The following is a 125964-nucleotide window of genomic DNA, read 5'->3' on the forward strand; positions in this document are numbered from 1 at the left end:
AAAATTTAAAACAAGTTTTTTCTAGGGGATTTTTGTTATTCTAAAAGTTTGAGTTTTTTCTATAAAATTTCTGACAATCTTGAAATTTCAGATTTTCTTTTTCTAGAAAATTTTTGACTCTTGGAGTTTGGGAATGTTCTTGTTTTTATGCAGAATTTTTCAGAAATGTTGAAACTCAAAATGTATAAGTTTTTTTGGGGGAGATGTACTCTTCTTTTTTCCTCTTGTCTCTTTAAACCCACTTAAACTGCTGCTGGCCACGACCCTGTAATCAATGTTTACACTCACAGCTGAAAAAGGCTGTGCAACTGTACCATCATACATCTTTGGAAAGCAGAAGTGGAGCCTCCTGCACAACCAACAAAAATGCAGAAAGTGGTTTCTTTATGGTCATTCAACAACAAAACACTTGCCATTTCCAGCAGCCATTGTATAATGCAGTAAAATCAGCTGACCAAATGTGCTGAATCTCTGCTGGGGTTGCTAGGTAACAGGTGGAACTCTGCTGTGACTCGACAACCAAGAGATTTTTGAAACGGCTCATTTTCCACCAAAAACATCTTATCACAAAACGATTTAATGTTGTTTTTTTTAGGTGTTCGGATTGTTTTTAGACCCAAAGGGACGTGCAAAAACATGCAAAATTAGGACTAATAAATCCGAAGAAATCGAGGGGAAAACATTTAAATCAAAATAGATTTTTGGAGTCTGATCTGTTTATTTTATTTCAGGTCTTTGTAAGCATAAGCATGAGTTTGTGCCGATGGTCACAGACAATTGGCTACGTTTTTGTAACGGAGTCAGGAGAGTGAGAGCCACTGATCTACAACAGCCTCAATGTCGTTGATAGAAACGAATGATGGCAAGGCACAGGGTAATGTCTGGCCGCTGTCCCAGCTTTGTGCAGAATTGAATTTAAACTGCAATCTTGCAAGTGCTTGGAAGAGCTTTTGGCTAGCATTTTAAAATTCACTGCCATGCTTCACGGGAGACTCCAGTTCTCCTTCAGGTGTGGCCTCATTTCTACCGTTAGACGACGTCTTGAAGGTTTTGTTTGGGGAGTTTCTGCAATTATTTTCAGTCAAAGATTTCGTACAAGAAGCATGTCATTTTTTTACAAATGGAAAAATACATAAGCATAGGTGAACAGCAAAGTATGCATTTGTCAAACATTAAAATATATATATTTCATTGTGTGAAACTATCCCATGATGCACCAGTTAGGTCACATTGCCAGTCCAAAAGAAAATTATCTTACAATATAGTTCTCCACCAAACATTACAGTACTTAAAATATTAATAGTGGGATTTTGTTCACATTTCGTCATATTATAATCACAAATAATGGGATTTTATCTAATAAACACAATGTAGTCTATATGTGTGAAGATGAAGGAAAATAACTATATTTATAAATACAAAAATGAAAATTGCTCTTTTGAGTCTACATTGTAACATAATAAATAATTTAAATGTCAATTTATGAAAACTGGAAATAAAAATAATTTACTAAATATAAAATGTATTATGTACACTGTTGGTGTTATAATAATACAGCAGATATCAATGTTTTTATTGTTGTTTCTAAGTTCTGTCTGAAATGTTATCATTGAATGTTATTTTGACAAAATTATTGGTATGTAAAATACTACTATACAAGAAAGGTCAAACAATCTCATATTCTGAATTTGCAAAGTTAACAGGCAAGATTTATAAATTTAAAATACTTTTAAAAAAACGGTTCAAGAAAACATTGTGTCAGGAAGTTTCCAGGTTTTATTTTTTCTGCTTAGTGAAATAAACTAAAGTTTGTGCAGAAAAGCAAAAGTTTAAGGGATTGAAATTACTTTTACTTAATTACTGATTTTTCTGTCTGCAAAAATCAGGAATAAGAACGTACCGCTATGAGATCCAACGTTTTAAACCATCAATTAAATGATCAGTGAAGAGTTCCCTCCTTGTTAAAAAAAATAAGTACACACTTTTTAAAAAAAGGCTTTAAAACATCACAGGTGGCTGAGTGTATTTAGAAAAGAAATCATTTATTACAGTATTTGACAAAACCAACAGTTATACTCAGAATGCAGAGAACAAGGCCTCACCGTTGGTAAGGAGAGAGAAATCCGTCCTGCGCGTGATAATCATCCGCTGGCGGAGAGAAACAGAAACAAACATCTGTCTGCCGAAAGCAGCGACCCACTTATCGAGCAGCACGGGGTCAATCTGGGGTCAAAACGACCAAAAATAAAACATCCTCCCACAAAATCACTCTGGAGTGTTTCTGATGCAAATTCTAAACTTCTGACATCAAGATTACAAAAAATGTTAGTTTTTCTCATGATGGAGTGTCAGGGCCATGCTAAGAAATTATTTGAAAATTTAATTGCAAAAATAAAGTCACTAAATTACGAGAATAGAGTTATGTAACAACTTGTATCAGTTTGGTTTTATTTATTCGGCTGTATTCTCGTATTATTTCAACTATTTTCTTGTTACAACTTTATGATTGTTTTATTATTACTTTATTCTCCTATATTTGAAATATGCATAAAGTCTCATATCTCAAGACTTTAATTCCAAAATATGAATTTATTCTTGTATTATTCCGACTTTATTTTCTTAATTTTACTTTATTGGTTCTTTTCTTGTCATGGCCCGGATGCTCCATCATATTTTCCAGATAAAATAAAACCTTTGTTTTTCTGGAAACTTTAAGTTCAGTTACAAAGAACCTTAAATACGTCCTAAATCGTAGAGATGAGCTCAAGTTTCATCTGTAAAAATGAAAAATGATTTAATCCCCACAAAAGGCAACTTTGATTTGAGTTGGAAAATTATTTAATTTTCTAATGAAACTTTTAACAGCTGTTGTACTTCCTGCTGTTTTTCTTTCGTTTGCCACTTTTCGTGTTTTGTGCTTCTTTTGCTGGAAAACCTGCACATTATTTTCACAAAAAGCAGGAATGACACCAGACTGAAGAAGAGAGATGTCCTAACGCACCGAATGATTCACTTGGAAAATAAACTGGTTCCGATTTTGATGCATTCATGTGAGCAAAAGGGAAACTTTGAAAAACGTTGCTGCTCTATGACAGGAGATTCTGACTCTCACTCAGCTTGCCTCCGGCTCTTCTTCCTATCGGTGGATTCCACGTTTACTGGCTGCCCTCCTCTTCCTCCTTCTCCTCCTCCAGCTCCACCAGAGCAGCGTGCCGACTGGCCTGAGATCCCTCCACGAAGAAAACCTTCTTAATCACACCTGACTTTGGCGCCCGGATCGTGTGCTGCAGAGACAAACACCAAACACACACGCTGAACCAGAGGTTCCCAAAGAACATTAACCTTTGACCTCTGACGCTTCTACAAAATATGTAAAGAAACATTAACTTTCAGAATGTTTTTCCTCCATTTTGCATAAAAGCTGCATTAAAAAAAGTCTGATTTATTAAATTTATTTTAAATATCAGTAAAAATTTATTATTTTAACTTATACTTTATTTTACAAAAAAGACTGAATAACAGAAAACCGAAATGATTAAAAAAATTAATAATTCCTTTTTTTATTTTTGCATTTTTTTCTCATCTTCCCTCCAACTTTCTAAAGCCGCCACAGCGCCCCCTGGTGCCCCGACTTAGAGAAGCACTGTGTTAACAGTCGTGTGCGTGTGTGTGCGTGTGTGTGTGTGTGTGTGTGTGTGTGTGTGCGTGTGTGTGTGTGTGTGTGCGTGTGTGTGTGTGTGTGTGTGTGTGTGTGTGTGCGTGTGTGTGTGTGCGTGTGTGTGTGTGTGTGTGCGTGTGTGTGTGTGTGTGTGTGTGTGTGCGTGTGTGTGTGTGTGTGTGTGTGTGTGCGTGTGTGTGTGTGTGTGTGTGTGTGCGTGTGTGTGTGTGCGTGTGTGTGTGTGTGTGTGCGTGTGTGTGTGTGTGTGTGTGTGCGTGTGTGTGTGTGCGTGTGTCTGTGTGTGTGTGTGTGTGTGTGTGTGTGTGTGTGTGTGTGTGTGTGTGTGTGTGTGTGCAGGTCACTCACCTCCATCTTCATGGCGATCATGACCATGAGCGGATCTCCAGCGGTCACTTTATCTCCAGCCTTCACCAGAACCTGGACACAAACAGGAAGTGGGTCAACACGTCTGAGAGAGACTGAAATGTGATTTCAGACCTCTGCGGCCGCCTCGGTGCCGGAGGTAAACATTAATAAACTCGGAGATTCAAATAGATGAAAAATAAAAAAGGAAAAGGCAAAAACTGAAAATCTGCTGTTTCACTGCTTTAACATTTTAGAAACAGACTTTTCTGACACCACAGCCGTAGAGCTATTCTTCCTTCCCCAGGTTTGGATGGGTCTACAGAACATTGCTTATTCATTTTTCCAGCAGCCATTGTAAAGCGGTTAGAAAACGGAAACCAAACCTGCAGGTTTCCGTTTGGGTTGCTAGGTAACGGGCCTGGGTAATGCTTGGTTACCTAGCAACCCCAGGTATAAAACTGATCAAATCTAAGACAATCAATAAGGGATAATATATGTTAATTACATTGAAAGCGATGGTGTCAAAACACAAAGTACAAAGAAAGTGACAAAAAAATCTCTAAAGTTTGCTAAGACACAAAAAATAATCATTTTGGTAAATTTAACTGAAATAAAAAAAACAGTGCTTTAGTCACATTTAACTTCAGGTAGTGAGAAAAAAAACTTCACTAAACTTCTACTGTTTTATTTCAGTTAAATTTATCAGTTATTTGGATTTACTCATTTTGCAGAAATCTTTTTTAGCATTTCTTATTTACGTTTTCAGATTTTTCAAGCACGTAATAAAAAAACAGAATTGAGTTTTTTTATTAGGTGGTTTCAAGTGTAATTAATGTTTTCTAAACTTAGGCTTTTAGCCCAACTTTAGACTGAACTTTATTTCCAAATCGTGTCGCTCAAATATCAAACAGAAGTCAAGAACTTTCCTCATTAAAATCAAGCATTTTTCAGGATTTCAAGCAGAAAATCAGCCACATGTGCAGCCAGTATGTAAGGAAAACAGCAGCTGATGGTACGTCATGCTGACCTTCTCGATGGTTCCCGTCATGGGCGCCACAGCGCCGCCCTGTGGGCCCGACCCGCTCACACCAGCCAGGTACTTTGGCACAGGAACAGAAACCTGAGCGCTTCCTTCCTGTAAGATTAGACGATCCACTCAGCTCCAGTCTCAGGTTATTTCAGTATTTCACGTGTTTACGTTTGAATTTCAACAAGTTCCAACAGAATTTCTTCTGATTTTGTAGGTTCTGGTTTCAACAAACCAGGAGAATAAACCAAAAAACAAAAGAGACGAAAATGTTTCCACCTTTAGAAACAAGCAGAGTCCATTTCCATCTCATCCTGTGTTTCAGCTCTGAGCAGCAGTGTTTGGAGTGAAATGATTAATTGATCTTTCACATATTGAAATATTAGTAATCAATTAATAATATTTGAAGTGTTTGGACTTGTGTTACAATTTCTAACAGAATTTTTGATTTTGTTGGTCCTGATTTTAAAAAATTTGGAATAAATCAGAATAATCATGAATAATTGATCATTTAAGTCTTCATAAGCTAATTTAATAATCTATTGTTAACTAGACTCATAAAACGGCCATTTGCTGAAAGACAGTAATTAAGCCAAAACTAAAAAAAAATCTCAAGTGAGATTTTTCAGCTTCATCTGGTTGAAATTATGTAAAAAAAAATCTATCAAGCATCTTTTGTTCTGCAATTATTAATAAGTTAATCCAGAAAAATAAACAGTTTTTCACATCTTTATGTTAGAAGTATTTTTGTTTTTGCTGCAGTTGAATTATTTACTACAAATGATCAAGAAAAAATAATTTAACTATTTATTAGCATTTCTATGTATTTATAACATTGTATAAAATATGCTGAAGTTAAATGAAAATTCTGCTGAATGTGTCTTTTTTCATCCGATTAACTGATCAGTCGTCAGAAAGATCAATAGATTAATCGATGACTAAGTCGGGTGCAGGCCTGGTTTGGATCGTACCGTGCAGAACAGGTGGACCGTGTCGTCCAGAATCACCAGTTTGGGTCGGGACTTCACTCCGTTCACCGAGCAATGGAGGAACGAAGCTCCGCCCTCCATCTCCACGGCGCCGGTCACATGGTACGCCGCTTCTCCGACCTGACGCAAAAACAGACGGATTTTTTAACTGTACGAAAAATTAGAAGAAAAACACTTTTTCTACAAATTCCCAACTCAGAATCCCAAACTTTTCCGAAACATAAATGTCCAGCTGTCTGAGTTTACGATTGGCTGATTTAAAGGTTTTTACTTTAAAATTGTCTCTGGCTGACAAGTAAAAGCTATTTTCTTTAATATAAAAATAATATTATCCATCACAGAACATAAAGTTTATTTCTACTGTTTCCTTTTAAAAATCAATTTCAATGCTAAAACATTAAAACTGTTGACATTCATGGAAAGAGAGTTATTTCATTTGGTTATTATCAGAGGACAGAATGAGCATCAAAGCTATTATGTTACTAATTCACCACTTGTTGAAGAATCTCATCAGTAAAAATAGGAATTAAATCATCATTTCATAACGTTTTTCCTAAAACAAGAAGCTTAGAAAAAAGATACTTTATTAAATATCTTTAACTTACATGGAAAATTTAAAAATACTGGATTTCTTAGCTAAATAACTTTTATTCACAAAACAAACAAACACTCTGGGAAAAGTAGATATGATGCTTTCCTGACATGATTGCTCACATTTTTATTTGTAAAAGATCATAATAAATAATTTCATTACCAGTAACCTTTTTTTTAGTTTAGTGCAGAAATGAAACAATCCCAATCAAACCTGTCATATTTTGTGAAAACAGCAAAAGTTTTTTCTGTTTTAAGGCATCAACTGGGAGGCAAGAAATAAATAGGTTTTACACTGATTTCTAATTGGAAAATATTGAAAATAATAACCATTAAAAAGAAATTTGCATTGAAGGCAGAACTTTGCAGCTTACCTGCATTCTGTAGCTTCCATCCGAGTTATATGTGACGACGACATCAACCTCTAGAAATAAGAAAGAGAAGCAGCTTAAACTCTGGGCACGAGTCACAGCGATGAATGGATGAATGTTCTAATGCACATTCAAAACTAAACAGCAAAAGACAAAAATAAATACCAAAAGAATCCCACAGAACAGCAGAGAAACATGATTTTAACATTCATTTGACTTTTTTCTTTAAGTATTTTGGTCTAATTCTGGTAGAAATGTCTCAGTGCACTTGAAATCAGACAAAACTAACTTTTTAACAAGACATATGAGCTTGTTTCAGAAAAATTATTTCTTAATATTGGTGAAAAAGTACTAATAATTAGTATTTCTTCATCGATATTAAAGTATGATTTACCTAAAAGAAGCTCCTATGTCTTGTTGAAAAGTTACTTTAGGTTAGTTTTGTCTGATTTCAAGTGAACTAAGATGGTTGTTAAAGAAACTTGACCAAACTTCTTGGTAAAATGTTGTTTTTGAGAGCAGAAAGATGCCATAAAACCACTTCTGATAGTAGAAAGCTGCATGTTTGTCACTCACTTTTGTCTCCCAGCTGCAGCCTCATATTTCTGTTGAACTGAATGTTGTTCCTCCAACCACTGCTGGAGCCAAATGGTGAGAAGGGATCTAAAATAAAAACAACAGAAAGCATGATCTTCTCTGCCTGTTTTTGCAGAAGCGCCCTCCGTATCCCGCTGACCTGTGGAGGCCCGGGTGAAGGCCTGGGTGTGTGTCTGCTCCTGCAGCAGCAGGCCCAGGGCGGCCTGGCAGAGCGTCTCCGCGGACGGCGCTCTGGGAGCGGGGAAGAGGTCGGCGTAGTGCTGAGGGATGAAGCTGGTGCTCACGCGTCCGGCCTCAAACTCGGGGTGGCCAGAGAGGCTCAGCAGGAAGTCTATGTTGGTGTTCAGACCTACAATCTGACAACAGAGAAGGTAGACAACATGGTCACCGTCACATTCGTTCTAAATATTATGTTTTACATTTTGAAAACCTGATTATGTATGTGAACATTTGTTTAGCTAAAGGTGTTTAGCTAAACATCTTTAGTCGCTTTGAGATCAGATAGTCCAGCAGTTTTACTAAAAAACTGTTCTATTTTATCGCAAGGAATCCTTTGAATTGTTTGCCAAATGACTTTCTAAGATGTTCCACACTGCAAAAACAAAATCTTACCAAGCATTTTTGTCTAGTGTTTAAGTGCAAATATCTTAGTTCACTTGAAATAAGACAAAACTAATTTGCAAATAACTTTTCAGCATGTAATGAGATGTTATATATAGTCGCTGTGTGAATAAATAGACACTATCTTACGTTATATTGTCGTAAACAATATCTCAGTTTCTTCAGGGCAGCAGATCGGTCTTCTCCCCAAACGACTAGCTTGGCGATCATCGGGTCATAGTGAGCAGAAACTTCGTCACCTGGAACCAAAGCAACAGGTTTTCTGTCAGGCTCTTCACTGCCTACTAGGGATGCAAGTTACTGACTAATGAGTTCATCTAAGCTTGATTGATTGCATTCCTCCTGAATTAATATCAAAACTTTGTGGCATTAGTTCATGACAGCCATCAAAATCAACTGTGATGTTTATTTTTTTAATGTTAAAATTTTTCCTCTGCTTTTCTGTTACTATATAATCATACAAATATGATTATATATATTATATTATATTATATAAATATGTAACAGCTCTCTTGTTGTTGAAATGAGAGATGTTTCAATGTACTGCACAGCCGCTTTTTGAACTAATATGAGTGACTTTGACTCTTAACCAGAGTGCCTTTACCTCGGATGTGACGTCAAACCCACCTCAGAGTTTCCCAGGTAACTAAAACGCAACATTTGGTGAAACTCTCCTGTTTTGTGTTTGTATTTCTAAACAGAGTCACAGAAAGTACATTTAGCATCCAACATTAGACTCTTTTTCTTTTAGGACTCGTTTGTCCTTTTCGTTTGGCAACAGCACCGATGACCAGCAGCACCCTCTGCTGGATGGCGGCCAAACTACACCATTAACTGCAGCTCTGAGCAGAAATTAGTGGAAATAATTTTAATCTAATGAACCACTAATCGATCATTAATCCTGTGTGAATACCTTCTCTGACGCCGGTTTCTATGCGGGTGTGCTGGTCTGCTGCAGGCGTGGACAGGTGCAGCAGCGGCCCGGCTCCAGGCAGGAAGTCGTTGTTTGGGTCCTCGGCGTAGATTCGGGCTTCAAAGGAGTGGCCGTTTAAGGTAATGTCCTCCTGGAGGAGAGGCAGCCGCTCCCCTGCTGCCACCTGGAGGAAATGTTTCAATAAAATCATTTACTGTGGTCTGATGGGACCTGAATCAAGTTGCCCCCCTTTCATCTTCACAGCAGACAAAATTGGAGTCAAACATTTGACATTTATTCTGCTCTCCTTTGAAGATATTAATGAAAGCTTGAAAGGTCAATCAGCCTCCATCATTACCCAAATCTATCAAAATTGGTGTCGATAAGTAAGTAAAAGCAGTAGAAATTGTTGATTGTGCCGCTATCATTTTAAAGCTATGAATAAAAACAAAAGCTGTTCGACACAAGACTGGGGAGAAGAGGTCGACCTCTGATGACCTCTGGAAACTGTTTCAATATCTTTAAAAAGATAGCGGCACAAATATAGCACAACCATTTGCCTCTAATTTTGTCAGATTTGAAGAAGGTGGTGGGACTTCAGTGCGGTTGGGTTTGGTGGTTCTGCCTCACCCGGAGCTGCCACTCCACCAGGTCGGTTCCTGTGATCATCTCACTGACCGGATGCTCCACCTGCAGCCGGGTGTTCATCTCCATGAAGTAGAAGTCATGCTGGGCGTCCATTATGAACTCCACCGTGCCTGCAAGACGATGAACAGCATCCATTACTGTCATGTGTTCCGCGCCACCAAGGAGGTCAAAGGTCGGTGCAGCCTAACCTGCTCCCACGTAGTTCACAGCCTTGGCTGCTCTGACGGCGGCTTCTCCCAGTTTCCTGCGAACATCAGGACTGATTCCAGGCTGGGAGGAGATTCAGAAACAAAAGAAAAGAAACATGAGGTTCAGAAACACACTTTGACTCGATGTCTGGAGGGACGGAGGCAAAAAAGAGGAAAGGAGGAAGAGAAAAGAGGAAAGAAAGGGGAAGGAAGGAGGAAAAAAATTAAAAGAAGGAAGAAATGAAAATTAAATTAAAGACAAAAGAATGAAGGATGAAAAATTAAAAGGAAAGATGAATGGAAAGTAAAGCCTAGAAATATTTTTTCTTACAAATCTTTTGAGTTTTTAATAAAAACTTAAATTTCAGATTTTATTCCAGATTGCATAAAAACAAAACGCAAAATGTGACTAAAATCTGTTTATGCATTTTTTTCTATCTAGATATTTTTATCCAAATCTGATAAACAAAGAGAAAATGTGACATGAACACAAAACTTCTGAAAACACAAAAAAGACCTAAAAGACTATTATTCCTGGAAAGTTGCCCCTACTTCCTGCTGAATGAATGAATGAACGAATGAATGAATGAACGAATGAATGAATGAACGAATGAATGAATGCCCAGCGTTCCGTTACCCCTGGAGCCTCCTCGATTATCTTCTGATGTCTCCTTTGGACGCTGCAGTCCCTCTCAAACAGGTAGACGGCGTTTCCATGCATGTCCCCAAACACCTGAACCTCCACATGTCTGCAGAAAATAAATAAATGAAAAGAAAAAACAGGCATTCAAACACAACCCAACCTAAAGTTAATACCAAACACTGAGCTTCTCCTACCTGGGATCTTCAACAAACTTCTCCACCAGCATCACGTCGTCGTTGAAGGACTTCCTGGCTTCCCGTCTCGCCGACTCCAGCTGCTCCAGGAAGTCGGAGTCGGACCGAGCGATTCGCATTCCCTAAAATATTCCAGGTTGTTTCATAATGGCAATAGCTGAAATTATGAAGTTCCCTTTAGTTAACGGCTTCCTCTTACTTTCCCTCCTCCTCCACGGACTGCCTTGATCATGACCGGAAACCCGATCCGGGAAGCCTCAGCTTGCAGTCTCTCATTTGATTGGTCCTCTCCATGGTAACCACCTATGATTGGCACCCCAGCGGCAGACATGATGTGTTTTGATGTGCTGTGAATGAAAATAAGTTAATTTTTCTCAGGCTGTTTGAGTATTTCCAGTTAAAACCCCGGCCAAGGCGGGTCACCTCTTGATGCCCATGTCTCGGATGGCAGAGGATGGAGGTCCGATGAAGATGATTCCTTCCTGTTTACAAGCCTCAGCAAACTCAGTGTTTTCAGACAGAAAGCCGTAGCCTGGATGCACCGCCTGGAAACACAACGCATTCACGCAAATGTGAAACAAATCTGCTTTCTGGGGTTGTTTGCCCAAATGTGGCTTATATCCAGAGTTCGGTAGTAATTTCTTACATTTACTTGAGGAATTTTTTTTCTGGAAAATATGCCTTTGGGTGTATATTTTACTACAGTCTACTTTACTTTCACTTGAGTCATTTTATTATCAAGTATTGCTAGTTTAATTTGAGTAAAATTTCCGTATTCTGATCTTTTCACAGCTCAAATAAATGCGTGTCACTTCTGTATGTGGCGCTAAATCAGATGCATTCTGCAGTCTGATTTTATTTTATTGGGTTTTTACGTCATTGACGTCAGACGATGACGTAAAAACTGTCGTAATTCTGCACCAGAAACAACGACAAGCAGTAAATCAGAAAGTTTAGTCAATTCTCCACAAAAAGCCGTTGCTATTAATTCTGCTTTACTTAAGTTACAAAATATACATGAAAAATAAAAATCCTAATTCAGAAGCGTTACTGACGTGTGATCCGGATCTCTTGGCCACTTCCAGAACTTTCTCCATGGAGAGGTAACTCTGCTGGGAAGGAGGCGGCCCGATGTGGTACGCCTCATCCGCCTGCAAGAAACAACGTGAAGACCTGATGGAGAAAGTCATAAAACAAGAGCATTATGGGATACATGTCTGGTTTATCACCATGGCAACGTGCATGGCGTGTCTGTCTGCGTCGCTGTACACCGCCACAGAGCGGACGCCCATCTTTTTAGCTGTTCGCATCACACGGCACGCAATCTCTCCTCGGTTGGCGATCAGGACCTTTTCGATTCTTCCCACCTCTGCAGATGTTAAAGAAAAATAATCACTCTTCATCTGGAGTCTTCATAACCACACGTTTATTTTGTTTATCGTGAAGACATGCTCAAGTATTAGGTTTTTCCATTGTAAATGTATAGACCTCTCTGCAGATTTTCAGGATTTAAGGATTCATAAGAATACATTGAAATAGCCCAAAATTTCAATGGTGCCACAATGTAAAACTGAGAATAAAAAAATACTAAATTATTATTTATTCACAAACTTGAAAAATTAAAAATGTACAAAGTGAGAATCAGGACAGGAGTTTTGCATTGCAGAAATATTCATACCCTTTAATTTTCTTAAAATAGAACAAGAGAAACATGAACTGCTTTGTATTTTTATTAGGATTTGATGTGAGAAACTAACACAAAGTATAGTGCGTAACTGTGAAGTAGAAGAAAAATTGTACATGGTTTTATTTTTACAAATATCAACCAAAATAGTTTGTAACTCTCCATCTTAACGATGCCTCTCCTAAATCAAGGTAAGCCCAGTGACCAGAGCACAGCTTCTAGACCGCGAGTCTTAGATACATTTGGAGAACATTCAATCCTACCAAAATACACTGAAGTTGGTGGCTGTAACATGAAGTTAAAACATAATTACACATGAAGGTCAGCCAATGAGATTTCTGGTTTTAGAAATTAGAAGGCATATAACATAGACGCGATAAGCTAACCTGTAATCATATTCATAGTGATGATCATACATCAGTCTTATTATGGTCCAGGAATTAAACCATGTGATTGTTCCCTCACCTCCAGAAACAGACCTCACTCCTCTTTTGGGCCATGACAGCTTCCTGAGGACAGAAAACAACATCCTGGGTTTAGTTTTTTAATCTACATCGCTGTGAATATGAAGGATAATAAAAAAGATCACATCTATGCGGCCAAGATGTTAGATCAGATCATTTAGGCAAGAAAACCTCCAGATGTCAGAAGTAAACAAACTGCAGCAGCTACATTAGCATTCTGCTAACTTTTTTAACCTTGCTCAGTTCATCTCTCATCTTCTGGTTTTCACAGTGTGGATTACATCTTAATTCATGATGGAAAAACAAACAATTCGAGGAGATGATAAGTTGTGACTGTTGGAAGGGCAATGATGGCGTTTAGAGCGCATCTGAGTCCTTGTCTCAGATAGACGATAAATTGCGTGCAAACCCGAAAGCTAACACTGAAAAGCTAACAACTAAAACGGAGGAATGTTGAGGATTTCTAACCTAAGTTAACCAGGTAAGCGTTTGTACTCACTGTGTAAATATCCTCAGACTTTGCAGTGTTGGAAAACTCAAAATAACTGCAGCCATTGCTACCAGCTGCTGCTAAGGCTCCAGCTGCTAGCTACCTGCTTGTTAGACTGAGAGAACAGCAGAGGAACAAAATGCAAAGCTTTAATCTAAAAACAGATTATTTACAATCAAAATCAATAGTAATAACTGAGAACAATTCACTTAAAGAAGAAACGCTGTACAATTAAATCTCATTGAATGTTTTAATTTTAATTTAGCTTTTTAAAATTATTTTATAAATGTCAGACCCTACTGAGCACCCGTAGAGTGTTCTAGCCAATCAGAAAACGCGCTGCGGAGGTGGGGAGGATAATGCAGTTGCAAAGTGTCACCACAGGAGGGGGTGTTTTTCTGTTCCACTGATGGCAACAATAGGAAACTTACTCAAAACTTCCGTTTATTAATACCTATTTTAAAAACATATTTAATAATATGGACAAAATTTCAATTCAATTTTGTATCGGAAATAAAATAATTTAACAAGAATGACCTAAATCATGAATATGTTTAAAAAGAATAGATAATTAGTGAAATATTTGAACATATGAAAAATTACTTTTACATCTCTTGCGTCTATTTCCGGAGATTTTGAAAATTCAAAAACCTTGAAAAAAATTAAAATTTCAGAGTTCTAGAAGTAAAAAAAATTGATTGAAAAGTTTGATTGAAATATGTTGAAGGTTGTGGCTATAAACCCAAAGAAACTGTTGATGGGACTATGAGTGTTATTCCTTTAGTTTTTTCTCGTGCAGTTCCAAAGTGGGATAACAAAAGTTACTATTGATATTTCTTTATACTTCAATGTCTATTTACAGAGTAAGTTCCAGAAATGAATTTGGCTTTCAGTTTAATGTTCTTATATAAAGTTTTCCTTTTATTCAAAAGGTGAGTTGAAAAAAAATGCAATAATATGCTTTACATGAGGCAATATCTGCTCGTTGAAATTGAGCAACAACAATAAATAAAAATACTTGAGTGACAGAAACATAAACACTGATTTAAAACAAAACTGTAAAGGTTTTTGTTTACATTTTATACATTTAGAGAGTTCAAAAAGTGAAACATTAAGTTCAGAGCCTCTCATATCCTGCTGCGTGGCGATCTCTGATGAACAGGAAGCTCAGCACGACGCTCAGGATGATTCCAGTTGCTATGGACCCGATGATGACGGGAACCGCTCTGTGATTAAAATCAGCCCAGCACTCAACCTCTGACACACAAGAGAGGGAAAAACTCAACATTTAAAAATACTCAGCAGTTTCTGGTAGAGAAAAAATGCAATTTTACGATGCATCAGGTTTTCAACCCTCCTTTACCTTCTCTGAACTGCCCATCAGGAACACTGAAGGCCTGCATCTGCAGATAAACCAACTTGATCCGCAGCTCAGAGGAAACCGAAAGGAGGGACTCTGATGCACACTTGAAACTTTTGTCATTTGCTGCTTTGAAAAGCATCTGGTTAGACAGAAACCCAGAATATGTTTTATCTGTGAAGAAAATAAGGCATTAAAACGTAAACAATTCATATTACTGCTCCAGATTAAATGCTTTCTGTAATATATCTGAACTCTCACTCGGGCATCCTTTGCAAACAGGGAGAGGGAACAATTGAGCCTCCAGTTTGATGACGTAGAAATTGTGTTTATCCTGTTGGAAAAATAACCAGACAATGAAACTTTACACACAAATTAACATGTTAAGAAAATCCTAAGCAGTTAAACTGGTTCCTGTTTTGTTACTTTTCTGAAGGTGAATTCCAGACGTGCAGAATTATCCGGCAGCCTGAGGGAGAGAAGAGCTTCGTCTTTGCTGCATTCACCTTTCAACACAACCCTGGACGGATCAATGCTGAAATACCAGTTTGTCTGGAGAGAAACGCTTCGAGTTATATTCACTAATAATTCCTGCATTTTGTCATAAGAATCTCAAAACTGATACTGCATTTAATTCCACGTGTCAAAGTCAAGGTGCGAGGGCCAAACGTGGCCCGTCATAGCTTCCTTTGTGGCCCTCTCTAGACTCAAGAAGGAATCATAAATATAACTTTCCAGACAACAGTTCTGTCCTGAAATGTTATTTTGTCAATCAAATCAAAGAAATTTTTAACTGCTTACTTACAAATTACATCACATAATCCCTCCAGTGTTTTGCAATTCTGTGATCACGTAGATTCACAGAAAATCAACAAATTCCTGCATTTTTTTCACGCTAATGCATAATTGCGAGTTTATTGCAAATGTTCTGCAACATGTCAAAAACATTGGGTTAAAGTTACATTTACCGTCATACATAGGAACAAATATCGCAAAATATTTTTGAAATATTTAGAATTAGCGCCACAAAAAGTGATTTTGACTTCAAAATAAAAACAAACAAAATAAAACAATCACAAAATTCTGGGGGGGGGATCAAAGTTAAATGATGTTCGATATTTAATTGTAAGAATTACATGTCAAAAGCAGATTTATTTATTAATACTTTAGCAGTTTCAATGTATTGTGTCAGAACCAACGCAGAATAAAAATGAGTTTGACACACAAACACACACTGCTGAATCCTGCAAAGCTTCTCACCTTGTTTTCGATAACAACATACTCTGCTCCCATGTTGGCTTTAATGCACGGCTGCCCAGCTTGATTTCTCACCATGTAGCTTCCTGAGGATGCAACAAATGCAAGTGCATTAAATCTATGGTTGAGCCAAGCAAACAATAATTTACTGTCTGAATATGTTTGTTTTTTTATCCTTTACATCGTGTTAAGCTACACTCAACAAATGACATGTAGTATTATTTCATAGCTAAAATACTACAGATAGTTGTTGGGGCTTGGTGTACTCAAAGTTTAAACTGGCGCATGAAAATGCCTGCAAACAGATGCACTAAAACAAACATCTTTCCTCAATGTAATGTAACCTGGTTGTATTTCTCTTTTCTGATAATTACACAAAATGTCTTTTTTTGGTTATTTGTATTGTTTCTTATCTCTAAACAAACTGAAAAAACCCTTTAAAAACGCTCATTGTTTTAACCGTGTTACTTTGAGAGCGGAAGCCCCGCCTTACTATTTCTTCTTCGGTGGTATCGACTTTAAATTGTTTGTTACCTCAGACTCTCCCATATTGTGTCGTGTTCCTGCTAGAGAGGTATGTACTGTTTATTTTTTGTCTAAATACACACAGTTTCTTCATAGATTTATTAAGTTAATTTCTGTTATGTGCTTTTATTTTGGAGCAGGAAGCCTATAAAACGGCTGTTTTCTGTTTGTTCTCGTCAAAATAAGTCAAGAGACCCATCTTTTTTTTTTTTTTAAAGACGAACCGTGTCGCGGCCTGATTACAAAGTAAACCAGCAGAACGCAGAAAGGATCCTGTTACAGTAAGTCGCCAACAAAACACTCTTAGTTTTTTTCGCAGCAGCCATTTTAGAGACGCAGCAGTAAAAACCAACCAATCATTCCGCGCCCCTCGGGTTGCTAGGAGACGGTTGCTGGGTAACGGGACAGCGCCCACGAAATGCTGCTTAACTTTCCGTTTTTCTAACTGCTGAAGGTTCAGCGTTAACTTACTGAGAAAAACAGATGGGGGAGGGGAGGTGCTTAAAGCCCTTTTATTATTTTCTGAAAAATAATATATATTTTTTAAAAACGTGCAAAATGTGAATATGCTCCAAAATGTTAGCGATGAGCCCTGAAGCTCATTTTCAGAAGAATGAAACCTGAAAATGAGCTTCGGGGCTCATCGCTAACATGTTTAGGAGCTAACAATTGAGCCCTGAAGCTAACATTGAGCTTCAGGGCTCAATGTTAGCGATGAGCCCTGAAGCTCATTTTCAGAAGAATGAAACCTGAAAATGAGCTTCGGGGCTCATCGCTAACAATTGGAACATGTTAGCTCCAAGACAACTCATTCTTCAAGAATGAGCCCTGAAGCTCATTTTCAGAAGAATGAAACCTGAAAATGAGCTCCGGGGCTCATCACTAAGATGTTTAGGAGCTAACAATTGAGCCCTGAAGGTAAAATTGAGCTTCAGGGCTCAATGTTAGCGATGAGCCCTGAAGCTCATTTTCAGAAGAATGAAACCTGAAAAAGAGCTTCGGGGCTCATCGCTAACATTTGGAACACGTTGGCTCCAAAATGTCAGCAATGAGCCCTGAAGCTCATTCTTGAAGAATCACTCAATCAATCAATCAAATTGAGACCTGAAAATGAGCTTCGGGGCTCATCGCTGACATTTGGAACATGTTAGCTCCAAAACAACTCATTCTTCAAGAATGAGCCCTGAAGCTCATTTTCAGAAGAATGAAACCTGAAAATGAGCTCTGGGGCTCATCACTAACATGTTTAGGAGCTAACAATTGAGCCCTGAAGGTAAAATTGAGCTTCAGGGCTCAATGTTAGCGATGAGCCCTGAAGCTCATTTTAAGAAGAATGAAACCTGAAAATGAGCTTCGGGCTCATCGCTAACATTTGGAACACGTTAGCTCCAAAATGTTAGCGATGAGCCCTGAAGCTCATTGCTAACATTTGGAACACGTTAGCTCCAAAATGTTAGCGATGAGCCCTGAAGCTCATTTTCAGAAGAATGAAACCTGAAAAAGAGCTTCGGGGATCATCGCTAACATTTGATACACATGGGCTCCAAAATGTTAGCGATGAGCCCTGAAGCTCATCGCTAACATTTGGAACATGTTAGCTCCAAAATGTCAGCAATGAGCCCTGAAGCTCATTCTTGAAGAATCAGTCAATCAATCAATCAAATTGAGACCTGAAAATGAGCTTCGGGGCTCATCGCTGACATTTGGAACACGTTAGCTCCAAAACAACTCATTCTTCAAGAATGAGCCCTGAAGCTCATTTTCAGAAGAATGAAACCTGAAAATGAGCTTCGGGGCTCATCGCTAACATTTGGAACATGTTAGCTCCAAAACAACTCATTCTTCAAGAATGAGCCCTGAAGCTCATTTTCAGAAGAATGAAACCTGAAAATGAGCTCCGGGGCTCATCACTAACATGTTTAGGAGCTAACAATTGAGCCCTGAAGCTAACATTGAGCTTCAGGGCTCAATGTTAGCGATGAGCCCTGAAGCTCATTTTCAGAAGAATGAAACCTGAAAATGAGCTTCGGGGCTCATCGCTGACATTTGGAACACGTTGGCTCCAAAATGTTAGCGATGAGCCCTGAATCTCATTGCTAACATTTGGAACACATTAGCTCCAAAATGTCAGCAATGAGCCCTGAAGCTCATTCTTGAAGAATCACTCAATCAATTAATCAAATTGAGACCTGAAAATGAGCTTCGGGGCTCATCGCTGACATTTGGAACACGTTAGCTCCAAAACAACTCATTCTTCAAGAATGAGCCCTGAAGCTCATTTTCAGAAGAATGAGACCTGAAAATGAGCTTCGGGGCTCATCGCTAACATTTGGAACACGTTAGCTCCAAAACAACTCATTTTTCAAGAATGCCCTGAAGCTCATTTTCAGAAGAATGACACCTGAAAATGTTAGAGATGAGCCCTGAATCTCATTGCTAACATTTGGAACACATTAGCTCCAAAATGTCAGCAATGAGCCCTGAAGCTCATTCTTGAAGAATCACTCAATCAATCAATCAAATTGAGACCTGAAAATGAGCTTCGGGGCTCATCGCTGACATTTGGAACACGTTAGCTCCAAAACAACTCATTTTTCAAGAATGAGCCCTGAAGCTCATTTTCAGAAGAATGAAACCTGAAAATGAGCTCCAGGGCTCATCACTAACATGTTTAGGAGCTAACAATTGAGCCCTGAAGCTAACATTGAGCTTCAGGGCTCAATGTTAGCGATGAGCCCTGAAGCTCATTTTCAGAAGAATGAAACCTGAAAATGAGCTTCAGGGCTCATCGCTAACATTTGGAACACGTTAGCTCCAAAATGTTAGCGATGAGCCCTGAAGCTCATTTTCAGAAGAATGAAACCTGAAAATGAGCTTCAGGGCTCATCGCTAACATTTGGAACACGTTGGCTCCAAAATGTTAGCGATGAGCCCTGAATCTCATTACTAACATTTGGAACACTTTAGCTCCAAAATGTCAGCAATGAGCCCTGAAGCTCATTCTTGAAGAATCAGTCAATCAATCAAATTGAGACCTGAAAATGAGCTTCGGGGCTCATCGCTGACATTTGGAACACGTTAGCTCCAAAACAATTCATTCTTCAAGAATGAGCCCTGAAGCTCATTTTCAGAAGAATGAAACCTGAACATTAACTTCGGGGCTCATTGCTAACATTTGGAACACGTTAGCTCCAAAATGTTAGCGATGAGCCCTGAAGCTCATCGCTAACATTTGGAACATGTTAGCTCCAAAATGTCAGCAATGAGCCCTGAAGCTCATTCTTGAAGAATCAGTCAATCAATCAATCAAATTGAGACCTGAAAATGAGCTTCGGGGCTCATCGCTGACATTTGGAACACGTTAGCTCCAAAACAACTCATTCTTCAAGAATGAGCCCTGAAGCTCATTTTCAGAAGAATGAAACCTGAAAATGAGCTTCGGGGCTCATCGCTAACATTTGGAACATGTTAGCTCCAAAACAACTCATTCTTCAAGAATGAGCCCTGAAGCTCATTTTCAGAAGAATGAAACCTGAAAATGAGCTCCGGGGCTCATCACTAACATGTTTAGGAGCTAACAATTGAGCCCTGAAGCTAACATTGAGCTTCAGGGCTCAATGTTAGCGATGAGCCCTGAAGCTCATTTTCAGAAGAATGAAACTTAAAATGAGCTTCGGGGCTCATCGCTAACAATTGGAACATGTTAGCTCCAAAATGTTAGCGATGAGTCCTGAAGCTCATTGCTAACATTTGGAACACATTAGCTCCAAAATGTCAGCAATGAGCCCTGAAGCTCATTCTTGAAGAATCACTCAATCAATCAATCAAATTGAGACCTGAAAATGAGCTTCGGGGCTCATCGCTGACATTTGGAACACGTTAGCTCCAAAACAACTCATTCTTCAAGAATGAGCCCTGAAGCTCATTTTCAGAAGAATGAGACCTGAAAATGAGCTTCGGGGCTCATCGCTGACATTTGGAACACGTTAGCTCCAAAACAACTCATTCTTCAAGAATGAGCCCTGAAGCTCATTTTCAGAAGAATGACACCTGAAAATGTTAGCGATGAGCCCTGAAGCTCATTGCTAACATTTGGAACACATTAGCTCCAAAATGTCAGCAATGAGCCCTGAAGCTCATTCTTGAAGAATCACTCAATCAATCAATCAAATTGAGACCTGAAAATGAGCTTCGGGGCTCATCGCTGACATTTGGAACACGTTAGCTCCAAAACAATTCATTCTTCAAGAATGAGCCCTGAAGCTCATTTTCAGAAGAATGAGACCTGAAAATGAGCTTCGGGGCTCATCGCTAACATTTGGAACATGTTAGCTCCAAAACAACTCATTCTTCAAGAATGAGCCCTGAAGCTCATTTTCAGAAGAATGACACCTGAAAATTAGCTTCGGGGCTCATCGCTAACATTTGGAACACGTTAGCTCCAAAACAACTCATTTTTCAAGAATGAGCCCTGAAGCTCATTTTCAGAAGAATGACACCTGAAAATTAGCTTCGGGGCTCATCGCTAACATTTGGAACACGTTAGCTCCAAAACAACTCATTCTTCAAGAATGAGCCCTGAAGCTCATTTTCAGAAGAATGACACCTGAAAATTAGCTTCGGGGTTTATCGCTAACATGTTTAGGAGCTAACAATTGAGCCCTGAAGCTAACATTGAGCTTCAGGGCTCAATGTTAGCGATGAGAACTGAAGCTCATTTTCAGAAGAATGAAACCTGAAAATTAGCTTCGGGGCTCATCACTAACATGTTTAGGAGCTAACAATTGAGCCCTGAAGCTAACATTGAGCTTCAGGGCTCAATGTTAGCGATGAGAACTGAAGCTCATTTTCAGAAGAATGAGACCTGAAAATGAGCTTCGGGGCTCATCGCTAACATTTGGAACATGTTAGCTCCAAAACAACTCATTCTTCAAGAATGAGCCCTGAAGCTCATTCTTCTGGAAAGTTCTTCCAAAGAAAAGTTCAGACAGTTTGAGAAAACCTCAACAATGGCGCCAACACTTCCTAACGAGGCCTGTGCCATCGTCTTTGCATCTTATTTATTAATAGTTGTTCTTGTCATAATTCAGGTGACTGGGCTCACCAGGTGTGGGAATGGTTTCTTTCTGTTGAAGAACAGGCCTGCAGAAAATCTCCTTAGTGCTGCTGTTCCTCTGTAGGTGGAGACCTGATAGAGAAGGAACTTTGTCACTTTTTCTCCTGTAAGTTTATTAATTTGACACTGCAGCAGAAACAGCTTGAGAAAGTGTGAGGATGTTAGTAAAATGTTTAAAATTAAAATGGAATATACTTTATTATCCCCTAGGGGAAATTTGTCGTGGTAGCAGTGACTCAATCAAAAATAAATACACATACAATATATATAAACAGCTAGAAATGTAGACTACATACAGAACTGTTTAAAAATAACAGACAATTACACCAGAAGGAATACAAATATATCTTGTTCCTGGGGTCTCTGAAATTTAGACACCTATACAATTCAAGAATTGTCCAAAATTTTGTCACTGCAACAAATTGTTGGTGCAAATGGACAAGTTTTATATTTTTATACTCTTTTTAGGAAAAATGTTCACTTACAGGAGTTAAAAAAAAAGATGTAGACAAATCCAAATATTCTGAAAGTGAAAAAGTTTCAAAAAGCACAAAATATTTGTCCTTAGTTCAGCAAATGTTCATTTACTTATTAATTTCATAGTAATTGAATCACAACCATGCAGTCAGTGCCTATTTTTTTTTAAATGGAGAACAATGGACCAAAAAACTGCCAACATTTTTCATGAGACAAAATGTCTGCAGACTGCTCACATCCTGGACACAAACTGTCTAGACTTTCACCTTGAAGTTGGAACTAGAGAGCTGTCTCTCTCATGAAGAGAGCCATATTCAATACATTTCATATCTACATTAATTCAACCTTGTTTTCCTCTTTTGAAAAAAAAAAAGACACTGTACATATCCATACTTAAAGAGAAAATATATATGTATATTTTTATTTTTACAGTTTTAAGATATTTAATTCAATGTTTTCATTGAAAGCGAAGTTAAGTTATATTTCTTGTTTGTGTACACAAACATGGCAAATGAAGCTGGTTCTGTGGAAACACTGCAGTTGTTTTCTTGTGGCTTAAACCCAGAGTGAGAAAGCACTAAACTGAGAGACCAGCGAAGCTATCGTCACTGTATGGGGGAGAAAAAAACAAGATAAAACTGAATATTTTATGCATAAACATGGATTTGTGTAACAAAGTCTGACTTGGTATCAGACTTCATCTGGCTAATCGGAACTAGAATCTGTATTTCTACCCTTCAGTGGTTTTATGAAAAAAATGTAATCGCACATCAAAAGAGAAACCACAAAGTCTGACCTAGATCCTCATTTTAAACCAATAACATGGTGAAAAAACATCAAACTTACCTGGAAGAAAAGCAATTAAAAGAAAAATGACCTGAATGCTCATATGGAAATTTAGCTGCATGGTTAGAGAAGAAATGTGACGGTAGATAGGAGACAGATAGGAAGTGCAGCTGTGGTTTGCTTCGTAAATGCGAGAGCAGCTCAACACTTATGAGGCTTAAGAAGAGAGACCGCAGAAGCACAAAGTCAGTTGAAAGGTGTGTCTGCATCATCTGAATTTTCCATTTAATGAGTAAATTATGGATGAGAAATTGTAATGCAAGGTGTGAACGTGAACTCAATAAACGGTAAAAATAAACATGTCAAATTTAACGCCGGTTTTCCCTTTGTCTTTAAATGGGCTTAGCAAACTCTCCTCGTTAGAGAGGCAAGAGACAGAAAGCATCAGCTTGTTGTATGAAGAGAAAGTTGGTTCTTGTTTGATTTCTTTTGTCAGATTTAACTTAATAATATACTTAAAAGTACCATATTTATTCTACTTTTGGTTTTTTGTCCAACTTAAATGTTCCAAACAATCAATAAAACTTGAATACCTACAAAATGATGTTAAAATGCTGATTAAATTTAAGGGAAATAGTACAGGAGCTGAAAGAAACTCTAAAATGCTCACACACACTAAAAAGCCCCAATGCATAATGCTTAAATCACAGAAAATAAAAGTAGAAACTGTTGGAGAACTGAAAGATGCTAAACTCTTAAATATATAGGTAAACAAATAACGCTCTGAGACGTGATTCTTTTGCTGCTGGCCACAACGGGTTAGTGTTGTATTATTTCAGACATTTGCTCTAGAAACTAGACCAAAAATACTTGTTAAAAGTTTGTGTTTTGCAGTGTAAGCTTTAAATTATATCTTTTTAAACATCTCAAACACACCAGACATGGAGGAATACAAAGAAATCTTTGTTTTTTGAATCACACCAAAAATAAAACCAAAAATCAGATTCTGCAGCATCTTAAATCCCAACTAGAACTTCTTCAGAAGAATTAAGCTCCTTTAATTTACCACATTTCCCAGTAATCTTATACTTCACAGTATGTTTTAAATCTAAATGGTGCAGAAGGGACTTATGAACTGTAAACAGGCAAACTGGGGGCAGATCCACAGAAAAGATTTCGTAATCTGTTGATCTTGGTGGTGGGAGCTCTCCTTGTTTGACGGATAGTTGGTGGGGAAATCAGAGTGGCTGGGGTTAAAGGTCGACGAGGACAAAGTTGCAAGTAAAACCGACTCAAAAACCGCAGCGATCCTGTAAACACAAACGTCACAGACAAATTCAAATCTGTGTTTTTAGACGTGACTTTATGTCTGATTCAGAGCGTAATGAGAGGAAGTTTGGCGTCTTGCTTCCGTTGCCTTTGCCTCTGAAATGGACTGATGTATTGACTGGACATGTGGGAGGGCAAACAGAAGAGCAAACATTTACTCCTCTTTTACTAACTGAGCGAGGCGGGCATTGTCCTGTGTGTGTGTGTCCTTTGTGCCCTTTGTGTCATCATCTGGAAACGCGAGAGAGGAGTCGGGATTTTCACTGTCTGCCAGCTTTGGAGCAATTCGACTGGAGAAGCTTGGTTTGTGAGGTGAAAATCCTGATAATTATCTTTTTCTGTGGTTTGCAGAAAGCGGTCACCAACGTGCATGATGAGCAGCGCAGTGGGGCTGTTTGCCGCGGCTCTGCTGTGTTTCTGCAGCGCTGCGTTCGGGCAGGTAAGAAACAAAAAACATGACAAATGAGAGAAGAAGAGCTTTAAGACGTGAGAAACTCTTCAGTGACTGAAAGAAAACAAACATTTTTCAGTTGTTTGATTTATAACGAGCTTAAAAACGACGACAGTGAAAAAACTGGTTTATTGGTTAATTGGTTTAGTTTCTAGTGTGAATATCTTAGTACATTTGAATCAAAACAAAACAAACTTAAAAGTAACTTTTCAGGAAGATATAGAGCGGTGTTCAAAGTGCGGCCCGAGGGCCATTTGTGGCCCTTCAACTGATTATTTTGTGGCCTTCGACTGCAGTTCAAGAATAATACAAATTTGTTTATTTTAATCGATGGTAAAAACATGATTTGCAATAGAAAATGTTAAATAAAACAAAAAGTATTTGTCTCTTTACTTGTATCAGAATCAGAACCACGCTGACTTTGGGGCACATAATTCGACTTTTATCAAATGTATTAAACTCATCTAAACGTTTTGAAATGAAACAAATCCAGTTCTTATAACTGACATTTAATTTGTTGACTACGCCTAAAATAATTTAAAACTAGATGATTTAATACAGCAAGTGAGCAAAATACTTTTGAACATTTTTTATATACGATGAAAAACATCAACTTTCTTCAAGACAATAAATAAATATAATAAATAACATAAATAACTTTATTTGCTTGTAGGTTTATTTTGTGCTTTTGACTGAATGAGTTTGACCCACAAAAAATTTGGACACCGCTGATTCAGGAGTTAATTTTCAGTAAATAATATTGATAAAAAAGTTCTAGTGGCAAATTATTTAATTTAAAACAAGATATTTTCCTAAAGTGATAATACGGGACAAATGTATACAACCTGTGATTATATATTGAGTTGGTGAGTTATAAGCAAATTTATAAGCAATTAGATCCAAAGGAGAAATCAAATTATCCTGAAACTCGTCAATAAATGAAGGAAATCTGTAAATTAATAATTACTATATTTAGGGCCAATTTATTCATTTTACCAGCTTCTGAGCGAATTAGTTTGTGATGTCAAAGGAACTGAAGTCACTATTTACAACATATGGAAATAAAAAAATACATCGTTACTGCTCAGGAAAACCTTCATTACTTAATTCATTAAACTTAAATATTAAAAAATATATAGAGATAATTTCTTAAATTGAGCATTTTATTGTAGACGCCTATACTCAAAAAATAATTTTAAGCTGCTGATGTTTTTGTGAAGCAAAAAACTGTTTAAATTTGTTGTTGCTTTTCAAATAACTTGCATATAAAAGTAATTACATCTGGTTCTTATTGTATTATTATTATTATATTAAATGAGGCAAAACCTGAAGCGCAACTTGCGCAAACGTCATTGTTTTTTTAATGACATATAATCACACTGTCATCAGCATAAAAGGAAACCAAAATATTAAAAAATAAACAGTGAGATGTGATTTTCAGGCAAAAACAAAACATTACCCACTATTTTGGTCGAGTTTCTAGTCTAAATATCTTAGTACACTTTAAATGAGACAAAAATAACTTTTTCCTTACTATTGATTTAAAAAAATTCTAGTTTCACTGGCAGAGTACTTATAATAATGCACAAAGAATACTTTTAAAAAATAATAACAGTCAGGTAATTTAGTGTAAATATCTTATTACACTATAAATAAAACAAACTTCTTTACAAGTAACTTTTCTGCAAGAAATAAGAGTTTTTTTAAGTGAATAATTCCTTAATATTGATTAAAAAGTTCTAGTTCTTTTGGCAGATTAATTCACCAATAACAGAATATTTTTCCCATGTTAAAAATTAAATAATTTAGTAATAAACTAGTAATTTTTCATCAGTATTATAGAATCAGTAACTTGAAACAAGCTATTTCCTTTTGGAGAAAAGTTATTTGTAGGCTTTTCCACTACAATGTTTGGACTAAAACTAAAAATACTTGGTAAAATTTTGTGTTTTCTGAGTGTCAGCACAATCACATCAAAAATAGAGAAAAATGATGATTATGTCTTAGGAACCACATGAATCATTCACTTACAGATGATTTCATGAACCAAGTGGTTTCACTTTATCGCTTTCTGTGAAGTCCTCAATAAAGATTATACTTTAAATTTAATTTGTGCAAATGTGTCATAAATGGCTCAAATGTTCAAAAGAAATGTACTTTTCTCTCTTAAAATAAAGATGTAATCTTTAGTGTGAGAGTTTGCCGTGAAGGTTTCTTGTTTTGCTGTGGTTTGGTCCAGGCGGGCGCGGACGGCCAGCCAGGCGTTCTGGTTTTCTGTGACGACCCTTCGGTGCAGAAGGCCGTCACCAGCGCCCTGCACGACTTCAACAGCAAGCTGACCGTCGGACAAAAGCTGGCTCTGTTTGAGGTCACAGTGGCCAAGAAGGTACAGCGCAGCAGAGCTCGTGATCTCATTAATATTCATGACCTGATTACTTTCATAATCTCATTATTATTGTTCTGTAGTTCAGAAACATGACATGTGATGAAGTCATGTTTCCATAATCTTGATTTGGACATAAATTGCAACTTTTGTTGAATTTACAAATTATTTGTCAAAACAAATTCCTGAAAAATTCTGTTTGACCCTTTGACCTTTGCTACATGTTGATTGCAGAGTTGTGAAGTAACTGGTTAAATTTACTCTGGTAAGTTTACTTGAGTAACTTTTTGGAAAAGAAATAATACTTTTAGGAGTATTTTTACACTGCTGCACTGCAAAAACAAAATGTTGTTGGTTTTGTATAATGACATGATCATCAGCATAAAAAGACACCAAAAATCTAATAAATAAACGGGCTGGATGTAATTTCCAGGCTTGTTCACTGAAAAAACACAAAATCTTACTAAGTAATTTCCAGTCTAATTTCTAGTGCAAATGTCTTAGTTCACTTGAAATGAGACAAACTAACTTAAGTAAGTTTTTAGCAAGATTTAGGAGATTTTATTAGGTAAATAATTCTTTAATATTGATAAAAAAAATTTTTTTTCACTGGCAGATTATTTCACTTATAACAAGATGGTTTTTAAGATTATTTTTAAGTGAAATAATCTGCCAACGGAACAAGTATTTTTTCATTATTATTAAGGAATTATTTACTTAAAACAAGTTCTGATATTTTGCTTTAAAGTTACTTTAAGTTGGTTTTGTTTCATTTAAAATATTTCCATTAGAAACTAGACCAAAAATATTTTGTAAGATTGAGGGTTTTTGCACTAGAGTAGTAAAAATACTCCTAAAAGTTGGGGTTATTTTTCTCTTACTTGAGACATTTTTTATTTTTTTGGATATTTGAACTTTACAGATTTCTTTTTTTGCCCAATTTTATTTTGTATTTTTGTTATTTATTTAGATCTTTTAATTATAAACATTTCCAACAACCTTACATTTTGGTCCGTTTGATGTTGTAATTTTTCAATATTAAAATATTGTTTCGATTGATGAGATTTTTTCAACAAATAAAATGTCACAAATTTTCTGCTGGGTTTTTTTGTTTGTTTTTTAAAGAAATTTTGTTATATTAATTTCAAACTTACCATCTTTTCTTGAAATTTTTAAACTTGTCAAGCTCAGATTTTTGTTTTTTTTTTCTGTAAAATTTCTAACATTCATTTCAAAATGTTAGTTTTTTCTCAGAAAAAAATAACATTTTGAAAATGAAATTTTAATTTTTTTATTTTTTATTTATTAATAAATGTTTTTTTTATTTGTTTTACAAATATTTAATCTCAACATTTCTGAGTTTTTATAGCAAATTTTAGACTTTTGGACCTCATAAATTGGGAGTATTGTGATTGTTTTGGCCCTAATTTTCTGTTGCATGACTGAGGGTTTGTATACAGACGGAGGACGGATCCGACTCCTTGTACTACCTGGAGTTCACCAGCAGGCGGAGTGACTGTCCAGCAGGGGGGAGCAAAAACTGGACAGACTGCGACTATCTTCCCACTGGAGCTCTGGTAACGACATTAAAATTATTAAAGGATATTAAATAAAAAATAAAAAATAAAAATTCTCTCACTCATAATATTTGTGTCAGGACAAAGTTTAAGTTTTAAAACTTAAACTCTACGATGTTTTTCCTCCAGGCAGCAATTTCATGCAACGCGACAGTCTACGTGAATGAGAAAGTAACCTTCACTAAAGAGGTGTATTGTAATATTGGTGAGTGAATGATCTGACCAGAAACTGGACTTTGTACAGCATAAACAAAGTACTTTTCAGCAAGAAATAGGAGCTTGTTTCAGGTCAATTATTACTTTATAATGGCAGATTATTTCACTTTTAACAGCACATTTTTCCCATGTTATAAGTGAAATAGAGTCTCAGTATTACTGGGACTTTTCCATGAATGCTTCTGGTCAAAAGATCTAAACTGCAACGTTGTCCAAAAGGTTGACTTTGGGACAATATTTGAACTTTTTCCACGTGTTGCAAACTGCAAATTGGACATCAACATGATCTCTCCATTTAATTCTCATCAACATTCTCACTGCAGTCTTGAATTACGAAACATTACTCTCGTTTATTGTGTGCGAAAAGTCCAATATCTGAACGTTCCTACAGAATCACGTGTTAGATTAAATAAATATTGTGTTCTTCTGCCACATCATTTTGCTCTAAAACGAATTTAAAATAGGGAAAACATGTACTGATGAATGTGGAGAAACCAAGGTTGTGAAATAGATTGAAGCAAATAAGAAAAGGCCAACATTAACCTCTCACTGCATGGAAAACAGCAGCATGTAGACTTTAATCTGTTTGCTTCATTTGCCCCAGGCGGAGGCAAATGCAAACAGATTCTTTCAAAGCGTGAGGCAACAATTTCCAGGATCAACATGGAAAATTTCTTCTTTTATAAAACACATTTTTCTGCTGAAGAGTTTAAAGTCTGTGTCATTTGTTCATTGTTTTAAATTATACCAGCTGAATCTGAACTGCTGATGTTTAGATTTTACACATTTTGAACTGATCTGAAGGAAAGAAGATGTCAGTTGCTAAAAATATAAACATTTGCTGGTAAACAGTAAAGAAGTGATGAAAACACGGAACTTAAAACATTTTGGTGGTTTTCTGCCCCCTAGTGGTTTTTCTCATTTATTTTCTGTTTTGTTCACTTTAAACACTCAAAACATCCTAAAAATTATTGATTTATCTTTTGAACTCTACAAAAAACAATAACTCTTAGGATGTCATTTTTGTCTAGTGCAAAAAAAAAAAAAAAAAACCCCTCAGCCAAATTATCAACAAGACTGGCTACGGATACCGACTCAAAATGGGGCCAACATCAGTCACCTCCTCTACATGGATGACATCAAGCTGTATGCCAAGAGTGAGCGAGACATCGACTCACTGATCCACACCACCAGGATCTACAGCACGGACATTGGGATGTCATTCGGACTAGAGAAGTGTGGTCGGCTGATCACAAAGAGGGGGAAGGTGATCCGCACAGAAGGGGTCTCACTCCCACAAGGAACAATAGCAGACATAGAGGACAGTTACAAGTACCTAGGTATACCACAAGCAAATGGCAACCTCGATGAGGCCACAAGGAAAGGAGCCACAGCTAAATACCTCCAACGAATAAGGCAAGTCCTGAGAAGCCAGCTCAATGGCAAGAACAAAATCAGTGCGATAAACAGCTATGCCCTGCCAGTAATCAGATACCCTGCTGGAATAATTAGCTGGCCAAAGGAGGAGATAAAAGCCACAGATATTAAGACTAGAAAGCTACTAACCATGCATGGAGGGTTCCATCCCAAATCCAGCACCCTGAGACTATACACGAGCCGCAAGGAAGGAGGCAGAGGACTAGTGAGTGTGAGAACCACTGTCCAGGACGAAACAACTAAGATCCATAAATACATCAGGGACAAAGCCTCAACAGACAATGTGCTCAGTGAATGTCTCAGACAACAGGGAACAGAGGTTGAGGTGCCAGAGATACCATCATGGGAGGACAAGCCCCTACATGGGATGTACCACCAGCAAATAACCCAAGTGGCTGATATCAGTAAATCCTACCAATGGCTGGAAAAAGCTGGACTCAAGGACAGCACAGAGGCCCTCATCCTGGCCGCCCAGGAACAGGCCCTAAACACCAGAGCAATAGAGGCCCAGATCTACCACACCAGACAAGACCCAAGGTGTAGGTTGTGCAAGGAGGCCCCTGAGACAGTCCAGCACATCACAGCAGGGTGCAAGATACTGGCAGGGAAAGCATACATGGAACGACATAACCAAGTGGCAGGCATAGTGTACAGAAACATCTGTGCAGAATATGGACTGGAAACCCCAAGATCAAAGTGGGAAACACCCCAAAGGTGGTGGAGAACGCCAGAGCTAAGATCCTGTGGGACTTCCAGATCCAGACAGACAAAATGGTAATGGCGAACCAACCAGACATTGTCGTAGTGGATAAACATCAGAGGAAAGCCGTTGTGGTAGATGTAGCAATACCAAGTGATTGCAACATCAGGAAAAAGGAGCACGAGAAACTGGAAAAATACCAGGGCCTCAGGGAAGAACTGGAGAGGCCTGGAAGGTGAAGACCACAGTGGTGCCTGTGGTCATCGGGGCCCTCGGGGCAGTAACCCCCAAACTGGAGCAGTGGCTACAACAGATCCCAGGAACAACATCAGACATCTCAGTCCAGAAATGTGCAGTCCTTGGCACAGCCAAGATACTGCGCAGAACCCTCAAGCTCCCAGGCCTCTGGTAGAGGACCCGAGCTCAGAGGATAAGAACCACCCGCGGTGGGTGAGAAGGGAATTTTTTATATATATATATATAAATATATATAAATATATATATATATATATATATATATATATATATATATATATATATATATATACACACACTAAAATAAAACAAACTAACTTTAAAACAACTTTTCAGTTTTAAGTCAATAATTCTTTAATATTGATGAAAGGTTAGTAGTTACTCTATCAGCTTATTCAGAGGTAAATAAATGAATATTAAGGATTTATTGATCTAAACCAAGCTCATATATCACTGAAAATATATTTGTAAGATTGTTTTCTCTTAATTGAAGTACTAAGATGTTTGTATTAGAAACCAGACAAAAAGTTCTTGGTAAGATTTTGTGTTTTTGCTGTGAACGAACTTAAAAACATTCTAGTCTTTGGCATCCTTTTATGCTGATGACAGTGTCATTACACTATTTGTTACTACATTAAATTCTTTTCTTCAGACGGCTACATTTCTGCAGAGAAAGCGAAGTGTTTGGGCTGCCCGGTGGAGATTGAGGAAAACTCAGAGGACCTTAAAGTTCCTCTTGTAGCATCAGTGTCCAAGTTTAACTCCATTTCCAACTCGACTCACCTGTTCGCCATAAACAGAGTCGGCCATGCCACTAGACAGGTACACACTGAAAGTGGGAGACAAAGACAAAACCAGTAAGAAATTATTGTTCCTGCTCTGAACTTCCTGTGCTTCTGTTTGCAGGTTGTTGCAGGTTTCAGGTACAAGCTGAGATTCGACATGAAGAAAACAACGTGTGCAAAGGCTGAGCACAAAGATCTCAACGACCTGTGTGTCCCAGATGAGGACAATAAGGTAAAAACATGAAACAAATCAACTGGTTCTAGAAAGTTTTTGGATATAATTGGGTTTCCACTTTTTAAAAACAAACCGTATTGCAGGAGTTTGTAAACTGTAACGCTACCGTGGATATGGCACCATGGAGACTGGAGCAGCCGAGTGTCCTGCTGGCAGAGTGCAGAAGTGGAGCTCTATCTTTGGTGAGTCTCTTACTTTGATTAGCAATGACATAAAATATGTTTTTGACATTACCTTTAATGAGCTGCCTGTTTACAGCATGCTGTGTCCAAGCTGTTACTGGAAAGTTGAGTGGAAGGAAAAAGTAGAACATCAGTTTTGCAGTAATTGAAGGAAAAACCAAGCATAACCAATATTGCAAACAAACCCTGCAGTACAACAAAACATTTCTGAATTAAAATGAGCTTCTTTTGGAAAATTTAAATGCTTTGATTTTCTGGCAATGCTGAGTTTTCATTCACTGTAAATCTGCAAGTTATCTAAATCACAAGTGATCAAGAATGTCCTCAGAAAGGTAAACGGTGGCAAAAAATATTGGCAAAACTTCCCAAAAAAAAAAAAAAAAAAAAATCTGAAAAATGTTTTTTTTTTGTTTAAAAAAGGAAATTTGAGCATGAAACAAAAGAATTTGGTAGAAAAATACATTTTAAGATAAATAGTAGAAATTCTCTTTAAACAACAAATAAGGACATTTCTGTTTGAAGTAAAAAAAAATTGCTAGAGAAAACTCCAATTTTGAGATTAATTTGAGTATGAAAAGTTGAACATTTGCTTGAAAAATAATCTGAAACCTTATAGAAAAACAAGAAAATTTCAAGTCTTTATTTTTTTACTTTTAAAACTCAGAAATTTTCACTTTTTTGTAAAAATTTCAGTTTTTTGTGACCTTTTAAAGGTCACAAAAAAACATAGTTCAACTATTGTTGAAGAACATTCAATTTGAATGTTCTTTCGTCAATAAAATGTATTTATTGGCAGAAATGTAGTCAGCCTGTTTTTCTATCCAACAGCCATAATAATGGCGTCGTAGTGAAGTAGTTTGTGTCGCCATTGAATCGGTTGTACCTCCCTCTCAGATTCGGCGCCGTCCTCCCGGCTGGTCTCCACTCAGGAACCTGGATGCGCCGTCGTCTCACCCTTCTCCATCCGTACCATCCCCCTCCAAGACTCCGGGCAAAGAGGAATCATCCGAGGAGGACACGACGGCCTCCAAACCGTCAGCCTCCCCCAAAGCCAATAACCACCCCTTCCACTGCCCCACCAGCCCCTGGAAACAATTCAAGCCGGTCCAACCCGTAGCGCCGCCAGACGCCGCCCAGGCCTCCCAGAAGCCGCCATTGGAGGGAGATTTTAGTGATACTGACCTGCTTTCTTAGATTCTCTCTCAAGAAGCCGCATTTATCGTATGTTGATAAAAAAAAAAAATATTGGGTCTTCAATGAATTAGGTTTAACTTTTTCTTCTTGGACACAGGGCTTTATTGATGATTTAAATCTTCCCACAACTACCTTGGGGGCTAAAGGCTAACTACTTTTATTGTAACCCCCGTTTCTCTGTTCATTGGTTCAAATTAACCAGATTATCTATTTAAAAGTGTTTATTAGTGATGTAATTCAGGCTTTCTGGAGCAATAGCTGCACCACCAACTGACTCAACGATAAACGGAAAGACGCTAGCGAGGCTGCTAGCGGTCAATTACAGCTAGCGAGGCTGCTAGCGGTCAATTACAGCTAGCGAGGCTGCTAGCGGTCAATTACAGCTAGAGGCTGCTAGCGGTCAATTACAGCTAGCGAGGCTGCTAGCGGTCAATTACAGCTAGAGGCTGCTAGCGGTCAATTACAGCTAGCCAACTTGTAGAGCTCATTTAAGTAAGGTCTGATTCCCAAAGATCAACTAAAAATCTAAAATACACAGTAAATGAAGAGCAGAAGAATAATCAGGGTCACAATTTGCTGCTGCAGCCAGGCTAAAATTGGATAGAAAATTAACAGAAAAAGTCAAATTTCAAATAAAACCTTTTAAGATCTTTCAAAGTTTCCCACATTTAAAAGAGAAAAAGAATCTTAAAATTAAATACATCTCCATGGAAACAAAGGATAAAGCATGGGTGGGTTATATACAGGTGTAAGTGTCTTTGTTGTTTGTATTGCATGTCCATCCACTAGGGGGCACTGTTATGCCAGGAGCATATGTTTTTGGGTTTGTACTCTTCTGGGTCTGATCTGTTCATGGGGGAAAAAAGTTGAGCAAAGATACGAGTTATTTTTACTCACTACCAGGAAGCAACTGCAAGAATATACCAGAACAAGAGTTTTATATTACCTTCATTTAAATAAAGATGAGTAATTATACTCTTATCAATTGAATTACTTCAATTCTCAATACTTTTTGTTTTTTGAGTGAACGCATAAAGGCCTAAAAAATATTCACTTCTGTTGCTTTTACAAAATGATCAGAATTAGTCTTTTTTCCATCTTTTTATAAAAATAAAACCTTTAATGTCAAAGTGAAATCTGATTTCTGCAAAATAACTAAAAACAATGCATTCAGAGGATCAACCTGCGTCTCACTGGACCTCTGCAGAATCGCGTCACTTTAAATCCCAGCATTTATTTTGCAAAAACATGTTTTTTTTTTGGCATCAAACAAAATTGTTAGTCAAATTTTGTAGCTCATGATTGATTTTTAAAGATTAAAAACAGTAAAATCATAAACATTTAAGAGTTAAATATTTGTGAACATCTGTGAAATATAATCATCTGAATGAACAAAAAAAATTCCCAGAGACGAACAACAGTTTGCAGCAAGAGTTTGAACTTCTTGTGGAAGTTGTACTGTTGGTCCACTAACAGCACAGGAGCGAAACACGCAGGTGAATGTTTAACAAATTTATTTACACAACTTCACAGACGCCCTGGTGACCAGTTAGTCGGTCGGTCAGGGAATACAACCGTCGCCTCCGAATGTACATCCATAAATAAAACAACAATATTGTAATAACAATGCAACTTAAATACCAAATGTCCCAAAACCTACAGGAAGCAGACTTAAGGCATTAGGGAAGACAGTGAATGTTTGTTTATCAAAATAAAAAAGGGGGGAAAATAATTATAAAATCAGGAAAATAAATATTGATCTCATGCAAGTAGCATGTGAAAAAGTTCTGGCAGCACAGCACATTACGACACCAACTCACAGAGCTGCACACAAGTAAAATATTTTATTTTTTATATTCCAGAGAATTTGCTTGAAATTTAAAAACTGAATTTTAAATCCATTTTATGACATTTTCTCTGTTCATGGCTCAATTCGAGGCTCAGTAGAAACAGTGCATTTACACAACAAAAACAAACAAAACCAATCAGGCGACGATTGAATTCAACACAAAGACAAATGGCTGACATGGCAGATTTAACATTTTAGTCCCACAGTCACAATGAAAGCCACTAAAAAGGCAGGATTACGGCTTATTGCACTTTATTGTGTTGAACTTCATAAAGTGTCTCGTTTTATGCAAAAACACAAAATCTAACCAAATATTTTTAGTCTACTTTCCAACGCAAATGTCTTAATTTACTAAACTAAATAAAACTAAATTAACCTGCAAGCAGCTTTTCAGCAGAAACTTGTATCACTTTGTGTTGTAAGTGAAATAATCTGCCAATCGAATTAGTATTTTTTCACCAACATTAAAGAATTATCCAGTTAAAGGTGATTTATTAGGTAGTTTTGTCTTATTTCAGGTGTGCTAAGATATTTGAACTAAAAACTAGACCAGAAATATTTGGTGAGATTTTGTGTTTTTGCAGTGTGATTTACTTCCAGGAGGAAAAACTTGGATTTGAGTTTACAACCACTTTAACCAACCAAGCTTTAGAAAACTGTTGGAATCTTACAGTAAACGTTTTTTTAGTCTCCAATTTATCCCCTCAGATCAAGATGTAATTGATTCTTCACTGTGGCACAAAGAACATTCACTACTCGTATTAAACAATGCTTCAGCCATCGGCGTTTATCTACAGTACAATAGACTCTCATAATTAGTACTAATTGGACATAAACTCTCCAATTCATGACATTTCAAGTAAAACATGAATATACATGTAAAAAAAGTTTGTTTCCCCTTATTTATCTTTCCTTATAAACAAATAAAAACAAAATGCTGGCAAATATTCCCTGCCAGTGGAGATGGTCGTTTCCAAAACATTTAAAGACAGTTATTGCAGGTGTCATGGCACACGCGCCGGTTTCCATTGGAACCTGCCAATGAAGCTCTGCAGCCTGCACAGAATGACTCAGGATGCATGGGAGGACAACACACAACAGCTGCCACACCCAAGTACACATTTTCCGTCATACACACTCGCTATGCTATTTGCAAAACATACATATCAGACTAATGTCCAAAAAAAAGGCAAGAATAATTAAAATTATTAGCATTTCTTTTTCACCTTATAGTGCTTTTCCAACATCAGTTTCACAGGATTCACTCAGAAAAACACTACAGAAGGTCCAGGCTAACGATGCAGCACAAACAAAGCAAAACAACTGAACCAAATTAAAACTAATCGTCACTTTGGCCTCTTAACACACCTGGCTGGTCTGGTGAAGCTTTTCATATATTCATTGACCAAAATGGGTTTCTAATTACCCTGATTATGTAAAATGTTCTAATTTCTGGAGCATCAATGAAAGAATCAATTACAAAGTTCATAGTTCAGCCAATTGAGAGATTTAGTGTCACATGTTGCAGTTTTCAGCACTGAAAACATTTTACTTTTAACAAACTTCTGTTACATTTAAATGTAATCATTAACTTTCAACAAATGACGTTTTAATCCATCTTAAGTTGTTTTTTTGGCCATATGAATACTGATTGTGCAAAACTAATCAGTCGTATTTCAGAGTCGGAAAACACCAACCGTTGAAGGTATGAAGCAAATCCCAATTCATTTTCTTAAGGCTTTTAAAAGTGAGAATAAAATATACAGTTTGTGTTGTTTTGTCACCAATTACTTCAGAATTAGCTCTGCTAGCATAATTTGCTAAGCTAAAGTTGCATAGCATTAGCCTAAAGTGACAGTTTTAGGGCTAAACAGCATTTTATTGTGGGTAAACTAAAAACTGATGGGACGGGTAACATCCTTACGGTAACGCTTGTGTTAAACTCTCAGCTAAAACCGACTGTGGAAAAAAGTGAGACTCAGCACAGTTCCCCTTTACGAGGCGTGTTGGTGACAGCAGTTTGAGGCAAGGCAGCACCGGCTCAGGCCCGAACACAGAGGGGAGCAACGCAACCTAAATGTCTTTAGAGGCAGCTCTTCATAAAGGGCTTTTAAATCCTTCCAGAGGGTGCCGGTTTTTTAGCTCTCCAAGCTAATGCTTTTATACACTTATGCTGGGTTTCTCCTTGGCACTGAATAGCAAGAAGTTGTAAATAGGTTTGGGTTTCTCCTACTATCCAATCACAACACACAATTGGGTAGTCTGGACATTATTTTGGGTGAGAAAAACTCTCTAGGTTGAAAATATGTAGTCAGAGTTGATTTTTATGTTACTAGTCAAAAAAAAATTACTATTTTCTATAACCCTCTTTTTTTTTGCTCTCAGTTCAGTTTAATTTACTCAGGTTGTGTATTTTGGGGGGGAATCTGTTCCTGTTTATACACAGTGTGTTTTTTCCCCTCACTTCTTGTTGTAAATGTAATGCAAGACCAAAATGTTCACTCTTGCAGTTTTGCTTCTCTAAATAAATGATTCTGGGCCAACTTTATAAATAAAAAGGTATCAGTATTACGTCTAATCAAAAAAAAAACTGCAGCTCAAATGGCGCTAAAAGAACCTTTAAGTGACAAAGTTTCAAACATATTTACAAAATCAATAGTATCTGTTATATTTCTGACTTTCAAAATGAAACAAAATACATAAATTAATTTAAAAAGTCATAAATCTGTACACTTTACTTTTTTACAGTTTCAAGTGCTTTTTTTATTTTTTTGACAGAGGCATCTTTGCTCTGAAGTCGACGACAAGAAGTCGCTGGAGAAAGAAAATCTCAGAGATCATCTCTGATGCTTTTTAGTCTTTACATTTCTGCTCCAAAAACCCAAACAATGAAAAAAGGTCAAATTATCTGTGGAAGACATTATAGATGGGAGATAATCCAGTGAATTTGAGCACAACGTTTCCTCTGCCTTCCCTGTGCAGAACTGCAACGACTGAAGGTCAGCAAGTCCCACTTGCTCTGCAGCTACATTAACGCCTCGGCGGCTCCGCTAAGTTCTGTTGGGTTTTATTTCAAGAGCAGCTTTTTTTTTCCAAACATGAAAGTCTGGGGAAGGTTATTACCGTCAGGGTCTTGAGGAAAATTTGACACACTGACAAAAGCAGCACAACCCGAATGAAGGCGAACAGAAACGATAATGCGGGAAACCCAGAACCTCGTTTGAAAAACAAGGGAAAAAGTGCTTCAAAACTTAATCAAAAGGCAAACTTTATAGAGTTTTATAGAGTTTGCTGTGAATGGGAAAATAAATCCCTTCAAAAAGTGTAGTAATAAATACTCCATGTTGAGTTTAATGCGTTTAGTTTAGTGCATGCTGCCGAATCGTGTGGAAAATCCAGTCCATCTTGGTGGTCCAACCTCCATGGTGAGCGTCGTTCATCTGCTTCATGAAATAATCCAAAGCCTCCTGCGTCACACAGGACACAAAAACCGTAAAAAAAGAAGAAGAAAAAAAAAGAGACTGATCCGGCTGAAAAACTTTGTGTTTATCAGGCGATTTTTGTTTTGAATATCTGTAATAACCCTGAACTGGTGACCACTTCCTGTTTGATCTACAGTTTTCACTCCAAGATGTTTTTTGCTTTTTTTCAAAAGCAGTTAGTAAAACTTTAAACTGCTGCTGCGCATGTCACCCAGCAGCTCGTTGCTAGGTAACCAAAGCTGAGGAGAACTTGAAACTGCTTCTTACCAGCAGGTTGTTGCTAGGCAACAAAAAGTGAGCGGGCTAGTTGATTCCACCAACTTTCCTTAACGAGCTGTGAGACGTTGCGAAAGCAGGAGGGGCCAAACTTTTAGTAACAAAGGCCACAATTGTCAACTAAAGTATAAATAATAAAAGTAGCGTGAAATATTTGAGTCAAGCAAAGAAAATAGTTTGATTAATTTTGTAGTAAAGGGATATGGAAATCACTGTACATCCAAACGTCAAAAGGTTTCTGCATAATTTCCATTTATTTTGGTCTCAACTCAAGAAAACTGAAAAACATTTGGCCCATTTTCAGCAACAAAAACAAGATTCAGGTCAACCTTTGTTTGAAACACTTTCAATAAAAGCAGATTTTGGTGCAACAGTTTGTATAAGTGTATTAGTTAGTGGACAAATGTGGCTCAATTTATCATGAAATTAAATGGAAATCAGAAATGTAAATACTTTGTTATATCTGATGTTTTTGCGAGAAAAGTTTAATTTGTGGGTCATAATTTTGTCCTAATTGGAAAAAAAAGACTTGCATCAACTTCCTGAGATACAAGTGTATAATTTAAAGGTGGCACAAAATCAGTCTAGGAGCTGCAAATGGGCCCCACTGTGGACACCTGAGCTCAAGCCTTTCTTCTGCCTACATCCCCCAGAATGCTGTGCGGTTCTGAATCGGAGCTCAGTGAATATTTCAACAGATGCATTGATATCGGCCACTTGTTTATCGCGATATATATCGTTATTGATTTATTGTCCAGGTGTTTCCTGAAGTTCCTTCTGACGTAAAGAAGTCCGGACCCACCTGCTCGCTTTTCTCCAGCGCCAGCGTCTTCCGGATGTAGGCGATGTCGTCGAAGGACTGCAGCTCGGGCATCCCGGAGCCCAGCATCATGGAGAACAGGTTGATGAAGAGGTTGGCGTGCTGGCGGATGGCCAGGTACGCCTTGTAGCACATTTCCTGGAACCTGGAGCCAAAATGGCGACAGCATTACAACAACGGATGGGAAGGGAGATCCAACTCCAGAGCAGAAATACTTCAACATATTTTTACTCCAGTAAAAGTATAAAGTAGCTGTTTTAGTAATTACTCAAATGTAAAAGGATATTTGGTAAAAAGTCACCTAAAATTCTGAGTAACTGATCAAAACATTAAACATGTAATATTTAAGAATTACATCATCAGACGGACCAAAGCACAATATGCAAATTTTGTTATTTTAAACACTAAAATGAAAATAATTCCTATAATAACATAGTTACAGAATCAGAAAAGTGAAAAATTCCTCCAAATCAGTTTCTTTCAATGTAAAGTCTATAAAACTTTCACAAGTTTTTGTTACAATTTGAAGTTTTTACTTCGAAATAAAAATTAAAAAGTACAAAGCAGTAAAAATAATCCTTACATTTTTTGAAAATGCAATTGTAACTGGATGAATGCATATAGTACCCAGTTCTGCTTATTTCATGTTACACATTTTTTATTTCAATGAAAGATAAATACTTTTTGTACATTTCTGGCTTAATTACTCAGCTATTTGGCTTAAACTCCAGTTTAATCGATTACTAAATTAGTTATTTAAATCAGTTAATCACGATTCATCTGGTTAATCGTTTCAGCCCAATTCTTTCAAATCTCCCTCCATGTTTTTGGCAAACAAAGCAATAAGAAGCAAACGAAACGGTGGCCAGCAGGTTGTGTCATAATGATAAATCAGAAAGAAAAAAAAACCTTTCAAACTCTTTGGTCTTTGTGCACTCCTGGGATCCTTTACTGATGACGATGAGGAAGTCTTGCGTCAGAACGAACGGGACTCGCTCTCGCTTGTAGCCAAATTTCTTCTTCTTGTGATCCAAGAAATGGCCAAAATCTATATGAAACAACTGAAACAGCAAAACATATCAGCTCAAAGTTTTACTGAACTAAAGCTTCATGTGGGAACGATTATTTCAGTCATCGATCGATTATCCTGACCATTAATTGAAATAAAACAATAGCACATTCTGCAGGTTTGTCATTTAACCCTTTTTATTCAAAAATAGAAATACATTAAAATTTCAAATAATTCAATTTGTTTTTTAAATAAGAAAAAAATAATTTTGTTGCATAAAAAAGAAAAAGGTGATGAATAAGAGATATGTTACTATTATTTAATTTACAGAATTTGAACTCGATACATTTAAAACAGCTTTTGAGAGGTTTGGGTTAGAATTTACTTACAAAGGATTTTTTTTTATCAGTTGCTAAATTAGTACACAATTATAACAATCAATTAATCAGGACTGATCGATGAGTCAGTAACTTCCCACATCCAGAGGAAAACAAGCTGCAGGGACAGAAAACGCTCCAGATATTTGCAGATGTTGAATGAAACAGAAGAAGAGAGCAGAGAGCGATTTACCTGCCCGTCGTCTTTCACCATAATGTTGCTGTTGTGCCGATCGCCGATCCCCAGAATAAACGTGGCTACACAGTAGCCAGCACAGGACCTCGTAAACAGATCCACAGCCAAGTCGTACCTGCACAAAAACAGAGGAAAACCTTCAGATTTTCTGGTGCAATATTGCTAACAATAAAAATTATTTACTACTTTTTTATTAGGTAGCTGTTTGTTGGCATAACACCAAAAAGATACTTCTCTTGAAAAACATTTGCATTTTAGTCTTCATACGTCTGCATTTATACAGCAGTATGATTCTAAACTGCAAATATTTATCACATTAAATCATATTTTCAGGTTTACTGATATCTACTGACGTTCTGACAGCGGCGACAAACAGTAATAACATTTTGGATGTCAGGTTTTTTCTAACATTAACTGGAATTTAATAAGATGATAAATCAAAATTCTTACAAGAAATTTTCACAATTAATAAATAATATGATAAGTACCAACTCCCAAGAGCTTCAACAGATTCTCAATTGCTAAGCAGATTTAAAACAACAAATAAATGTGAAACAGTCATGAAAAAGTCATTCTGTGAGAATAAGACGGACGGTAACTAAGTCTTCACTAACGGGGACGATCCGATCCACTTTTTCACTTCCGATACGATATCTGAGGTCCAGTATCGGATGATACCGATCCAATTCAGAACGACAGATTAATTGACTGAAAATGTTTCTTTTGTAAGCAACAGACAATTGAATTAAAAATGTATTTGATAACTCTGCACCAGTACAGCAAACTGGAAAACAGAAATAGCTTCACAAGCTGGTCAAACGTGTGAAAACAACTTTAATTTGTTCAGTCGGTGCAATTAGGAGTAAAACAGCCGATGGAAAATAAATAAACTGAAACTGGTAAAAACAATAAGTGGACAAACCTTCTTTAAATGGCTCAGAAAGTGCAGTGAGAAAATCTAGTTATGATGTAAAGTTGATAATAAGATTTTCCTTCTGGATCTGAACCGTTTCACCGATTTCCCGATCTAAATGTTTTTAAATATCGGCACTGATACAGACTCCAGCAGCTGTGGTTAAAACCAGTGGAAAACTCACGTCTCTCCTTTGTTTTTGTCCTTGAGCCACTGATGCAGCGTGTTGGAGTTGAACTGCAAGGCTCCTTTCAAGCCTCCTTTACACTGAATCTGCATGATGGTGTGGGAGTTTCGAACCACCTCTATCAGGCCCACGCAGTCTCCCAGAGACAGACAGCCGTAGGGGAGCATCCTGAGGAAACACAGCGGACCCCATGACACCAAAGTACCCAAACCAGAGCCACTCGGACTGACATGGTGTCTGATTGCTGTACCGTAGGTCCAGTCCCTGGTTCTGCCAGATGTTCTCCATGATTCTGATTATCTGCAGCGTCAGCATATCCTGCCGCAAATCTGCGACAAACAGAAATGATTACAGGTAGGAACCGAGATGAAGCCAAACTGCCACTGAAGGAGATCTGGATAATTACAGAAAAAGTTTTTTTTAATCCTAAATGCAAAATCTGGATATTTTTTGTAAATCTTTAGATTAAATACTTTTCTGAGTCTGTTTTCATTTCAGCAAATTGCCTTTTTCAGACTCCATATGTGCCAGTTAAAGATGAATCAATTACTAAACTGATGGCAATAATTTCTTAATCACGATTAATTCGATCAATTGTTTCGGCTTACATTTCAGAATACGTCTCAAGCGATTCGTGTGGTTGTAGGTTTCCGTGAGACATTGGAAATGTTTGCAACGTGTGTGAGGTTGTTACCGTCTCCGTTTTTGAAGATGATCTCATTATTCTGAAACAGCAACTCGGACATGATGTCAGGATTCTCCCAGTTGAGCCACAGCGGTCTCTTTGCGGATGACATGATTCTGCACTCCTCCAGCCTGAGACAGAAAACGGTTATTTTCCGCCGGTCCACTCTGAACAGAGCAGCTCATCGATTTGCAAACCTCAGATTTCCCAGCTGGTGTGCAGGGTTGAGTGGAGAGGTGAAGTTCTGCAGGGCGTCCATGTAGTCGGGTCGCTTCATCTGGTCTACAAGAAACTTCATCTGGACCTTCACCAAAAACATAAAAACAAATATTTACACTTTGATTTAATTTAAATAAAGTATTTTTGAATTTAATGTCAGGGTTTATAAAACTTATATACTCAAATTTTCAAAGCTCAGGGTTTATAGATTGTATTTTCTATCTATAAAATAAATGGTTTGAAGCATATTTATTATGGATGCAAGTTATTAATTAATGAGTTAATCTAAAACTGATTGATCTAAAATGATTGACTATTATAATTCCCTATGAATTATAATATACAGAGTCTTGAAACAAAGTGAAGTGTGCTGATGGTATTTAACCTTTTGCGTCTCATCCTTCTTTTCCTGTTTGAGAATGTCGGTGAGGTTGATGAGCTTCTCCATGGCTTCCACCTGCCTGCTCAGGTGTTTCAGGTACATGCCACAAGCCCTGCAGTACGCCTCCAGCAGCAGCCCGAACCTCTGGCTCACAGTTTTGTTGTGCATTTCTGACCTGAGACCACAACACATGCAGGAATCTAAGCATGAAACAAATAATCAATCACTTCTTTAATGCAGGAAGTGAATAGGCGACTCACTTGAGATGCCAGAAGAAGAAATGGCCTATCCTTTGATTTGTCAGGGCCTTTTTGAGGAGAAAGCGAGCTAGAGGACTGTCAAGATACTGCTCGTATTTTAATACCTGGAAGAAAGGTTGTCAGTTATTCTGAGATCTACATCTAACTTTAAAGGACTTATATACTGAAATCTGTCAAAACAGGCCAATAATTCAGTATCAATAGAAAAATGTTTGAGAATGTCGGTGAGGACAGAAAGTCTGAGCTACAACCGCACAGCATTCTGGGAAATGAAGGCTTTGGAAACTAATTGCTTCCAACATAGAAACCTTTTGTATCTAAACCTCTGACAACTGCAAAAGGTTGGTGACATCAACTAACTCACTCGCTCTTAGGTTGCCTAGCAACTCACTCTGTGGTTACCTAGCAACAACTTGTTGAGGAACTTGCGCAGCAGCAGTTTCAGGTTTTGCCACCATGCCTCATAACTGCTTAAAAATAAATATTAAAAAAATTTTTAAAGAATGTTGAGATTAATAGACATTTGTTGAAATTTGGAAATTTCTGAATTTGAAAGTGAAATGTTTTCTAGAAAAAATTCAGAAATTTTGAGATTTCAGAAATTTTCTAGAAAAAAAACATGAAAATGTCTGAGTTTCAAAAGTAGCTAGTATTGTGATGTCATTTTCAGACGTATTATCATCCAGTCCTAGTCAAAAACTAGTTCCAATATGAGGAACTATTTAACAAACATTTAATAAACATCTTGGCAACTGCATTAGGGTACAAATCAAGTGAGGCGAATTAAACATTTTCTGCTCCTGCAAACTTCTTTTGTTTTACTCGTCATCCACTAATTCATTATATTAAGTGTTTGTGGAGACAGTCTGTATTTACAACCTTTTAAAATCTACAGATTTGGAAAATTTCTCATAACTTATTTTAAAATGTTAAGACAAGTAAACCAATAGTTGTATTTATTGAACTGAGACCAACCTGAACAAGCTGGATAAGGTACTGGGAGAGTTTATCGTCGGTCAAGTATTTGTCCAGGCAGCGCACAGCGAAGTGCCTGACCATGGGGTCTGGGTAGTTACAGTCCAGCAGCTCCATGGCCTGTTCTGGACGGATCGATGGCCATTCCTTCAACAAACAATACATCTGGCAGGAGCAAAGGAATGAGGAGCTAATAAGTCATATTTAACATCAACAAATAAAAAAGTGAACAATATATTTATGAAAAAATGTGCAGTACTTTTTCTAAGAGTTGCATATGTAACACATTTTGAAGAAAAAAATCTCAAAACAATTAATTTCAAACAGAAAGGCTTTAGAAATTTTTTTTTTGCAAAAAGTTTTCTAGAAATAAATCTTCCCAAATCAAAATCATGGTTTGTGTCAAATTCAAGGATTTTTCAAGCATTTTCAAGGTAAGTTTTCAGATTTTTCCAGTGTCTATAACGGTGCTTTACCTGCGCTACATCATCTCTGGAGTTCCATTTGACAGCAAGAAGTATCTTGGGAAGGATCTCTGGGATGTTCATACAGTAGTGCCTGGCAGAGGAAGCAGCAGCAGATGATTGCGATGTTTTGGTACGCCATGTGGTTCCTGTGTGAACGAGTTGCTTACCTGTGTCTCCAGAGGAAGTCTTTCTCCTGCTCAGTGATTTCAGACAGAGGGTCCCTGTTACTCAGCTGTCGCATCTGTTCGCTGTCACTTTCCGTCAGGGCGTGATCTCTGGCCGCCCGACTGCTCTGGAACCGAACAGAAGCGACACGCTGAAACACTTCATCACTACCGCAGTAACCATCCACACTGGAGAAGTAATCGCCAACAAAAACAGCTTTTAGACCACAATACAGAGCGAAAGACTGTTGGAAAAAACAACCCAACACGCACTGCAATCATTAAAATAAGAAATAAAATTTTAGCAGTTTGGCTTTTATGAAAGACTGGCAACCTCAACAGCTTTTAAATGCCTCTATAAAGTTCTTGTTCACACGAATTTCACTAAGACAATTAAGTCAAGTTTATTGGCAAAGGGTAATTTAAACGGTTTTACAGGGCAGTAAATGAACAGAAGTATATTATATATATATATTCATAATGAAAATGTAATTTGTTTATAAGGCATGACACAAAACAACAAGTGAATGCTGCGTCCCCTTAATTTGATTTGATGCAGGAAAATGAAAGAAAAAAAGAAGTTTTTTGATGACTTAAGGTCCATGTGTCAAACTCGAGGCCCGTGGGCCAAATCTGGCCCATCTTAACTATTTCTGTGGCCCACTACACTTTAAAAATAGAAGTTCAGGATAACAACTGTGAGCTTAATTATTACTTTAATAGTGAATTAGTTTCTATTTGTATAGTGCCAACTTACTTCATTGTTGAATATAATTAAAATTTCAGAATTACTCATTGAATGCAAAGGGAGATAATTTAACAGTTCGCTAACAGATGGTTTTATCAACACATTCTGTCACAACCAACCCTTTAAAGTGATTATCTGTGTCATATTCTACCGTCAGGACACAGTGACAGTTTTAACAAATATGTAAAACATAGATTTCTATAAAAGTCACCAACTGCAGCTTTAAGTTGGAGAAGATTCTGACCAAATCCACTCATTGGCATTATGGACTTCCTGGCTCAGGCATCACACGCAAAAAATAAAGGTGTGTGTCATTCAAATATGTATGATGAAAGAGGTAGTAATCTAAAATCTGAAGTAATTAGATAAAGAATGAGAGGAGCCTGAGGATGGGGCCCTGAGGAACCCCACATTTGATTTTTGCTTGTGTAGTTTTAAAATGACACAGCAGTCCTAAACCAATCATTCACAGTACCAGACTATCTCTTGTGTTTTACCTGTAAATCAGTAAATATGTAATAACTTTGTCCAAAGAGACACTGAAATCCACCAACACAAAGAAATTAGTTTTGTATGTTAAGATATATTATTTGAAAATGTTATAAATGGTGTCTCAGCGTTGGGATGTTTAAAAACAGAAGAGATTTGTTTAGTTTTTTGTTGGAAAAATTAAAAAATCTGATGATAAACCCACAATTCACCAAATACATTAAACCAGCTTTTAAATCTATGAATCAAGTATAAATCATATTCCACCATATTTAAAACCATATAAAATGATCCTGCTATGAAGTCAAAGACTGACACTCTGACATCTGCCAAACACAAAACAAATAAAAGAGATTAGCAAATCAGCTAGCATCATTCATGTCCTCCTCCTTGGCCAAGTATCTTCAATGTGTCACTTCAACACGACAGAAGTCACGGTTTTCATTCCCCACATCATGTAGAAACGTGATAAGACGGAGCATCATCTACACCGTCATGAATAACTGAAGAGCGTAATCTGAACTGGCACCTCTGGGCCACCATTCTGGTGTTGGAAGTAACAAGTTAGCAAAAGGTTTTGTCGTTAAATATTTATCCCTCCATCCATCCATTCATCCATCACACTCTTTTATGAATATTAAAACAAAAGTCAAAGATCTAAATAAATCTGATTTAATTCTCATTTCCCATTAGATTTTTTTTTATTTTGGACTTTTCAAACTATAAAAGAAAGCAAACCTCATCTGACATGAAACCAGTCAAGCTTTCTGTTTTACCAGTAATATCGAAAGCAAGTCTATGTTTCCTAAAAGCAATAACTGTGAAAAAATGCAACCCTTTTAAATAGTTTCATTGTACGAACACAGAAGTGATGTGATACACAGAACGACATGTGAGAGGTTGTGAACAGTGTGAGGAGCCGTGTTAATTATAAAGCTTGTGTAAAATATGAGGAGCAACATAATGTGTTATAAAATCCTCAAGCTTGAATCACAACTCATTCAGCAGGTTTTCCCTTCACACATTATACATTTAACAGCATTACACCATGCAAAATATGTTAATTCATGTAATTTTATTTATGGAAGGGGAAATGACTGATGCCAACTGCTCACATCAACATTGCTTGCCGATTTAAATACAATTTCAGATCAAATGAAATGCCTCTTTTTGACAGACCTGTTGAGTTCCCGAGTGGTTGACTGAGAGGTTGAAGTTAAACCCCAGTTCCCTGGAGATGATCCAGTTTGCATGATCTTCCACTGCATTCATGTCTGGGTATTTGACAGGACAGCTGAAGTGGTCAAACTCCAGCTCCAGACATGGTGTTTCCTAAATATACATTAAAATAAACACAAAAAGAAATATTCAGACTGCTGTATGAATTTTATGGTCCAATATTTCTTATGAAAACATGTTAAATACCTTATTGGGATTAGATCCAGTGACTCCTATTGGGTTGAGGAGGTCTTCAAGGCCATGAGGGACTGGCCAGAGGTTCAGAGCCATCTTGTTGGCCACCAGAGTGTGAGTGTAGTCAAACAGGTTAATGTTGCCCCAAGCTAATGGACAGTGTTCCTGGAAAACACCAAAAAGACAACGCAAACTGTGAATTTTACAAGATTTCACTCTCATAAAAACCCAGAAGAGTGTATAACAAGGTTTTGGACTCTAATTTAAGACTTTCTAAGACCATTATTGATGAATGTAAGAACTGCATCACAAAAGGAAAATTGCAAATAAAGGCTATTTATGGGTGCAGGTTGCTAACAGAAGTGAGCTACTGTACAGCCAACTGGCAATAAATCTGCATTTACCCACAATGGACGTAAAGAAGATTAGGTAGCTTTACTCTTGCTAGCCAGCTAGCTTTACCCTTGCTAGCCAGCTAGCTTTACCCTTGCTAGCTAGCTAGCTTTACCCTTGCTAGCCAGCTAGCTTTACCCTTCCTAGCCAGCTAGCTTTACTCTTGCTAGCCAGCTAGCTTTACCCTTGCTAGATAGCTTTACCCTTGCTTGCTAGCTTTACCCTTGCTTGCTAGCTTTACCCTTGCTTGCTAGCTTTACCCTTGCTAGCTAGCTATCTAGTAACCAGCTACCCACAACTCCCTCAAGTCACAGAACGTAATGACGATATCTGTGTGTGATGCAAACTATTGAGTAACATTAAGTCCTTTGAGTTAAAAACAACAATAACTACATAGAATATATAAAACTAAATAGTCCTGCCACAACATTTAAGACCAATGACTAACATATTTAAGGCCAAATTAGTTTTTTCCCCCAATAATTATAAGTCTTAACATTAAAAACACGACTTAAAGACATTTTACAGTGTCTTAAATTCACAGTCAAATTTTGAGACAATTTGCATCAAATTTTCAGTTTCATTAATTTATTCATTAATCTGTACATTAATTGAAATTAGAAATGAACAATTATTTTATGAATTGATTTATCAATTATTCTGACAATTGGACAATAGTTGTGAATGTGGCAGAAGCTGCAGCCAGGCAGTCAAAGTGCACCTGTTTAGAGTAAGTGCTGGGACAAAGGGCTGCTACAGAAAGGTGTTTATCTTTAATTTAGACAGGCCATGAAAGGGCATCCGCTACTCTGACATCAACCGAGCACAGCGGGTCAGGAGACGGGACTCACCTTAGGTGTCCGTTACAATATCCATGTCTGGCTTTCATTGATACACTCCACCCACACAAACCTCATCTAAACACATTCCTAGATATGATTCTTAATCTGCATTTGTGTTTTCAGTAAAATTACAACAAAGTGAGTGCAAAAAGGAATTTTTCAACATAAAAAAAAATCCTAGTTTAAATAACTTTAGCTGATTCTGTTCCTGTTGATGTTTTTTGCCATCAAGGTGCCTATGACTGATTAGTAATTAAACAGAGCCAAAGATGACGCCACAGCTTCCATTCACCTCAGACTGATGAGCAGGAGAGGCCTTCCAAACAGCACACACACATCAAACAAATACACTGCTGCAGGTGTGTGTTGTTTCTAAATGTTATCCTATGTAGGCAAAACTACATATTGTGCCCCCCCCCCCATCATTTGACCAACGGTGGAACCTCAAACTAAAAAGCCAGCAGAGCTAACTCTAAAAACATTAATCACAATTCACTATTTACGACCGTATTTTCCGGACTACAAGTCGCAGTTTTTTTTCATAGTTTGGCTGGGGATGCGACTTATGTGTGAAATTATTAACACATTATTGTATCGTATCACATGTTATTTTCACACTAAGCTGCAAGAGGGCGCTCTACGCCTGTGTTCATAATGTGTATGGTCGAAGCTACCTCCGGAGTTAGCGTAGTTGTTTACAAGCTTAGATTAGGTTTGCAAGATTACAGTGCGCTAATTGTTTTCAAAGCTAGTTTAAGGAGCAAAACAAACAATTTCCATGACTATGCAATCAATTAACCAACCAAGTTTATTTGTACAGCACATTTTAACAGAAAGGTTGAATACTTGGTTCCCACAAGTCTGAACCGTAAGTGAGCCGAACCACTGAACGGCCATCTTGGTAGGCAAATCCAGTGCAAAGCATTGAAGAACCACGGCTTCAAGACCCAGAAGAAGAAAATAGAGTACTCAAATAAAATTACAATGTACTTATATTGTTAATAAAGGCTAGGCGAGAGCTAGTTCTTAGCTAGTGTCTTGTTTATTGCTGACGTAGTAACTCCATAGAAACTGTAAAGACAGTTAGCAACAGATGCCTACCAAGATGGCTGTAGGCTACAATGTTCCTGGAAGTGTAACGTCACATGAGGACTACGAGTTAGCGGATTAGCAGAAGTTTCTTTCACTGTCCTGTGATTGCCACCGATAACTTTGCAGTCAGAATGTAAAACAGAAGCATTTCTGTGTTTTCCAGTAAACCTGGTTAATCGCAGAGTTGTCTTACCTCCTTGGCTCCCTTTCTGCCTTTAACGGAGCAGATGGAGAGGCAGAGCCTGGCAGCTCGGGGGATGTCCGGGATGTACATGTCATAGGGGAGCCACTCATTCCACCTGTACAAAACAGAAATCAGAGCAAAAACAACGCATCAGACAAGGAATGGAAACTTCTCAAAGGGCAGGAAAAAAGTCTGGTTCAAAAGCAAAATAATTTGGCTATTTAATCTCACCATTCTGCTGTTAATCTTTCCTCCTTCCATTAACTACATGATACGGTAGGATATGAAATTGCAGAAAAATTCATCATTTATTCAATTTACCCCAACAAAATGATTTAATCCCACGTACCTGGGATTAGAGCAGGGTACTCTCTGTGTGTTGACGTTGTCACACATTTGTTCACCTCCATGGTAAATTCCAGTCCTCACATAAATCTACAAGAAAAGAGGAAATTCAAAATTACATTTAAAGGTTGCAAAGGCTAGGATAGATCTATACTAAACATGTTGGAAGCTCCTTAATGTCCGTTTACTTCAACAGGAAGCAACAATAGGAACAAAAGAAGCTGTGCAAAGCTAAAAAAAAAGAAAACAGGCAAGTGAGTTTGCTTTAAAACAAAGTTTAGATTCTGCTCCTTCTATTATTGGATGTAAAAGCACTGACGCAGTTTTGTCCCCACCTTGTCTATGTCCCGTATATTCACGTTGACGTAGGTGGCGCAGAGGATTCGTATTCGCAGAGTCCCGTTGATGCTCCACAGCGACTTGGACGAAGCCTCTCCATTCATGTACGACGTTGCCGTGGAGATACGACGAGAGTATGATGGCATGACGAAGTTATCCGTAGGCAGCTGAGTGTACAGGCTGTCCTTAGCCATTAGCATCAGGTTTGGCATCCTGGTCAACATGATGCAACTACGGATGTACTGCACGAAAATAAAGAAACAGTTTGTATGATGCTACGGAGGACAATTAGTGCCATGGTCAAAATCCAAGTAAATAAACATTGTTCCTTCCTTGTTATTGGATTTGTACACCTACAATTTATTCAGCCTGTTCCTAATTTATTTTGGCAAATTTGAGTTTTAAGATTTGGTTTGCCAGGTGGTGTATAACAAATTTCAACAATTCTGATTCTGAGAAAAACAAATGTCATAATTCTAAGACAAAAGGCAAAATTATTTTAAAAAAGATCAAAATTCTGAAGAAAAAAAAATCTGCAAAACAAGTGAGAATCCTGAGAATCCTAAGGGTAAAAATTCTGGGATTAAACAGTCCCATCTCCCAGAACCAGTCAGCTGGGTCTTACCTTGTACTGGCTGATGGGATACTTTTCCAGCAGGTATTCGTCACAGCCACAAACTTTGAGGATGTATTTCCCCTGATATTCTTGAACACACATCTTCAGCTGCTCTGGGGACAACAGCATGCTGCGCGTCTTCTTGCGAATGGCCTCTGCGATCACCTTTAGGGCCCGATGCGTTCAAAGACATTAGGTCGGAGTTTGGTTGTGGACACATCAATAAGTGAACTACTGTGTTGAAATGCAGTTTGCATTTCAGTCAATAAATAAAAGAAATTAACTCAAATTATACAGATTTACTATCAACATACTACTAACCAGAAAAATAAAAAATATTATAAATAAATGCTTGAAATAAATATTCAACAATGTTTTAACGTAATGAGACGCACTGTGCACTCGTTACTGTTATATATTAAAATTGAGTGAGCTTTAAAAATGTATTTCTTATGTGTGGTTAATGAAACTCACCTGTTCCGGCACACAGTCATGGTTGATCTTCAGTGTATACTTTTGCTTGTCATTGTTTGGGGAAACGATCACCCATATTACAACAATAATCTGACCTATAAGACCAACAGAAAATAAATAAATAATAAATATATGTTGTTATATAAATATATATAATAAATGTTAAATAATATGGGGCAAATGGATGCAATATGGTATTCTGAATGTTTTCTACTGAACTTATACAACAGCTGTACTGGTAACCTTTCAGTTATGCTCCTTGTGTGACCGGATTGTTAATGTTTGTTTACCTTTGTCCAGTTTGCTATGGATGTGTTTGGGAAGCTCCTGTGTCGACTCGACGTTGGGGGGGTAAACGTACAGCGCTCTGCTGTGAGGCCCGCTGGCGTTTCTCAGCTCCACAGAGTCTTTACAAACATTCAGGATGTTTCTCCTGAAGTCCTGGACCTCTGGGTCCTTCACCAGGTCGAACTCACACACGGGCATGCCGATGGCAAAACCTTACACAACACACAAAACATATGGAGGGTAAATTCCTTTTAAATGGACTTGTATTCATTTTGGCCAACTGAGAACAACACAAGTCCTGAAATTGCAGAAAAAGCCATCATTTATTCAATTTACCCCAACAAAATGATTTAGAAAAATGCTTGTTTAGTGTTTTAGGATCTCACCGATCTCTCTGTTCAGGATCTTTTCCTCTCTGTTGCCGACTGGCTCGATCACTTTGAGGAACGGCTGGAAGAGTCGAAGGTCACACAGCCTTCGAGTCTCATCGTAGAACTCCTCCCGCTCAGCTTCCTGTTGTTTTAGAGCAGAAGAATAAGCAAAACTTTATTTTATTTTTTAAATTAGAGGGCTTGATCAAAAATAATTCATCTTTAAAGTGACCCATTATTCTCCTTTAGGTTGCTAGGTAACAGGCAGAACTCTACTGGGGTTGCTAGGTAACACACCGGCCGTCGCTGGGGCAACTCGGTGATTCATGACGTCACATTCAGAAGGGTTTTGAAATGACAACTTTTCCAGACACTAAAAAGCATTAAATTATTACCAAAACTCAGCCGGGTTTGTTTTTAAGTGCTTGGCCCGTTTTTAGAACCAATAGAGACAAAAAAAAAAAACAGCAAAAAGTAAATTTTTCTAAATAATTTGCTTATTTTTGCAAAAAAACAAAACAAAACCATCAAGTTCTCACCTGTGTAACACTGACAAAAATGTAGGAGGTTTCCTCCTGCAGGAGGTGATGGAGGGGATACTTCCTGGCCTCCTTGAACAGCTCATGCTTGATGGTGATTAGCGTGGCCTCTCGGAGACACTCCAAGGTCAGAATCATCCCATTGGGCAGCAGGCAGTCCACCAGGATCCTGCAGTCACAACATTATCAGTGCTTACTGCTGATATTTCTCTAATATTTAGTTACAGAACAGGAAGTGGTACCTTGGGGGCATCAGGTGGATGCCCCATAGCTCCCCTGAGGACGGCCTTGGAGGCATCTTCTGCTCTGTCTCTCAGCTCTGCTGCACAGGTAAGCTGAAGAGAGCTACCTGACAACACAACATCGTAAAGCTTGGTTTTTATGACTTGAAACTATTTTAAATCAGACGTAAAAGCTGATGGGGAATTACTGCAGCACGTCTGGTTCAAAAGGTTCTGCTGCAGATCGCCTTTCATGCCCCACAATAAGCACACAAAACAGGACATTGTATGAAACAACCAAAGCCACAAAAGAAGGAAATGGAAAAATGACCACCACCTATGTAAAACATTCCAGAGTTGCATAAAGGGAACTTGTGGGTTTACATAACACAGTTGTGCATTTATGACTTTAAAACTTCCACAATGAAATACAAAACTTACCAATTTAAATAAATAACTTTACATGTTTATGTAAATCTTACTTGTTTTGGTGGGTGAAAGATAATTCTGTTACTTTCATTTTACTGTGAACAGCTTTAAACCCAGGATTTGTTGACAAAGTTGGTGAAAATCTGTGGTTCAGACTCTGTTTGCTGAAACCAAACAAGTTCATGAAGAAAACACAAAACATGTCATCATAAATTCATCTAAACTGCAACCGTGAGCAACGTCCAAACTGTGACACTCAGCTTTATGATCTAAGCTTCTTTACAGTAGAAATATAGAACATATTTTAAGGAAAATCAGAAACAAAATAACCTTTTAAGTACTTAAAAGGAATTATTTAGAGAGTTTCTACCACATGCTATAGAGGAAAAGAAAACAGAAATAAGTTTTAAAGAAATGCAAAAGCATTCATGTCACTTGGACAATGAAAGCTCAAACTTTATTATAAAATAAACCATTCTACAAGTTTGTTCAAAACTTATAAAACTGTTTTCAATAAATATTTTACGTACGTTGTCTTTTCCTCTTTCAGTCGCATAATTTAAACAGACTGAGTGGAAAAATTGGTTTCTGAATCAAAAATCGTCCAATAAAACCAAAACATAATTTGAGTTTACAGCAAGTCTCTGTTTGCAGAAGGAAATTACCAGCATTTATTATTTTGTTCCCCAACTTTGTGTTGACCTGTTGCATTAAAAAAATTAAAACATTTTTACCATACTGTTTAAGAATGTGAGGACCATTTTACATCAAAGGGGATTTAATTGTGTGTCTTGTATTTTTTTTTATTTTTATTTTGTTGTTCTTGTGTAATGTTTGTACTAGTATGTATTCCTTATTGCCTATGTTAGATCATTTGATGTCTCATCTTTTGTCAAGTTATAATGCAGAAGATATATGTCAGTAAGAGACAGACGATTGCAACTGTGGACATGTGTTGTTAAAAATAAATAAAAATAAAGTAAAAAAAAAAAAAATTTAAAACATTTTTAAACGCCTTCAGAAACTTCAGTTTTCTAGTAATGCCATCAGTTTCCTCATAGTAAAATAACATGAGGGAACATTTATGATTGAAATTCAACAGAAATCTACTATTTTAATATAAAAAAGTTCTCCAAGCTAAGAACCTAAACTCTCAAACATGATGCTTTTCCTCCAGTTCTTTGAAATAAGTCAGGAAAGAACTGGCTCGGGAGCGACCAGATAGTCCATCCAGGTGAGAAGAGTAACGGTGAAACCGACTCGTTTCGCTCTGGTTTTATTTTAGGAGCACAAATGAAGTGGAACGAAATGGTGATTCAGTCCGATTACTTCTACGTGACATCAGAAAACTGAAACCCAAAGTTTCACTTCTGTTTGCAGAGATGTGTGAAATATGGATTTTATCTTTTGCACTAAGATTTTTATCTTTTGCACAATCTTTAGTGCAAAAGATTGTGAAAATCTTTTGCACTAAAATAGAGAATCTTTTTCTGTATTTAAGGAAAACTTTGTCATGCTTTCCTTTAATAGAGCCAAGTTTATTTTATTTATAATGAGCAAAACTGACCAAAGTGCTGAACAGATATTATTTTTAAAAAACACCAATTTCAAATGGCAAATATTTATAAATAAAATGAGCCAGGATGAACAAAGTGCTGCATTAAGTTGCCAGTCATGATTGCCTCATTGGGTTTGTGCTGGGAAATGACACAACTACTTTCGACAATCTGCTGAGGTCCAACACACAAACACAACACGGTGAGTCAGCTGCAGCCCAGACAGCGATGGGAAAGCAAGCCACTTTCCGCCGTTAACGCTGAATAATAATCACTATTTTACACCTTTCTGGGATGAAATGGTTCATTTACATTTCATAAATAAATGAGAACAAATGAACAAACCTTCCCTCAGAATATCAGAGATATTTATGGTGTTTAACTTTCTGTCTCCTGGATGAGTCCTGGGAAGAAATCCAGGTCCATAAATGGATAATATTTAATCTAGTTTCTTCAAGAAGGTACAAGGGAGAAAATGCAATATTTATTTTAATCCATTGAGCAAAAAGAGCATGTATATACGGATATATCTAAGGTTAAATATGATTCTACCTCCATGATTTTCAGTTTTGAGTCAGGACATTTAAGCTCGTTTGCACTTCTGCTAATATAAAAAATCCTAAAGATTAAAAAACAAGCGACGAATGTCGAAGTCACTTCCTTCCTTTCTTAAAGGCACACAAAAGGATTTAACAATGCAACCATAGCAATACAAAAACAAGACAATGACAGAAGCTGCACATTATGAGGAAATGTTTGACAAACCTGCTGAGTTCACCAATATTTTTTTAGTTGACAAAATAACATTTTTTAAATTATGTTCCAAAAAGTTACCAGAGTTTTACTTGAAGAAAGCAAGAGTAAACTGCAAAAACACAAAATCCCATCAAGTATTTTTGTCAAATTTCTAGTGCAAATATCTGAATGTACTTGAAATTAGACGAAACTAAAAAAAGTAACTTTTCAGGAAAACATAGGAGCTCATTTGACATCAATGATTCTTTCATATTGATTTAAAGCAGTAACAGTATCACTGGAAATTTATTTCTCAAATTAATTATTATCCCATGAGTGAAATAATCTGCTAGTAATAAAAATAATATTTTTCACAAATATTATGGCATTATTAACATAAAACAAGCTCATATTTCTTGCTCAAAAGTAAGTTGTAAGTTAGTAACCTTAAAATGAGACTAAACTAAGACATTTGCACTAGAAACTGGATAAAAATACTTGGTAATTTTTTGTGTTTTTGCAGTGCAACAAAAAGAAAAAACATCTGCCGGGTTGTGCACTGCATTATGCTGTTTGGTTTCTCCACCTTTGTTTCAAAACAAACCAGGATGATAAAGCGTCTGCTTCACTGTGAAATGATAAGTTTTAAAAGTTAGTCAATGTTAGACGTGTGAATTGCTACATTCCCTCTAAAAATGGAAACTTTCAGAGTTAAGATGAGCAAATTAACTAAACTTCATGCATTTAAAAATGACAAACTAAACTCACATAATAGATACAGTTAACAATTAATGTGACATTTTCAGGGAAAAGCTCCAAACTGCACTCATTAGTTCTCATTTACAATTTAATCTCATTACATTCTAAATGTTCAGCATATTTATCAGTAAATATGCTTCAAGTCCAAATATTTACTTACATTTGATTTAATGCTATGCAATAAATACTTAATTTATTGTAAAAGAAAACAATGATGATGAATTGATCGATCTAAAAAAAAGTGGCAAAGTATTTGGAGGGGAAAAAAACTCTTCAGCAGGGTTTATTGCACCGTTTTCTGTCTTTTAGTTACACTAATATAGCTAATAAATGATTTACATGTTAAAACTGTACAAACAAATATGTCCTGCTTATAAAAAAAGGAACAAAAATATTTAATTTCTGCATTTAACAGCCAGTTAATCCACATATTTTGTTGGCATTTTGGATAAATGCAACCAAAACAAACACGAGAGTCTCGCTCTAGCAGAAAAAAAATGGCTCAACAAGAGAAATCCTACAATAGCTAAAATCTGATACTAATCCATTTTGTAAGTAAGCGTTCAATAACTTCTTCTGAGTTTTTTGTGTCATTTCATTCAATAGTTCTTGGTCCAGCGCCACCACAGGTAAGGAGGGGAAAAGGTTTTACAAAACGTTTGGTTCATTTGACAGTGTAAAAGCAAAATCTTGTGATTTTGGTCCCCAATTAAACCCTGAAAAATTCACATCAATCAAGACTTTCTACCCATGTTAAAGACAGAAGTCTTCTCTAGACATACTCATAAACGGAAACACTTAGGGGAATTTATCTGTTGCAACTTTCCGGTAATAATAATTTTTCTTTTTAGCGAAAACAGGCCACTTCCAAAGGAAAAGTACACAAAAACAACCCAGAAAAACCTTCATAAACTAAAAAAGAACACGAGAATTGAGTAGTTCTGACTGGCCAGGATGTAGCAAAGTAATTTAGGACTAAAGAGGAAGCTTCCTTAAAACACAGGATGTGGGTAGTGGGGAAATATTGAGCGAGACACGTTTTTCTTTCTGTAATGCCATTCAGCATGATGGCCTGATCTGTGGTCAGGCAGGAGAGATGAAACATCTGTTGAGGCTCTGCAGGACACAACTCCATATATTCGTGGGCAACAGAGGCTTTAGCCATTTGCACCACTCTGCATGACGAACTGGGCTCAATGGAAACACTTGTGACACAGTGATCGGGTTACACTTTGTTCATAAAATTAGCTCTGGAGTTGAAGTTAATTGAAAGATGAGAACAGAAGTGATGTGGAAGAGAAACATACCTTAGAGAGAGAGAGAGAGAAAGAGGCCCTCCTATTTGGATGATTAGTCAGTTCCACCCTTCATTGTTCAATCCATTTTCAGGCTGTCGCTGAAACATTTGCAGAGAGGAGAAATTAAAATCCCAAATCAACCTGAGTCTGAATAACAGAAAAGGTGATTCATGTTGGCTGGTGGAAGCAGGTTAGCTAACGATGACAGCTCACAAATGACAACCACATAAACAATACAATACAATTCATCTCAGTGATGACACTAGGAAGTTAGAAACCTTTTGGATTCTATAAACACAAACTGAACTCATATCATCCAATGTTTGTCCATGTCAGCTAAAGGCTAATGCTAACCCTATCCTCCTTTGTGGGGTTTAAAATTCCCCAAATAACAATAAAACCCTCTAAAATATTAAGAGAATTTAAAAACCCACACATATATTTATATTAATTAAAAACCTACCCGCTGCTTTCTGTCAAAGCTCAACTGATCGGATTTCCTGGGTGTATTTGCCCCTTAGCTTCCCGGCTGCTAGCTTCCCGGCTAACAGCCGGAGCGGTCGGTTCCTGCGGCCGATCCGGGCTGGCGGCTGCCGGCGCCGGGAAAGACGCAGGGAGGCGTCGGTCTTTCCCCGAACCCCGAGCCTTTCGCTTCCGCGCCAGCGTTCAGAGACGAGCAAGCCGAGCTCACTCAGTCCCTCCTGGGGTCACGGAGCGCACAGACTGACCGGCGGCATGTCCACTCGGCGTGTCGGAGGGACCGTTGGAGGACGTGTTGTGGAAAAGCAGCTGCCCGCCTGGAGAAGTTGTGTTACTGCGACAAAACCTCCTTCCACGCTGCCTCCTCCTCCCTTCCTTCCTGTAAAATACACACAAACACAGCCAGAGTGGGAGCCAATGACGTGTCGATTCAGTTTTATCTCCAGACTACCGCAATCACTGGCGCAAAACACGAGCACGCGACGCACAGGGGCGCTGCGCTGGAGGGGGCGCCAAAACAAAGGCGTAAAATCAGCATTATCTGAATTTAGTAGCATGTGATCTATAACAGAAGCATGTTTGTAATGTGTTTCTATGGTACTACAGCATATTAGGATATATGTGGATAGAAAGAAGAAAAAACAGGGGCAAATTTTTGCCCCAAAAAATTTGACTTTTTTTAGAAAAGAACAAGGAAAATTTGGTGTTTGAAAAGTTGAAAATTTGCTAAAAAAAACAAAACAAATCTGACATTTTGAGACTGTTCTGAGAAATTTTCTTGGAAAAAAAATCTGAGATTGAAAAAAGTTAAAAGAATTGCTACAAAAAATTCAGATTTTAAGTTTAGCTGCAGAAATTTTCTAAAAAAAAAAAAAACACGGAAATTTCTTTAAGTAGAACAATCGAAAAATTTCAAGGAAAAACAAAAAATTTTTTTAGATTAGTCTCAAAAATTCTAGGAAAAAACATGAAAAAATTTGAGTTGCAAATTTTCAAAACGTTTTATGTTGAAAGAAATTGATATTATTTGGTAATTATAGTTATTTATATGAATTATTTTCTTTAAAATACCAACATTTTCACATCGTTCTATAAAGATGTTGTCAGCACAGTAAAAATACTCCTAAAAGTAAATTTTTTTCAAAGAAGTTACTCAAGTAAATGTATGTGAGTGAACATAAGTGGTTATTACCCAACTCTGTAAAAATGATGTGATGGTGTTGGCAGGGGCCTCCAAAAGGCTAGACCCGGCCCTGGAGATAAATCGTCCCAGAAATTATTGCGATAAATGATAATATTGTTGTTTTCAGGCCATTTTCAACGCATCCGCAAAGATCAACCTTTAATTCTAATGAATATTTAACACTGTCACTAGAAGACATTTTAAATATCAAATAAACACAAGAATCAACTAAGTAAATTATTTATAAAGTCTCTGGAAAAAGAGACTTTATACACATTCACAATTTTACTCTTTACAGCCTGAACTTTATCAGTGCGAAGTGATTTTATTGTTATTATTCATTTATTATTTTATCTTCATGCTCTGCTATTTGCTGACACGCATATCTGGAAACGGTTTAGTCATAATTTGCCAGTTGAGCACAGAGGTGCAGCATATTTATACAATGTGTCATTATTGCCACCCATGCAAAGCAGCAGCAGAGCATCGGAAATGGGCCGAACCAAGACGGAGAGGGATGCTGGGAAAACCTCCGGCTGCAGCGAAGCCTCCAAAAGCGCCTCCACAAGTTACAGCACATTTCCCGACCCTCCAGGGAAACAAGCAAACCAAACCGCGCGCGGTGGACGATGACCGGCGCGGATTTGCGCTTTGGGTCGGGAATCCTGTGCGCCCTGCTCCCCTCCCGGTGAAGCCGCGGTGAGCGCGTCCTGGTCGGGACTGTCATCCTGTCTGACCGCCCGGGTGTTCCGAGAGGAGAAGTTGGCAGAGGGATGTTCCGGCGATGATGGCGCTGCAGCTGAGGAGCGGGGATGCTGCATACTACCAGCGCGCAGAATACTGCAGGAACTACACCTCGCCGCCTGTCGGCTACACTGACAGCAGCCATTATCTTGCACGATTGCCAGGTAAGTTGAGGCTGACGTGGAAAAACTCTCCTGCGTTATTCTGCAGAAAAAGAGCGAAAACAGAAGAAAACTGGTGAACGCCGGTGTGAGGTGATTGCGGCTCGCTTCGCGGTCCGTGGGTGTAGGAACCGGGTTGCCCCTGACGCTGTCATGTTTCATGATGCTGCTGCTGAGATGCACAGCCTCCATTCTGCTCTGCAAGATGCTGCGGTGCAAAAAATCTGTGGACAGCTCTAGGAAATACGTGCAGAAGAGACTTCACATCTGAGGCAGAGCTTTAAGTGCTGACATGTGACAGCCATGAAGAAGGAGCCCCCTGCTGAACCTGCTCAGCCTTCCTGTGAGAAATCAGGGGCCAAAATCTGTCATCCTGCAGTAGCACTGACCATGTTAGCACTGACCAATCCACTTCATTATTCATGTTTATAAACCTCCAATTATTCATTAGGAACCCATAGATGACCTTTTGGATTTAATTATTAGATTTTACAGTATATTTGTTGGTTTCTCTGCAAAACGTGTAAAAGCAAGTTTCTTATCGCAAAATTAAATATCTGTATCAATGAACTGAATTGCTTCAACGTCAAATTGATTAGTCGTGTTTTCAATACATCAGGATTTTCTTGAGTAAAGTTTTGAGGCTGGACAACATTCATGTTTTTGCTTTTAATTTGTTGACAGATTATGTTATTTTGACAAATAAGTAGAAATGGGAACATGAGTCTCTGTTGAATCTTTTCCAGCCTTTTCAAAACAGTGAGTGCATTCCTCAAAATAATTTATGCAAATAGCAAAATAAATTACCTGTCATTTATTTTACAAATACACTCAGAAAACCACAATTTTCTGTTGATTCTGCAACTGACAAAATAATGTTCAAATGTGTTTCTTTTTTTAAACTTAGCATGTAATGAATAATTGTCATTATTCTAATGATAATCTTCATATTAACTCATTAATTGATAACTTTCATCCCTCTTGCTCTGCCAAAATCAATGTTAAATGCAACACAATCACTTAAAGGGCAACGTCTCTCAGTGAACGTTAAAGTTAGTTAATATATCAGAAGATCACATTTTGGCTGCAGTGACAGTGGAGGCAGTGAAATGTCCGGATGGATTCAGTGCAGAGGGCATGTGCTTCCTGTCGCTCCATAATTGATGTGACACAATGCGGCACCTACAAAAGAAACTCAAGAGAAAATGAACAGTTGGCCTATTTAAAGACTCTCCGAGGAGAGAGTGAAACTAAAAAAGGCTTGAAGACTCTGTTTTTGCGCTTTGTTTCTGGGCTCAACCAGCGAGCTGCAAACTCCTGAGTCAAGCCCAAAGAAATCTGACAAGTGACTGCGCGTCTAAAATAACATCAAGGATTTTATCTCTGGCAGCTCCTTTTGAGGCTGTGAGAACAATAAAAGCAATGATGGGTGGAAAACGAAGCACTGGAAATTGGGCTTTATGTAATCCTGATTTTTGACCTGCAGCTGATAATCACCTTGTCACTCAATCTGCGGTCAAAACGGTGAGTTTTAAATAAATCTGCAGCCAGGAATAGCCACGTTTCTGTGTTTCTGCTTACAAAGTGCAAAGTCAGAAGGTAGGTTAGAATAAAATGCTAACCTTGACCTATCTAGCCAACATGAATTCTACGGGAGCTCAAAGTGGCCAAAATTATAGTGCAGCCAACAGAGGATTTTACTCAAGTAAACAAAACTGCAAGTTTTACCATCACCAGTAAAAAAAAGTGATGTTAAAAATAACATCACATCACAACAACATCCAATTGTTGTGATGGCATGAAACATCTTTTTGTGTTACTACTGCCAGAAATGACAAAGAAGACAAAAGAAATGGTAGGAGGATGACAGGGCAGCCTGTTTTTATTGACTTATCTCATGAATAAACTTATTTACTTGTGATTTTAATGCATTTTTTACTTAGTAGAAACACAGAAATTGTGTTTTTTTACATTAGTGGAATATCAACTTTCAGCATCAATACACTGGGAAATAATAACTTTGCTAACTATTTTTGTCTAGTTTCTAGTGCAAATATCTTAGTATGCTTGAAACAAGACAAAACTAACAACTTTTCAGCAAGAGTTAACAGTTTGTTTTAAGTAAATAATTCCTCAACAGTGATGAAAAAATGCTGGCTCTGCTGGCAGATTATTTCTCATATTTAAAAAAATGATTGGAAAATGTCTTGTTACAAGTTGCAGTGACCTAGTCAAAGTCTGGACCCAAATCCAATCAGGAATTTGTGGTGAGACACAGAAATAGCTATTGACAGACTCCTGAAAACCAATCACCCACTCTCCAATTTTGCACTGAGTTAAGATGTCATTTAAAATCTAAATGAAACACATTGGATTATGTGGTTGTGACCTGCTATAATTAGGAGAAGTCAGTTTTCCTTAATGTCATCTCCAAGCAACAAGAGCACATCTACTGAGGCACATCTTCCCAAAAATACAAATAAAAAGCATCGAAACAAAGTAAAGTTTCTCAAATCAGCCTCGAGAATCCAGCTGCTAAGGGAAATAAAAATGATCTGGTAGACTATTGTGCATCAAGAGACTACAAATATTGATTTTCATCTTGAGTCAAGAGTGCAATAATAGGCTGCGAGGAATCTATTGTCTGTGTTGTTCTCCTATGTAAATGTAGTGTTTTCAGCCAACTAAGGGTTAATTATATTGGAGAAAAGCAACCAAGAACAATGTGATATAAAAGAAGAAAATCTGCCTGAGGTCTCCGTTCAAACAGACCCGGGCTGCAGTTTTTAATTGTGTTCCATGATTTTAACAATAGAGTCTGGGATGTAAGAGGCTTCATGTTACATGTTAGTCCAACAGAAAGCCTGGATCTTCCAGGTCATGTTGAGATGTGCGGATAATTCGTTTGGGCTCAACTGAAGACGACAGAACCAGCAGGAATAAACCTCGATTTGTTGTTTGAATTCACATTTTGCATGTTTTTGTTCTTCCGTTTGAGTTTCTGCAGCTTCTGTAAACAGCAAAACGCTAAAAGATAAAACACCAGGTCATTTTTTGGGCAGTAACTTAATGATCCATTTAAAACACCTTCAAAATGTAACGTAACAAATCAGCAGGCACTGCCCGTTTCCTAGCAACCAGCAGAACTCCACCCATCGCCTAGCAACCGAAGCAGAGCTCCAGCACATTTGATCAGCTGTTTTTATTCCTGCAAGAGACAAGATGTTGAATTACTATCCAGAAGGCGCTTTCCGCATTCCTGTTGGTTGTGCAGGCGGCTCCACTTCTGCTTTTCAAACACATACAGTTGCAGTCATTTTCGAATGTGAGTGTAAATTTTGAGTTGGACGCGTGGGCTGAAAATCTCATCATTTAAGAATTTATGCATCCATTTTCTTGCACCCTAGAGGCGGGGTCTCCCTGGACATTTCGCCATCGCAGATTATTTAAGAATAATGTTACGCAAAAAAATTTTCAAATCAAAACACGCGTTGATTCCAAGGGGAAAATAAAATGTTGGCTGCGGTCTGTACAGCGATAAAATGTAATTAAGATGTTTTGAATAGGCCATAGACCTACCTTAGCCTGATCCAGAAGCATAATGTGTCGCCTTTAAGCACTCAGGCTTGTTTTAGAAGCAGTTGAGACTCAAATGGAAGCTCAGAAATGTGTCAGGTGTGAATTTTACACAATAGGTCCCCTTTAAACCTCGTTTTTTTTTCAAGATCACTTCAAAGAAATCAGTGTTAGAAGACTTAAAGCCATTTCTAAATAAGCAGCTCCAAAAAAATCCAAAACACAAAGGCCACAAGGGCAGCACTCAAAATACCAATAAAGAATGAAATGGATGGAGACGGTTCTCCTTGTTGGCTGGGTGACTCCTCCTGCAGCTGATATGACTAATATTAAGGCCAGTGGCTTGTCTGGCATGCCTTTCTCCTGAGGTCAGCAGGACCGGGTGACAGACAGCCGGACGGGGCGGACAGAGAGACGGACAGGCAGCGGCGCTCGGAAACACAAACACCCCCGGCTGTTATTCTGGGTCTGGGACTCACTGCCAACGGCGTTCAATCGGATTTTCAGATGAAAGCGTTCAGCAAAGTGGGTTTTGACACAGCTGTTTGCAGAGTACTGACCTGACAATATAGAGTTATACATACAACACACACACACACACACACACACACACACACACGGGCAGTGACAAAGCAATCCTGAAAACGGGACTGAGAAAACCAAGATAAGCCAGAAGATGTGTGTTTGTGGCCTATAGGAAGGAAAAGGGGAAAAAACATGGAGTTAAGAATCGGTACTGTGTGTGTGTGTGTGTGTGTGTGTGCGTGTGTGTGTGTGTGCGTTGCGTGTCTGATGTCCTGTATGCTTGACTGCAGGCACTGCATGCTCACCCTGATCTTTCTGAAGCCCACTGAAGTGTGAAGCTCCAAGCTCTGTCCAAGAACGTGTTTCTGTTCATTTTTCATCCGTTCTGCCTCTGGGCTTTAATCTGCTGTCAAAATCCACCTAATAGACATTTATCATTATTTTAATCAAATGGAAGTTATTTTTATCTTCAAAAAATGTGTTTTGTTAAGTTTAAAATAGTTTTTGCATTCATGTTTGCAGTAATATTGAGGCTTTCAGTGATAAATGCCTGTTTGCCTGTTTGGCTTTTTATGCTGCTTCTTTGCTGCTGAGTGGATTAATTTCACTGTGAATAATAAATTCTCTAAAACCTCCTGCGGCGTATTAGAGCCAATTTACACCAAAAATTGGTATACATTTTCTGAGTTTGAAAAGTCACAAATTTTCTAAAAGATTCAGAAATTTTCTGGAAAAACTTGAAATTTCAAAAGTTGAAAATTGTTAAAAGTTTGAAAAGTAAATATCAGAAATTTTGGGATACATCTCCGAATTTGTTTTAGAAAATATGTGGAAGTTTGTGGCTTGAAAAGTCCAAAACGTGTTAAAAAACTTTTTCAGAGAAACTGGGAAATTTTGTGAGTTTCAAGTCGCAAAATTTCTGAAAAAGAAAAACACCAGAAATTTGAGATATTATGAAATTTTTTGGGGAAAAATGAGCAAATTTCTGAGATTTAAAAATTTAATATTTTTGATTTTTGGACATTTTCAGCTTTTCAAAGTTGAACATTTCTAGCCAGTTCCAGCCAGAGGTTGCTAACAGTCGCAGGCCTTCAGTGTCTTCTGGCCTCTGAATGTGGAGAAACTTCTGCACACAGAGTCACTTACTGGCCTTTAATGTTTCACTAAACACCAGTTGACAGATTACCTTTGGGTTTTCTCAGGTCCGGACGCCATGTTGAAGCCTCCTCTCAGTCTCTTCAGTCATCCCCAACAGCCCTTCCATTACATGGACTCTCTGCACCATTTAGGACCTCCACCCATGGCGCCTGCCCAACCCCTCGGCCCACCACCCATTGCTGCTACCCAACCAATCGGACTCCCAACTCTTCCTCCCACTCAGAGTCTTGGGCCTCCATCCATTACTCCGCCGCACACCTTAGCCCCGCCTCCAATGCCCCCAACCCAACCAATGGGGCCTCCTCCAATGGTGCACACTCTGGTTCCACCACCTGTTGATCCAACACAAGCAATCGTTCCTCCAACTGTTGACCTCACCCAGCCTTTGGGTCCTCCACACCTCCCCCCAGCTCAAGCTCTGGTCCCTCCACCCAGCCGCTTCCCGCTGCCCCCCGCTCCAGACCCAGACCCGTCACAGATTACCCCACGGCCCCCGGGACCGGCACCGGTATCCAGCTACCCGTGTGCGCCTCTGCCAGGCCAGGCAGCTCCTGCCAGCGAGCAGCCCCAGGATGAGGGCTCCTTGCTGGGGGTGGAGGAGCAGGACGACCCGCTGGGTCTGGAAGAACTGTGCAAACCACTGTACTGTAAACTCTGCAATGTTACACTGAACTCTGCTCAGCAGGCACAAGCTCACTACCAGGTGAGTGGAAACACACTCCTCCCAATGTAAAGCTGCAGAATGCAACTAAGACAAAGTTATGTTTGAACATACACAAGGGGGATTGACGGCGCTGAGACACTCCTCTTAGCTCTGATTAGTTGTTTCTGACTCAGTGATGGTAATTAGCACTAGGAGCTAAAGAAGCTAAACTTCTCAACAGATTATTTTATTAATATGTCACGATATATTAATAATTTTAACAAACATGTAAATATCTTTTTTATTAAGTTACATTCAAACAACATCAACATTCAGCAGCCCTTTTACTTTATGCCAACACCTGAATTGGGTGATATTTATTATTTGTAACTGGCCACAAAAAATACTAACTTCTGCATCTTTTCATCCAGGGAAAGAACCACAGCAAAAAGTTGAGAAATTTCTACGCTGGCAGCCAGCAGCCGCCTGCCATCAGGATCCCAGAAGCCCTGGAGGGCGCCGGTCCGAACGCCGGCTCAGGAGCCGCCGACGCTGATGCAGGCAGACAGGTGAGGCCTAGCTACATCATTTCTGCACCAACTTACCTGTTTGATCTGCGGAGGTGGGGGGCAGCAGCAGTCGATTAATGGTGACCTACTGCGCCTCCTTGAACAGGTCAGGATTCAACAGCAGCTACAAAAAAACATGTTTTTGCACAAATTTTGAGCTCCTTTCAGAACGAGATGATTTAGAGCGTCTTGTCACTTTAAATGCTCAACACTATGTGGGTTGCTATGTAACAAGCGGAGCTCCGCTGGGGTTGCTAAGTAACGGGCAGTGCCTGCTGGTTTGTGATGTCACATCCTGAAGGTTCAGACACCAAAACAAAAAGACTGGGTGGTTTTTTTAAGTGCTCCAGTTGTTTTTAGAAGCAAACAAAAGTACAAAAACACTCAAAATGTGAATTTCGCACAATAGGTCACCTTTAATCGTGGACGGACATTCTTCTCTCAGCACTGAACAGCATAGATTTTCATCTTCAGTCTTAATTTTTCTATTGAAAACTCTTATTTAAACCATTTGTTTACATCAGACGTCTGTTTCCTTGTCTCTGAATGGTGGTTGGTGTGCAAGAAAACAGAGAGAATGACTCAGAGATCGGTTTTTCTGCCTCTCAGTGATTCTGAACATTTCTTTTCCGTCTTTGCTTGGTGTTTGCTCTCTAACTCCTCTCACCACAAACAGTGCGATGCTTTGTCTGGTGTTTGCAGGCGCTGTATAAAGGGGCGCCGCGCGTCATCCTGGCCACTGAGAACGACTATTGTAAACTGTGTGACGCCTCCTTCAGCTCGCTGGCGGTCGCGCAGGCCCACTACCAGGGCAAAAACCACGCCAAGAAGCTCCGCCTGGCCGAGGCCCAGCAGAACTCCAGCAACATGTGGGTCTGGCTTGACAAACGTTTTCTGTGTCGGCAACTGTTTGTCTGAAAGGGATTTTTGTCTTCACCTTTTTGTAGGGAAGGCGGCAATGAGGGAGCGCCGAGAAAAAATCGGAAAGATGGCAACGAGTACCGGCTGGTGAAGAACCGCCGCAGCCCCCAGCTGGCCGCCACCATGCCAGGTCAGCAAGAAACTAAAACCAGTTTAACCTCTGAACTGTGACGGCTTAGTTACTTTGAATAAGCAACTTTAATTACTGATTACTCCTTGAAAAAGTAACTTGGTTAGATTACTAATTACTTGATTTGGAAAGTAACTAAGTTACATTAACAGTAACTTTTTTAGTTACTTTCAGCAGCTGCTGACAACAACGCTGTGAAAATTACACTGAGCTTTGCCAAAACTTCGTTATTTCATAAGGTAACATCGACAAAGTGTCTGCAACATTTAGTCCAGAAAATATGGTAATTAGCCCTGTCATGATAAGACATTTTGCTGGATGATAAATTCTCCTCAAAATTATTGCCACAAATGTTAATATTGTTGTTTCAAATAATGTAATAGTAATGGCATATTAACGCAAGCATGTCAAAGATCAAAATCACTTTGACTTCTGAAGAATATTTAGGAAAACATTTTAAAAATCCCAAATGAAAAACAAAGCAGCAATAATTAAAGTGGAATATTTCTATTTCAGAAAATATTAATGATCCGGCAGAGACAAGGAGAACAGGCAAAAGTGTCAGGTAGTGCAAACTAACGACTTCATTCAGTGTTTTTCCACCAGTTTCAATTAGAGCATCTCTTTAATAACTTCTGCTCTAGTGGAAATTATTGAGCTCATTTTAATGTGTCATGTGATGAATTCATTTATTGCAGATTGTAACAGACCAAACGCTACGCCCAGGCTTCCCTCTGGACTTTAGCAGCTTAGACTTAATGTGGATGCATGCATAATATATACCGTCTTCTCTTCAGCGCTGTAAGCTTTCCTGGCTGGCTTGGCGTTTGCAAACGTCCTTGATGCCTGGAGTGAGAGAGAAAAGACTTTAAATCTGCTGATTTCAGTCAGCAACAGAAACCGCCTCATAATGAAAAACAGGAAACGCTTCACAACAATTATTGCCCGTGTTGGTCAGGCGACTGGTGGCGATCTTCAGCCGTGTTTGTTTTCCTGCTAACCTATAGAGTAACAGCTTGCAGAGGAAAACCTCCACAGTGTCTGTTTTCACCTTTTTGAGCCTGTCTGTGTGTGTGTGTGTGTGTGTGTGTGTGTGTGTGTGTGTGAGTGTGTGTGTGTGCGTGTGTGTGTGAGTGTGTGTGTGTGTGTGTGTATGTGTGTGTGTGTGTAAGCAGATACAGCATTAGAACGTCAGACCTTGTGCTGACGTCAACATGCCCTTCTTGCTGTGTCTGATTCCAACTCTGCTTTTTTACAAACTCAGTATCAAATCGGCGAAGAGTAAAAACAATTTGTTTATTCTTTTCCACGATTATCTGCTCATGTCAGCAGATTTTATGATGGAAATATCCTAAAACAGCTGACATTGTGCAGTTTGGTTGCGTTGTCGCTGTCAGTTTTGTCTCTTTTTTTTCTGCACTTTTTGCACAAACAATAACCAACATTGTACTGAGTTGTTGTTTCTGAGCACTGAAGGCGGTTATTTTATCAGAATAAATGAATCATTCTGTCGTTTTTCTTATCCTATGATTAAACTTGCTTCTGTTTGCACTGAACTTTAAGAAAAGCAGAATTAGTCAAGTTTGTGTTCACCAAGAACGCTCTGCTCTGAAATCCACTTCCTGCTTTTGGAGCGGTTTCTGGTCTGCTTGGTGACCACGTCAGCATCGGATCAGCACCAGAGTTCACTTCAACCGAACCAAGAGCCAGGTTTGCAGGCAGACCAGTTTGACTGGACTAGTTCTTTTCAGAATGAGCTGTTGATGGGTGTCTTGTCTCTTTAAATACAAATAATCTGCTGCATTATTTGTACGTGCAAATAGCTGCGAACAGATGCACAATTCTAAAACGCTTTTGAAAAGCATAAGTGGATCCTCCTGCACAATCAACAAGAATGCAGCAAGTGGTTCCTGGATGGTGATTCTAAAGAATATGAAAACATTTTAAAAATAAAAAACAAAACCAAAAACTAGCTAGGTGTATTTTTAAGAATGTTTTTAGCAGAGATAAAAACTCAAATGACAGAACAAAAACGTGCAAAATGTGAAATTAACGCTGGCTGTTTGTGGTTCCGCCCCGTCCAGGGCCGTATTACAACCCGAGGCCGAGGCAGCGCATCCCCAGGGACCTGGCCATGTGCGTGACTCCCAGCGGACAGTTCTACTGCTCCATGTGCAACTGCGGCGCCGAGCAGGAGACGGACTTCCGGCAGCATCTGGAGAGCAAGCAGCACAAAGCCAAAGTGTCGGAGCTGAGATACCGCCATGAGATGGAGAACCTGGGCTACAGCTAAGAGGGACCCAAACGGATTCAAACATCCAAAATGGAGGCCAGATCTCACCGCAGATCATCTAAGATTTAATTTAAACATCAACCGAGACAGGAGCATTTTAAAAAAAATTACAGCAGCTCAAACATTAGATCCAGTAGTAAATAGTTACATCTATGTTTTCCTCATTTAAGATGTTTTGGCTCTTTACACTGCAAAAACACTAAATCTTACCAAGCAATTTGTCCAGTTTCTACTGTAAATTTCTTAATAAGCTTAAAATAAGAAAAAATTAACTTACAACTTTTCAGCAAAATAAACAAGTTTAAGTCAATAATCGCTTAATTTAGATGAAAAAGTTCTCGCTCCTCTTGCAAATAAATTCACTTATAAAAAGACATTTTTATAGTGTTATAAGAGAAATAATCTCCCAGTTGAAGTAGTACTTTTATATCAATATTAAGAAAATTATTTACATAAAACAACCTCCTATATCCTGCTGAAAAGTTACTTACAAGTTATTTTTTTCTTATTCCAGTTATTTACACTAGAAACTTGACTTGGTAAAATTTAACTGTTTTTTTTGTCAGTGCCTATATAATATTTTTGTTTTAAACTGATTATTAGTATTTATCCAGAGTAAAACATACTGAGAAAAAAAGATTTTGTTTTTTTGCCAAACAGTTTGGAAAAAATGAAAAAAAAAAAAACAACAACAAACTATTTCGTGAACAAATGGAAAGGACACAAGTGATTCCTTTTTGTACTTTCACTGACCTGCTTTCCTTCTCAGAGCTGAGCAGGATTCATTCAGACTCAGGTTACTAGAGAGAATGCAAATGAAATGCAAATAAATACTGGGCTCGTTCAGGAGACACAAACCGGAAGTCTGCAGGAACGTTTAGCAACGAGACACGGAGCTAAATGTGAAAACGGGGTCAAAAGTCAACAGGAATCAATCAGACCGAAGTAAAAACGGCTCTCCAGGGATTTTTTAACGGCTCTGACAGAGGAGTTCAACCCAAAGCACGACTGGCTGGTTTTCAGAATCAACTAAAGCACAATTAAATTTGCAGGAGTGTTAAATGAAACTGGGAGCTCTGGTTGACCTCTGACCTCTGCCAAAGCTCTGGCAATACAATAGAAACCAATCTGTACTGTGGTAGAGCTTTTCTATAACAAACCATCCAGATGCTATGTAAATATAAAAATGTTACATTGTAGGTGTAAATATAGTATAAAATATGAATCTTATTGATTCTTTAGTTATTCTCAGCATCTAAAGCAACAATGAATTTCTTTAATCATCCCTGCTCACTCTGACTCAGTACATCAGCACTGTATGTTTATTTATTTTTATTTTTTAGTGGATTTTACTAAAGAAACTTTGGTTCCTTCAGCGTTTGACTAAAAGCTGCTAATAGTCTCAGTTTGACTGCATGAGAATCAAAAACACTTTGATTGCAGAAATACTATGGAGAACAAAGGACCCGCTAATAAAATAAAAACTACAAGGATAAAGTTATAAAATTATGAGAATGAAGTGGAAATAATGTGACGATAAAGTCGCAGTATTACCAGAACAAAGCCATATTAGTTCAACTTGATTCCTGCATTATTATAGTGTTTATATTACATATTTATTTTCATAATTTTCACTTTATTCTCATGTTATTTTGTACAACTTTATTTTAATATTACAATTTTTTTGTAATATTACATTATTTTGTAATACTATGATTTTATTCTCATAATATTCAGTTTATTGTAATAATTTTACACCTTTATTCTCATTAATTTAACTTTATTCTGGTAAAATTGACTTTATTCTTAAAATATTACAAATTTATACTTGTATTATTTTGACTTTTTTCATGTAATAAAGTTAAATTTTTCTTGTAATTTTATTTTTTTTATTTTCTTAGTATGGCCCTAGAACTCCATCAGGCAGCCGAGTTGTGGAGGGAAACAGCAACATTTCCTCACAGCGTCTGACGCCAAACTTTGAATTAGTTTGTAAATTGCAAAGCTGCTGCAGGTTGTTTTGGTTAATCAAGCAGAAAATAATCTCGGCGTTTTACTGTGGTTTGAAGTGGCGTTGAGCAGATTCACAGGCTGCTGTGTCGTTCCTCTCAGACTCACTTCCTGTCGAGTTTCTGCTGCTATAACTGGACGTAAATGTGATTCTCCTGTTTCTTTTTATCTAATTTAATGTTCTAGTTCAGCCGAGCTGAAGAAACGCATTCATGAGGCGTTTTGAGTTCGTCGACCGAAAACGGGGACTGTACCTTTAAATTTGGCTAATATGAACATAAAAAAAGAAAAAATTATTTGATGCAAAAAGTTAAAGCATTGCTGACGGGGCGAAGGATTTTACTCGTGTAAAAACATCATCCTGTCAAAGTAAAACTGATTTTCGGAAAAATAAAGTAAAATTCTGCATACTAATTGACAAGAAAAGTAGAAATACAAGCATTATTAGTCTGAAAACACAAATTGCTTTTCACCTAAACAATCTGTAAAAGCCACAGTGTTACAAGAAAAAAGTCAAAATAATATGAAAATAAAGTCATAATATTATAAGAACAAAGTTGCAATAATATGAGGATATTCATAAAATTACGGGAATAAACATTTTATTTCTGTTAATGTTTTTTTTAACATTCAGATTTTTATTTTTAACAGAAAATTTAAAAATCTAATTATTACCTTCTACTTTTTAAATACACTTAGAGACGATCCTAAAATAATTTCCTAGTAAAATATTTTAAAGTTGCGGCTGCAGTTTAACCAAACTGGCAGAAGCACAAAGGCTGTGAGTCGCTTTTACATTTTGATGACCAACACAAACCTGCCCACATTCACACACTAATAATGTGAGTGTTTACATTAATTATGAAAATGCAAAAAACTTTGATCATAAAGGAGCAAAAAGGATCTGAGGAAAGTAACCAGGTTTGGGAAACGATTTCCTTTTGTTTAAACTTTATACTTTATCCTCCTTTTTCCTAAAAATAACATGTTTTTGTGCCTCATGATTTGATAAGATGATTTATTGCGCAGACAGAAACCAGGATGGAAAATGAGATTCTCTCTCAGGGAAGCAGAAAGTGCAGGATGACCAGAAACAATCAAACATTTATCTCATTTTATTCATTTTCTTTGAAACCAATTTTACTTTCTAGCGACTTGTGTGCATTTTAACCAAAGACTGAAGTTTCTTTGCCAGATTTATCTGAGCAAAGTTGGACCTTAAAAAAAACTGCATCAAAATTATTAAATTTTACTTTAAGTTTGGCCTAAAATATACTATTTCATTCATTATTTTTGCTTAATATGAGCATTTAGAAACTGTTTTGTGGTGTTAGACGTCCTCAAAAAGTGATAAAGAGTAAATAATGCACTTATTTTTGAGAAGATTTGGGAATTTTTAAGTGCATCCTAAAAGCACCGAGCGGTAAATCTGCCTCCTTGTTCACGTTTAGATTTACTTTAAAGATCACCTCCTTCACTCCTGGAACAAACTAAGATACGTTTATGGGCTAAACAAAACATCCTGATTGCATTTTTTATTTTCACTTTTTACACAAAATCATTTTTAGATCATAAAATTTCAGTCTGGCCTGTTCTGCACATTTTGAGCTCTGCTGGGGTTGCTAGGTAACAGCAGAGCTCTGCCGGGGTTGCTAGGTAACAGCAGAGCTCTGCCGGGGTTGCTAGGTAACAGCAGAGCTCTGCCGGGGTTGCTAGGTAACAGCAGAGCTCTAGTCCAATGTGACTCGACATTCATGAGGATTTTGCGATGGCTCATTTTCCATACACTGTAAAACATGAAATAATTGCCAAAAACAGCTGTTTTTTTTAAGTGCTTCAGCTGTTTTCATAAAGAGTGGAAACATAAGTGGGAGAACGAAAATGCAAAAAATTTGAATTTTGTTTCTGTCTTCTCTTAAGACAACATACAAATCTAAACTAAATTATTTCAAACTATTAATTTAATATTAGTTTATCCCATTCATTAAATCTCTAAACCTTCATTGCCTCATTGAGACTGAAACTATTTGTAAGTAAAGGACTTAAACTGCGGAGCTACTTTAAAGTGTGACTAATAGTAAACAATCTCTGTACTTGTATTTAAGAATTTGTTGTTTTGTACTTGTGAAAGACGACAAAAATCTACAGTTAAAAGTTCCTGTAAGATTTAAATCTCTGACTTCGACTTCACAGTTACGAAGCACAGATACTTTTGTACCAAATATACTTCCGTATTGAACAGCCACATTGGTAAATGCTGCTTTGTAGCGCTGAATAGTGCGTCTGATCTCAACAATGGGCTGCACAAATATTTTACAGTCTGATGTAACTTGTTTTTTGCCTTCTTATTTTACCAAGATAGATCATAGAATGGTTAATGACAATATAACTTTATGAAGTTGTTTCACTGTTATTGAGATGCTGACATGTTTCAAAAATAATTAGTTGAATGTTAAACTTCAACGTTTTGTTGTACATGGCAGAAATGCCCGACTCTTTTATTTCTTTGTGCATGAAGAAAGTTGCAGCCATGGACTGCTGAAGGAGAGATTTGTATTTATTTACAGATATTTCTGGATAAAGAAGAAAGTTAGCAAAACAAGTTTTACACTGGATATTAAAAAAACGGGCATTGGTGTTATATGGAAAGACATTTTACCATTTATTGTTACTTTGAAGTGAAGACTATGTTTGTTGATATATACCTCTCAGTATAAATGTAATGTTTACGATGGCGAGCGGTTTTGGGACTCTGGACTAAACCAGGAACCTCAGACAGGAAAAAGAGAAGTTTAGCTAAAAAAAAAAAATCATAAACTGTGAAACATTTAAAATGTTGAAACTGTTTGCCATACTGGATGGAAACCTGAATCTATTTTTGTCTTCTGTTTGGCAGAATCTACACATAACGGTTATTTTCAACTTGTATTAGTTTAAAAGTTGCAGATGAAATGTTTGTCATGAGGCACTTTAGTGTTTGATTATCTAAACTTTAAAAAAAAGCAAAATAACATTTGATTTTTTAAGTTTAAACTCTTGTTTATCAACATCATAAGCATCAACTTCACCAACTATTTAGAGTTTTCTAAAGTGGGGGTATGTTGAGCATCAGCAGCAGTCAGTATCTTACCAGAAGGAGAATCAAAAATTAGAGTGAAAAGTACTATTTCATTCACCACTGTATCTTAAAATGACATGCTTATTTACATAAAAATCTATAAAAGTATTTATTGGAACCCCAAGATTATTTTTATAAAAATATATTTAAAAAATAAACTTAAACAAACCCATATTTTGCTGCAGTGGTCGTATTTATGAATGCCATGTTCGTTTTGTTTTTCTTAGAGTGATTAAAATAAATTGGCTTCTGGGTCAAATTACATTTACTTTAAAGCTTTTTCCAACATTTTCACGATTGGTTTTGTTGGAGGCATTTTGTTTTTGATTTTCAACTCAATAATAATGTTCCATAGGAAACATATCAGTATCTTCTACTTGAAAAAGAAAAAGTTGCTCATAAGTTTCAAAAGTTATATAAAATCTTAGTTATTTGATATAAAATCATGATTATAAATTTTAATAAAATTATGTATTTGACATCCATAGTCAAAATCATAGATATCAAGGTCATAATTTAGATAATAGCTTTAGATACAAAGTTGAGTTTGTGACTTAAAAGCTCAATTATGAGATCTGATTTAAAACGAGGGCTGCACAAAGGTGTACAGAAAATGAATGGATGGATTTGAAATGATAAATTGGTTTTTCAAATTAATAAAATTTTAAAAATTGAATTATACCATTTAAAACAATAAATTCGATTTTCTGTCATAAGATACAAAATAATAGTTGTGCAAAACATGTCGATAATTTTTAGATTCTACTTCAATAATTCTGACTTGCAAAACTAGATTTGCAAAAAAAAATATTTAGGATTTTGAAGTAATCATTTTAAAAACATCATTCTGAGAAATAAGCAAACATTCTGTGATAAAAATCAAAATGATGAGATCTGACTTTCAAAACTGAATTTTAAAGGCATCATTTTGAAGTCATTTTTTATATATAAAACTAAAAGTCATGAGAATAATTTGAAGTCATAAGTTTGACTTTCAATTTCAATTGCATCATTGTGAGAAATAAGCAATAAGTATTTGAAGTGAAAGCAGAAATATGTGATTTGTAGTCAGAATTATGAGTTTCTAATTCCTAATTGTGAGATTCAGTAAATTCTTAAAAAGGGACGGTGATAATTGTCCAAACACACCCCTCCTGTCTCACATAGAAGCCGGTATATTCTGGTTTAAAGACACTTCGGGATCCTCCCCCTCTGGTTGCTGCCCAGGGCCGTGAATCTAACGGCATCGCCCCTGCAGATGATGCTGTGATCGTTGTGGAAAAACCTCAGCACACGTTTAGTGCCTCTGAACAGCATTAAAACTCCATTCTACTGTCTCAGTGAACGCCTGTAGTTTCTGTGTATGCTTGTGTTTCATGACAGATGAATAAACATGCAGGCGAAAAAAAGTGAGCTGCGGTTTTCATCACTAAAGTCTCATCTGGTCTCTGCTGTGGCTCAGCTCACAGCGCTGCAGGGGAAACATGGAGCCATCATTCTGAAAGGAGCAAATGTTCTCCATTGTCTACTTTAAATAGTTATTTGTTATATTACTCTGAATAAAAATAAATCTGTGCCTCTGCTGAGTTGTTTGTGTCATCAAGTTGGTGTGAAATGTAACCTGCTGACCTCATCGTAGATATTTACAGAACAGAATGATTCAGCGTTTTGTTTTGTTAAAAATCATTAAACCTGCAGTGAAAAGTCAGTTTTCATACAATGGTGTATTAGGGCCTCTGCACAGACAAAAATAAAAAAGAATAAATTCTGCCGAAAACTCATATTTTGAGACAAATGTTACATTTTTTTAGAAAAAAAAACCCATTAAAATTTCTAGTTTCAAAAGTCAAACATTTTTTACCTTTGAAACAGAAATTTTCAAGTTTTTTCTAAAACAATACTGAGATTAATCTTGAAATTTCTGAGTTTTTTTTGCAAATGTTCAATTTTTAAAACAGAAATTTTCTGAAAAAAAAATTGAAAATTTATGAGTAATCTAAAAATTTTGGAAGTTTTTTCCAAGTAAATTTTATACTTTTCAAACTCATAATATTCTTGTTTTCTTATCATATATATATATGTAGATCCATAAAGATCCATAAATACATCAGGGACAAAACCTCAACAGACAATGTGCTCAGTGAATGTCTCAGACAACAGGGAACAGAGGTTGAGGTGCCAGAGATACCATCATGGGAGGACAAACCCCTACATGGGATGTACCACCAGCAAATAACCCAAGTGGCTGATATCAGTAAATCCTACCAATGGCTGGAAAAAGCTGGACTCAAGGACAGCACAGAGGCCCTCATCCTGGCCGCCCAGGAACAGGCCCTAAACACCAGAGCAATAGAGGCCCAGATCTACCACACCAGACAAGACCCAAGGTGTAGGTTGTCAAGGAGGCCCCTGAGACAGTCCAGCACATCACAGCAGGGTGCAAGATACTGGCAGGAAAGCATACATGGAGCGACATAACCAAGTGGCAGGCATAGTGTACAGAAACATCTGTGCAGAATATAGACTGGAAACCCCGAGATCAAAGTGGGAAACACCCCCAAAGGTGGTGGAGAACGCCAGAGCTAAGATCCTGTGGACTTCCAGATCCAGACAGACAAAATGGTAATGGCAAACCAACCAGACATTGTCGTAGTGGATAAACATCAGAGGAAAGCCGTTGTGGTAGATGTAGCAATACCAAGTGATTGCAACATCAGGAAAAAGGAGAAACTGGAGAAATACCAGGGCCTCAGGGAAGAACTGGAGAGGGCCTGGAAGGTGAGGACCACAGTGGTGCCTGTGGTCATCGGGGCCCTCGGGGCAGTAACCCCCAAACTGGAGCAGTGGCTACAACAGATCCCAGGAACAACATCAGACATCTCAGTACAGAAATGTGCAGTCCTTGGCACAGCCAAGATACTGCGCAGGACCCTCAAGCTCCCAGGCCTCTGGTAGAGGACCCGAGCTCAGAGGATAAGAGCGGTGGTGGAAAGGGAATTTTATATATATACTATATATATAGTGTGTGTGTGTGTGTGTGTGTGTGTGTATATATATATATATATATATATATATATATATATATATATATATATATATATATATATATATATATATATATATATATATATATATATATATATACACACACACACACGCATACATAGAATGAGTGAAACTTCACGTCTCTATCTTGGAAAAAAAGCCCTGCAGCTCGGGGACGTGCAGACTTGTGTTTTTTACAGTGTAGGAAGGGAGGGGGACGTGTCAAAAACAGGAAGTGTGTGTAGCTGTCCAACGCCCAGCAGCAAGACATTTTACTGTCATTTTTAAATGTAACATGAAAAGTTGAAAAATGTCTCCTATTTCAGAACTTAATTATGTCAGAGTTTTTGCACTAAATAATTATTCAGGGTTATTTTTTAAATGCTTTGCATAAAATAAACATTACTTTGTATGTTGCAGCATTTGTAGTTCTGCTTTCAGAAAAGAAAAGCAGCATTTCTGAGGCTCATTTAGCTGTTGTTCTTCAGCGCCATCTAGTGTTTGTGACAGAAAGCAAACCAGTGCAGTTTGCTTTACATGAGTTTCTGAGCCTGACCTCACAGATAAATAATGAAGCTGTTCCTAGACAGAGTTTTAGCAGTTTATGTTTCCAGTGCTGACAGAAAGTTTGCATTAAAATCTGATTTTACTGCTGAAGTTTTTCCTTCTCTCCCATGATTCTTTCCTAACAGTTTAGAAAAGCTCATTGCTCAGAAAACTATCAAATTGTGTCATTTTGCAGTTTTGAAACAAGCATTTTGTCACAAAAATTTAAGTAATTGTAAGATTTACTAAGACCCAAAAATAGCAACACTCTAGTTGATTGTTTTCATGAGGAAACTGAAGCTGCTGCTCCAGTTTGTTTCAGTCTGGACTTGGAGCTAACGGCTAGAGACAGAGAAGCTAGTTAGTTTTATTTTGACAAGCTTACTTCCTGTTGAGCCTTGTTGTGCTATGTGCATTAATAACATTTTAGGACCATTTGTAATTTAGAACCATAGTTTAAAAAAACCTAAATACTTTTATTACTTTGGTAGAAATAAAAATCCTCTTCTGCACCATTAGAAATAAAACATATCCACACATTTTTATTAGTTGCATTTATTTTCTGATTATTTTTAATTAAATAAAGATAATAGCTGTTAACATTTAAGCAAGCAAAGTCGTAAAAAACAAAGAACAGTTCTCACCAACAGACTAGTTCACGACAAAGAGCCTTTCAAAAGAATCAGTCAGGAATGGCTTCCTCTGATCATTTAGACAGAGCTGGGGAGTAACTAGTTACATTTACCTGAGTAATCTTTAAAAAAGATTACTCAGGTTTTTACTACTACTCAATTAAAAGTAACTTTATTATGAAGTAATCTCTGCTCTTACTTGAGTAAAAGTTATAGATTTTCTACCTACTGAATGAAAAATAAACATGTTTAATTCAGAAATTCACCAGGCAGACACCTGCAGTTCTTGTTGAAATTGTATATTTTTTTATAGAAATTTTTTTCTTTTGGCTGATATTATTTCTTGTTGCTAAAGTAAATTATCGTATTTTTCGTCCTTAAAATACCAAAATCTCCATCTGATTATGTCATTTTCAAACATGAAATAACGGTAATTTGATCACTTATTTTTCACCAAATACTTTTTACTTGAATAATTTCATGAACGTCGACATTTTATGTTTACGTGAATAAAAATATGTCGAAGCAGAACGACTCTTGCTTCAGAACAGTTTTTTTCTGCCAAACTCTGCATGCAGGAAAACCTGGTGTTTTCTTGTATCCGGTTCGATCCATTATTATTTTTAAACACAATCCTTTGCTAAGCCAGCTGTAGCGTCGCACGTCGAGCTGACGTCACGGTGAATAAATGGTCGTTTACGTGCAGTATCCGGCGGGCCACAAGGGGGCGACCGCGGTCCACAGTTTGATTAAAACAGAGTCACTGCCAAATAAACGGCCGCTCACACCGAGTGCAAAACATGTGGAGACATCCGCCATCTTTCTGCAACACAAACAAACAACATAATGTGAAGAAAAGAACCAGATTGCCAGAAACAATGAGCATCTAAAGCTGTTAAAAACTAAACGTAGGCCCTACCTGTATCGGGGCGAAGCAGTGAGGGCAGGGTTTGGTGTTGGTGGTTATCCATTTTTCGCTAACATGCTCTTCAAAGGTGTAAACAAAGAATTTTCGGCCATATCTGTTTTCTAGGAGGCGACGCCTCCGCTTGCTGCCTTTAGCGTAATCCTCCTTTAGCGCCTGCATCCCGTCTGGAAAAAAAAAATATATATATCCTGAAACACAACCTGGATATTCACTGCTGTTTGAAAAACCTTTCATAACAATTTTCTTTAACAATTTATATCATATAATCAAATTTCATTTAATTTTCATGAGTTTATTTCAGAGTGGTGTTCGAACTTTTTGAAACATGGGCTACAATCCCAAAGTGGAAAGTATTTAGGCGGCCCTGTTGTTTTTTAAACTTAAATGCAAAATAATTGTTTTGATTTAAAAAAAATCTGAATTAAACATGCAATAGCTTTTGTCTTAATAAAAGAACTAATGTATTGGGTATTTATTTTCAGTTTATTTGGTCTAAAAAAACATTTAGATTATTTCCAGTAATAAAAACTTGGTATTAACCAAACTTATTAAAAGAATTGATATGCAATTTGTTTGTTTTTTTAGTAAAAAGTCAGATATTTATGCCCTACTTACTATGAAATTCAACTTAAAATAAGACACGACTATAACAGGCAGTGCACAAAGTCTTTCTCTGTATAAATTTGAAATGACCACACAGAATTGTTCCAAGTGCCATTAATGACCCACAAGCCAGACTTTGGACACCCGTAGTTTAAGGTAAATGGTTTCCTGAAATCGCTTAAGTTCAACCAAATCATCAGACTTTAAAGATACACAGAGGTTGTTGTTTTTTAACAGGAAGAATGGAGAATGTACCTTCTGTATTTGGTGCAGCTATCAGCAGATCGTTACTCTTCTCTGTAGGTAAGTCAGGTTCTTCATAGCACTTGCTTGTTCCATGGTATGTTTTTTTGCAGTCTATGCAGAAAGCAAAGCTGCAGACAGAGCACATTCCTGCTGGGCTGGACTTCTCCAAGATCACAGCAGAACCGCAAGTGAGCCGAGGACAATATGTGATGTCTAAAAATTAAAGATAAAAAATGAGAGATGAGAATGTGTGGTGTTCCTTTAAGCCTGAAATGTATCCGAGTGACCTCTAATGCTTTGTTGAAGAGGATAGCTTATAAAAAAACATGTTCATTAAACTTTTTTGCACAAAAACTCAATGTTTAAACCCTCATGTAAAAACAGCTGCAAACAGCTGCACCATTATACAACCTTACATCTTTGACAAGCGGAACCTCCTTTGCAACCATCAATGCAGCAAGAGGTTAATAGATTTTAAGTCAACAAGAAAACTCTTATGTTTTCCAGCAGCCATTGTACAGCAGCTGCATACACAAGTAAGACCAGCTGACCAAATGTGTTGGAGCTCTGGCTCATTTTCCAGACACCAAAAACATGAACTTACACTGTGTTCCAAATTGTTATGCAAATTGGATTTAAGGGTCATAAAGATTTAAATGTTTTTGTTGTGCTATTAAATTTACAGATGTTATTGTGTGTCAGGGCTCTTTGAATCACTATAATTAATTTTAGAGAGCTGGGTTGATCAGTTTGTCTGGTGAGCTCAATTAAAGGAAATCTATTTAAGAAGGATGTTCCACATTATTAAGCAGGCCACAGGTTTCAAATATAGTAAAATACTGTTCTCATTCAGTAAAATTTGATTTATACTGTAATACTTCATGACTTGAAAATTGTACTGACCATCATTTGCATTGACCATTTAAGAAAATATGAGAAAATATCACTTGCATAATAATTTGGAACACAGTGTATTGTCAAAAAACGTCTGGCTTTTTTGTTCTTAAACATTTAGGTTGTTTTCTGAAGCAGTTCAGACCTAAATGGAAACACAAAAATGTCCAAAATGTGTGTTTTGCATAATAGGTCTCCATTATATATAGGCATACCAGGCATGATGTCCAGGGTAGACTGAAGCAGAAGACGATCGTATCTGTGAAAGAGCTCCTCTCCTACAAGACTTTTCACCTGAAAGAGGCATTAGAGACGCACAGAAGGGGAAAAAAACTCTATGCATGTATGAGATTTATGTAATTATTTTCACCAAAACAAACAAAAAGGAAGAAAAATGCTGTAAATTTATGGCTTATTGTAGCTTTTGAAATGTTTGTAAAAGTAATAACTACTTCCTACTTTGTTGCATTAACTTTTCTACTAATTCTATATTTTAGATATTAGTGGAAACTATCACTGTTGTGACAGTTAGGAGCGATACAAGTTTAGCTCCTCTACCTTCTCCCAATGCTTACTAGAAATAACCAATCAGAGGAAGGAGGCGGGTCTTAGTGCTGACAATCACAATATGACGCGGCTTTGATCAAGCAGCTAGCATAGCATGTCGTGAATGGTAACATTAGTGTTAGTGGAGCTAACGTTTATGGTTAGCACTTTAGTGTTAGCTTCCACTAACTGCAACATTTTGTGAAATGATTTTATCAGAGCGTCTCAAAATGCGGCGCACCTGTGCAGGTATTGGCATGGCAGAGCACTCTATCTGAGGACAGGTAACGCCGCGGACGTTCCCCGCCGTAATCTGGGCTTTCCAGAACTCGTCGAGACAGGCCCGGCAGAAGATGTGGCTGCACTTGTACAGCTGCACGCACTCGGACCCGAGCCGGATCGAGAAACACACGCCGCAGTCAAAGGGTGTGGCAGCAAACACCTTTTGTTTCTGCTCTGCGTCATGGATCAAAATCTGGGACAGGAGAATCTGAGACGCAGTCAAAGAGAGACCAGGGTCACTTTGGACTTCCTGTCCGTCCGGGACGACTTCCTGTCTGTCCGGGACGACTTCCTGTCCGTCCGGGACGACTTCCTGTCCGTCCCGGACGACTTCCTCTCCGTCCGGGACGACTTCCTCTCCGGCCGGGACGACTTCCTCTCCGGCCTGGACGACTTCCTCTCCGGCCGGAACAGACGCAGGAAGTTCAGATCTGTCTGCAGCTGAGGAAGAATGGTTCTGGTCAGAAGGAAGCTCCAGCAGATCGTGTATGTCCAGCTGCTTCAGGGCTTCCTCTCTCAGAAACTGGATCCAGGAGAAGAGCACCACAGCGCCCCCAGTGGCCTGGTAGAGATCTGTGAGGTGATCACTCAGGGACTTTAGCTGAGACAGAGAAGCAAAAAACATGTTTAAGCCATGATTTGGAGGAGTTTTACATATTAGGGCCATTATACATAGAAAAGAAGGAAAAACATTTCTGCCAAAAATCTCTTCCGTCAAATTTTTTTTAGATTAATCTCAGAATTTTATATATCAAAATATATATATAAAAACACACAAACATTTAAATCATCTTTGACTTTTGAAACAAATTTTCTAAGGTGTTTGTAGTAGGAGCCGAGTCTCAAAAGCCAAAAGTTTGTCAAAAAATAAAAATAAAAAAAAATAGATTTTTGCAATTTTTATTTTATTTTAAGCCAATAACATTTTAAACCAACAATAACTTTAATCCATTGTCATAGTATTTTCCTTGGAGTCTGCAGATGCTTTCCTCTGGTCTTATAGGTTCATTTTCAATGTGGACTTTGACTGGATGCAGAAAATGCTGACTGGGAATAAATTTCACTCACTCATTTTTGGCGCCCCTGTAGCGCGGCGCCCATCCCTATACGTTACATTCAGTACATAACTTTTTATTTATTTATTGTGTGACTGGTCCCAGTACATTGTTTCAGACGTTTTTCCACCACTGTCATTTATTCATTACCTGTGGGCGAGTCAGCCAGCTGCAGGTCAGAGTGAAGGCGGGAGGGGCGGAGGACGGGTAATCTCCAGGAAGTTCAAAGGTCAGAAGCAGCGGTGGAAGGAAAGAGACGTCATACTGCCTTATTGTTCCACCTAGTCGGAAGGAAAAAAACAAGTTAATGACACTGAAAGTTGCCTGTTATGTTACGAGTCATGTCTGATTTTGTATTTTTGCTTCAACAAAGATATTAGAAATGTTTAATTCTTTTTCTGACAAAGAAAAGAAAAAAGGTCGTGTTGAAGCAAACAAGTGATTGGACTTTAGGAGCGCTTCATCTTCACTCAAAAGTGGTTAAGGATTTCTTGGAAGTCGTATCTTGATAGCGACTGACGAATATATTTTGTTGAGGTTTTTATTACAAATATTCTACCGTACTAGCCAACATGAACGCATCACGGAGTTAAAGTGCTACCGTAAAAGCCAGTGTAGAAGCGCAGCTCCTCACAACATCGCACTTCTGCCCTGTTTTGCTCAGTTTTCTGAACTATACCGTGTTTTAGGAGCACAGTGAATCCCGCTGGCAGCTCCGCGGAAACTCGGAATTCTCCCGCAGACTTCGACTCATTTCGGAGGAACTCATCCGAACCAAATATGCTCTGTAGGGCGAGCAGCTCGTCTTCCTGCTCCTCCAAGTCCGTATTCATGAAGTCCAGAGACGATGGAAATAACAGCGAAGCCGCTTGAAACGAGCTCGTTTTGAAACTACCTTCAACAAGATGATGAACAATGACTACAACGTTTAAAATGGACTGAGTTACATGTCAGCTGTTCACTGTGTCCATCGGCTTCCTGGTCCGTTTGGGTTCGTCCCTCAGAGGACTCGCCTTAATAACCTGCAGGCTGATGCAAGGTTCAGGATCCAGCTGTAAAAACTCCACAGCGCGTCACTGGAAACTCAAACCGCGTGTTGTTGTTGTTTGGAAAATGTAATTTTAGTAAAATCCACTGGATGCTTCTTGTCCTCACTCATAATTACAGTAAAACATATTTTGGCTCTAAGCTGTTCAGTGATTTATACCCAATAGGCCGTTTAAGAATCTGCAGTGATTTTATCTTTATAAGGAAGCAAACAACAACACGTCAATAATAAACAAAATATCGTCAATTAAGTTTAAACTGAAAAATAATAAATTTACTGCAAATATTTTCTTATCCATTTTGAAAAAAATTCCTCCAGATTTATATTTATTTATAACCTTTAAAGCCACGTTTGTTTTGTAGCTATGAGAAGTTAAGATCTGTGAAGTCTGTGTTTTTTATTTCAGAGGGCAGTTTAATCCGCTGTTGCCTATAAGAAAACAATAAAAAAACAACAACCATAATTTCTTGTATAAAACCATAAAAAATGTTTTATTATCACAACAGGAAAGATGTGAGTGCAAGACTTATACTCCCTCTCCTTTGCAGAAATAATGAAATTCCCTAAATTCCCAACAATTAACAGAAATGTATAACAGAGGTCAAAGAAAGCTACATCAAGACCAACATATCTTAAAAAATAAAATAAATAATAAAATGGCTTAGTCCTGAGACAGTGCATTTCTTTGGTTTGACATGTTGAAAATGATGGGAAAGAAAATCAGAGAAGAAAGAAGACATGAAAAGTTCTTAAAGTTCATTAAGCTTGTTGGCATGTAAAACCCGTCAAATGAGGCTGTAGTTTTCCTTCAGGTGGATCTGGTCCGCTATGGTCTGCTGCGCCTTGCTGAGCGGTTTGGGCGGCTCTGGCTTGTATCTTATTATAGTTACGGTTTTCGGTTTGCGGGGTTTATTCGAAAATCTCCTCTGATGGGCATCGAGATAAGCTGCATTTAAAGAAGGAGACAGACAAGTCAAGTACACTGCTAAACAACAATACGTATTTTACATTATATATTAACCCAATTTTAACATTTTAGTCACGCTGGGTGAGATGGCTCCAATCTTTTTCATACCACATGTGATTTTAATAAAAAGATGTTTCCAAAAACAAAATTACAAACTGCAGAAAATATTTTTTAAAAGTGCCTTTTACTTCTGTCATTCCTTTCTGCGTAGAATATAATATTAGCAGAATACAGACGCAATTTTATCAGGTCTTAAAATTAGAAGAAAAATGTCCTTGTTTTTTAACTTTCTTGCCTTTAAATATAAGAACAGGAAATTAATTAACTAATTAATTATAAAAAGGGGGGAAAACCCAGCAGTGTTGAGTCTGGGCTCAGCAAACGTGTAGCAATACAAACAAAAGATACATAATAAAAAACATAATCTTAATGAGAAAAAAGTTTAAATTATAAATTTTTTTGTTATTTTTTATGTTGGAGTTCTCATAAATTTACTACTTCATTCTCCTAATATTATGACTTTATTCTAATGATAAGACTTTATTATAAAATAATAATAATAATAAAGGCTGATTCTTATGTTTTGTTGTACAGTTGACCCAAATTCAAAGTCCAATTGAATAAAAGCTGTAAACAGAAAAAAAAAAGCTTGTCAAACAAGATGGCCGCCCTGGGCATGCTGACATGTTTTGTAACTATGGAAACCCAAGAAGTACATTGATGACAAAAAAAGTAAAAAATTTTCAAAAATTAACTCTCCAAAAACCAAAAATGTGACGCAGCCCTACATGTTAGTGGTATTTTTTTATTATTAGATTCTAAGCCCAATTTAATCTAAATTCTTCTCCTCAGGGTATTTATGTCTGAATTTCAGGTGCTGTGTAGTTTCACTGCAGTTCTGGTGATATCTGTGGAGTCCCACCTGCCGTCGTGAGACACTCCTCCTTGTGACCTTCGTCCCAGGCTTTCGATTTGCAGGACTTGGAGCAGAAGTTCACCCTCTGGCAACGGCCACAAGGCGCCAGCTTCACAAACGCAGAGCGGCCGCAGAAATAGCAGAACTTATGCAACGGTGGCCTGAGGAAGGATTTACAGTGGCGGGGTTTGAGAAGTGCAGTGTGAAAGGCTGACTGAAGAGAAGGGATATAAAAATAGTGTGTGTACTTGAGAGGTTTGGGTGATGCTTTTCCATGAGCCCAACGCCTGCTTGGGGTCTCATCCTCTTGACCTGTGGGTGTTATTAGTGTTTATTTAGTCACTATTACAACTAAAAAAACCCTCATTCATGCCACAAAAGTCAAATTATATTGTCAATAGAAATGATAACAACCTATTACTCTCTGAGTGTCTGAATATTTCAAGGGGACATATTATGTCAAATAAGAATATACACAAAGTCCAGGCCTTACAGAATTATATTTTGACATCAGAATATTGGAAAAGTCAGTCTTGCACTGAATCAATTAATCACATTAATTGTCAATAATAATCAACTAACTTAGTCATCCATTAATCATTGACTGGTGTATACACTCAAAAATCTGCTGAAAGAATAACACACACAGAGCAATAAATAAGCCAAAATTGTACAAAAAAATATAAACATTTTGCATTACAGATAAAAATAAAACCTTTGCCTGAAAATATGTTCTGCCCAGAACTTCTCAAGTGGAAGTTATTGCTGTCCAACGATTAATTGATTAATCTACTACTTGCTTAATATACTTACTCTTAAATTACTTTACAGAAATAAATAATAACTTGCATACGTTTTGCAAATAAAATGTTGCACTTACCAGACAACTGAGGGGATTGCTCCAGATCTACAGCCTTCCTCTGCATCAGACCAATATTCTGCCTCAACAGATTCGCCATTAGAGCCAGAAGTTGGCGCCATTTCTTTATTAGATCCCTTTCCTGCATGTTCAAGGCGTGGAACGGAGTGTGAGCAAAACGTGGATCCTAAACATATACAGATGGAAGCACTTACAGCACCTCAAATCATTTTTAACCTCCAGAGGCAAATTATGAGACGGTGCCAGAGGGTTACCAGCTGGAGGGTGAAGTATGCAAAGTCGATAGCGGTTCCCTCCACTTCGCCCACTGGAACTTGCATCAAGATATCAGCACCAGCCTCGGCTAACAAGTCAAACTAAAAAGACACAGAATTTGATCTCATTACATCAGCCATACATTATTTACACTTATTTGTCTGTAAAAGGGGAGAGCAATTTAGTTATAGAGCTAAAAATGTTTGAATTGAAAAAATATTTTAAGTTTTAACATTTTTTTAATTATTCAGTTTAATTTTTTTCTGTTTCAGTTTAATTTTTTTTAACGAATTTTATGGCCCCAATTTAGCTCCATACAGGACACAATGTTGACAGATAGCAACCAAGTACAGAGCAATACAAGAAAATGTGCTTTTAGGATAGTTTTGTCTTATTTCAATTGCAATAAGATATTTGTACTCTGTACTAGACAAAATTATTGAGTAAGGTTTTGCGTTTTGCAGTGGATAGCTGACATTTTTTAATCCTTCATTTATTCCAGGAACTTTATCACATTATACAGAATATTTCTAAACATATGGATGATTAAAAGTCTTTATTTCTGATAATAATGACGATTTTCCACTTACAGTTAATAAAATTAAAATGTTTCATGTCAAGAATTCCTTCATACTGATGAAAAAATACTAGTTATTGGTGAAATAATCTGCAGGGAAAAATGTTTCATTCCTCTGCCAGATTATTTCACCTAGAACTGGTATTTTTTCCATTAGTATTAAGAAATTATTTACTTAAAACAAGTTCCTATATCTTGCTGAAAACTCACTTTTAAGTTAGTTTTATCTTACTTTGAATTAAGATATTTGCACTAGCAACTAGACCAAAATACTTTGTAGGATTTTGTGTTTTTGCAGTGTAACTCTTTATGGCGATAAATCACAACTAAATGTAAATTTGCATTTATTTGAAGATACATCTCTATGTTTGAGTTTACCACTTTGATTCTGTCGCCACCTGAGCGGTAGTTGAAGTTGGCGAGGGCGCAGAGAGCACTGCCCACCCTCGGGCCCAGAGGTAAGTTAGGATCTGCGCCTGCCTTTAAGATCTCCTCCACTGCCTGAGTGGACACAAGACGGCAACATGATGAGTCTTAAATTTATGCAACCTTTGCCCTGAAGGAGGGGGCGGCGGTACCGCGTCATTGCCGCTCGCTATGGCCAAGGAGAGGGGAGAGTGTCCGCTCCAGAGGAGGTCGGTCCTGGCTCCGTGGGAAAGCAGGAGCTCCACCACTTTACAGGCATTCTGCAAATCACAAATCAAATACATTTCACATGATGAAGGATGTGTGCAGCTGTGAGGGCGTGAACTGTTCTCCCAGACCTCGTAGTCCTCATTTCTCTGGCAGGCTATGTGCAGGGGAGTTCGGCCCCCATCTGTCAGATGCAGTTCCTCAATCACCTCGTCCCAATCTTTATCCCCCAGGAAGGCCTGAAAAGACAGAAACATGCTAACTTTACACTTTAACCTCCTTTATTTAACTGGGGTTGTGTTAAACAGTGAAAGTAAACGTGCACCATATCCGGTTGGTAGATCTCTTCCTGGTCACATGCCCGACAGTCAGGTTCGGTGATAGCGTGCAAAAGCATTTCGGTAATTTGTGCACATTCAGGACCGTGCAACGCTGCAGCAACATGGAGGGGATAAAACCCTTTCAACTGCACAAAGGAAGAAAAGAAACGGCATGCAGGAGGTAATCAAGTGAAGACTAAGATAAACTATATATTACGTAACATATAAGACCTATATTACACTCCAAATTAAATTAATCTAGAAGCATCATCTCACTAGGGCTGAAACGATTAAGCCAATTAATTGTGATTAATCGATTATTGAAATAATGGTCAGCCAATTAGCATCAACTGATTCATGCTAATTACATTAGCAGCTAAGTGTGCTAATGTAATTAAGCCAGAACTGTAAAATAAAATATACATTACACATTTAAGACAAAAAAAGATAAAATCAAAGTTTTGCTTAACTTGGCATTTTTCATAATGTTGTTTCTGTTCACTGTTTTACAAAGATTTTCGAGGTTAAAAAACATAAATAAATAATTTACAGAGATTTGTACCTGCAATGGAAGGCGGATGTCAGTACGAGCTCCACACATGAGCAATTTATGGACGACCTCGGCGTCGCCCGCCATGATGGCCAGGAACAGGACGGGCAGAGGGACCCTGCAGCAGTTGGGGTTGGCTCCGCGGTCCAGTAACAGCATCAGGGTTGTTAAACGAACACGGGGCCTAGCCGAGCACAGACAGCGGTTCTGCCGGCGTTAACAAGCTACAGTTTAGACGTTTAAAAACATTTTTAACTTCATCTTAACGTACATTTCACACCAAATGTAAACGAGTGGCAAAAATGAACGCCGAACAACTGCTGATACATTTGCGCATATCCTCTATCAATGGGAAGCTAGCTAATTCTAGCTAGGTAGAAATTAGCAGCCCGTGAGCCGACTCGAGTCACGTGACTACGATGACGCAGTACAAACAAGACCATATTTCTGCCTAAACACTCATAAATTTGGAGATTAATGTCTGAGTTAGGAAAGTCACTAATTTTAGACTTGTCAAACTCTGAAATGTATTTTTTTGTCCTGAGAAAATGTCAGAGATGAAGCTGAAAATGTTTTGAGTTTTTTAGTGTAAATTTACTTCTGTTTTTTTAGTCAACAGTGGTCCTAAAACGCTGTAGTACAGAACATAATGATGTCTGCTAATTCAGTTAAAGAAAAGTCCTGAAAGAACAAAAACTACATACAAGATGTTTTAGTTCTGCTACAGCAAAATTTAAGATCTGCATTGAACACGTTTGTATGGAAGTTTAGAGCCACTGGCAAAAAATTATAACTTTTTTTTTCAGAATTCTGACTTTAATTTCAAAATTTTGAGAATTAAGGTCAAAATTCTGAGAAAAGAGTGGTCCTAAACCTGTAAGGCCAACTTTTTAAATCCATTTTAAGGTTTTAATTTTAGACATGAATTTAAGAGACCCGGCACAGACCACATCATCGTCACATCATCATCATCATTAGACATAGAACAGCAGCATGTGAGGGGGGAATGATAACTGACTCGATTTCCTCGACAGTCATTTTGCATATAATTTCCTGTGAGTCACACTGCGGGGGTCGCGTGGCCAAAGTCAGCAGCTCAGACGATCGCTGCAGCGTCTCTTCTGATTGAGCGATGTCGCTGCTGCAGATGGAACAGGTGGAGTCAAGGATCTGATTCCGGGTCAGATCGTGGTCTTCGCCCTGCTGCAGACAGAATCACACAGCTTGCAGAAAAACCCAGAAAGTAAAGGAGAATGGGTTCAGCGTGACCTTGGTGCTACCTGCTCTGGGACATCCTGCCCACTCCCCAGAGAAATGTGTTCACCCAACTCTTCAACGGCAATTCCTCTGTTTTCACTCTCGGTTAAATCCTCCACATCTCTGTTGAGCTCATCCTTTAGCTTCCCTAAATCACTGTCCACATCCTCTCTGACACTCTGCTCATCTCCAGATTTGTCTGTGGCATCGTAGCTTTCATCCGTTCTCGTCGCTTTACTCTCCTCCTCCTGAAGTTGCTCAGAGTCTGCAGGGATTTCGCCATTTTGGTCATGTGAGACGAGTGCAGGTGGCTCTTCAGATGCCCTGCAAACAAAATAAATACCGTTGGGGATAACCAATTTTGTGTTTTTCTAAATCCGAAGTAAAAAGTGAGTTATGTGCATTATTTGCAACAAGATCTGAAATGATTAATTATGATTAATCAATTGTTGAAATAATGGTCAACTAATTTAGCAACTGATTAAACATAAACTGAAGGATGCAGATTATAAAAAGGCAATTTTCCTGAAAGAGCAACATATTCAGTGTCTTTAGTCAGAGGCTTCTTCAAATTGGCTGTATTACAGACTGCTTTAGGAGCTCTTTTCTGCCAACAGTCGCCACTATCTAAAATAACTCTGAATAATCAGAATTAATATGCGTTACAACAACATTTAATTTCCCTTTGGGATCAATAAATAATTTTTTATCAATGTTGACGATAGGAGTATTTTTAGTTGCAGATGCTAGATGATAAATTGTCCCAGAAGTTATTGCAATGAACAATAATATTGTTGAGTTGAGACATTTTCCAATAATGTAATGATAATAATGGCAGAATAAAACACGAGTACATTCTCAAAGATCAATAAACTTTAAATTCTATAAAACATTTAACACTGGAACTGGAACTCATTTTAAAAATCTAAAATAAATAAACAAAACAACAAATAAATGAATCATAAAGTCTTTTTAAAAAAGGGGCAAGTTGAGACCAAAACATGAGACTGAAGACTTTAGTCATTCAGTTTTTGGAAGAAAGAGAGAAAAGAGAGAAACAACAAATTGTGCAAATGGAAATTATTGAGTTTGTTTTAAAATTAAGCAGAAGGTTTCTATTTGTGAGGTGATTGTGTAGGCGCATGCTTACTGCTCAGTGAGCTGGCTTAAACTGCTTTGGTCCGTCATATTCTGATTCTGGTTCTGGTTCATGTCAGTAATCTGTGATTCGATGTTCAGGTCCGTCGACTGTGATGGGACGTCGTCCTGGTTGACCGGAGAACTGGTGTCCTCAGGCAGGGACATCGAAATCTTACAACACATGACAGAAATGCACAAATGGGAATGTTTTTCAAGAGCAGCATTTGTGTTAGTGGGGCTACAGTTGATGTGACACAGTCTCAATCAGACACGTAAAAAAGAAGTAAAAAATATCTCTTATTGTCATCTTATTATCGTCACAATATTGTCCATATCTCCTAGCAAGGCAATGCGTTTTCTTACTGGCGTGTCGGCCGGCGGCTCGATCAGAGTGGACTTCAGAGATTCAAAGGGATAGTAGAGGACGTAGCACACAGCCAGAGCGTTCATTCCTTCGTCGTTCATCTTATCAATATCAGCACCGCTATCCAGCAACAGATGGATCACGTCATTATGGGAGTTTACCTGACAGGTGGAGATACAAAGATAGTGGATCCGCTGGATGTTATTGTTCACGTGAGGAAATTTCAACGCTGAGGGGCAAAAAGACGATTCTTCTACATCCCATCCAGGAGAACAACTTTATCAACTAAATGAAACTGGAAAAATTTGCCTGGAACAAACAAATCTGCTACAGTTTTCACAAGTTAAACAGATTTATGTGTTTTGTAATATGAGTATTAGGGCCACTCTAAGAAAGAATAAAAAATAAAATTATGGGAAGAAAGTTTATTCCATAATTAAAGTAATGGAAATATGACTTTAATCTCATAAAGTTATATGCAGCCCTGTCATATGCAATTTTAATATAAAATTTTAATATTTTTATATTAAAATATAAAATGTTAATACATTTTTATATTTAAAAAAAATGTATATCATATTTTTATACTATTTCAGCTTCATTCGTATAATGTTTAGGATTTTATTCTCATAATTCTATACCTTTATTCTCACATTATTTAAACTTTTTTCCTCATAAATATGAGAATATATTTTGTAATAGTATAAGTTTATTTTCATGTTTCAACTTTATTCTCATACAAGTTTATTCTTTAATACTATCATTTTATCTTCATAAATATGAAGAAGATAAACAATTTTTACTGCAATTTTCACTCAAAATATTTTTGAGTTTTTTCTCATATCACGAGAACTTTATTTTCATATCAACATTGGTCTCCTAATATTACTTTGTTTTCATATCATAACTTCATTCTCATAGTATTTAAATTTAATCCATGTAACACTGACTTTATTCTTGTAACTACAACTTTATTCTAGTGTTATTTCAACTCTGTGTAAATATTACCAATTACAAGATATGGTAATATTTACAAAATATATTTTTGTAATCAGAACTGTGACAATGATGATGATGATAATAATAATAATAATGGAGGAACCGGGTTCCTGTCTAAGAAAGAAATTCAAATAATTGACAAATAATCCAAATTATTTTAAATTATTTAATAATTTAAAATAATCATTTTTTAAAATATAAAAAAAGACTTTTACAAAATATATTTTTTACTTTTTTTCTCAAATGAAGTTTTAAATATTTCTCAAATATTTGAACTTCATTCTCATAATACTATAAATTTCTTGTTGTAATACTATAAGTTATAGTATTACAAACATGTCACAAACCTTCATCGAATTTATTCTTGTAATATTATCACTTTAGTCTCAGAACTTATGTTTTAGTTTGGACCTAATACTCCATTGTAGATTTGTTTGGGCAAATAAGAAATTTAGTTTCTCAAATTTCAGTCCACAGTTCACTTGATGAAATAATAATTTCATTTTCCACCATTGTTCTGTTTGTGGCCCGGAGAAAGAAAAACCTAGACACACTCCTGTAGAGGAGGAAAACTCAAACTGGGAGATGTTACGGTTGCAGCGATGAGCGCGGTTTGTCCCCGTGCGTCGGCTACATCCGGGTAGATGGTGCCGTCTTGGAGGATCTGTGACACGGCGTGCAGCTCTCCTCTGAAGCTGTGCTGAATCAGCAGCTCCGAACTGACCTCCAGAGGCCCTTTGGGCCCAAAGCCGTCCCCCTTCAGAGAGAGGAGGCCTTGGACGTTCCAGCCAACAGTTTCAGTCTGCAGCCTGAAACAAACACGCAGGTATAGGTGAAACAGATGCTTCCTCTCCATACAACGAATTCGTGAAGTCAGTTCCCACCTTCATCAAACCTAACAAAATTGGTATCAAACGTGTGCTGCTGTCACTTTAAACATGTCGATAAAAAAGTACAGAAAGAACATTTTGTGCAGCATAAACAGAGTTGAGTTGATTTGGTGAGTAGGGGCAGAGAGGTTCATCTCTAATGTCCTCCTGAAAACTTATTATCTTTAAAATGATGGCAGCAGAAACAAAAAATTTGTCACAAACATTTGACACTAATTTTGTTAGATTTGGATAATGTGTCTGTGGAGGTGGGGCTGATTGACCTTTAAACTTTCATTAATATCTTTGAAGCAAAAGCAGCATGAACTAAAAATATTTGCTGCACAAATGTGCCGAGTTTGACACCAAACGTATTTGATTATGTAAATATGATTGGGGTGTGGGAGAGGCGGTGGTTGACCTTTCACTTTACATGACCTCTGCAAACATTTTTTAATATCTTTGAAATGATAGCAGCATGAACAAAACCACTTTGCCGCACAAACATGTCACAAACATTTGACATCAATTTAGTAAGATTGGTGTAAGGTGGAGGGGCTGTTCTGACCTTTTGACTTTCAAACTTCCATTAAACTCTTCAGAGCAAAAGCAGCACAAACAAAATTTTCTGCTGAATTCACTGACACCTATTTTGTCTGATTTGAAGAAGATGGGGTATGATTGACCTTTCATGACCTCTGGGAACATTTATTACATCTTTAAAGTGATAGAGGCACAAACAAAACATTTCGCAGCACGAAAGACATTTTTGCTGCACAAACTTCTTCAGATCTAATTTTATTAGATCTGAAGAAGGTCAGGAGGTCAACTTCACTGTAATTGTGTCTAACCTGTGTTCGTGTATGTTAGCCTTCAGGCGGATGTGTACAGGGAACTCAGTGAACGGATCCCTTTTGTACCCCTGGTATGGATTAGCTTCTGGCTCCCATTTTTCTCCGTGAAAAACTTGATCCAACTCTCTTTTCCTTCCAGGAGGAAGCGGCAAGTGGTCGCCATCTGTAGAGTACCTCTCCATGCCGGGTGGATAGATGAAGATTTCGTCTGACAGATCTTCGTCTACGACTGACTGAAGTCGGGTTAGAAACAGACGTGATAGGACAGAAGCTGACAGTTTCCCTGTAAGCCTCCAAGGGATTTTTGAAGCAAAAACATTACAGCACATACCTCAATGAAAAAATGCGGACGATCAAAGGACTGCATGAATGCAGCATAATCTGGAAAATTGAGCAGACTAAAGCCTTCTTCTAAAGAGGAGCACAGTTTTAGCAGGCGCTGCCCGATCCACAGGCCCACATCCTGGTTCCCATCTGGATAAGTGAGAACACCGGGACCAAACCTGTGGTCACTGTGGTACAAACCCTGAACATGTGGAAGGAGAACATGCTTTTCTTTTCTACAGAATTCACTTCTTCTAAAATATAAAACAACAAATGAATGAAATAGTCCGAGGGTCACCTGAAAGATGGCTCCACCTGGGTAGTTTAAACGCCCATATCCTTCCTTTCTGTTTAGGTAGAACTTGCCAGTGAACTTGTGGCCAGAGGGCCAGCAGTACTCCCCATTGCCATGTTTGTAGTCCTTGTAGAAAAACCCCTCATAAAACTACAAAAATCCACAGGAGACTTAGTAAATGAAACACCGGCAGTTGGCAAAGCTGTGATGTCACATTACCTCGCCGTTTTTCCAGCTGTAGCGCCCTTTCCCATGTTTGAAGTCGTCTAAAAACTCGCCCTCGTACTTCGACCCGTCGGGCCACTCCTGAACACCGAAGCCTTCTCGCCTCTCTTCGCCGAACTCAGCGACTCTCCTGCCGCCATTGCCGCCGCCATTACCGCCGTCTTCCCTCTCTGTGTCTGGAACAACTTCATCGCTGGACGGCATGTCTGCCATTGTTCTACTACTTGAATTTGTTTTAATGTGATGACAAATATATCAGACTACAGTTTCAGACACATTTTAGCAAAGCGGGCTGTTTATCTGCGTGATAAACGTCAAATGTTGGATGTTAGACATCAGTAATCATTTTACTGTCAACATTGGTTGTCATGACAACGGGGAAGCGCGAGCAGACTGGAACTTTTCACGCATGCGCACCTGGAAGGTCGAAGGGAACCTTATTTAATAAAAATACGTTGTTAAATAATTATTTAGTAAATAAATGTTTAAATAATGTATTTCATAGACTATTTTAAAATGTATATAAATAATTAAAAATAAATTAGCCGATGCAGGTAATTATAAAATGAAATAAATGCATATTTTTCTTTTATTGCTCCCGTTTCTCCATCATCACTGTGAAATATGGTATAAATATATTCACATTCATAAACAGTAACTTAAAATCAAAACTTTCATATAATATTGCCATGGTAGACAAGGAGAGCCCAATAAAGTAGAATTTAATCAATGAGTATTTTTTGTTCTTCACTGATAGAGTAAGTAAAATTCTTTCATAGATAGAAAATGGAGATATATTTCAAGCATTCATGCAAATTTAGAAGTTTACAACTTACCGTCAGTGAAAATCCTAAAACCAACATCTCTGAAATGCTAAACATACATAATGTCAACAAAAATGAAGATATTCTAACACTTAAGTATCTGCACATTTTGGACACAATTTTTAAAACTTTGCATCATCCCTGCTGCTTGCTACAATGCAAAAACTGGTCAGCAGTTATAAGGAGTTAATTGCTGTCATGTCAAAACATTTGCTACAAAAAGCTATTAAAAACAATTCAATGATTTTTTAAAAGAACTTTTGTGACATAGCAGATGAAAAACGGCTGTCAGAGTTGAACCATTTCATCCATTTATTAGTCAGTTGTTCAATCCATGAAAGGTGTAATTATTTAAAAACACTCAGGTTATATTAGGTGTTTATAAACAGCAGTGATCAGAAAAGGCACCACGACAAAGCAGACACTCAGTGCATGCATACAGTATTTACAACAACTTTGTGCTTTTATTGTCCCACAGCCATCAGGGGCTGTTCAACTTGTAACATTATCAGCATTTTTCTTTAAGGTCAAAGGTTAGCAGAATAATGCATTATGGACACTCTTTTTTGTACATAAACTTGCTTTTAGTCAAATGAGGTGAGTTAATTTTAAAATTAATCCATTTGATTTGACAGTATAAAGCTACATACATTATAAACAGATTACTTTCTGACCAAAAAACAAAGAAATTATGCCAGGCGAAATGAAACATTAAAGGATAATTTGTCAATACAGTCACTATAAATGTGCATAAAGTAAAATAAAAGATAAAAATTAGCTACAGGTGATTTCCCTTCAGTTTTCCAATCAGGAAGTTGAGTTGAGTGCAGGACTGAGTGCCATGAGATGAAGTAACATGGGGGATTTCTCAGGCGTTGCTCCTTTCCTCTATTGTAAAGGTTTCCATTGGACCTTTGCTCAGGGCTTTAATGTCTTCCAGCAAACTGATGGGGGTCAAGATATGAGAAGAGCCTGTACAAAGATAAAAAATATTCATTTTGAGTCTAAAATAAACAAGGAGGAACAATCAAGCAGGTCATAAAAAGCATGAAAGGGGTTCTCTTATGCAAAATTCATATTTTACATGTTTTTGTTTTTTCATTTTTGTCTCAAATGCTTTTAAAACAGGCAAAGTACTTAAAAATAAACACCTAGCTGGTTTTTGGCAATAAGTCAATGTTTGTTCGTGTCAAACAAAATGTAAATTCACAAATTACTACCTAGCAACTTCAACAAAGCCCAGACTATCCCAAGAGGAGCTCCAGCACATTTGGTCAGCTGGTCAAATTAAGAACTTTATCTTTTTAAGTTGCTTTTCGAGTTATTAAAGCAAATTAAACATTTTTATTCTTCCATTTGGGGCTAAAAACAGATCAAAATTTTTTGGAAATTAATTAATGTATTTTGGTGTCTGGAATACGAGTGGTTTCAAAACCTTTCAATTGTTAAGTCACAAAATCAATGGACTCAACACCATCACCTAGCAAATCCAGCCCAGCCCAGTTACCTAGCAACCCAATTAGAGTTCCAGCACATTTGTCCAGCTGGTATTAGTGCTGTTTGTGCTGTACAATGGCTGTTGGAAAAGACAAGTATTTTGATGACCTGCTATCCAGAAACCACTTGCTGCATTTTTGTTGGTTGTGCAGGAGGCTCCCCTATGCTTTTCAAAGTTGTACAGGGGTACAATTGCACATCGGTTTGAGGTAATTTTTGAGTGCAAATGTAAACATAGAGTTTGGAGATGTGGCCCGCAGGAGCTTATTAGGTTTTAAAGTGATAAGATGCCCCAAAACAGCTCATTTTAAGAATGATTTTGTGCTGCTGTAATGGACATGGTTCGTATCGCCCATTGACCCATCCTAGCCTGTTCAAGGAAGCACAATAGGTCACATTTAAGGCAAAATTGAAGTTGAATGAGTGGCAAAACCAGATCAACTCCAGAGAAATCGAGTTGCTTTAAAGAGAAGTACTAACCCACGATAACCTCACAGGATTTCACCGCCTGTGTGACCTCGTAAGCGCAGCGCATCTCAGAGTAGGTGATGCCCCCAATAACAAAGATGATGAGGCGTGAACCACTGCGGCGATCATCCTGAGTGCTCGGTTTGTTCCTCTGGCGGGCGCTGAAGAACATACATGTTAGAAAATATAGGAGTTCAAGCAAAAGAACAAGTCTATTCCAAAAACAAAAGAAAATATATTTTGGCCCTCAGTTCAGTCAAATAAAGTTTAGTTAGAGTCACAAATGATAAATGACTGATCATTTTGAGAAATACCTATGCTAGGTTCTTCAATGGAGTGTTAATATTTGTGGAAACACAGATTCCAATATAATTACAAGAAAAAAATATCAAAATATTTACACTTGTAGTGTAATTCTGTTCCAAGACAAGACTGAAAAATTGCTAAAACCTGAATTTGTTGTTATATCCTGATTTAAAAATATTAGCTGGGCACTTTATCATTTCTAGCCAGGCACCACTGTTGGAGGTCCAAAGAGCCCTAAAGTTACTTTTAACGTAAAAATGCAGATCATCAGAGGTGCGAGTAAAAATAAATGAAAAATGAATCCCGGACAAGCCCCCATTTGTTACCAATTTGGCTTATAGTTGGCAACAGAATAGGACAAAACCTGACTTACTCAAATTTATTTGTCAAAAAACTGTTCACTGTGAAAAGAAGAGATGATTATGTCAATAATAGAAAAACAATTACTAACCAAATCACCTCATTATAGGGAGGAACAAACATGCCAAACACAAAGCCCTGCATATTCAAAATGTGAAATAAGATCAGACTAAAACTGAAATACTTGTTACTGCCCCAGCCTTTGAAAACATTGGAAATCTTTTTAAATTAATGAATGTTAGCATGATAAATTGCCACCTTTACGCCTATAAGTGTTTAAAACTGTGTTTTTGAGGTATTTGTGTGCTAAATATCTGGATATTTTACTTATTATGCACAATTTTTTTAGATCTTGCTGTTTTGATGTTGAAATTTGAATGATACATATCAATAGTTTTTTTCTGATGACCAACCTGACAGCGCCGGAGCCATTCCAGGCAGCGGGACACTCTGATTGGTGCGGCCAGTCTCTGGAGTCCAGTTTGTTCTCCACAGCATCCTGAAAATAATAATTTTTTTTTTACATTTTTTGCATTCAGGACTTAAATCTTCTCTGTGGCATACATAAAATAATTTTTATAATCAGAAAACACAAACTGAGTGAATACATGAAGCATTTTTCATATTTTATTTTTCTAAGATAATAAACTCTCCAGACCAACTTTAATTCACGATTTACCCTTTATTTACTCTGATGGTAAATAAAGGGTAGAAGGCACACTTTTAATTTTAGGGGAATTTTTAATCAATTTATCGATGTTCTCATGGAACAAAGCCTGAGTAAAGGTAGTATAGAAAAATAGCATTTCTATACCGTCAGTTTTTTTACATTAACAATGAAAATTTATCATAATGAGCAAAAATTCTTATATAAATAAGTTTTTTACAATAAATGTTGCAATAAATAGCGACCCCTACTACCGATATAATTAACTTAATTATGTTAAATTTAAGTATTCAGGTACTGATCAGATGAACCTGATCAGAACCTGATCATAGACCTAAGAGAGTGTGAATTTTGTAATAGCTTACCATCTATTGGGGGATTCCTTGAACTCTCAGTTCCACATTAATGTCCGCAAAGTGAATTTCAAAAATGTTCAGAGATGATTTTTACTCTTCCTTTTTTTTGCCTGAGAGATTTTATAAATTAAAGCCGGGAAAAGTTGCCAGAAAGCCTGGAAGTTTTGTTTCAGAGTGGATTTTTCTCTTCTATAAACAGTGATGTGGCCAGCAGATGAAGCTGCCGACAGTTTGCTGTGTTTCATTTGCTCTCTGACCTCCATTACGTCTTTGATGACTGGAGTCCACCTGGAAAGGTTGTACGTCTCATCTTGGGATCGATCTCTTCGGTTTGGTTTGCGGGAGAAGAAACTGGGCTGAACACAACAGAACAAAGATGAGCTATGTGGTGGTTAAAGTGTGGACTGTGTGGCCTACAACTGCTTTTTACAACACTGCAAGGTCACATTTTTCCTCAAAAATTAAAAATACTTTAAAGGGGCAGTATTATGCATTTTCTGGGAACATAGCACAATCAAGTATGTTAACTTGTGTTATTATGGAATGAGACAAGTAACTTTTCAGCAAGATATTAGAGCTTATTTTAAGTCAATACTTTCTTACTATTGAGTTAAAATAAACTCCTATTTCTTGCTAAAAAGTTACTTGTAAATTGGTCCTGTGTTATTTTAAGTGTAAGATATTTGCATTAGAAAATAGACCAAAAATACTTTTGTTTTTGCAGACTGGCTCCTCTATTAACCTCATTACCACGTTTTTAGAAGTGTTTCACTGACAAGTAGCTCCTACAATGAGCTCAGCAGATTAACAATTTCAACAGGTGTTTGCCAATTGCTGGTGGCTAGTCTGAAGGAGCTTAGTGGGGGAGGAGCTGCACCTCAAAGGCGGGGCTTGGTCCAACCAGGTGTTTTGAAAAGCTGCATGATAGCCAGGGAGATTAAAGGATTTTATGAAAGAACCAAGGCAACACTAAAAATGTTCTTGCTTAATTTTCTGGCTTTTAGGAAATATAAATAATTGTATTCATTTTCTAAACAAGAAAAATTTTGGGATTTAACTTCAAACAGCAAGAAAAGTTTGACTTTTTATTAGTTACATGAAAATATCAGATTTTAACTTTAAAAAACATTTTCCAAATTTAGGCTTTTAATTGAACGTTACAAAAACTGCAGTTTGAACATGAAGCATTTTCCAGGACATTATGCAGAAATGCAGCACTTTCCTAATTGAAATTCAAGCATTTTCAAGCTCAGAATCCTGAAAGTACCGTTTCTGAGCTCCAAACAGAGTAAAAACTTCATTTTCTATTTTTAAGTCACAGCTTAGAGAGAAAGGATAAAAACTTTTTTTACATTTGATGTGATGATGGGGACGCCCAGTTCTTTCCAGTTCAGGATAAACTCTCGTTCGTCCTCGATTTTAACGTGCTGGATAAATTTGCTCAGGTTTTCATCTGTCGTTCCTGTTTACACACATCAAAGCAGAATCAATAAAACATTGATTCAACACTTTACTTAGTTTTATAAAACAAACTGTGCTGTACTGATTCATTGCAGTCAAGGGATGCTTTTACCGCTCAGGCTGAAGATGTAGAGCAGCACGGCTCTGATCTTGTCATGTTTGCTGAACGGGTTGAGCAGCACCGGCAGCAGAGTCCTCATTGGGTCTTTCACCTTGGTCCCGTCCACGTCAGAACCAACAGCGAGGTCCTACACAAAAAAGACAAACATTGAACTTCCTAAAAATACAAATATTATCCAACGGGTGTGAAACTGAGGGCGCGTGGGCCACATCAGGCACACTGTAGCTTCTTATGTGGTCCTCTGGACGCCACAAGGACATGACAAAATGTCAATATTTTACTAAAATATTTGATCAGATCAAAGCAGTTTTTAAATGCAGACAGATAATTATTATTATTATTTTAAGTTTGTTCATGGATTTTATCAACACATTCTGGCACGACCGGCCCTTTAAGAACACTGATGATCTTGGTATTTTCCAAAATAAAAATGATTTTGACAAACCCTGCTCTACAACTGTTCTAGATACAAAATGAGGAAAGACATTAAGTGGCTGGGTAAGTTCCCACACAAGCTAAATTTGAGAGAATATTTGGAAACATAATTTCACATAAACCACAGGCGAAATTCAGGAACAGAAACAAAAAGCCAAGTCAAACACGTATGTTGAAACGTACAACCAAGAAAAGGAAGAGAAATTTTTCTCTTTCAATAAGATGCAAACTACAGGATAATAAAAATACAATGATAAAAACCATTTAAATTAGTAAAAACACAAAAAAAACCTGGAAGTGGAAAGTTTTCGACACTTCTTTCCATCCAATCTTATGGATTTTTTACTAATAGGCCACTTTTTTACCTGCTATTGACACTTGCTAAAAGAAAATATCTAAAAAACAAATGAATTAATGAAGCGGAAAAAATATTTGTATGAACTTAATTCACTAAATTACTCGAGAAAACCTGCAAAACCAAATGAACAAAAAGTAGGGTTGAGCCTTTATCGCATTGTTAATCATTTATCATGAAAGATTCTTCATGTGATTTTTGATTGATTGATCACAATAAATTCTCTCCATCTTCTCTATTTTAATTTTCTCATCATTTTTCCATGACAGCATCAATAAATACCAGTAAATTTCATTAAATGAAGTCTCCATATTCAGGTTAGTGATGTAAGTTGTACTTATGCAAGTATGTGGCGGGCTGAAGAAACTTATTTCAAGTGGAAATATTTTTCAAAAGCAGTATTTTTTTTTCTGACGCTGTTCTGTGCCTAAAAAAGAAGTTATATTATTTTTTTAAATCACAATTTTTATGGCTATCACAGTAGTACCACAAAATTTCTAAGTCCATATCGCCCTTCCTTATCAAAAAGTCATATCAAAACAGGAAGAATGCTAATGCTAACATTAGCATGCTAGCATTAGCGCTCTGTATACTTCCTGAAACCAGGGGAATCCAATGTTTGAGTGGAGAAAACTATTCATCAGTAATATCTGTGTAGCTGAAGTACCTGTTGCTTTCATAAAAATAAACATCTGAAACATCTAGGAATGTTAAGATAAATGTATCTGAACCAATTAGTGGGTAAGAATTTAGCATAATTTCAAAATCAACCACAGTAAGTCCAGACAGACCTGCTCAGCCTTGCAGAGTTTCTCCACATTGTTTGAGAAATGCTTCATGCAGTCCTCAGCCAACTGCAGGTGAATTGTTTTCTAGTTGGGATCAAAACAACAGTTTTTATTTATTATTCTGAGATTCATTTATCATCACTTGTTCTTTATATTTACAGCAGCATCATGGATGAAATAAAGTTCTCATACCTCGGTGAGCTGCTTACGGAATGAGGGCATCTTCTTCATCATTTGTGCCAAGTTGCTTATTGTGATCTGAAAGGATTACACAAAAGTTTCATTTAGCAAATTACACCAGCCCTGCTTAGTTTGCTATAGCTAAACTTTTGTTTGATTAAATAACTCTGGCTTAGAAAGTTGTTTGGGGAGTCGTGAATCAAAATGAAGCAAACCAAAAAAAACTCCAGTCAGCTTACAAATCTCTGTCTCAGTTCGGTTGAAGTGAACTATTGTTTGAATGCATATATGAACGCCAAGTGAACCAGAGACCGCTCCAAAAGCAGCAAGCGGACTACAATGCAGGGCATTCTGGGTATGTACAACGCAAAACAAACATGCTAGTCTTGCGCTAAGAGCAGAAACGCCTACAACTGCTAAAGTCTAACACTGCTCCATTTTTTGCTTTCATTTCATGACAAAGTAAGTTTCAGTCGTGTCTTCTTTAGAGGGTTTTATATCGTTTCCTGTAGAGGGTCTTGGTGCAGCGCCCCCACAGGTGAGGAGGGGAACAGATTTTGTTTTAGTTTGACGCAATGCAATGTGAAAGTGAACTACAGCAATTGAAAATGTAACAAACGTTGTAATTTTTATCCCCAATCAAACCAAATCTACCAAACCATCAGGTGTGAAATTCCTCAGATTAAAACATTCCTCAGTTATAGAGACAGTAGGCGCTGCAGCTCTTTACCTTCCCATCTGGCTGTTTCTTGCTGGCGGATATTTCCTTCACCATCTTAGGGATCTGTCTATAACAAGGCAAAAACAAAGAAAAGAAACAAATTAGGAGAACCAGATCATGATGTACCGATAAACTGAATGAAGGGGAGACTTACTCCGAAACCTCAGCGATGTGATTGTGCCGTAGCTTCACCCACAGCATGTCGTCCTCGTTCAGCAGGGCGTGCTTCTCCGAGCCGTCTTTGGACTTGTACCTGGATAAGTTCATCCACACAGCTAAACGGTCTGCAACAAGCTGGGAGTCAGGAAATGATGTGGCTGGGAGCTGGCGTTAGGTAAAGCTTTACCTGTAGGTGTCGTTCTGGATATCAATGAGGTCATAGGCCATGGCCTGGTAGGTGAGCTCATGGAGGATGGGGCTTACGGGGTCAAAACCTCTTTCTACTATCAGCAGCTGGGCCTGTGTCTTCTCCTGCCAGCAGAGGGAAAGTCAACCATTAAAGGTGACCCGTTACGCGTCGTTGAGCAGGTTAGGATATCTCTATTCAAATCGTTATTTTACACAAAATCCTTCTTAGTCAATCAGATTTCAATCTGCTCAGTTTGCTCAGAAGTACTAATTGTAAATTTTTACATAACAGTTCCCCTTTGAAGCACCTGATTCAATTGGAAAAACAGTTTAATGTTTGGTAATTATGCAAGTTTTACCCCCAAATTTCTGGGGAAAAAAAATCCAGCTTTAGGCTAAGAAATAAACGTTACAATTCACAAAGATGGGCGTGAAAAACAAGACTTAAGATTTACTCCCAAGGCCAAGGCCTGGCATAGTTTCTGTTATTCTTTGTTCAGCAGACGTCTCACCTTTTTCTTCCCACTGTTGTCCAACTCATAATGCCTGGCCAGCTTGTTGTCCACCAGCTCTGCTAGAGTTTTGGCGTTCAGCATGTTGCTGTCTCTAGATACAAGACATACTGTTATATGCGGGAGTATCGTACGAGACGTAAACAAGATAAAAAGTTATTAGTCACACAGTCAGCATCTTAAGACTTTGCTTAAACATTTTGAACTCATTTTCAAAAAGGTAAAAAAAAATCCAAAAGTTCTTATCAATTCCTATCACATAAATCTCAAAACGAGTTTCTGATTTTTTTTTTAAGTGAAGTTCTGTGGAGTTTGTTAAAGAAATTGTTTGGTTTTCTATTTTAGATAGTAAAATCTTTATTTTCTTATTTAAAAAGGAACTGAATTATTTCTTTAATTTGATCTTTTAATGTATTTTTAATATTGTACAAAAAGATTTAATTGCCTAGAGGAAAAACATGAAGAATGTGCCATTTTTAAAGTCCTATTAATCTTCAAAATAATCTATCAATCACTAAAATAATCGTTAGTTGATACATAGAATAAATCAGAAATCTTCAATCGGCAACAAAAAATTTTATTTTAAAAAGTAATTATTTGGTTACTTGCATCTTTTAATGCATTTTGGTATTTTCTTTTTAGAAATTTGATTTTGTTTCTTGCTTTGAAAATCCTTTTCTTATCCTTATAAAACGTGGAATACATAAAGTGTCGTAGCGTTCTAAGTATCAAAACCAACATTTTTCAGGGTTGTGGTTTGGTTTCTGATTGCACTTCCGACTTTACAGTTTGAAAAAAATGTGTGCTTTATTTTTTTGCTAAAACATAGACAAAATAATAACAAAAAACTTAGATGAAAACGAACGTTAACTTAATCTGATGTTCAAAAGGTGGTGAAACCTGTCATCACAACAAACATTTCCCAAACTAAAGGCATCCACCCCCCAGTGAGTCATACTCACTTAAATTAACAGGAAGGTCTAAAAGTGAACAAAGTCACCTAAACAGGACCAAATATAAAAATGCATTAGAGATTTTGGTTCTTATCCTAATTGACCAAAGAAAAACTAAATGGAGGGAACTTATGATTTACAAAATTCCACATAAATGACCACAAGATAAAGAACTGAAATACTTGTCATCTTTCTTGCTGACCTGGAAATTATCAAAACCTTTCAATAGGCTGAAAACATTCCTTTAATGGGAAGCGTTCATAACAAAACAAGTGATATCTATTAGAACCTTTGCCTGAAACTTTCTGGCAACAGTTTGGAAACACATTTAAAGAAATCTGACAAAAGATGAAGTTGTGCTCAGGGGCTGAGATGTGCTGTAACCTAAGCAGAGGAACCGACTCTTCTCTGCTTACTTCTTGTATCTGACCCCTGGGTATTCGTTCAGCGTGGCACACAGGGTGACGAGCTGGTCTGCCAGAGTATCCAATGTCTTGCTTTTGTCCTGACTGCGAGGACTGTAGATTCTCCGGAAAGCCCCCGGATCGTCGCATGTGAACACCTGAAAACCACGCAGGAACAAATTAGGATCAGCTGCAATTTCACTGAAAACATGTTTGTTTTTTCAAATCCTCATATGTTAAAAATGGAAGCTCATTATTTTAGATTCATTACACAGATTCAGTCGTTTATGTACAATAATTTTGATGATTATGCTAAGGTACACTTGTCACAATAAGCAATAAATCAAATAATCACATGAAAAATTAAGTTGAGCCCAGTAGTTTTAATTTAGATAACAGCCATTAAAGAGATGCCATCGTTGAAAAGTTGCCGTTTTGAAGTAGTTAGTTTGCACTTCCTGCCCCTTCTGGCTGTTTTCCTGTCGAAGCTGAATTATTAATATTTTTACAGCAATTTTGGTTGAAGAGACTTCATAATTCTTTTTTAATAACTGTTATTTAGTTTATTTTGGATATTTAAATTGTTTTCCAGTGTTTAGAAATTGAAGTTTGCTTGTTTTGTTTTTTTCAATCTTTGTAAGGCCATACTTGCAAAATTTGCCAATATTATTAAATTATAATTAATAATTATAATTCAGAATTGTAATTCATGAATGATAGGCAGACATGAAAATGGCTGCTTATCATTTAATCCACTGATCAGACCAATTGACTTTAGATTAACTCGTTAATCCGTAATATGCATCTACAGTTGTAGTCCATAATCATCAAATGTTGAATAGGTTTTTTTTTAAGAGTTTTATTTTTAAACCACACTTTTTTCTTCCACTCAACTTCCCATTAATACAGCTGTCTGAACAGTCAGCTTCTTTTCCAGTGACCTAAAGAAGCTAAAATTTGGGTTTTGCTTTAGCTGCAAGTCGGTTTAAATGATGATAAAGAAACTTTGACAGCATCCCGATTCATTGTAATTTCTAAAATCAGATTAAAACACAGAAATAGTAACAGAAAGGAGACAGGAAACCTGAATGCAGAGCCATTTCTTTCATTATTAAAAAGCAGGAAGCAGACAAGATTGTTGCATCACAACTTTAAGCAACCAACACCCTTAAAAGTTTCCCTCAGAGGATTAAAATACGTCTTTCTCTGCGTCATCCAAAGCTAATGCAACCTGCTAGGTTTTCAAGAAAAAGGAACCCCTAAGAATAAAAAGAGGAACCAATTATTAAAAATCATTACAAAAGTAAGCTGAAACCATTTACCTGTGCTTCTTGTGGTAAGAAGGAAATGTTTATTTCCTTGCAGACCCGTATGTGCTTTGCACAGGAACTCTTCATCTTGTTGAAGAGGTCATCTGGACAGTCTGTGGAAACCAGACAAAACTGTCAACTTCAAGCCTGACATCCACAAATGTCTTTTCATATATACTGTGGGTCACTTACAGTCTGTAAAATAAACATAAGCTGATTTGTATTTAGGTTTGGACTTGAAGTCAGCTATAAAGGCTTCCACACACTGAAAACAAGAAATATTTAGTCAAAATGTTTTCACAATAAAGGTTTATTCCATTGCATTAGGGTTATTACGGTAAACCTTGGAGGTTGGTGTCATGAAGTAGATGGCCTTCATTTCAGGAACAGGCTCCCTGCTTTTGAACAGATCCTCCACAACTAAACAGAGAAGACAATAAGGTCACAAAAATACATTAAACAACATGTGCTTCAAGCTCAAGGCACAGGGGCCAAACTGCACTGCCATAGCAGTTACATGGTAAAATTATATTTTATCTATCAAAGCATTTTTCATTTATCAAAGCTTTTATCAAAGCAGTTTTTATCTTCAGAGTGAAAACTTATATCAATCAGTTCCTCTGATCCTAAAATAAAAATTCACATATTTTTTGTTTTGCAAGTTTACTCCAAATTTTCTGCAAAAATATCAAAAACCTTGGGTTTATGTGATGCTACCTCCCACCTGCAGGTGGCGGTATTTCTTGCTTATTCTACATTGCTGCCTCAGATGAATCAACAAAATCACTTTTACTTCATTTTAAAAACTTGTTGAATGTAAGGTCGGGAACAACCACATTAATTCGGATGATTGGAATGAACAACGTTATGCTGGTGAGATATTAGATCTACCTTTCTGTCTATGCTTTATGTCGGGTAAATTTAAAATCTACCCGACATAAAGCATTCTGTTTCTGAACTAGCTCCCCTGTGTCAGCCTTGGATGGACGGCTGTCTCAAATTTCCTGGAAGATATGTAAACATAATGTTCCTTCCCACCTCACTCTCTTCTGAAGTCATCCTTGTGATTGTGGACCAGAGCACTCCCAAGGACTTGCTCTTAGATAAGATCATCATACCAGAGACTGGGAGACTGAGCTGCACGGTTCATGGTAATATACATATATACACATACAGAGCAAACAGATAATCTCTGTGATTGTCACCACCTTTCGCTGGCTCCATGTTTGTGCATTATCTTGCTATTTGGATGTTGCCTATTTTTTTCCTAATGTGTTGTCTTTACCCTTTGTCTGTTTAGTTTATTACTTTTACAAATCGTGGAGTTATAAATGTTTTTAGAAATTTTGGAGTACTCATTACTCTAGACCAATATTTATTTTTTAGATTATTAGTTTATTCAGAGAAACTCCTTCCAGCTTATAAATTATGGAGTACTTGTACTTATCTAGCAACCCAGACCAGGAATTAGAACAAATTTAGAATCCAGAGAAATTATTTTTCTTTTCCACTAGTTTATCCAGAGAAACTCCTATTACTTCAGGATTTCCCTGTGTATTATAAGCCTGGCGGGCCAGGTTTATAAGTCTTACTATTATTAATTTATTAGGGTTTTTTTATGATTGCCTTAATCATTACAAGGTATTCATCTTCAAGTCTTCCAAAAAAGAATAACCATCAAATAATATTTTAAAATTTCCTGTTAACTTTGAAAAATTTTAACTAAAAATGTTTAAACAGGGTTTACCTGCTCAGGACGCTCGGGAAGTCATCCATCCGGCGGGCGGCTGGATGACTTCCGGAGCGCCCTGAGCAACCGGCTCAGCAGATTTTCTGGAGGAAATCTTGCAGTTCATAAACTGTTGAAAACTTTTTGTTCTTCTTTTGTTATTGTTTGTATTTCTTCTAACTTATGTAAAACACTTTGAACTGCCTTGTAATATCATGACCTACTTGTTATCCTCTCCTCCATCAGGTCAGACATTTTGCAGCATGATGAGAGAAGCTTGGTGGTGAATGGGTCTAAAATCAGAATCTGTGAACAGAAATACAAAACAACCATTACATACCAGTTCTGGCCTAAATTACTGTTGCACAGTCAAGTCTAAAAGTTTGTTTGGAGTCATAATATACAGAAAATGTCTGTTCCTACCTTCCATACTTCAGATTTTTTGCAGTCTGCAATTATTGTGTCTTTTATTCCTACAGAAACACAGAATATCAGTTATAACACACAACCAAAAGTCAACTCAAAAGCAAACATGCTGAGTGCAAAACTCCAGTTGGTAAATTATATGTCAATATTTAGTCAATATTATGTACAATCAACAATTATGATCTAAACAAATAATTTGGCCTTTATCTAATCTGAAATATGTATATTTTTAATGTTAAAAACGTCATTCTACTCAGTTTGATGTTTCTTTTTAATCTGAGTATTATTCACATTTTTAATAACTACAGTTTATTGTCATTATGGTTCATTTTCCCTTTTATATATGCTTTCCTATTCTGTTTTTATATATATTTCGCTTACCTTTGTGTGATTCTGAATTATTTAATTTGAATATACATTTTAACATTAGATTATGCTTTTCAAAGTAAAGTTTTTTGTTCTTTTATTGTCTGTCACTAATCTGTGATGATCACTGGTGCTATGTAAACAGATCAACAGACTTAGTGTTTTTATGGAAATCACATAGAAATGTCTCGTTGCTGAAATGTGCTACACAAATGCAATTTGACTGATTGATTCCATACAACAACAAACCCTGCCCGTTCTCCTCCATCAAGCTCCATTATTAACCAATATCGATCGGATATTCATTCAACTTTACGGGAAGTCAGGAGGAGAAAAGGAAATGATTATTTCAACGCTGCCAACAAACACTGCTTTTCCAAATGCCTGCAGAAGTTTGATAAATAAAGGAACTCGCTATTGTCAGCCATCTTGCTTTGTTATCACAACGCGCTGATCTTTATGCGGAGCAAACTTGTGAAGGTGACAGACAGCAAGTTTGTTTTAGTCAGTCGTGTTTTCTTCTCAGGGAATAAGGCGGGGCTCCGAACGACATACAAAACGACTTTACGGCCGCGAATTTTACACAAAAGTCTCAAAACTAATCAGCACAATTATCGAGTCAAGTTTATGTAAAGTATAAATGGGTAAAAACAGTAGGGACACTTACTTTTCCAAACTATTTGCTTAAGCCCGTGATCCGAGAATGCTGCCATCTTGTTTTCCTCTTTTTTCCACTATTGAGCCTCTTTTTCCGGTCGGTTTGACACACACTTGATTGCGTCATAAAGGCCGCGACGTGTTGATTCTGTAGTTTTTTTTATTGAACCTGAAAGGAAACAAAACTACAGACGCCTGGTCATATTAGTTATGCTTCTGATAGAGAGGTAAAAACTTAAGTAAATGAATGAATAAACATCTACTTACGTAAAGAAAAAAAATATATTTTGTAAAAATACTGATAAGAAAACTATTACTAATACTATTAAAGGTGTTTTCTATAATATCAAATACTAAAGAATAAATATAAATATAATATTGTAAAATGAAAGAATTTAAGAAATAAAATAAAATACTAAAATACTAGTAAAAAAAATTTACTAGTAAAAATACTAGTAAAAATTATTATTTTTAAATAAATATACAAATATATGCTGATATTTGTATATTTATTTACATAATATAGTATCAAGGCCAATATATTCCAATAATTTCTTATGCATAATCCTAAGGAAACCATTCTAGAAAATAAATGTTTTCCACAAAAAGCATGCCTAAATTATGTACAAAGCAAATAACTGTTTCACTATGCAGTTTTATAGTAAATGCATAATAATGGAACAATTATAATTATGGCACGATTATTTGATTTCACATTAAATATTATATGATATATTTTAACAATTAGCAACAATATACATAATGTGTTATATATTGATTGTTCTAATTATCCACTATTATTTTATTTATTTACTTATTGAGGTTTCTTTAAAAGAAAATTCTGACTTTTTGTGAACAAAACATAAAAAATAACTGAATCCATTTTCTTGAGCAAATGCAATGGATCTAGACCGATAAGCTCTAATAAAATCTTTACACATCGTAAGTGAATACATTTCACTCATAATGTAGAAAGAGCTCCAACACTTCGCTGAAAAGTTACTTTCTTTCTGCAGTGTACATGAAAGTCATAACTGATGACTTTAAACCCAGCGTAACTGCATGGGCATCCGCAGTTACTTAGCAAACCAGCAGAGCTCCGCCTGGCGGGCCACTGTTTGGACCTTTGGCTCACAGAGGGAGGAGTTAAATCCAGACGTCTCAATAAGAACAAACACTTTATATTTCAAGAAAAGTTGAAGATACCAGAAAGGAGTGTGGATCAAAAAGAGACATAAGGTGAAAAGGAAGAGCTTAAAGATGGGCGCTATGAAGTGGCTGGTGTTTTTGGTCTTTCTGAATATCCATTCACAGGTAATGTGAAGCAATTTTACTAATTCCTCTTGTTACCACTTTACAATAAGGCTTTACTTATGGATGGCTAGTAAATATCTTATTTATTTATCTCCAAACTCTTTCTAAATCACTAATAATTGTTTATTATACATTAATTAAGGGTGGGAAAGAGACAAAATCTAACGGTTTCTTGTCAAGTAAACAGTTCATCTATTTATTTTATCCAGAGTTGTTACACTACATCTCAAAGAAACAAGAAGCATCTGAGAACTTAATTTTGTAGCTTTCTCACATTTAATTAATGCACAATATAGTTATTATTTATTAGAGTTGTGTATGAGCTTGTTAGATTTACTCACTGCTGATGTTTATAAATGAATTATTAACATATCTATAAACTAATTATCCATCTATAAGGGGATTATTAAGTGTTACCCTTCCTTTGAACTCAGGCAAAAAATAATGACATTTTTTTTTGCTCCTATAAATTTGCAGGCAGCAGCACAATCAGGTACTGTTTTGTCCTATCAGGATAATAATGGATTTTTTTTTATCAGACAATTCAAACGCAAAATGATGTGTGTTATTTTCCTCATCAGACATCCAGGTGTCTGTGTTCTCCACCACATCCAAGACCGTGATTCTCAGATGGAGCGGTTATTCCGGTGCCGCTTCATACAAAGTATCTGCTGCCCTGTCAAGCTCCCCAAACGATCCCATCGCTTTCGTCATGTTTGGTCCAAATACGGTGATGGGCTCCATCAGTTCCCTGTCCCAAGATGTAGCCTACACCTTTACTGTCGAAGCACTGAGTGCAAACCAGACTGTACTGAGCTCCGGATCAACCAAAACATCAACAGGTGAGCAAAATTTAGTCAATTTTCAGCAAAGTGGACAAAAATAATTGTTTAAAAAGTGCAAATGTTTCAATAAGATTCATAATCTTCATATCCCAAAATTTAGCTGAGGTCAGACTTACACTACCGTAACATATTTTTACTAAAAAGAGCTGCTTTTATAGCAGGTACTAAATATTCTTAGTTATAATAGCCAATGTTTTACATAAAAAAGATTTTTGAGGCATTTCTGTCTGTAAAAAAACATTTCAACTGACTTATTGATAAGCGATTATCTGTTATTGTAAATTCACATTTGCACATTTTTTTAACTTTCATTTGGGTTTCTACTAATTCTAAAAACAACCCAAGAGCTTAAAAAAAACACCCAGCTGATTTTTGATGACAATTTAATGTTTTCTAGTGTCTGTAAAATGAGCTGTTGCTGTTACCTAGCAAGTGGAAAGTGCTCAACATGGATAAATTTCATGTAAGAATAATTTTTGTAAAAAAAAAAAAAAAAATGTAATGAGCTGTTTTGTATAGCTTATAAACATATACAAAGTTTACGAGGAAGCTTAACAGATCACCTTTTATCATTTGATGGATGAATAATGACATAATCTACCCCAGTCAATAGTCTACAAATATCATTTTGTATTTCTACGTTAATTTAGTAATAAAAACCACTCTCAGCTCTCGCTGTGCGTCTCTGTTTCAGCGCCTGATATGATGGATCCCATCAGGGCCGTGAAGCCGAAGGACAGCACGACCTTGATGGTGGACTTTAACCCAAAGACAGGGGCGACCTCTTACGTCATACGAGTTGAGAACACTAATGGCTTCTTCAGAGAGGATTCGGCGTCCTCCTCCCCGGCTGAGATCAAGCATCTCAGCCCGTACACAGAGTACCAGCTCAGCATCATGGCTGTGAACGATGCCGGCAGGAGCCAGCCATCGTCTCCTGTAGCGGCAAAGACATGTAGGACTTTCTTTACTACAGCTTCGTTATGGTTATTATTAGAAACAAGATACAAATGAAATAGAACAATTCTAGCCTGAGGTTAGTTGAAGAGTTTGAGATGTACCAGGAAAATCCAGAGCTGTTTCCAATCAGTCCAATTTGCCCTGCAGACGTCACTTGAGCTGCCATTTTGTGCATTAATCATGTTCTGTTTTACCCAGGAAATGTGTCAGCATCCCTCAGGCCCTTCTCGAATATCATCGGCAACTCTATATCTGACCTCATTCATGAAAACATAAAGAAATGATCCAATTTTTGCTTCCATTACACAGCTTTAGCAACTTATTTGTGTTTCTGCCCCAAAGGAAAATATCTGATACTCAACAAAAGCAAAACGACTTCAATAACACGTTTCAGTTCATTTTTTATTAATATCAGGAGATTCTCAAAATGTCCAGATTGCAACCTTCTTTCTACTTAATTGAGATGATTTGAAGAATTACGAGGCAGAAAAGCCGTATCAGTGGTTGCTTTTCCATTACAAATGTTGATGTTCAGCTAGTGTCAAAAAAACTATTTCACAGTTGTGATGTTTAAATAACAACACAAGTAAAGTCACATATCAATAATTTTGTTCATGCTTTTGTCATTAAAAACCATGCAGCGCCATCCTCCTCCTATCACTTCCTGTTGTCTTCTTTGTCTTTTCTGCCAGTAGTAAAATCTGATTGTTTTTTTTTAATGACTTATATTGTGAACAAACTTATTCATGTGTGATTTTAATTTCGTTTCTCATTGCTTTTTTTTTTTACATTGGCAGAATATTAAAGTTTTGCTAACACTTGTAATGGAAACGCTTTTTAAAGACATTAATTTCACCAAGCGTTTTTTCTTCTCCCCAGTGTTGCCACCTCCTCATCTCTCCACCTCCTCTCCCAGTAACGACAGCATTATTGTGACTTGGACTCCTGTTTCTGACGCGGCCCATTTCACCGTGTTTATGTACAAGTTCGGCTCAAGCACTCAGGAGAAGTACAACACGACCGACACCAAGCTGACCGTTCCTGGCCTGCATGCCGGATCCCTGTACATCATCAAGAGTTTCGCTTGGGACCCGGAAGGCCGAGAGGGAGAGGGAAGTTTGTATGTCAACCAAACCACAAGTAAGGAAACAGATTTTATACCCGATATTTATTAGCAGTTATTAATTTATCGGTAACGATGAATTGCCCCGTTTTATATTACATTATGAAAAGTTAAGAACATTTCTTCTATTTCTTTTTGGATACGTATTTCAAATTAAAAACATTCTAATGCAGAAAAATAACCTGAGTAAATTTTAAATATCTGTTTTCTAATGTACATTTTGTTTATAAGAAAAAAAAAGAAAATTGCTTATAATTTTTAAAAGCACATCAAATCAGTTTCCTCCAACAAATGGATCCCAAAGTTATAGTTGTTTGTTTATTTTTAAAACTTGCATTGTCTTTTTACCAGGACCTCCGACCCCAGCTTCTGTCAGTGTGTCGGTGGTGAGGAGTAACAGCCTGGTAGGACTCGCCGTGTCCTGGGAACTCAGCCAAGACGTTTATGGTACCGTTGACCATCATGTGACAAGTGACCAGAACCAGAACCTGAACTGTAACAGCACCTCCAGTTCCTGCACCCTGTCGCCGGTGGGCTGTGGAGAGGTTCACATCATCTACGTCACGGCCTCCAACGAAGCCGGACCCAGCCATCCATCCAGCCCAGTGGTTTTTATCACCTGTGAGTAGAAACATGAAATGTTACAATGGTTACAATAAGTCAATAAAGGGAAGTGTGCAGCTCCCAAATGTGAATCCTAGCTAAAAGCTAGCATTTATCATCACTATTGTTACTCCAGGCACATAGAAGATCCATAATAAAAACATAAAACAGACGCATACAAAAACATAAATAAAAAACAAACATGACATTTTCACTGATAACTAATGCTAGCTGCATAAGTAGCATCTAGCATTAGCTAGCTGGTTCCATTTCCTTATGCTAGCCAGAGGTGGTAGAGATAGCGTAGCCGAAATCATACTCAAGTAAGAGTAGCACTACTTCAACATATTTTTTTAAATAAAAAGTAGCCATCCAAGAAAAAAGTAAGAGTAAAAAAATATTTTGTAAAAAGTCTACTCAGGTTGGATTTAAATGATGCCAACTCCCACCAGCAGGTGGGAGCATTTTTTACTTCTCAAATTATAATCTGTGATCGATGTGAAAAAATTTCACATTTTACATTTCTGATTTACATTTTTTCATAATTTCAAAATTACAATCATGTTTAACAAAAAATTTAATTTATTTTATAATTATTTCAGTTTATTTATTATTCGTAATTGTGGCCAGCTTTGAATTTTATGTCCAACTTTTAGTTTAACTCTGATTACTCAATTTTTGTGTCTGTTTTAAACAAAACCATCAGTTTTTTATTTTATTTTGAGAAACTGAAAAAAACAACCCTCATATTTTTTGCAAACAGTCCCATGTCCTCCAGAGTCTCTGACTCTCGTGGAGTCGTCAGACGGAAACTGCACGTTGGCGTGGAACACTGTACCTTATGCAGATGGCTATGAGGCCTTTGTAAAAAAAGGTGATGGCGGTGAGGCAACCTGCAACTCCACCAGCAACAACTGCACATATCAGTGCCAGTGTGGCTACACCTACCTGATGTCTGTGTTGGCGTACAACCTGGCTGGCAGCAGTCCTGAGGGCACGATTCTCAACTACACTACAGGTGAGTAGCAGCACCAGCAGTTAGACAAACAATAATAATTAGCATTTAGCTTGTTTAGGCTGTAATAAACACAGGTTAATTTTTAACGGTTATTCATCCATTTTTAAATATCAAACTAAATATTCAAAATATTTAACTAGCAAACAGAATGTAGTTAAGTTACATATTTGGTTTGTAACAAAAATAGTATTAAGCTAACTATTTTGTTTGGAGCTGAATATTTAATAATTAAGCAAAAATATTTAGTTTTAAGCTAAATATTTGGCTTGCTAATTAAATTTAGTTAGCTATTTAATATGCAAACTAAATATTTAATTTGGAGCTAAATATTTGGCTCATTGTCTAAATATTTAGTTTCCGAACTAAATATATTGTTTATAAACTAAATGTTTTGTTTCTATGTTAAATATTTAGTTTGGAGCTAACATTTTGCTTTCTAATTACATTTAGTTAGCGAACTTAATATTTGGTTTCTAAACTAAAAGTTTAGCTTGCTAATAAAATATTTAATAGTTAACTTTCAAATAATTTATATAATTTTGATAGATGAACCCAAAGTTTTCTTGTTATGATCGGCTAATATTGACATCATGCGTCGAAATGACATCATAAATTCATGTCTGGAACCGTTAATCTGTGTGTTTCAGTCCCCTGCTGTCCAGAAAGCGTCTCTGTCTCTGCGGTTAGCACCGACACGCTGGAGATCACCTGGACCGCGTCGCGGGGAGCAGAGCTGTACCAGACCCGGGCGGCCGACAACTCGGAGGTCGTCCTCTGTAACGACACGGCTCCGGTGTGCGCCCTCTCCGACCTCAGCTGCGACAGTTCCTACACCGTATCCATTACGCCTTGCAGTGAAATCAGTGGGTGCAACCATGCCTGCAAATCCCACACTAAAGACACAGGTAAGGTTTTCCCTGTTGCTTTTCATAATAAAGTTTTGCTCATCTTAGTTTTGCTCTCCGTTTACAGCCAAATGCAGATCTGACTACTTATTTTATTTCCTGAAAAATTATTATTGTATTTATACCATTTGGAGACTTGTAGAAATTCTTTGTAAGACTCTAGAAAATGTGTCAAACTCAAGGCGCGGGGCCCAAAACCGGCTCACCATAGGTTCTTATGTGGCCTTCAACATTACAGTTGTTACAGATATTATTTAATCAGTCACAGCAAAGCAGTTTTTAATCACTGCCAAATTACATCAATCAGTTCCTCCAGTTTTTCCTAGTTAGTTAGGTAGCTGAAAATTTAGTTTGAAGCTAAACATTTAGCCCCTCAACTTAAATATTTATTGGGTTAAGTATTTACATGAGCCTGATTAAGATAAATATTTTGCTAACTAAATATTAAACTTGGCACTGAATATTGATATTAGTCTGCTTAAATTCAACAAAAATATTTAAATATTTGACTTGCAAACTGAATATTTAGTTTGAAGCTAAATACTTAGCTCTCTTGTTTGTGTGTTTTTCTGTTTTCTTTCTTCCCCTCCAGCTCCCTGCGTGCCGACAGACCTGGTTCTGAATCCTAAGAACTCCTCCGTTGTCAGTGTCAGCTGGAAACCGAACAACAGGGCTGCGAATTACACCGTGAGCGCAGCGCGTCACGGTGAATACGGGGAAAATGGCGGACGGACCTGCACCACCAGCGGAAATAGCTGCGACGTCACCAAACTTCCCTGCGGCTCGAGCTTCGAGTTCAGCGTCATGGCAACCGGCGGCGCTGGGCGGAGCTTACCTAGCTTCTCCACCTTCCTGGAAACAGGTGGGAAGATGAGAAAAGGCCCGGAAAGCTGCTTTTGTTGGTGATTTAACCGTCTCGTGTGAATCCAGCAGTTTGAAATCACGATTTGGTTTTCTAGTTGTATTTTTATCAAATGTAATACTAAATATCTTTATACATAATATTTCCAAGAAATTATTGTCACTAGAAGAAAAATAAAAAAATGTCCATAATTTCTGAATATTTGAAATATCTAACGAGAAAAGTATTAATAGTTTTGGGTTTTTAGTTTTCTAATTCTGTTAGTTTTATTCAGTTTATAGATTGTTTGCTAGTTTCATCAGTTAAACATAGTTTAGTTTTGGGTTTTTCTTAGTTATAGTAGACTAAGACAAAACTAAATTACAAATATTTTTTATGCAAGAAACAGCAGCTTGTTTTAGGTAAATAATTTCTTAATATTTATGAAAAAGTTCCATTTCCACTGGCAGATAACTTCATTTGCAACAAAACATTTTTTCCATCGCATAAGTAAAATAATTTGCCAGAGGAACTATTACATTTTCATCAAAATTAAGAAATTATTTACTTAAAATAAGCTCCTGTGTGTTGCTTAAGTTAATTGTTAGTTAGTTTTATCTTATTTCAAGTGAACTAAGATATTTGCACTAAAATCTAGACCAGAAATACTTGGTAAGATTTTGTGTTTTTGCAGTGCAAGCACTGCAAAAACACAAAATATATCATTTCTATAATTTTTTATAGAACCATAAAAAAATTTATTTTTTTTGTTCACAGTATTGCAATGTTATGTGACTTTCATTTTGAAATTAAACACTTTCAAATGTTTTAAGGTGTCAGTACATCTGGTGATTCTAACAATATTGAGAAATTTTGAATTTAAAATAAGATCCTGCGTCTTGCTGAACAGTTACTTGTAAGTTAATTTACTTTTATTTTAAGTTTATTAAGATATTTGCTCTAGAATCTAGACAAAAATACTTTGTATTATTTTTGCATTGTTTAGCAAAATGTTTACATCGTAAAAACACAAAGATTAAAAAGCCATACTGTCAACAATTGAGAATCCTGTAACAAACATCACATTTTGTCAAGTAGCATAATCAAAATCATCAACACAATGATAATAATTTTAAGTTTTGAGATAAAGAGAATGTAGCTTTTGAAAAAATCTCACATATTCTCCAAACTAATAAGAAAAATATGTTACTTGTGCTTTTTGTTCATTCTGATGCAGAAATTTTCTGCGATTAACTCCATAAAAACTTAAGAAACTGTAAAACGTTTTTTTTTCTAAATAATTGAACATATTCGTTGCTTCTCCTGCAGACCCCTGCTGCCCGGTGAACCTGACCGTGGATCAGGTGACTCAGGCCATGTCCAACGTGTCGTGGTCTCACGCCCAGGCGGCGCAGTCCTTCATCACGTCCCTGACCTCGCCGCGCGGCCACGCCCGCTGCCACACCCACGACTCCCATTGCCTCATGGGATGCATCACCTGCGGGACGAACTACACCGTTACCGTGGAGACGTTCAGCATCACAGGACGGGCGACCAACTGCACCTATCAGGGCTTCTCCTCCAGTAGGTGGCCGTTTCTATGATGACAGATTGGCAGCACAGAAAGTCTTCAGATCCAAACAGGAATTTATTCATTATAACAAAAAAATTTATAATTCTAACATTGCTATTTTATTTACACACAATAAAACTCAGAATTTTGATTTTGAAAATTTACTCAAGTAAGAGTAGAAATACTTCATTATGAAATTACTAAAGTAAAAGTAAAAAGCAACCAGGAGGAGCTCTTTCTGGAAGGAGGCAGAACTAAACAGAATGATTTTGTGTAAAAATGTAATGAACATGTTTTGTGCAGAACGTGAACATATCCTGTTCAAGGAAGCAGAATATTTCACAAAATAAATCATATTTGTCTCTTTTAGGCCCCTGCTGCCCGTCGGGCATCAAGCTCTACATGTTGGCCAGTAACTCTCTGCGGGTTTACTGGCGCAGCACAGCCAGCAGCCGCAGCACCACAGTGGAGATGCTGGGCACCAGCAGCAATTACACCTGCACCGCCTCACCTGGGGAGAACAGCTGTGACGTGGAAAACATCCAGTGTGGAGACGTTTATCGGTTAGTCGTAGCACCGCTCACAGCAGGGGGCAGCAAAGTCCCGTTCTGCCCCTACAGACTCTACTCAGGTACAACCGCCCCCATAAAACTTCACTAAAGTTATTTATGTAGTTAAGAATGTAGTTTAAATGAGGCACAGAAGAGTGAGTATTTCTGTTTCTGTCTTTGTAGTCACCTGTTTGGGAAGCAACATCGGCACAGGTGAGCGTGTTTCCTGTTAAAACATTTAAATCACTTCCTGAAAAATATAAAAAATAACTGTGTTATGTCTATAATCATTTCCATTTCTTTACCTCCAGTGATTTACAGAGGAAAAAGAAGTGTTGACTGATAAACTCTACGGTAAGCTTCATTTTCTGTTTTGAAACAGAATAACTTCACTGAAACTGAATTCAATTAAAATCCAATAAATGACCGAGTCACAACTATTTAAATATTTTTCATCCATATAAATGATGAAAAAAATAATCATCTGAAGTTCTGGTGAATTAGGAGTATAAAGTAGAGCAGGGTGTCCAAAGTGCGGCTCGGGGGCCATTTGTGGCCCACATGCTGATTTTGTTCGGCCCACGACTTCAATTCAAGATAGTGAAATTTACTCCTTTCTTGTTCTATTTATTTTTATTTTAACCAGAAAAAATTATCACAAAACTAATTAAAATATAGAAAATGTTGACTAGAGCACAAAATATTCAGTACTTATTTCATATTTTTTGTGAGCAAAAATATATCCAGCAGGGTTTGATGGACCCAGATGTGCTTTTAATAAATTTATTGAACGTGGCTATTTATTTTTCAGTAAAAGCAACCCAATTCTTGTTTTTGACCAAAAATGTTCTACTATTTCTAGTTGAGACCTTTAAAAATAATTAAAAATGCCTACTTTATTGAACAAAGCATAATACAAGTTATATACAAAAAAAAAAATTTAATAAATGTGAAACTAAAGCAAGCAAAGGAAGAACAGTAACAAAGTATGTTTACACATTCAAAAGAGGATGTAGTAGTATCAACTTCTATTTCTACATATCAATTATAATGGAGAAAACCTTCCAAACCTTTTTAACATTTTCAATCTACATCAATTCCCCCCCCCCAAAAAATACAATTTCTTATTTAAGTAAAGTCAGTAATGAAATTAGAAAAAAAATCTGTATTTTGTTTCTTTTCCCATATTTTTAAAATATGTTTTTTAGTGATTTTAACTTGAAAGTTCGGACACCCCGGAAATAAACTCAAACTAAGTTGCTGCTTCGTGTTTTCCCGCCAGCAGGTGGCGCCAAACGCGCTTGACTTCTAATTACAGAGTTCTGAAAACTTCAAACTTGTACAAAGATTTAGCGAAAAATAGACATTAAATTTAATTCAAAGGATGTAATTATCAGATTCGAGTGATTTTGACATTTTATAAAATGTATTTTTCTAGCATATAAAGGGTGACTACTTTTGCCAGATTCAGATTTAATACAATCAGTTTTCTGACTAGACTTGGATTCTGTGGCTCTCCACTTTGGGAATTTCATATCCCAGTGGCATAAAATAAAAAAACTGAATCTTGGATTTTCACTAACTGTATCAACAATAATTGTCAAAAATTAAAAAAAAAAGCTTTTTGAAAGATGTAGTTATTTCTAGATAAATCAATAAATATGCTGAAGATTAAGGTAAATGTGTTTCCTGACATTAATTCAAATATTATTTTGCTAGTAAACTGGGAAATTAGTGGTAGGATTTAAAATAAAATATAGTTAAGTAAACTTGAAAAATATACATGCATTTTTTATGTGTTTTATTTTGGATTCTGATTGCACAATTGAGCCTCCTTAATTCAGAAGATCTATTTTATTTCTTATTTTTAAATGACATGGACTACCTTTTGTCGAGAAATAAAGAAAATATGTATTATTTTCTCTGCAAAAAATTACCTAAAATCTAAACATTTTTTTCACTTTTGAGCAAATTTTATTTTGTTTATTTCTCAGCAGACTCAAGTTACTGGGTGGAGTTCAACACACTTTTCTCCTGGATCATTTCTTCTTCTTCTCTTTCATCAGACATGACAATATAACAATATTGTACATAATGGCCAAGTAAATCAATCAGCAAAAATCAAACTGAAATAAATCAAGTTCCTTCAAATATTTTCAATAATAAATGTTTAGATTTTTTTTAAATTTGTCGTTTTATTAGTTGCCTCAGCCCAAGAAGAAAGCCTCCTTGCATTGAAGCAGCAGATACAAATTTTTGCATCTTCAAATGAAAACATCCAGTTATTAACATCATTTTTCAGTGCGCTGTTTCATACTGTTAGGATGAATTCATATGTTTTAAATGTGAAAAACTGAAACATGTTTCAGTTATTAAACATATTATCAGCATCGATTATGTCTCTTGTTGTCTGTTTTGTAATTTAAATACACAATTTCTATTAAATTTATAGAATGAAACAAAAATAAAACATACATACACTACAAACACACAGAATCTTAAGTAATTTTTGTTGAGTTTTTAGAGTAAATATATTAGTTCACTCAAAAATAAGACAAAAGTCACTTATCAGTAACTTTTCAGCAAGACATATAAGAGCTTGTTTTAAGTAAATAATTTCTTAATATTGAAGAAAAATGAAATTTACTGGCAGATTATTTTTCTTATAAAAGACATTTTCCATGTTAAAAGTAAAATAATGTCCCAATATCAGTACTTTTTTTAAATCAATGTTAAGAAATTATTGACTTAAACAAGCTCCTATATGCTGATGAAAAGTTATTGATAAGTCAGTTTTGTCTTATTCTTGGTGAATTAAGATATTTATACTAAAAGCTAAAACAGAAGCACTTGATAATATTTTCTGTTTTTGCAGTGTAGTAAAGCAAAAAGGCATCTATAACTAGATTAACACGATGCTTTTGAAAAAAAAAGCTACATAATCATCATAAAACTCTTTTTACAATGTTTTGTAAATGTTATGAGAGTGTTTTAACACACACCCAGATAGCAGGATCACTCTGAGCTGCCATGACCTTTCATTCACAGCCCAAGTTTCAGTTGGCTAACGTCCCAGAACCCTGAAAAGAATGCCCTCATTTCATCCACAATGGTTGGTTTAATAA

General features: G+C 37.1%; 9 protein-coding genes and 1 long non-coding RNA gene across 13 annotated transcripts; 3 read left to right on the forward strand and 7 right to left on the reverse strand.

The window, feature by feature from the left end:
* Nucleotides 1-2021: 2021 nt before the first annotated feature.
* Nucleotides 2022-13683, reverse strand: mccc1 (methylcrotonyl-CoA carboxylase subunit). The gene is made up of 19 exons (XM_055058423.1): nt 13454-13683; nt 12956-12999; nt 12036-12175; nt 11862-11957; nt 11230-11351; nt 11006-11153; nt 10807-10928; nt 10607-10718; nt 9970-10051; nt 9764-9891; nt 9134-9317; nt 8350-8459; nt 7739-7955; nt 7579-7665; nt 7006-7055; nt 6023-6160; nt 5052-5159; nt 4025-4096; nt 2022-3284 (listed from the first exon to the last, which is right to left on the reverse strand). The coding sequence occupies exons 1-19, from the start codon at nt 13507-13509 to the stop codon at nt 3156-3158; spliced, it is 2145 nt and encodes a 714-aa protein (XP_054914398.1). The 5' UTR covers nt 13510-13683; the 3' UTR covers nt 2022-3155.
* A 638-nt stretch (nt 13684-14321) lies between these two features.
* On the reverse strand, nt 14322-24869 carry lamp3 (lysosomal associated membrane protein 3). The gene is made up of 7 exons (XM_055058457.1): nt 23026-24869; nt 21691-21774; nt 16065-16147; nt 15231-15356; nt 15066-15138; nt 14808-14978; nt 14322-14701 (listed from the first exon to the last, which is right to left on the reverse strand). Exons 1-7 carry the CDS (start codon nt 23084-23086, stop codon nt 14562-14564), a joined length of 738 nt encoding a protein of 245 aa, XP_054914432.1. The 5' UTR covers nt 23087-24869; the 3' UTR covers nt 14322-14561.
* kng1 (kininogen 1) lies at nt 16550-34699 on the forward strand. Of its 2 annotated transcripts, XM_055058445.1 has the most exons (10): nt 16550-16635; nt 16805-16867; nt 24646-24733; nt 26985-27131; nt 28589-28705; nt 28835-28910; nt 31966-32135; nt 32220-32330; nt 32417-32515; nt 33410-34699. In XM_055058445.1, exons 3-10 carry the CDS (start codon nt 24665-24667, stop codon nt 33707-33709), a joined length of 1089 nt encoding a protein of 362 aa, XP_054914420.1. In that variant the 5' UTR covers nt 16550-16635; nt 16805-16867; nt 24646-24664; the 3' UTR covers nt 33710-34699. The 2 variants fall into 2 exon arrangements, with proteins under 2 accessions (XP_054914420.1, XP_054914411.1); XM_055058436.1 differs by lacking the exons at nt 16550-16635; nt 16805-16867 and adding an exon at nt 24209-24246.
* Nucleotides 32097-33512, reverse strand: LOC129378178 (uncharacterized). Its single transcript, XR_008608033.1, has 3 exons — nt 33399-33512; nt 32568-32612; nt 32097-32142 (listed from the first exon to the last, which is right to left on the reverse strand). It is a non-coding gene; the product is annotated as an uncharacterized LOC129378178 (long non-coding RNA).
* Nucleotides 34700-35206: 507 nt separating the features above from the next.
* Nucleotides 35207-60158, reverse strand: LOC129378132 (phosphatidylinositol 4,5-bisphosphate 3-kinase catalytic subunit alpha isoform-like). The gene is made up of 26 exons (XM_055058421.1): nt 59565-60158; nt 59111-59199; nt 54346-54452; nt 54104-54272; nt 53580-53706; nt 53196-53405; nt 52906-53000; nt 52441-52596; nt 51812-52057; nt 51481-51566; nt 51141-51246; nt 48633-48785; nt 48387-48539; nt 45974-46098; nt 45816-45897; nt 45340-45504; nt 44365-44468; nt 44108-44279; nt 43701-43807; nt 43513-43634; nt 43069-43147; nt 42816-42986; nt 41716-41833; nt 41046-41197; nt 40119-40281; nt 35207-39025 (listed from the first exon to the last, which is right to left on the reverse strand). The coding sequence occupies exons 3-26, from the start codon at nt 54399-54401 to the stop codon at nt 38918-38920; spliced, it is 3225 nt and encodes a 1074-aa protein (XP_054914396.1). The 5' UTR covers nt 54402-54452; nt 59111-59199; nt 59565-60158; the 3' UTR covers nt 35207-38917.
* Nucleotides 60159-61548: 1390 nt separating this feature from the next.
* Nucleotides 61549-73267, forward strand: zmat3 (zinc finger, matrin-type 3). Its single transcript, XM_055058477.1, has 6 exons — nt 61549-61672; nt 66973-67631; nt 68003-68140; nt 68843-69009; nt 69088-69191; nt 71276-73267. The coding sequence occupies exons 1-6, from the start codon at nt 61549-61551 to the stop codon at nt 71482-71484; spliced, it is 1401 nt and encodes a 466-aa protein (XP_054914452.1). The 3' UTR covers nt 71485-73267.
* Nucleotides 73268-80748: 7481 nt separating this feature from the next.
* LOC129378499 (E3 ubiquitin-protein ligase RNF14-like) lies at nt 80749-86410 on the reverse strand. Its single transcript, XM_055058797.1, has 7 exons — nt 86069-86410; nt 85540-85670; nt 84294-84935; nt 83722-83800; nt 82622-82825; nt 81755-81927; nt 80749-81658 (listed from the first exon to the last, which is right to left on the reverse strand). Exons 1-7 carry the CDS (start codon nt 86220-86222, stop codon nt 81596-81598), a joined length of 1446 nt encoding a protein of 481 aa, XP_054914772.1. The 5' UTR covers nt 86223-86410; the 3' UTR covers nt 80749-81595.
* A 490-nt stretch (nt 86411-86900) lies between these two features.
* On the reverse strand, nt 86901-98239 carry ankmy1 (ankyrin repeat and MYND domain containing 1). Of its 2 annotated transcripts, none has more exons than XM_055045002.1 (19): nt 97857-98239; nt 97641-97787; nt 97350-97544; nt 97016-97251; nt 95888-96104; nt 94296-94457; nt 93943-94103; nt 92816-93116; nt 92554-92735; nt 91548-91719; nt 90991-91131; nt 90797-90904; nt 90611-90718; nt 90411-90533; nt 89455-89556; nt 89201-89366; nt 88569-88632; nt 88327-88481; nt 86901-87383 (listed from the first exon to the last, which is right to left on the reverse strand). In XM_055045002.1, exons 1-19 carry the CDS (start codon nt 98073-98075, stop codon nt 87223-87225), a joined length of 3120 nt encoding a protein of 1039 aa, XP_054900977.1. In that variant the 5' UTR covers nt 98076-98239; the 3' UTR covers nt 86901-87222. The 2 variants fall into 2 exon arrangements, with proteins under 2 accessions (XP_054900977.1, XP_054900970.1); XM_055044995.1 differs by having other exon boundaries at nt 92554-92738.
* Nucleotides 98240-98974: 735 nt separating this feature from the next.
* Nucleotides 98975-113221, reverse strand: stxbp3 (syntaxin binding protein 3). The gene is made up of 19 exons (XM_055045035.1): nt 113117-113221; nt 112081-112130; nt 111882-111963; nt 110272-110348; nt 110121-110193; nt 109941-110041; nt 108631-108776; nt 107262-107355; nt 106748-106872; nt 106556-106654; nt 106411-106468; nt 105693-105758; nt 105504-105584; nt 103914-104049; nt 103693-103802; nt 102598-102696; nt 101731-101816; nt 100664-100812; nt 98975-99658 (listed from the first exon to the last, which is right to left on the reverse strand). Exons 1-19 carry the CDS (start codon nt 113160-113162, stop codon nt 99555-99557), a joined length of 1782 nt encoding a protein of 593 aa, XP_054901010.1. The 5' UTR covers nt 113163-113221; the 3' UTR covers nt 98975-99554.
* Nucleotides 113222-114151: 930 nt separating this feature from the next.
* Nucleotides 114152-125215, forward strand: LOC129369531 (fibronectin type III domain-containing protein 7-like). 2 transcript variants are annotated; one of them, XM_055045015.1, is made up of 14 exons: nt 114152-114420; nt 114898-114913; nt 115002-115262; nt 115960-116220; nt 117105-117365; nt 117700-117969; nt 118715-118969; nt 119617-119874; nt 120467-120736; nt 122045-122299; nt 122659-122919; nt 123023-123052; nt 123151-123193; nt 124834-125215. In XM_055045015.1, the coding sequence occupies exons 1-13, from the start codon at nt 114367-114369 to the stop codon at nt 123180-123182; spliced, it is 2484 nt and encodes an 827-aa protein (XP_054900990.1). In that variant the 5' UTR covers nt 114152-114366; the 3' UTR covers nt 123183-123193; nt 124834-125215. The 2 variants fall into 2 exon arrangements, with proteins under 2 accessions (XP_054900990.1, XP_054900998.1); XM_055045023.1 differs by having other exon boundaries at nt 124837-125215.
* The last annotated feature ends 749 nt before the right edge of the window (nt 125216-125964 follow it).

The sequence above is a fragment of the Poeciliopsis prolifica genome, unplaced genomic scaffold (genome assembly GCF_027474105.1).
Source record: "Poeciliopsis prolifica strain line A6 unplaced genomic scaffold, Auburn_PproV2 SCAFFOLD002, whole genome shotgun sequence".
Classification (NCBI taxonomy): domain Eukaryota; kingdom Metazoa; phylum Chordata; class Actinopteri; order Cyprinodontiformes; family Poeciliidae; genus Poeciliopsis; species Poeciliopsis prolifica.

Coding starts and splice junctions, on each gene's coding strand:
- LOC129378499 (XM_055058797.1), bottom strand. CDS start 86,222: ATGAATACGGACTTGGAGGAGCAGGAAGACGAGCTGCTCGCCCTACAG. Junction 83,801..84,293: donor CCATGCCAATACCTGCACAG/GTGCGCCGCATT, acceptor TGCCTCTTTCAG/GTGAAAAGTCTTGTAGGAGA. Junction 82,826..83,721: donor TACCCTGGACATCATGCCTG/GTATGCCTATAT, acceptor TTTAATTTTTAG/ACATCACATATTGTCCTCGG.
- LOC129369531 (XM_055045015.1), top strand. CDS start 114,367: ATGGGCGCTATGAAGTGGCTGGTGTTTTTGGTCTTTCTGAATATCCAT. Junction 117,366..117,699: donor GTATGTCAACCAAACCACAA/GTAAGGAAACAG, acceptor TCTTTTTACCAG/GACCTCCGACCCCAGCTTCT. Junction 123,053..123,150: donor GGGAAGCAACATCGGCACAG/GTGAGCGTGTTT, acceptor CTTTACCTCCAG/TGATTTACAGAGGAAAAAGA.
- ankmy1 (XM_055044995.1), bottom strand. CDS start 98,075: ATGGCAGACATGCCGTCCAGCGATGAAGTTGTTCCAGACACAGAGAGG. Junction 90,719..90,796: donor AGAGAAATGAGGACTACGAG/GTCTGGGAGAAC, acceptor TGTGATTTGCAG/AATGCCTGTAAAGTGGTGGA. Junction 88,633..89,200: donor GCAATCCCCTCAGTTGTCTG/GTAAGTGCAACA, acceptor TAACACCCACAG/GTCAAGAGGATGAGACCCCA.
- lamp3 (XM_055058457.1), bottom strand. CDS start 23,086: ATGCAGCTAAATTTCCATATGAGCATTCAGGTCATTTTTCTTTTAATT. Junction 15,357..16,064: donor ATGTTGTTATCGAAAACAAG/GTGAGAAGCTTT, acceptor GTTTCTCTCCAG/ACAAACTGGTATTTCAGCAT. Junction 14,979..15,065: donor TGTTTGCAAAGGATGCCCGA/GTGAGAGTTCAG, acceptor TTTTCTTCACAG/ATAAAACATATTCTGGGTTT.
- stxbp3 (XM_055045035.1), bottom strand. CDS start 113,162: ATGGCAGCATTCTCGGATCACGGGCTTAAGCAAATAGTTTGGAAAA. Junction 110,194..110,271: donor TCATGACACCAACCTCCAAG/GTTTACCGTAAT, acceptor TCTTGTTTTCAG/TGTGTGGAAGCCTTTATAGC. Junction 105,585..105,692: donor TCCGTAAGCAGCTCACCGAG/GTATGAGAACTT, acceptor GATCCCAACTAG/AAAACAATTCACCTGCAGTT.
- mccc1 (XM_055058423.1), bottom strand. CDS start 13,509: ATGGCTGCAGTTATTTTGAGTTTTCCAACACTGCAAAGTCTGAGGATA. Junction 13,000..13,453: donor AGTCTGAGGATATTTACACA/GTGAGTACAAAC, acceptor TTCTGTCCTCAG/GAAGCTGTCATGGCCCAAAA. Junction 11,154..11,229: donor CGAGACATGGGCATCAAGAG/GTGACCCGCCTT, acceptor TTTCATTCACAG/CACATCAAAACACATCATGT.
- kng1 (XM_055058445.1), top strand. CDS start 24,665: ATGATGAGCAGCGCAGTGGGGCTGTTTGCCGCGGCTCTGCTGTGTTTC. Junction 28,706..28,834: donor ATCTTCCCACTGGAGCTCTG/GTAACGACATTA, acceptor TTTTTCCTCCAG/GCAGCAATTTCATGCAACGC. Junction 32,136..32,219: donor TCGGCCATGCCACTAGACAG/GTACACACTGAA, acceptor TTCTGTTTGCAG/GTTGTTGCAGGTTTCAGGTA.
- zmat3 (XM_055058477.1), top strand. CDS start 61,549: ATGATGGCGCTGCAGCTGAGGAGCGGGGATGCTGCATACTACCAGCGC. Junction 61,673..66,972: donor TTATCTTGCACGATTGCCAG/GTAAGTTGAGGC, acceptor GGGTTTTCTCAG/GTCCGGACGCCATGTTGAAG. Junction 69,010..69,087: donor CAGCAGAACTCCAGCAACAT/GTGGGTCTGGCT, acceptor ACCTTTTTGTAG/GGAAGGCGGCAATGAGGGAG.
- LOC129378132 (XM_055058421.1), bottom strand. CDS start 54,401: ATGCCTCCAAGGCCGTCCTCAGGGGAGCTATGGGGCATCCACCTGATG. Junction 53,707..54,103: donor TTTTTGTCAGTGTTACACAG/GTGAGAACTTGA, acceptor CTAAAACAACAG/GAAGCTGAGCGGGAGGAGTT. Junction 45,898..45,973: donor GACTTCCTCTGGAGACACAG/GTAAGCAACTCG, acceptor TTCCTCTGCCAG/GCACTACTGTATGAACATCC.